The sequence below is a fragment of the Colletotrichum navitas genome, assembly GCF_030913465.1.
Source record: "Colletotrichum navitas strain CBS 125086 chromosome Unknown LY79scaffold_115, whole genome shotgun sequence".
Classification (NCBI taxonomy): domain Eukaryota; kingdom Fungi; phylum Ascomycota; class Sordariomycetes; order Glomerellales; family Glomerellaceae; genus Colletotrichum; species Colletotrichum navitas.
The window spans coordinates 1-116947 of record NW_026850661.1 but is presented as its reverse complement, the minus strand read 5'-3'; the positions used below and the strand labels follow the sequence as shown (position 1 = coordinate 116947).

At 35.6% G+C, this 116947-nt stretch overlaps 19 protein-coding genes across 19 annotated transcripts; 10 read left to right on the top strand and 9 right to left on the bottom strand.

Annotated features, from left to right (window-relative positions):
• Window positions 1–12902: 12902 nt before the first annotated feature.
• Window positions 12903–13798, bottom strand: LY79DRAFT_570651 (uncharacterized protein). The gene is made up of 3 exons (XM_060559176.1): window positions 13369–13798; window positions 13136–13305; window positions 12903–13073 (listed from the first exon to the last, which is right to left on the bottom strand). The coding sequence occupies exons 1-3, from the start codon at window positions 13666–13668 to the stop codon at window positions 12983–12985; spliced, it is 561 nt and encodes a 186-aa protein (XP_060408217.1). The 5' UTR covers window positions 13669–13798; the 3' UTR covers window positions 12903–12982.
• Window positions 13799–14332: 534 nt separating this feature from the next.
• Window positions 14333–15171, top strand: LY79DRAFT_570647 (uncharacterized protein). Its single transcript, XM_060559175.1, has 4 exons — window positions 14333–14551; window positions 14605–14692; window positions 14745–14835; window positions 14891–15171. The coding sequence occupies exons 1-4, from the start codon at window positions 14517–14519 to the stop codon at window positions 15028–15030; spliced, it is 354 nt and encodes a 117-aa protein (XP_060408216.1). The 5' UTR covers window positions 14333–14516; the 3' UTR covers window positions 15031–15171.
• A 1036-nt stretch (window positions 15172–16207) lies between these two features.
• LY79DRAFT_527651 (uncharacterized protein) lies at window positions 16208–17262 on the bottom strand (the record flags this gene model as incomplete). Its single annotated transcript, XM_060555949.1, has 4 exons — window positions 16208–16537; window positions 16601–16737; window positions 16814–16945; window positions 17010–17262. The coding sequence occupies 4 exons, from the start codon at window positions 17260–17262 to the stop codon at window positions 16208–16210; spliced, it is 852 nt and encodes a 283-aa protein (XP_060408215.1).
• Window positions 17263–17803: 541 nt separating this feature from the next.
• On the top strand, window positions 17804–19146 carry LY79DRAFT_527637 (zinc-binding dehydrogenase; the record flags this gene model as incomplete). Its single annotated transcript, XM_060555948.1, has 2 exons — window positions 17804–18226; window positions 18469–19146. The coding sequence occupies 2 exons, from the start codon at window positions 17804–17806 to the stop codon at window positions 19144–19146; spliced, it is 1101 nt and encodes a 366-aa protein (XP_060408214.1).
• A 900-nt stretch (window positions 19147–20046) lies between these two features.
• Window positions 20047–21927, top strand: LY79DRAFT_643000 (sucrose transporter). Its single transcript, XM_060562388.1, has 4 exons — window positions 20047–20282; window positions 20336–20375; window positions 20495–21161; window positions 21255–21927. Exons 1-4 carry the CDS (start codon window positions 20095–20097, stop codon window positions 21824–21826), a joined length of 1467 nt encoding a protein of 488 aa, XP_060408213.1. The 5' UTR covers window positions 20047–20094; the 3' UTR covers window positions 21827–21927.
• A 2091-nt stretch (window positions 21928–24018) lies between these two features.
• On the top strand, window positions 24019–25908 carry LY79DRAFT_570639 (major facilitator superfamily domain-containing protein). The gene is made up of 4 exons (XM_060559174.1): window positions 24019–24566; window positions 24644–24776; window positions 24836–25217; window positions 25308–25908. Exons 1-4 carry the CDS (start codon window positions 24080–24082, stop codon window positions 25827–25829), a joined length of 1524 nt encoding a protein of 507 aa, XP_060408212.1. The 5' UTR covers window positions 24019–24079; the 3' UTR covers window positions 25830–25908.
• A 563-nt stretch (window positions 25909–26471) lies between these two features.
• LY79DRAFT_642995 (uncharacterized protein) lies at window positions 26472–28002 on the bottom strand. The gene is made up of 4 exons (XM_060562387.1): window positions 27538–28002; window positions 27334–27459; window positions 27146–27282; window positions 26472–27088 (listed from the first exon to the last, which is right to left on the bottom strand). Exons 1-4 carry the CDS (start codon window positions 27884–27886, stop codon window positions 26756–26758), a joined length of 945 nt encoding a protein of 314 aa, XP_060408211.1. The 5' UTR covers window positions 27887–28002; the 3' UTR covers window positions 26472–26755.
• An 854-nt stretch (window positions 28003–28856) lies between these two features.
• On the top strand, window positions 28857–30322 carry LY79DRAFT_678542 (methyltransferase domain-containing protein; the record flags this gene model as incomplete). The annotated part of the gene is made up of 6 exons (XM_060564503.1): window positions 28857–28897; window positions 29124–29256; window positions 29326–29539; window positions 29632–29774; window positions 29860–29955; window positions 30059–30322. 6 exons carry the CDS (start codon window positions 28857–28859, stop codon window positions 30320–30322), a joined length of 891 nt encoding a protein of 296 aa, XP_060408210.1.
• Window positions 30323–30425: 103 nt separating this feature from the next.
• LY79DRAFT_584314 (condensation domain-containing protein) lies at window positions 30426–32864 on the bottom strand (the record flags this gene model as incomplete). Its single annotated transcript, XM_060560391.1, has 2 exons — window positions 30426–32247; window positions 32839–32864. The coding sequence occupies 2 exons, from the start codon at window positions 32862–32864 to the stop codon at window positions 30426–30428; spliced, it is 1848 nt and encodes a 615-aa protein (XP_060408209.1).
• A 159-nt stretch (window positions 32865–33023) lies between these two features.
• On the bottom strand, window positions 33024–33530 carry LY79DRAFT_527625 (uncharacterized protein; the record flags this gene model as incomplete). Its single annotated transcript, XM_060555946.1, has 1 exon — window positions 33024–33530. One exon carries the CDS (start codon window positions 33528–33530, stop codon window positions 33024–33026), a length of 507 nt encoding a protein of 168 aa, XP_060408208.1.
• Window positions 33531–34421: 891 nt separating this feature from the next.
• Window positions 34422–36266, top strand: LY79DRAFT_527636 (major facilitator superfamily transporter; the record flags this gene model as incomplete). Its single annotated transcript, XM_060555947.1, has 4 exons — window positions 34422–34544; window positions 34595–35128; window positions 35203–35903; window positions 35990–36266. The coding sequence occupies 4 exons, from the start codon at window positions 34422–34424 to the stop codon at window positions 36264–36266; spliced, it is 1635 nt and encodes a 544-aa protein (XP_060408207.1).
• A 928-nt stretch (window positions 36267–37194) lies between these two features.
• Window positions 37195–38232, top strand: LY79DRAFT_594547 (Chloroperoxidase; the record flags this gene model as incomplete). The annotated part of the gene is made up of 4 exons (XM_060561700.1): window positions 37195–37300; window positions 37357–37597; window positions 37659–37930; window positions 38042–38232. 4 exons carry the CDS (start codon window positions 37195–37197, stop codon window positions 38230–38232), a joined length of 810 nt encoding a protein of 269 aa, XP_060408206.1.
• Window positions 38233–38781: 549 nt separating this feature from the next.
• Window positions 38782–40661, top strand: LY79DRAFT_653648 (uncharacterized protein). Its single transcript, XM_060562610.1, has 3 exons — window positions 38782–38827; window positions 38917–39389; window positions 39552–40661. The coding sequence occupies exons 1-3, from the start codon at window positions 38803–38805 to the stop codon at window positions 40497–40499; spliced, it is 1446 nt and encodes a 481-aa protein (XP_060408205.1). The 5' UTR covers window positions 38782–38802; the 3' UTR covers window positions 40500–40661.
• A 68-nt stretch (window positions 40662–40729) lies between these two features.
• On the bottom strand, window positions 40730–42956 carry LY79DRAFT_527669 (uncharacterized protein; the record flags this gene model as incomplete). Its single annotated transcript, XM_060555951.1, has 7 exons — window positions 40730–40925; window positions 41014–41142; window positions 41182–41540; window positions 41662–41841; window positions 41901–41915; window positions 42017–42339; window positions 42491–42956. 7 exons carry the CDS (start codon window positions 42954–42956, stop codon window positions 40730–40732), a joined length of 1668 nt encoding a protein of 555 aa, XP_060408204.1.
• Window positions 42957–44968: 2012 nt separating this feature from the next.
• On the top strand, window positions 44969–45403 carry LY79DRAFT_488266 (uncharacterized protein; the record flags this gene model as incomplete). Its single annotated transcript, XM_060553304.1, has 1 exon — window positions 44969–45403. A coding segment is annotated over one exon (435 nt), but the record flags the coding sequence as incomplete, so codon positions are not given.
• A 434-nt stretch (window positions 45404–45837) lies between these two features.
• Window positions 45838–52524, bottom strand: LY79DRAFT_653646 (KR domain-containing protein; the record flags this gene model as incomplete). The annotated part of the gene is given in 9 exon segments (XM_060562609.1): window positions 45838–46442; window positions 46479–46496; window positions 46512–46570; window positions 46598–46679; window positions 46701–46778; window positions 46791–49773; window positions 49829–50459; window positions 50556–51197; window positions 51297–52524. 9 exon segments carry the CDS (start codon window positions 52522–52524, stop codon window positions 45906–45908), a joined length of 6258 nt encoding a protein of 2085 aa, XP_060408202.1. The 3' UTR covers window positions 45838–45905.
• A 1039-nt stretch (window positions 52525–53563) lies between these two features.
• LY79DRAFT_653645 (uncharacterized protein) lies at window positions 53564–54828 on the bottom strand (the record flags this gene model as incomplete). The annotated part of the gene is made up of 4 exons (XM_060562608.1): window positions 53564–53926; window positions 53987–54132; window positions 54203–54470; window positions 54799–54828. The coding sequence occupies 4 exons, from the start codon at window positions 54826–54828 to the stop codon at window positions 53564–53566; spliced, it is 807 nt and encodes a 268-aa protein (XP_060408201.1).
• A 546-nt stretch (window positions 54829–55374) lies between these two features.
• LY79DRAFT_527654 (uncharacterized protein) lies at window positions 55375–56058 on the top strand (the record flags this gene model as incomplete). Its single annotated transcript, XM_060555950.1, has 1 exon — window positions 55375–56058. The coding sequence occupies one exon, from the start codon at window positions 55375–55377 to the stop codon at window positions 56056–56058; it is 684 nt and encodes a 227-aa protein (XP_060408200.1).
• Window positions 56059–57347: 1289 nt separating this feature from the next.
• LY79DRAFT_678481 (amino acid adenylation domain-containing protein) lies at window positions 57348–67920 on the bottom strand. The gene is given in 8 exon segments (XM_060564501.1): window positions 57348–57658; window positions 57737–59064; window positions 59130–59183; window positions 59253–61218; window positions 61329–64039; window positions 64093–64486; window positions 64498–67445; window positions 67505–67920. 8 exon segments carry the CDS (start codon window positions 67623–67625, stop codon window positions 57464–57466), a joined length of 9717 nt encoding a protein of 3238 aa, XP_060408199.1. The 5' UTR covers window positions 67626–67920; the 3' UTR covers window positions 57348–57463.
• Window positions 67921–116947: the final 49027 nt, after the last annotated feature.

Here is a 116947-nt window from a genome sequence, read left to right as displayed (position 1 = left end):
CTATTACTAACTATATTTTAAAGCCTCTAGTTACTTTAAGTTTATACTATATAATAATAATAAGTTTAACTATAAGATCCTTATTAATATAATATATCTTAATAGTAATAAACTAGTACTTTATATAGTTAATATAGTAATAGTATTTAATATAGTAAGATTCTTATAATTTATTACTATAGAGTATATATATAAGGTACTATAAATATACTAGATTAATATATATCTTAGCCTACCTAATTAAATAATAACTAACGCTAGCTTAAATTTTTACTTTAGTAAGTTTAAATATACTACCTATAGGTTATTTATTAAAGTAAAAGAAGTACTTATTAAAGCTTATTATAGTATTAGTAAAGTTAAGTACTATTATATACCTTTTTACTAAGTCTATAAAATTATTTATAAAGAAACTAGTACTAAACCTAAAGTTACTTTTTAACTTACTATTAAAGTAATTAATAATACTACTAGCCTAGATAGCCTTATCTTAACTCTCTTTATATTTAGTATATACCCTTAGATAACTAATAATTTACTATATACTATAACTACTATATAATATACTAAGAGAATTAAGAAAGTAATAACTATAGTAGACTAGATCTATATAAAGTAATAGCTTTATAAAGCACTAGCTATATATAATAGCCTAGATTTAACTAATACTATAGCCTTACCTCTTTAATCTTTTATCTATATATAGTATAAGAAATATAGCTAGTAAGGCCTATTTTACTTTATTACTAATAATAGTACTACTTATACTATTAATTTATTTTATAGCCTATATAACTTTAAGATAACTATAGTAAAACCTTACTATATAAAGGAAAGTTAACTAGACCTTTTTATATTAAATAAGCTTATTAGTTACTTTATATAAGTAAAAGATAATCCTATATACTTTATACTAGTATAAGAATATCTTATAGAGATACCTAAAGCTAAAAAGAAGTATATAATACTATTATTATTAATAATAAACTACTATAAAGATACTATAGTTACCTATAAAAGAACTTAATACTTATATTCTTTATAAAGATATACTTTACTATTACTATAGTGTTTTTAACTATAAAAGAAGAGATAGACTATATACTTACTATTAAACTATATAAGAAAAAGATTATTACTACACCTAGTAAACCCTTTAAAAAATCTAATAAGGTAGAAGTAAAAGCCTTTATTAACTATAGTATATTTTATATTATTATATATAATAAGAAAGCCTATAGTAACACCTATATATTTAAATTATATATAGTCTATAAAGTAAAAGGTAAAAATAAGTAGCCTTATAAGAAATTATAGCTTATTATCTAAGGCTATATAGATAATAGTAAAGAAATAATCCTTATATAGTTACTTATTATTTAGTAAATAACCTAGTAATTAATCTTTACTTTTACCTTTTTACTACTTTAACGTAGATTTCTTCTTTAGTTATATAATATTACCTAAGTATATACTTAATTAGTAATACTATTAAATTATATTATTCTTATTTACCTACCTATATAAGTTTACTATTTCTACTTAGTAAATATAATAATAATAGTAATTAAGCTACTATATAGTATTATAAAGGTAAAAACCTACTAGTAGGTAATATATAACTACTATTATAAAAGAATCTCTAGATAAGTTTATTAACCTTAAATCTTTACTTATTAATATTATTACTTAATAATAGTAACTTTAGGTTAATTAGTATATAAATAGATAATATAATTAGCTATATAGACAGTAAATTCTTTACCTATAAAAAAAAGAAGCTTAAAAAAGTAACTTTTATAAGAAGACCTTAGTAGTTACTTATAGTAAATAACTTTATTACCTTTAATAGTAGTATATTATTTATTACTACTAATAGTAAGCTTACTTTTTACTAAAAAGGCTAAAGTAAAAAGTTTAACTTATTAATAAGAAATTACCTATAGTTTAGTAAGATTATATTTAGTAATATACTTATTATTAAATAGGCTTTATATATATATACTTAGTAAAACATAGGGGTAAATTAACTTTTTATTAGGTAACTAAATAGGTCTACTCTACTATTATTATATAAAGTAGTTATATACTACTTAAGTATAACTTAAGTTATTCTAGCTAACTAAAAGGGATAATCCCCTCTTAATATAACTAAGGGCTAAATAACTAGTTTATACCCTTTAATCTTAAATTATAAATTATTTATAGTTAACTAACTAGGTATTATATAATTATTAGTATTAATATTTTAATACTTACTTTTCTTCTTTTATAATTATATACACCCTTATATTAACTAATTAGATAGTCTAAATTAGTTCTTATAATAACTTTACTTTTAATAGCCTACTATTATATATAAAGTTATTTAATTAAAAAATAAACTTTAAATATATCTTTTCTAAAAGTAAATATAAGGTAATACTTGCTAAGCTAATTAAATCTATTCTTTTATATATACCTCTCTATTTAGTTATTTTTAAATTATTCTTTACTTATATAATAAGTTTTTACTTTACCTTTACTTTTTTCTTTACTTTATATTTATATACCTTCTTTTCTTTTTATATAATTAGTAGCCTTAACTTCTCCTATATAAATACCTTTTACTTTTTACTTTTTTTTCTTTTTTTCTTTTTTTCTTTATTATACTGTTTTAATAATAATAAATAATATATAAAACCTTACTAGTATAGTAACTTTACTACTTCCTGTTCTTTATCTCTTTTATATATTAATTAATTAATAACTCCTTTTTTTCTTTTAACTTATTAATTATTTATTACTTTCTATATATTTTCTTTTTCTTATTATTATTAACTTTACTAATTTATAATAGAATCTTTTTATATATTATAATAGCCTAGCTTAGCCTTTAGCCTTTAGTTATTAGTTCTCTTAGGGTTTAATAAGACTAGAATAGTATAACCTAGCTTTATATTTTAATAAGTAATACTTAAAACTATACTTTTCTTTTAGCCTTTACTATTAATATATAAGGTTCTTTCTTCTTAATTATAGTTTATATATACTAACTTTTCTTAAACTTTTAAAATAAAAAACAAAAGGTAATTAATATACCTTTATATAATATTACTATTTCTCTTAATACTAATACTTTTATCTAAGAGTTTATTACTAAAGTAATTTAATATAAAGGCTATTTTTATATAATACTTATTTAGTCCTATAGCTAACTTATATAGGCTTACCCTTAAAAGTATATAAATAATATACTTTATTACTTTACTATCTACTATTACCTTAATAACTATTAAAAAAAGTATATAGTAAGTATATTTAAATAAGCTATAAAGCTTAATATAGTTACTATAGCTAAAGAGAGATTTCTTTAGGTAATAATAGTAGTAATTCTAGTAATAGTAGTAATAGTTAAGGTAACTATAAGAAAGTATTAGTCTCTAAGGGCTAAAACCCTTATACACTAAAGAAGTATTTAAGAAAAAGTGTTAAAGAGAAAGGCTTTTTCCTTAGCTTTAGTGCTAGGCTATTAATCCTTAATTAGGATTAGGTCTAAGGTGTATTTTTTTTATATAAGCCAAGTAATAAGTAAATATAAAAGGTTTATATACTCTTTATAACCTAGTAGAAATATATTTTCTTATATAGTAGATTTATATACTTTAGTTATAATTAAGGTCTTTAGTCTAGTTAAGTTTAAAATATATATAATATTAGAATATTAATACTAATAATTATATAACACCTAGTTAGTTAACTATAAATAGTTTATAATTTAAGGTTAAAGGGCATAGACTAGTTATTTAGCCTTTAGTTATATTAAGAGGGGATTATACCTTTTAGTTAGCTAGAATAACTTAAGTTATACTTAAGTAGTATATAACTACTTTATATAATAATAGTAAAGTAGACCTATTTAGTTACCTAATAAGAAGTTAATTTACCCCTATGTTTTACTAAGTATATATATATATAAAGCCTATTTAATATATAACATATATATTAGGGTTTTAGAGTTAAATAATACCTTTTTATAGTATAAAGGCTAATACCTTATATAAATTAATTATAAATTAGTCTTCTTAATTTATTTAATATATACTTTAATTTAAATCTTTAGTATATTTATATTTACTAGCTTTTTAAAGCTAAAGTTTAGTAATTTCTTAGTAAGTGTATCTACTAGGTTATCTTTTTTATTAATCTATTTAATCTTTAAAATCTTTTTCTTTTTATATAATTTATATAGGCTTATAATATTAAATATAAGTCACTTTTTATTTATTATTCTTAATTATATAAGGTATTTATATAGTAAATAAAAGTCTAAATATATAATAACTAGAATCCTTAGAATATTAAATATATAAAGGATCTTATTAAGTATTATACTTAATATAATTCTACTATTAAAACCTATTATTATACTATAGAGCTTACTTATAAGTACACTTTATATAACTTTTTTATATTTAGTAAAGCTCTAATAGATAATATTACCTTAGATTTTAAAGTTAGTCTTTATATAAGTAACTTCCTTTACTAGTATAATAATAAAACTAAGTTATAATATTAAGTCTATATTATTAGTAAATAATCTATTAGTAAAAATATATATTTTTATATAAGTAAAAAAAAAAGGTATATAAGTAAGTCTTTTCTCTAGGTTATTTACTTACTATTTAATTTATATATTTAGGTCCTTAATTACCTAAGGGGTATCTCTTTTAGTCTAAGTAGTAATTACTAGATTATATAATACCTTTAGTTAATAAATAAAGGTAATATATACTCTTTTAACTCTTTAAGAAATATATTACTAAAGAGAATTATTTAAAGTCTTATTAACTAACTATAGTTAATTTACTTAACTTTTCTAGGTAAAAGTAATATTACTATTATTATATATATAAATATATTTACTATTAAAATTAGCCTAAGTTCCTAGAGATAAGATAGTCTTTAGCTTTATATAAATTCTTTTCTTTAATAACTTCTCTTTTTCCTTAGTTAAAAGTTATATAGTTATAAATAAAAAAGTATTATTAGTTTATATAACTATAATTCTAAAGTTATCTTTATTTATAGTATATAAAAGATATAGATTATATATAGACTAGGTTATCTTTAACTTCTTCTTATAGTATTTAATATAGGTCTTATACTAGTATAGGCCTAACTTTATAAGACTATATAATAGTAAAACTACCTAAAGAAGTATATCTTCTAGGTATTATCTTTTTAACTTCTTTAGTAGTTATATAAGGATTATTTTACTAAGGGGTCCTTAGATTAAGTATATACTTAGGTAATATCTCTTAGCTTCCTTTAGTACTTATAGTCTTATATAAGTATTAGGCCTAAAGCTAGTATAAGGTATTAGCTTATCCTTTAGATAGTTAGTACTTAAGTAAGAAGTAATTTCTTCTTTTTATTACTAAACCTTTATATAACTAGCCTAGATTTCTTATATAGTTTATTATTAAGGTTCTTTACCTTTTATACTATATATATTCTATAGATATAGATACCTTAGTAGTCTTTTAGGTTATATTATATAACCTTTAAAATACTTTATCTTATTAAGGAATTAATCTTAACTTTATCTAACTCTTTATATAAAGCTCTTAGAGTTATAATAATATTATTAAGATAAAGCTTAATAGTAAGGTTATAGTAATCTTTTTCTTTTTAGGTTAAGAATATTCTTTAGGACCTTTATATAGGCCTTTATTAACTTTTCTTTAGCCTTTTTCTTTATCTAGGTTATTTCTATAAAGTTAGTTAAGTAATATTATTATCTAAAAGGTTATTAAAAGTTAGTTCTTTATAATAAAGCTTAATATATATTATATAAAACTAAGTAAAACTATTTACTATATTAATAGTAATTATATATTCTTTAATACCTTAGATTTTATATAGGCCTATTTATTCTTTGTTTTCTTTTTATACTAGGACTTTACTTTAAATAAAAAGTAATAGTATAGCCTAGAGGTTTAGGCTATTTCTAGTGTTAATTATATAGTTAATTTTTACTTTTATATAAATACCTTATAGTATTTTTATAGCTGTCTAAATTACTTTAGCCCTTTAGGTAATATTATATAATAAAAGTAAGTCTTTATTAATCCTTAGGTATATCTTAAAGATAAAAAAGGTTAATATAATTCCTTATAGGCTAATAGTATTCTTTAAGGCCTTTATAGCTATCTAGAGAATTACCTCTTTATTTATATTATAGCTAAGTTCTTTATAAAAAATATTATATATATATTATAAAAATATATAACGTATATGTATAGTAAGTGGCCTATTATAGCGAGTGGCCTAGTTCCTTATTGTATAGAAAACCCCCCTTTTTTAACTATTTTTTAAAAAGCGAATCTATAAATAAAAAAGGTCTAGTCTTCTGTATTATATAACGATAAGAGTTAAATTATAGAAAAAGATACTATAGAAATTATTATTATACTCTAACCCTGTTTTCCTTTATTACTCTTTATCGCTCTCTACCAATAAGGCTTAATATTAAAGTACAGGGTTAGGGTTACATAATAATTTCTAGAGTATTTTTTCCTACTTTCTAACTCTTATTAACACCTGTATACAGAGTTACATAAGTTTTAGATAAGATTTAGACTTTTAAAAAATAGTTAAAAAAGGGAGGTTTTCTATACAATAAGGAACTAGGCCACTCACTATAATAGGCCACTTGCTATACATATACGTTATACTTTTTTTACTTTACTAACTACTTAGTAGGCTTTTACTAGTATTTCTTTATATAATATACCTATAATCTTAGTATTATTCTTAAACTTTTCTAATATAAAATTTATACCTAGGTTATATATAATATAGTCTAGTAGACCTATATATATAGCTATCTAGTACTTTAGAAAAGTATTCTAGGTGTCTTATATAGACAGTAATTTAAGGAAAATAGTACTTTAAAAACTTATTTCTATATTAATAATATATAGTGTATTCTTATCTCTAAGTTATATAATATTTTTAACTATCTTATAGTTAAAGTAGCTTTTATTTTTAATAAAGAACTTAAAATATTATAGTATTAAGTAATATAATTAGTAATAATAATAAAACTTCTAGATTCTTTTAAATATTATTATATTTATATTATTATATCTAGTGTTCTTTAAGAGCTAGTAAAGTTAATCTATATAAGGGTGTCTAAATTATCTATAAAGCCTTTAAAGCTACTCTTTAGTAAAGAAGGTTAAAGCCTTTATATAACTAAGGTTAAAGAAAAAGTATCTTTATTTTTATATAATAAGTATATATATTTTATCCTTATATATAATAGTATTAGTAATATTATTAAAGTATATACCTAGTTAATTTATATTATATAATAAAAATAAAAATAAGGTTAAGGTATTAAAGATATAATACTTAACTATTTCTAGCTAGGTCTTTATCCTTATAGTTCTTATTAATATTATAAAGTTATTTACTTTAAATTATATATAAGTAAAACTTAAGTTCTAAGAGATCTTTATATATAGGTTTTTCTTAAGTATACTAGTACTTAGGGCTTTTTATAGTTAAAAACTTAGCTACTTTAGTATTCTATAGTTCTCCCTAGTATATTATATAATAAGGGTTCTTAAGTAAGAATTAACTTACTTTAATAGTCTTTAAAGCTAAGAATATATTTTTATAGTTATATAATAAAAAAAGCTAAAGTTAGTAAATACTAAGAGACTTCTTAGTTATCTAAGAATTATTTTTATTATATAAGTTATTATTCTTCTTTTTCTTTTTATAAGGCTTTCTTTTTTACTTTAAAGAGATAAGCTATAAAGTCTTTATATAAATCTTAGGTAAGTATATTATACACCTAAAGATATTAGGTCTTTATATAATTATATTCTTTTTTATATAGTTAGTTAACTAGTATTCTTTTTTCTTATATATAAAACACTTCTTAGGTATATTTATATAAAAAAGTCTTAGTTAAAATAGTTTATTATTTTTTTCTTTATTAAAAGGTTAATAAGGTAGTTAATTATATAAAGGTCTTTATTATAGTTTATCTTTATAGTTTAAAGTATACCTTTAGTCTATAAAGTTAATATTATATAATATAGTTTTTTTATCTAAGGTAACTTATAAAGAAGCCTTAAGATTAAAAAAGAACTCTTTATATAAATAATATACCTTAAGATTACTAAGAGTAGTTTTTAGCTCTAGAATACCTTAGTATACCTATATAACTTATATATAAAGTATAATTTCCCCTTAGAAACCTAAACTAAGTACTTATTATATAAAAGGTAACTTATCTAGTAATACTTCTAGTACTTTTATTAGTATCTTATCTAGATTCTTTTATTTAACTTATATAAAAGATATAGTAGTCTAGTTAGTTTAATAAAGACTATAGTTAATACTAGTATTAAAGTATATATCTAATATAGTATATATCTTATTTTACCTTTATATAAGTCTAATATAATAAAAGTAAAACTTCTTTATATTATTAAATAAGATATCTAGAAAAATAGTATAGTATTAGTTCTTTATAATCTAGAGATAGTAGTAAAAACTAATAAATACTTTAGCCTTATTATAAAGTATATTATATAGCTTTTTAGTATAGTTTCTTTTTTTTAGCCTTTTTAGAAAATAAAGATTATATAAGGTTTATATAGTCTATTATTAATTATTTACTTTAGTAAAAGGTTATAAATATCTTTCTAGGGTATAAGTATAGTTTAGCTTTAAGATCTTAGGAAACGTTTTACCTCTTAGGTAAGTTATACTCTATATAAGGTTGTTTATATAATAAGCTTTTTAGCCTTTTAAGCTACTAGTATATCCTAGAGTTTAATTAACTTTATTAGTGTCTTAGCTAGGTTCTATTATATAGTAGCTTAAGGATCTCTAATAGTAGTTATTAGTATATTTATTATATAACTACTAGACTTTTTTTAATATTACTCTTAAAGTTATTATATAAGGTTAACTACTTACTTATTTTTAGGTTTTATCTTAGTATTAATAAAGATACCTCTTTTTATAATTTACTTAATAAACTTCTTAAAGTATATATAATATATATACTTCTAGTAGTTAGCTATCTAGTCTTTAAAGTTAATTATAATTATACTTTTAAGTTAGTATTATTCTAGATTTATATAAATAATCTAGTGTATCTTATACACTAGATATATTATAATCTTTTTCTAGGATAAGTTATTAGTAAGATCTTAATATTTAGTCTAGTATAAAGGTAGTATTTAAGATATCTAGGTTATAATTATAATACTATTACCTTTTAATATATCTTTATAGATAAAGATATATTCTTCTTAGGTAGGTTTTTTCTCTTAGCTTTATATATTCTATATTAATATATTAGTAGTTATTTTAAATTCTATAATATCTAGTTAATAAAAGTAATATACTTATAGTAGTATACTACTTATTTTTTATATATATATAAGAAGGGTATAGTCTTTTTTTCTCTATTATATATAGAGAAAAGTAGTATAAGTAGTTATCTTAAAAGTAGTTTTTTAGTCTTCTTATAGCTAAGCACTATATAAACTAAATCTTTATATAAATTATAACTTATCTTAGTATAAGTAGTTATAATAAGGAGTAGTTCTTTAGCCTTTCTATAGTTAAACACTATATAAACTACGTTTTATATAATATAGCTTAACTTTTTACTTTTACTAATCTATAATTACTATATAACTACTAATTAGTGTTAAATAGGCTTTATATATATATATACTTAGTAAAACATAGGGGTAAATTAACTTCTTATTAGGTAACTAAATAAGTCTACTTTACTATTATTATATAAAGTAGTTATATACTACTTAAGTATAACTTAAGTTATTCTAGCTAACTAGAAGGTATAATCCTCTTTTAATATAACTAAGGGCTAAATAACTAGTCTATACTCTTTAACCTTAAATTATAAATTATTTATAGTTAACTAACTAGGTGTTATATAATTATTAGTATTAATATTCTAATACTTATAGTATATATATTACTTCTATTTATTAACCTAAAGCTTACTTTAACTATTTAGTTACTACTTAATACTAATTACCTATAGTAAAAAAGATTAAGGTTTTTAACTACTAAATTAAATAGTAAATTAATAACCTTAACTATAGCTTATAATTCTTATTAATTAACCTTATAACTACTAAGCTTTTTATATTTATTAATAGCTTATTTATAAATAAGTATAACTTTACTTTTTAACTTAGCTATATTATAGTTCTTACTAATAAATAAATTATTAAGTAACCTACTACTAATAGTAAAAGCTTTAAGTTAACTAGTAATATTATCTACTTTAGCTTAATAAAGTACAAGAGAGTTATATATAGTATACTTACCTTTAAAGTCTATAAAATAGTTATTAACGCTAATATTACCTATATTATTAGTACTACTCTTATAATACTTACTAACTACCTTAAGCTACTATAAATACCTATAATACTTTATACTAACTTATACTTACTTTATAAGTGCCTTATAAAGCTTAGTACTATAAAGGAAAAGTAACTTATAATAAATATTATAGCTCTTAATTAGTTATATAAACACTATAAGATTTATAATATATAGTAGATTTATAGTAGTTATAACCTAGTAAATAGATTTATAAAGTTATTACTAAATAATATATTAAAGAAGCTAGTTAGTAATAGGTAGTTAGAAATATAGATAAATAAATAAGTTTCTTATATATAATAGACTATATAAGTAAAAAGTATTAAATACTTTTTAGCTTTTTGTTTTTATTATATTTTTAGCTATTCTTTTAAATATAAATAATAAGGGATTTTTAGCACTATAGAAAGTTACTAGTGTTATAATATTAACTATTACTAAATAAATATTAGAGTTATTAGATTAACCCTAATAACTTATTACTAGTAAATCCTTAGATAATTAGCTATAGATCTACTAAGGATTTACTATAGTAATAGGTTAGTTATTTAACTAGCTAACCTATAATAGTTATCTTTTTTTTCTTTATATATAATAGAGAACTATAGTTACCTCTATTATTTATTAATTACTACTAATATATATAGTTAACTATATTAACCTATCCCTTAGTTTTACTAATAATAAGAAGTCTACTAAATTAATAGCTAATAAATTAATAAAAGCACTTAGTGTATTATAATTTACTATCTTTATAGATTAATTAAATATAAGTAACTAATATATATACCTTAAGGTAAATTAATAGTATAAATTAGCTAATAACAAAGTAAAGCTTTATTAATAAATAAAGAAAAAAAAAGTATAAAATATTAAAGAATAATTAATAGTTAATTAATAGAAAGGCTATATATAAGATATTTAGTATAGATCTATTACTTATAGGCTACTTATTTAGTACTAAGGGGGTATATTAAATATAGTAGAAATATATAGATAATATGTAGGTTCTCTATAGTAAATACTTAGGGAATAAGCAGTAAAATAGACCTATATTATAGGGCTATCTAACTAATTAAAGGGTCTAAATTTATCTAGGATTTCCTACCCTAGAATAAAGGAAATTCATAGCTTCTAGAGGGATTTTCCTAGAACATAGAATATATTATATAACTAATTAATCTAACTATTATAATTCTTATAATTTAATAACTACCTTTATAAATTAATTAAATATAAGTAACTAATATATATACCTTAAAGTAAATTAATAGTATAAATTAGCTAATAATAAAGTAAAGCTTTACTAATAAACAAAAAAAAGTATAAAATATTAAAAGATAATTAATAGTTAATTAATAAAAAAGCTATATATAATATTTAGTATAGATCTATTACTTATAGACTAGCTAATTAGTACTAAGGAAGTATATTAAATATAGTAAAAATTTATAGATAATATATAAGTACTCTACAGTAAATACTTAGGGAATAAGTAGTAAAATAGACCTATATTTTAGGGTTATCTAACTAATTAGAGGGTCTAGATTTATCTAGGATTTCTTACCCTAGTATAGGAGTAAATCTGTGGCTTCTAGATAGATTTTCCTAGAATAAAAAAACCTACATTAACTAACTAATATAATTATTATTATAATCCCTACTATTTGACAATATGTGTTAGTATAGTGGATCTAGGCGGTAGGTCTAGATTAATAGATGTTCTAGCACTAGTTAGATCCCTTAAAGGCTGCACAATGTCGTGAAGGCATTGTGACAACTTCTAAAGCGCCAGCGCAGGCCCCTGCCATTTACTACGGAACTAAGACAATCTTGTATCGTTCTGCCCCAAGTGCGACTGTGTAAAGGGTATATAGACATACACCCTGTATCCCTTTTTCCAAGACATATATAAGATAGCAAACATTGTCGTTGTCAGAGGCTGTGATCGCACCGAGTAGAGGAGTCCACGAATAGTGTAGTTAGGGTTCCATTGTGACGATTATTCCAATCTGCCTCCTCTTCGCCCTTAGTCCTTGCGGGATTTTCCCCTTTTATGTGCTGCGGATAGTAGTTTATCCGCACGCGGCCCCACCGCTAGTGCCCCCCCGGGGCCCCACCCCGGGCACCTGACAGTGGTCTAGCCAAATGATTGGCTCGACGAGTGAACCGTTGGAGGTGTATCAGATTGTCTGTGTGTTGCAGTTCCTGGTGTTCTGGATCAAGGAGATGTATTGGCCCTGGATTCAATATGGTGTTCACTGTATCGAATCGGAGGTGCTAGAGAGCTCATGAGAGACCAGTAAACACCAACCCGGCATAAGAGGCCGAGCGGCCAAAGGTCATTTATTGTGAGACGCGAACAACGGCTGATGAGCAACACGTCCCAACCCCTCTTGTACTATGAACCCAGGCGTGATGCCACCACTATGCCATTCCCATCTATATACCTAGCAGTACAAATCGGATTCGTCATCAAATCTACAGAGTCCATCATACCACCGAGTATATAGCTAGAAGCTAGTCAGTTGAACGTTGAGACTGACTATATGATGTTGGCTTTACTAACATTGATTGTACCACCGTCACCCCAGGACCAGAAAGTATTCCCCTTGCCTATATAAAAACAGTCGTAACTGTTGAACACCTCAGTTTTTGTGTACCTTTAATATGACCTTTGGAGAAACAAGATACTCACTCGGTGCTAGCTGGCCAGATAGAAATCTTTTGACTAGTCAGACCATACATCATATCTGGGTCTTTGATATCATATTCCATATTATAACAGATAGCAGCAATAGCTTGGGTTGAATTTGGGTTATGATCAAGCATGATTTGGGTGGTAAGCTGAGTGAAATCTCTTCGGGCCTTAGCGATGTTGTTAGCCACGGTAGGTAGACCGAGAACCAGGTTTGGGCTAGAATGAATTACCTTGTTCCACTTCACTAAAGATTTTATTTGTCCATAAGCAGCTTGCGCAGCAGCGGAAATCACTAGTCCATAGGCAACATCACTTGAGCCTTCCGTGTTAAGCCGCTCCACTAGAGTTGGGCCCTCAGCAAACCTTTCCAAGGCTGCATTATAATCAATCTCGATGGTGTTCCAATCGGGCTTGAATTCGTCGTCTGCAGATAGAGAACTTTCGCTAGGGAAAACAGAAGGGCTTTGAACGACAGGAGACGTGGTAGCAAACCGACTAAGCAGAAGTGTAATTAAAGAGTGTAGACGCATGTCGCAGGGCTTTCAAAGGATTAAAAGAATACAACCCCACAGGTCAACTATCTACGTTAAGCATTATAGAAGAGCAGATGTAGGTTTATCTGAATTTTATATATTAGGACACAGCAGAATGTAATCCTATATAACTAGACTTAGAAAATGAAGGATAGGTTGGGGTATTTAACGCTAGGTTTCCAAGATCCTAAAATATATAAAAAAGAAATAAGATGAACTAGTGTAACATCTATATATTGGGGTTACATCTCTAAAAGTTTATGGTGTGCTCTTGACTCAGTGTCCTATTAAATGTGACAAATTATTATCCCATCGGGGTCCATTTGCGCCCGGTGGGATAAGGACCACGAAGTGCGTGCGGCGAATACGCGGTGAACATGCGGTGAATTGGACCCCCTTTACAGGGTTACCGTATCCTCTCATCAAGCACGAAGTGCGCACAGGCCATACGCTGATCCTATAGTAGAAGGCGGTGAACCTACCTACACACCTACCTACCTATGGGACCCTAACCCTTGCCACCTAACTTGCTGCTGACGTAAATAACTCCCTGCATTTGCTATATCTAGATCCCTGTTTCTGCCAGCCCGCTTACCCCTTTCCAGCAGCCTGTGGCCTGTGCGGACTTCGCGTTTAATAAGAGATAGGGTAGTTAACTAATTAGAGGGCCAGAATTAGGCCAGGATATCCTATCCAAGAAATAGGGGTAAACCCGTGGTTCCGAAGGGATTTTCCCACAAATAAGCATCATAATCACATCAACAAATACATTACTATCACAATCCTAACTATTCAACACTTCTTTCTATTAAGCTATCTAGGGAGAGTCTTCTACTATTATCAGTATGAAGCTCTTACAGTTCCTTGGACTTTGTTGCTTGTATGACACTCTGACCTTGCTTGCCTTTACTTGAATATAGCTAACACACATAGATTTTGTATTAATTTTATTTCAGCTGATCCGCACAATTTTTGTGCTTGTGGACTACGCCATGGGAAAACTGCAGAAACAGATGCCTACGTAAGTACGCCCGTGTGTAATTCTATCTGGAACATAGCTTACTACTAAGTAGTGGAGATTCGATACAAATGCTACAACCTACGCATGTGAAAGCTACCGCCATCGAGATTCCGGAGACAATCAATGGGACAGATGCCCTGACTGTAAGAACCCTCTCTTTAGGACTCATCAATGGAACTATTAGTAACAAACAACTAGGCCACATGGACTGGCACGCTATGGATGCCCATGTGGGAATACCGTCGTGCTTTTCATGGAAATGGCATATGGGTGGCGACGAGTTTGACTACTACTGTGGCTTAAATGGATTTCAAGGCTATTGTAAGGATGCAAAATAAATAGTGTAATATTAATACTCAATTCTGTCAAAGCCTTTTTTAACTCTAAACAAGATGTTGCTCTACTAGTTAGTAAGAAGCTAAAGCGGCGCAACATATACACCAAGCTACCTAGTAAGATAGACAACTTCCTAGACATAGAAAACAGTTTTATAAGTTATATAATAATAAGAACTAAGTAAGATAAGGAAGAATCGCGTGTTCTTACGTAGAATAAGTAGTTATAATGAGTAGGGGTTAAGTATTTATTTATATAATATTAAGAAAAGAGGGGAAGGGGAATAGGGTAATAATGTATACTAAGAAGATATACAAGATATAAGACAGAATTAAATCAAATAGTATTAATTATTCTTGATTTTTTAGTTTATTATCCTTCACGCAAACTCTAAGACCATCCACGAACCCACACAGGGTATCATTCCCTGGGAATCAGGACCTAGCTTCCCTATAGGTCCGGCACATTTTAGCAGCCTCTTGTAGGCTCACCCAAGTACACAGTGTCACCTCTGATACTTACTGCAGTAGGCGAGGAGTGTCTCCTCGTAAGTATTAGATCTGCTGGAAGCGGGATGGCATTGAAAGTAAGGTAAGGCGCGATTCTACTCGGAGAAATTAGTTGTGGCATGACAGTTTTGTATAGTTGGCTTGCCAAGCTTCAAGAAGACCAAGACGTTGATGATTTTCTAGTTTTCGAGATCGGGATGCAATAATCTGGTGTGGAGTTGTCGGTTGCAAGTTGTCCATTGCTCAAGACTAAGGCTCTACGCTACACGTGTTTTGCCCCTGTGTGTAGGCACTTTAATTACTGGTCGTGGTACCTACGAAGAACCTTTCAAGAGGTCGAGCTATTTTGGAAAAGTTCAATGCGTTTCACACACCAGTGCTTGACACAACCCTTCTTTTCCACGAGCAGACACGCAGGAATTCTTCCTAAGAGCTTCCCTACCCAAAACAGACCTGCCCCAATGCCATCGATATATAACAGTGATTCATCAAGCTCAGATCAGATCCTCTTGGGAGGGTTTTGCCTTTGCTATTGAGAGAGAGACCACGATTAGTTCCCGGTAACCCTTCAAAGGGAAAGCAACGTCCTTCTTTCTTGGCGGCCTGCGTTGACTCGACGTTCGTTTTCCTACCACCCGACACAAATGAGCAAAATGGGCACGCGACGGGTTCACCACAGGTCCGCCGGAGGATCCGACTCCCCCGGGTAAGGCCAGATCTCCTCATACTCGTCTTTAGCACCTGGAGGCGAGGTGATGGCGTAGCGAACGCCTCGCTCGGGGGCGTTGGCCCAGTGCCGGAGGCCATCGAAGTCACGGCAGAACATCTGCTGGCCGTCGCCCAGGTGTCTTTCTGAGCCTTTGATGAGAGAGATCGGGGTGGCGTCAGCCATGCATTGCGTCAGCTGCCGCATCGTGTTAATGCAATGCATGACGTGGCCTGGTGTCCAATGTGAAGATTCGCCGTGCAGGCGGTGCCCGTAATCCTCGACCATGACAATCTTGGTGGAGTTAGCCCATTGCTCGGGAACGATGTACTGTCTACCTTGTGATAGCGAACTTACAATACAGTGTATCTGATGAAACGAGCGAATTCCGAACAACTCGGTCGACGTCGAGCCGTGGTACGGAGGTAGCACATCCTCTTTGCCGTTCATATCACGATATTTGGTTGTACGGCCGCCTGTACGAATATTCGTCGCTTCACGAAGAAAGCAAGCGTCAGCAAACCAGCTTGTGGTGCCCACGACTTGACGCTCATGGAATATCAGTCTCACAGTTCTGCAGCCACTTGAGACGCCGGACGGCGCGCCGGATGTCATCCAGGTTGTCGAATGTGTCTTCGTCAATCCAATAAGGGTCTCGTGAGTCGTTGTAGAATGACCGCCACGAAGCTGGCTGGCCCACCTCTATACCAGAATCAGCCTGCGTACCAACCGTGGGAAAAAGGCCGCAACGTCATGGTTCCCTTACCGAAGGGAACGAGGCCCCATGGATCGGCACCCAACGGAACCATGGGCCGTATGAGTCTCGGATACAAACGCACACCGAGGCAGACGATATAGATGGCAAGGGCGCAGCACAAGATGATGCAGACCAGGAGCCTTCTCCTCAAATCCTTGATTTTCTGATGACAATCACATGCATGTCCTCCATCGGCATCTTGGCTGTCGTCGTTGTATGTTTCGGCGAGACGACGATATCTACCTTTGCTTGCCGGGGCCATTGTGTCTTTCACCACACTGACAGATAAATTCGGCTTGATTGGGTTCAGTGCTGTACGACACTTTTTGGAGTCAGCCTCAAGTCCGATCTAATTCTCCCAGCAGCCGACACTAGCTGGACCTCCACCTACTCCTACGACTACTACTACTACTACCATTACTACTCGAACCCGAAGCTACAGACGCTATTTTACCCTTTTCCCTATTTTTGAAACACTAGAGGAAAGCCAGTGTGCCGAGATAAGAGGCTGCGGTTGAGCTTGCGATTTAGAGCAAACTCAGTGACCGGAAAGACTCAAAGTATAATCCACCACCCTAGCTTCCCCCCTTTACCGGAAAAGGCGAAACAGGAGGGCTTCTACCCGGGGAAGCGTTGGCTAGCCTCCAGCTGCGTTCCTCCTCACGTAATAGGTAGATCGGATATTCGCTCCTTAGAAAAGAAAGAGGGAAAAAAGAAACCCAGCCGGTAACCGTACCAACAGCGTCTGGACTCGTTTCTGGCATTTCGGCACGCTAATTATAACCCATTGCATCGATACCATCATGTCCAACCCGAGCCTCGTCTTCAACTCGGTGCCCGCTGGTGGCCTCCCTCTGCCCGGAAAGCATCTTGTGGTGAAAGACATGCCTTTGCCCGCCGGCGAAGGCGTCCTTGTGCGCATTGATCTGGCCTCTCTTGACCCCTTTCTGCTCTCTCAGCTGAGGGACCCAAGTTCAGCCTGGACCTACCAGCCCGCGCTTCCCGTCGGCGAGGCTTTGAATACAAGCGCGGTGGGCACTGTGGTTCGGTCCGAAGTACCTGATCTGCCCCTCGGGGAGGTCGTGTGGCTAGCCAGGACTCCGTTGGCGCAGTACGCTTTCCTCGACTCGGCGGCCGCCGCGAACCAGCGCCTGGTTGTGCCAATTGGGCGAGTTGTGCGGGAGATGAGCATTGACAAGGGCCATTGGCTCGGGGTTTTGGGCGTTGTAAGTAGATTTATCAAGACTATCTGGCCCTCCAGAGTCCCCCTTCAGCTCTTCGTCGGGGGGATTTTTATATCTATTTTTGTGTTTTTTTTGTTGCTTTTGCTTCACCCCAATCGCTACCGTTCTTCGTGCTCCTTCATGTTCTTATACGTAAGCCCCGGACATACTGCATACTCCGCAAGGTCAATTTTTTCTGGGTAATAGTAAGGATGACTTGCGCTAACCATGGTCTGGTCTTCAAGCCCGGTCTTACGGGCTTCGCCGGTCTCTACGAATGCGGGCAGCCCAAGGCCGGCGAGACCATCTATATCAGCTCAGCAGCGGGTACGGTCGGCCTGACGGTTGCGTACTTCAGTAAGCGGGAAAGGCTCTACACAATAGGATCGACCAGATCTGCTGAAAAGGTCAATTGGTTACGGGGTACCGGCTTGTTTGACGAAGCCTTTGTCTTTGATAGCTGCGAGGCCGGCGAGGCAGCATTGCGCCGTGCCGCGCCAAGAGGAATCGATATACACTTTGCTAGTGTAGGCGGCGCCCAGATGCGCGCGGCGGAGGCGTGTATGAAGGTCCAGGGGAGAATCGTCGTGTGCGATGCCATCGATGAGTATAGCGTTGGCATTGACACAGCAGAGCTTGGCGTGTCTGGCGGGGATGGGCTGGATTCTAGGTCATGGCTGTGGCAACCTGTCGTCTACAAGAGACTGACAATTCGCGGGTTTCTCATCAATGATCTGGCAGCCAAGTATACAGCCAGCTTTCAGAAGCAGATGTATGAGGATATCAAGAAAGACGGCGGTCTACCAAGAATCGCACGACTAGAGGTAGTCTGCGGTCTCGAAAATGCAGCCGGGTCGTTTGGGAACCTTTTTTGCAGCGGGAAGATAATTGGCAAGCTTCTAATCCAGCCAACTGGCCCTTGATTATCTCATTCTACCTATGCGATGTACTGATTGAGAAGCGTTATGTTTATTGTACAGTGACCTCCACGTTGTTTACAATGTGCCTTTCCTACTACCTGTCCATAGCTCACAGAACTAGTTCCTCATCTATGTTTTGCCTCGTCATTCCGATCCCCGTGTTTCTAGCCAGGGTATATGCACTGCTCTAGAACGAGCTTGTCTCCTCTATGTTATGAAGGTCACTCACAATACAGACTAACATACACCTTAGAAGGCATAAGGAAAACAATAGCAGCACTCATGCCTACACCCACTAAGAGCCCCAAGGTGAAGAATCCAGTTTTACCAGCTACTAACATGTTCCTGGTTGGCCTCTTGAATTGTGAGGTATCGACTGCGTTCTCTTGGTCGGCAACCGGTTGTTCATATGCTGGCTCGTCCTCTTTCTACTTAACCGTCCCCGTCACTACAATTCGCCTTTTGAAGCTCGAGTGGGAAGACGTACATACCAAGAGCAGTTTTTTTATGAAGTCTCTTCTCATTTTATCAGAGCAGAGTCTTTCATTAATCTCTGAAGATCCAGGCATATGATGGTTGATAATTGTGGTGGCTTGCTTCACACTTAAAGGGTATAGCAATAAACAGGCCAGATATTTTCATTAGTGAGAGGCAGAGCCAAAGTGTTAAGTACTATTTGCATGCTCCATGTGATATCTCTAAGTTCCAGCCCACATATCCGAGACTATAGGTAGCTAGACTCAAGACGGCGGGCGGCTCTACGAAGCCCCCGCTGGAGGAAAACTCAAATCGACAATTCCCCGGCAGCGAGAAATAAACCTCAACCCTAACTTTGAGGAGAAGTACAAGAATAGAGGAGAATTCTATGCTTCTAGGAAAATCGGATCCGTCAAGCCCTCCTCTGTTTCTTTCCATCGCCTGAGAGGAGAAAACACGCCGCCCGCTTTAATCATGCCTTCATTCGAAACACTGGATTCAGACGACGCTGATGTTCCCCTCTGCACGTTGGACGAGACCGAATCCTCGAGCTCGTGTGATGATGACGGACTGGAGCGGCAAGCAGCAGATGGTCGAAAGCTGTACGACCAACATCGCATCAACATGTGGTGCATCGTGGCCTACGCCATGCCCTCAATGTTGTTGGTAGAACGATAGATCCGTCCTTCATCTATCGCGGCTGACCAGCCGGCAGTTCCCAATTCTATTTCACTATGTTTACTGTCTTTCTCGTTGTAAGTCAGGCATTCATACGGTATTAACCGTTTCTTTGCTGTCATTCTGCTACGCAAGCTGCAGCGACTCTGCTTAGCCGGAAATAACGCCGTGCTGACGTTCCTGTCACTCCACTCAGCCATATCTCCTGAAGGATCTCGGTCTTACTGCCTTCCAAGTTTCCTTGGTTCTGCTTGCTGGGCCCTTCTCCGGCCTGACGGCATCGCCGGTATTTGGCATCCTAAGCGACCGCTCCAGGAGACGGTTTATTTTCCTCGTCGCCGGGGCGGCAGTAATGGCCGTCTGTCAATTGGTTCTGGGGTGGTCCCGCGAGATCACCGGTAGCAACAACATGGTTGCGGCAAGGTGGCTAAGCACCGCAGCCATCTTTACAGGTACGATGAGCGTACGCGCCTACATAATAGGCTTTCGCCTCCTGATTGTTGATAATGTGCCACCTCGCCAGCAGCCTGTCATGAACCTCGTGAGCTCGCTACTGGGCTCTCTAGGCTCTGTAGGCATGCTAGCTGCTGGCTTTGCAAACCCGTCCTTTCAACTTGTTAGTTTTCTGTGTTCTTCTGGCGTTATATTCAGTATTGTCCCTGTATGGCTCGTCCGGCCTGCCGAATGTTACAAACCAGTTGTCGAGCAGCAGGGCGGCAGCTTTACAGCTCTGTTACGGGACATCTGGAGGGCCAGGACATCACTCCCCCCCAAGACTCGTCGCACATGCGGGGTTCAAATCCTCTGCCAGTATGCATATTTTCCTGTCAGTCACTATGCAAGTAAATATCTTATCGACAGCTGTATGTTTCTCTTTCCTCATATACCTTTATGCTGCAGCTAGGACCGACCATCTACCCGCCTGTGAACGTCTTGGCTTACTGACACATCATTAGACGTGGCGACTCGTGGAAATAGCGCCGAAGCCGCCCCAGCCGGGCTAATGGCGCAGGCCAGTGTTTTTGTCCTGCTGATTGCCCAAACCTGTGGCTTCGTACTGCAGATGCCTATTACACGGTCATGGGACCCGTCGTTATCGCTGGGTGGCTCTGTCCGTCAGCGTATGAATAAGGACATAACAGCCCTGCGGCAGATGTGGGCTCTGGCATTGTTGACGCTGGGCGTTTCAAGCCTAGGGGCTATATTTCTACGAACCTCGTTTATGGCTGCATCCATCTGCATTGCTAGCATTGTTTGCATTTCGCCGCTGAGTGGTCTTGTGCCTCTTACAATTATCTCGTACGAAGCCGCTGTTGTTCAGAAAGAAAGGGGGCCATCCATAACGTCTTCCGGCACATACATCTCTTATTACGAAATGGCCATCACAGTTGGCCAAGGCCTGTCGGCGGTGGGAAATGCCATTCTTAACTTTGGGATTGAGAAGAGCGGGGCACGCATTGGGAGTTCGACGGCGATACTTTTTTGTCCTAGCGTTGTTGGCGCGATTGTAGCCGCCCTCATATGCTAAAAAGTCCAGCAGTATTAATCTAGGAAACAGTCAGTAGAATCTAGGCTTTTTAGTTCTCCTCTACAGACAGGCTTTAAAAGCCAAGCAGCAATTAGACAGACCATAGCTAGTATTCTAGTTTATACGTACATGCTGTCACAGGACAGTGCTAGACGCTTACAAGGCCCTGGCTACGACTAGCAACACAACTATTAAGGTTAGCAAAGTGTCTTAGGGAGTAGGGACTTTCCCCTATAGACTTATGGCTATATACTTGCATCAATTCGCCCTTTACTGCTTTTAGATAGACCGTTTTTCACGTACTAGGTATATATCCTGCGTTCTACTTACGACAAGATAGTACGGGAACTATCGAGCAACAGTTAGACAGGTAGAGATCATTAGGTATATTATCTTTGAGTGTGACAAAAGAGCGGCTATAGGAAGAAACCCCATGATTATATCATAAGTGTATGATCCTTCTATACACTGCTAATCCTGCTCGCCTTTACCTCTGCTTAGATATCAGTCAGGCCAGTCGAGGTAAGTCAAAGCACCCGCTTTCCGATCACCCCCGCTTGGCGATCACCTATTCCCCACCAAAATACACTAAAATACACTAAAACTACTCCTTTTTACTATAGCTATAATAGTATAACCCTAGCTTCTTTAATTCTATAAAAATTTCTATAGTTAGTTATATACTTACTTTTACTATACTAGGTTTTTTACTATATTCCTATTAGTATAACTTAAGATATAGGGCTTTATATAAAGATATACTAAAATACTAGTAAATTATTATTAGCTATAACTTAGTATTTACTAGTAGTATAAGCTTAAAACTTTATAAATAGCTATATTATTTACTATATTAAGTAGTTATATTTTCTATATAATATATATAGTCTTATATAAGCTTATATAAGTAAATTAAAATTTCTCTAATAAAATTTTCTTAGTAAATTTTATATTTAAGTATATACTATAGTATAGCTAGTATAGTCTATAGTATAAGCTAGTAAATATATACTTTATATTATAAAGTAACTATATAAAGTATTATAGGTTTTATTACTTTATAGTTCTAAAGTTATATAGATTTTAATACTGTTAAGAAATACTAGTAAAATATACTAAAACCTTAACACTTTTACTACTTTAGCTTTAAGTAGCTAATACTTTACCTATACTTAGTAAAAAAATTATATAACTAGTATATAAACTTTTTATATAATTATTTATATATAATAATTTTCTTAGAATTATTAAGACTAGGGTTATATAGTTAAAGCTATAGTAAAAAAGAGCAGTTTTGGTGTAAATAGGTGATTACAAAGTGGGGGTGATTAGAAAGCGGGTGCTTTGACTTAATGTATTTGGGGCAACGAATGTGCTGGTGCAGTCTGAAAGCTTGCTTTCGACCCAAGTGGAGGCCACATAAGTGGCGTGAATGAGTACTCAGGAGTGCGGGTAGAGGTCTCCTCGAAATCGAGTCAGTGGGTGCGTAGCACGAGTACAGTGAGGGAACAAAAGGTTGGAACCCCGCAAATCAGGTGCCTCCATACACATCACCCTGGGTCCCAAACTTTTGCTCCATTGTACTCGTGCTACGCACCCGCTGACTCGATTTCCGACCAAGCATAGAACGATCTTCCTGTTAGGATAGCCGTTGTTCAAGCTTCCAGCCTGTGCCTGGTGTTCCATTGACTCTTAAAGACAAACTACTGGGGAGGCAACTTGTAGAGTCAGGTTTTATGGTGCACTTTCCGGCTCTAGAGCAAGCACAGCTATGTATAGTTGTTGCCTTGCTCCGTACATGGCGTTTCTAATTTCATTCAATCTTGTTTAGGGGGGAAGTGGTCGAAGGAGCTTCGCACAAAATCCAATCTTTAGTAATTGATCCTGGCCTGGGAGCGCTGCTCGAGCGGGGAAAGAAACTCGCCCAGCCTCTTCGGGAGGCTAGATAGAATCTCCGTTTCTTGACAACCTCAACATTTCATCGAGGCTGCGGAAGGCAGCTTCGAGCAAACGACAGCGTATCAGGTTGGATAATCATTGGCTTATGCAAGGGGAAAATTATGTGTTGTTAAGGTTTGAATAGCCTATACCTAATGCTAATCGATTCTAGCGCGTGGCAGCAAACGACAGAAACTGAGCATTTAAATACCAAAGGGTTCGCCAATTTACCTTTTCCCCCTACCCAAGTCTGTCTTTCACTCCGGTCTTGCACAAGATAAACAGCAGTCCTCTACAAATAACACTTTGTTGAACATGTCTCGGCAATACTATAAAATTCGGTCTACAAATCACATCAAGGGCGGCGAGGTAACTCCCCTGCTCACACCACCTTCATCCTTAGCTGGCGGCAACCTAGCTGGCGGCAACTTAGCTGGCGGGGAGAAGCCAACACCACACAAATCCCGGGTTATCATCGCCATATGCATTTTCCTTATCGTCATCATTGAGCTGGGCGCTCACCTCATTGCTATACCGCTGAATCAGGTGCTTGAGGCAATTATCTGCCACAACCTTGAGCCGCAGATGTCACCTAGTGCTGCCGATGACTTACGGTGCAAAGAAGAGTTTGTTCAGTCCGAGCTCTCCATCATTAGAGGCTGGCAGAGAACGCTGGAATTTATCCCTGGTCTGTTGACTGCTGTTCCGTACGGATACTTCGCCGACAGGCGGGGACGCGGGATAGTTCTCACGTTATCTCTCCTGGGAATTACTTTGTCTCAAGCTTTCCAGATTCTGATCTGTACGGCCCCTAACAAACCGCAATCAACATCCAATCACTTGCCGCCCAGCTGGACTTGCTAACATCTTAAACCAAAGGCACTTTACCAACCGTGTGTTCTATCCGTATGACGTGGCTCTCTGCCCTCTTTACGTTTATCGGCGGTGGACCCGCCGTCTTTACTGCTCTAGTATACGCTATTGCAGGTGAATGTGTGAACTCAGAACATAGGTATGTGGCCTTGTTGTCCTCTCTCGATTGTTACCAGGCAAGGGGCTTACTCTTCTAAGATCGACCGTATTCTCATACCTCTCTGCCGCTGCGGTTGGAGGTGAATTGATAGCTAGCCCTCTAGTGTATTTATCAATGAGGATCAACGTTTGGCTCTCCATCTACATTGGCCTAGGCTGCCTAGTCCTCGCCACAGTTGTAGCCTTTACATTCACCAAGACAAGCGAGCTGAGGGCAGAGACGATTATCAAGTCGCATCCATGTCATTACACAACCCGGTCAAAACGAACAAACCTACGCCAGGCTGTATCGTGGGTGTTATGGAAGGATCGGAGTATACTACTGCTCATGTTTACCTTCTTATTGACAACCCTCGGTCACTTTCAACATGAGATTCTGTTACAGTATGTAACAAAACGATACAATTGGTCGTGGTCCGAGGTAAGATTTTCCCATCTTTTTAATTCCTAGTTATCAAAGCTCTAAAGAATACTGTATAACCTCATACTAACTTGAAGGCAATTCATCTAGGCTAGTCTACTACTTTCTATTCGAGCTTTTCTTAATCTAGTACTCCTAATCATTCTTATTCCGTCAGCGACCTACTTTTTAGTATACAAATGGCCAATGTCTGTCCAGTATACGAAGCTGTTTCTGGCACGAGCAAGTGCTGTCTTACTTACTGTTGGTGGTTTCGTTATTGGGCTTGCATATACACCCATCTTTCTGATGATGGGCCTAGGTATCTTTACATTAGGTTCTGGCTACCGCCTTCTCATCCGCAGCTTTCTAGCATCTATTTTTGAGGAGGATGTTGCTATGCTGTACACATTGATGAGCATGTTCGATACGATAGGAACTTTGATCGCTGGGCCTTTTCTTTCGGCCTTGTTCCGTACGGGTATGGACTGGGGTAATGCTTGGCTTGGCATGCCATATATTGTAATTGGGTGCTTGCTGTCAGTGGTGACCGCTACTGTGTTTTCCGCGCGTTGGTCAAACCTGCAGCAAATAAGAAATAGCAGTGAAATCGACCAGCAGTCAGACTGCTAGATCATTGTATATGATGACTTTATATAACGTATATACATAGTAACTCACGTATTCTAGTAAGTTAGCCCCTTCTACCTACCTGCTAGCTATTTATATAAGTAAATTTCTCTTTAATATATAAATAAGCTCAAACTAGTGATTATTGTCTTCTTTATAAATCTCCAAAACTGTATAACGTGTTTATAGGTTATATCTAGTCTTTCTATAATGATTATGTTATTACCTATATAATCTACCTCTCTCTAAATAAGCTCTCTCCTAATATATAATTTTACCTATAAAATACTAATTACTTTCTCTACCTAGATTTACTTATAACTTATATATATATATATAGTACGTTTTTATTTTTAATAATAAGCCTTTTAACTAGACTACCTCTCTAATAGCTTCTATAGACTATTAAATCTAGCCTTAGTAGTAGATAAAGAGATAGTTAACTATTTTTTAGACTCCTAACTAATAAGTCTTTTAAGTAAAGTAAAAAGATAACTAGAAGTAGATTTTCTAGTCTCTTTATAACTAGCCTAGTTAAAATTAGTATATCTTACTAAGTTAAAAGTATTATTTAAGCTAGTATTATCTATTCTACTTTTATAAGAAATATTATAATTAATTATCTCTTTTAAATATTTTAATATCCTTTTTTTTACTTAAGTAAAACTTCTATTAGGTTATAAAGATAATAAGAAGTAAAAGATCTCTGTAGACTTTGAGCGGTTTTGGTTAGTGTACATCCTTTTTATAGTAATTTGTAAAAGTAATAGAGTCAAAACTCCAGTGGTGACAGGGAAGCCTATGTCGGTATTTAAAACGTAGCCAACAATCACCGGAGAAGTAGCCGATTGAACTCAATATTTAGACCAAGAACCCATGTCCATAGCCAAAGAACTTCTTGATCCATGTGGCAAGTCGGACTTGGGCATTTACCAAACAGCCTTGTCGACAGATTTGCCCGCAACGGAGCCGTTGCGGTAGATGGGCATGAAATGATCAGTGTCGTTCCAGTCCAGCTCGTAGTGAAAATTGTGATCCCTCACCGGGTCGTTGACCCAATTCACCAGAGCGCCGAAGTCGCGGCACCAGTTCTGCTGTCCGTCGGTGCGGTGACCGCTTTTGACGACGTAGGCAAAGGGCCGCGAATCCGCAAGGCAAGTTGCCGCTTGCGTCAACGTATTGAGGCAATGCGCGACATGCTCACCGTGCCATTGGGACGAGCGATTGTGGCGTGCCCAGCCTACAGACTCAAGGAGGACATACTGGTAGTTGTGATCAGCCTGGGTGGCATCAACATGATCAGAGAAGGCGACACGTACCACGCAATGTATCTGATGAAAGGCCTGGATGCCGTACAATTCCAGGCCGAACTGGCCACCCTCAGGCGGCAGCTCCTTGCGCACCCCATCATAAGCGAGATATGTTGCTTTTTGGCCGTTGGAGTGCACAAAGACATCTGTCGTTGGTTAGACAGAGTTTGTTCTATATGACCTTCTCGCTCACATACCATTGTGGACTGCCCTAAGCCGCGCTGCCGACTTTTGAATGTTCTCCCAGCTGTCGAATGTTGCGGGCGAGATGTAGAAGTCATCATGCTCGTCCCATTTGGTCCAGCGAAGTGGGTACCCCACATCTGATCGGTTCTCATCAGACACTTTCTCTTGATGCATGCGCGCGGCAAGGGACGGGGGTAATGGAGCCAATAGCTTACCTCGTGGAACATAACCGGAGGGATCCGACCCTAGGGGGAAGGCGCCGCATCCCACATCAACGTCATGATGCGTCACGATTCGCGGCGGGCGCCCGAATGCCAGATACACATTGAGACACGCAGAGACCAGAAGGAGCATGGTAGTGATCAAGTTGGATAAGGAGCCACACCCACAACGTGACCCATGATGTTCCTCAAGGTAGTGTAAGAAGCTCTGGCCACGCTTTTTTCCCCAATTAGCTTCTGCCACTTCGCTTAGCATCAAGGTCGTTGCGCTGGAGGCGTCGTCTTTGTCATCCGAGGAGCGAAGCGCGTCCGCCTCGTATGGTGAATGAGAGGTATCTGACATTGGGGAAAGGTGACCAGCCTTACACGGTTTCTCTACTTGTGGACAGGGCAGATTGTCTCGTGCGTAACGATAAGCTCTCACCAAGTTTGAGGAGTGAAGGAAAATTTACATGTTTGATAGCTTTAATGATATATCGTTGGTGCGAACAGAAATGGCCCTTTCCCCTCTTGTATCAGTCTTTTCTGTCCCACACACACAGCCTATGTCCATTGCTTACTTCGCATGCTATACCGGGCCAAGATTAGCTGTATTTCTCACCGCGCTACCAGCAAGGTCCTGACCATGCTTGAGCAACGTTCTTGCGTAATATAAAGGACTCTCGAGGAGTGAGAGGAGCCCGAGAGAAACTCTCTGAGGAAGGTAGACATCCACGTGATGGATTTGCTCGAACCCCCCTGATGTACAACATGACTAGAATAACACCCTTTGGATCAACCAATCAACTTGCTGGCTGCCCATCCTCCGGTCCGGGTTACGGTGCCTTATGTCCCACTACCGAGCTGGTGAAGGTTAAAGTCTGAAACAGCCCGGTATAGTTCAAGATTTCCGGAAGCTTTACTGGCGGCCCATTGTCTTTGTCGGGCGAGATTTCGCCCGGAGCCAGGGCGCCAATAAATCATAATGAATCGTACGTTGCTGCCCATGCCACGTCTAAAGAGTTGGCTTCCGGCCTATCTCAAAGTCTACTTCGCATACTTTGCATGCTGCACACTGGCTTGCATATGGACGTAACAACGGCACTCGGGCGTGTGGATGCCTAATCTGTTTGCATGCAGTGCTGCGTGTGCAGGCGGCCTGATGCACAGGTGGATCTTCAAGGATCGTTGTGTAGCCCACCACTCGAGCATGGCACGAACTAACGTATAATCTTAATGGAGAATATGAATGGGTACGTAATGCAGTCACTCTTAGTACCCACATAGGGAAGAATGTGTCGCAAGTGATAAAGATATGATAGATGTCAGCCAAAATGTCTGGAAATCAGCAACTGGTAGCTCGTGGGACTTCCTGGTACAAAGATTCTCGGTTTATGACGCCCTTCTAGCAACTCGTGAATGAGACAACAAGCCGTTAACCGCCCTTGAAGTTTATATCTGGAAGACAGGGAGGGCAGGAAACATTTCAAATCATGCCACTGAACCCAGCTCATTGTTGATAGGTCCTCCAAAGTAAAGAGAAAGTTAAACTATACATATTGTGGTTTTTTGAGAATGCCCTCGCAAACGGACCCGACTAGGAATTACCTAGGATATAATATTCCGACCATTGAGGCGCATATCGCGAAGCGAACATTTGCCAATTCGGTGCCTTACCTAGCCTCAGTGCTCGAATCCCTCCCGCCGGATTTCACTTTTCTCGATGTCGGATGCGTATGTGTGCCGCAATCTCTGACTACCCATCGCTTTGCTTACCATGATACGCCCTTCACCATCTCTTAGGGCCCGGCTAGCATCACCATTGACATCGCCAGGCGCTATCCTCTGGCTACTATCCTGGCCATTGAAGGCAGCCCGAACGTGATTTCCCACGCCCGAGACGCTGCTCGAGAAGCGGATGTTCACAATATCCGTTTCGCCTTGGGAGATGCCTTAAATTTGGCCCCCACAGCCAGCGAGCCCGGCTTCGAACGTGTAAAGGGCGGATGCGATCTTGGTGAGGACAGACACGATACGAAGCGCCCCCGTCCCTTGGACACAGTTTCTTGGACAAGAAATAAACTTACATGACATGTCCCGGGTCAAAAGCCCACACCCACAACGTCCTGATGCATACTACGAACCCGTCCCGTGGCCTAGCCGAGCTGCGCTTCGCGGTCAAGGTCGGCGGCTTCGTCTGCTGCAAAGAAGCCGATAGGGGATGCCTCACCTTGTGGCCTGAAAGCGTGCAGGTGAGCTTTCCCTAGAACTTGGACGGCCGAGATCAAGAGGTTCAAAGAACACCCAAAAGTCCCTGGGCTAAATCAACTATCCTAGATCCGCCGAACTTACGAAGTGATCAGCGGAATCGTGAAGGCCAAGGGGGGCGATCCCTACGTTGGCAGGAAGCTGAAAGCATATGCAATAGCGGCGGTAAGCAGCAACTACCCCCCTATAATTGTTATTTCTCCATTCTTTTGTCGAGGATGTGCTGGTTATGCGTCATGTAACCCTCATATTAAGATGTCAAACTTAGGGCTTTGAGCTCAACGACGTTCGCGTAGGCCAGATTCCCTGGGTCATATCCTCAAGAGACGAGCGCGAGCAGTGGGGTGGCTTAGTCGCTCGCACCAGCGCCAGCCCCGCGGCGCGGGCTCAAGTCGAGCGGGAGGCCAAGGAAATCGGGCAGAGTATTGATCTCCAAGACTTACACAAGCACTGGCGCGTTTGGATAGAAGATAGCACGGCCTTCGCCTCTATAAGCGACTTCTATGTAGTCTGTGAGAAGACAACTCCCTGAGTGCGTGTCAAGCAACAGTTGTACAGGTAAATAATATGATTCAATACGGAGGTTGATGGCGGTCGCATTGAAGATTCTTTGAGGTGTCTCAATTCCCCTGTGGCTAGCTTGGCTTCTTTTGAAGCCCAGGAACCCCATTCTCCATATGTGCCATGACATCCGCAACAGTGTCGAATGATCCCGATGCCACTGCGTGGAAGATGCAGGCATACATGTCAGCGAATTGCTGCACGCTCTCCTCCGAGTACTGGACTTTCTTAAAGGTGAAATGGGCGCTCGCATAGTCCCTATCCGTACTGGGTATCAGAATCAATGACATAGAGAGCTGCCTTACAGTTAGCAGGGAGAGCCCTGAGGTATAGTTGCAACGGCAAAGGAAACAGGTACTCGCCTCTTGGACCAGGTTGGCGATAACGCCACGATAACCAAGCTCGGGCCCTCGCGGGACGTCGAGGCGGCGGTCGTTGAAGCGCACATTTGTTACCGGGAGCACGCCGTACTCGTCATCATGGCCGAGTGCGCGGGCGACGTCTGTTGGGCGGTAAATCATGTGTCTTCTGTGGGCCAGGTCGTCGTAATGGAGTTGCTGCATCAAGTCGGACAAGCGGGCTGACGGTGTTGCCCTAATTTTGACGTAGAAGTATGTCATCATCATGCCAAAAATGCTGTCGATATTGGGGATGTCGCGGTCACGATCCGAAATGATGTAGGTGAAACACACGTCCTCTTGGCCGGTGTACTTGGATAGGTTCAGGGCGTACGCGAGGCGGAAAATGGTGGAGGGCAGGACGTGGCTCCCGCGGCAGTACTTGGCATACATACTGCAGAGGAATAGGCGACAAGATACCCTCCCTAGGTTCGTGACACAGGTAAGCTCATTGCCATCGGGGTCCGAGTAAGCAGACGAAGATCGCCGGTCGACGACGCCCAGATGTCGGGGCAGAAGCCGGCACGACTTGACGCCGTGAAGATAGTCAATCCAGTATCGGGTGCCAGCTTGTACGTCCGCCTGACCGCGCCGAGTCATGAGCCCGAGTTCGTGGACGTAGAGGTCGAAGCCAGGCGCCGGGCGGTTCGGTAGGATCCCGCGGTAGAAACGATCAAAGTCGGACATGAATACGCCGGTGCTGACAAAGTCGGCCGAGATGTGCCAGAGGAAAACGTTCATGTAGACGCGCCGCGCTGGCGTGACGAAGAGGCGGACCGACACGCAGGCGGCGGGTTTCGCCCTGTATAACGAGTTGGCCGTGTGCACCGCGCTATATTGCTTGATGTCTTGCTCGCTGTCCGAGTCGACATGAACGACGGTACAGTCGACGCGCCACCGCCGCATCACGACCTGCATAATAGTCCCGAGGGGCAGCGGGCCGAAACGCCCGGGGGCAACGCCCAACTCGGCCAGCGGCACGAAACGCGTGCGCAACATCGGGTGGTGGTCGGCCATCATCTGCCACGCCACGGCGGCCTGGTAGGGATCAACGGTCCCCAGGCCGTCTAGGCGGCTGATCTCGAAGCAGTTGGTCATGACTCCTGGCCTCTCAGGCGCAGGGTTCGTCGAGAAAAGGTGCCAGTAGTCCTCTTGCAACGGCGTGCACGGCATAACGTAGGCGATGTTGTTCGGACATAAATCTGGCGGCAATCTCAGATCGCCCAGGCTCAGGACAAACGGCTCGTCGCCGTCATCGTATACCTTGGGAGCAAGGCCGCTGTGGCCGGCACAGGTGTCACCATAGTCAGCGCCACTATCCCTAGCCTCGACAAAGCGTACGAGCTCATGAATGGTCGGATGGGAAAGGATATCGACGGTTAAAACTCTGAGGCCGGCCTCACGACAGCGCCGGGCAACCTTCATGGCATTATCCGAATCGCCCCCCAGGGCTATAAACTCGTCCTCCAAGCCGATGGCAGCTATCGTCGAGTTCAGCCTGTGAAAATTCCAAGACATGTAGGGCAGGTGTCTCACATGGAGGAATCTTCAGCTCCTTACTCCAAATGTGTCTAATTTTAGTTTCCATCTCAGAGAAGACCGATCCGTCGGGGCTATTCGATTATGCAAAGATGCGAGCCCAAAGAAAGCCCACAGCAATAGGAGGCTCAATGGAAAAGTGGTTTTTCATCGTTTCGTTGGCTAGCTACTTTCCCTTGATTTCGGGCCACCTTGGGTACCAGGGGAGAGTTCAATTATTAAACAAGACAAGCGCCTTACACCGGCGCCGCGGGCCGGAAAGTTCAACCTTGTCAGGTCTATAGCATGGCTCACGTCACTTTCATCTGTTCCAGAATCCAGTGCAGGACCCGAACTCCACTGGCTAGGCTGGTTGTTCAAGAAATTCGCATTCTGATGCCCGGGAGTGCTAGGCTTAGATCAATGTTCTTCGAACAATTACACATGTATACGTTTGCCAAAGCTGAAACGCTACCAAGTAAGGCGGGGTTAATGAATAATATCCCTATTCTCTCCAAAATACTAATGAGGCTGCTTCATCAACGTAAGAGTATTGACATTCCCGCTTTACCTTCCAGTTTGATAGGAATCGAACATTGTACCTAGCTTCTCCTCTGCGGTTTGCTACTGCAAGCAATCACCTGGCTACGCAGATGACATGCTGACCAGCGGTATATCACTCTGATCTCTCGCAAAGTGTATAATGGGCTGTGGCTCTTGGATAGGTGTTCACCCTTATCGATCCTCAGGATGTTTTCAGTATCCAAGCAGGCATCGGACAGGGTCTTTCGGAGGATATATATGAGTGATGTTGGGCGCAATAAGTTCCGCTGGGTAGGGATGAGCATTCCAGAAGATGCAATGCGACACGTGTGATTCGTTTCGGGAGAAGGTGTCCATGATGAACGGCTGCCCAGTGGTTCTGCTACGCGCATAAGCGTGGCGCTGCCGGTCCCATAGGTACGAGCAATGTAGGTGGTGGAATCCGCCGTCCGTCCAAAGCCCCTCTTCCGGATGTCGACCACTCAGAACTTGGTTCCATGAGACGACGTTTTCCCGCTGCCTTTCCAGGTAAAATGTGCTATTGATTTGAGAAAGATATTGATTGTAGAGCTCCGGATCGTGACAATGCGGACTCGTCCACGCGCTCAATAGCAGGTCGTAGACGCATCCGGCCGCCTCGGCCTGTGGCCACGACGGGCCGCAGGCTGGTCCTATGACAACGTAGCCTTTTATTTGCAGGTTTGATAGATCTGCCTGCATCCGAAGTCCGAACAGACAGAAGAGAATGAAAAGAGTACCGGCTGAGGCAAGAGCGACCGCAGCATGATGGCCGAGGAGGCCATGTAGCCACCGCAACCATTGGCCTCGGTAGCTTCTAGGCGCCTCTGGTAGAAGGCCCTCCGAAGAATGCGGCCTTACAACCGACATAGAGTGTTTTCCTCCTTGTTTTCGTGAGGGTTGATGAGTGCTGAATTGGCCACGTAAGATGGTCCTGATAGTAAAGCGTTGATGATAAGCTTCACTTCGAAGCCACAGATGATATAAGGTTGCAAAAGAGACTTCAATCCAGGGCGAGGGTCAGGATGCGATATTTTGCACTATCCCGAGGGGATTCGTGTTTTCTTCTATATCCGTCAAAGATGCGCGGCTGGCCTCGGTGAGCAATAAACGCATTCATATGACGCCGGACTGGGTAACAGATAGCGATCTCTGACGTCTGACAAAAAAGCAAGAAGCCATATGGACATCAACTGGCCACTGTGTATATACATTGTACATAAAGTACAGGGTGACGGTTCATAATTGACTCCATACACCTAAGCATAGAGTTTCGCCGGTGATTGGGTATCTGCAAAGGTCTGACACACACGCTGGGCTCTACCCTGCGCATTATATCCCCTTGCGGGTGTTCCGCATCGCCAGCCCTTGGACTGTCACATGCAGCGTGGAAATTAGAATGCAGTGTGTTTAATTCATAATCTCAGATGATGAATCGTTATGCTTACTGTAAGGCATCTATGTTTACACATGTACATTTTCACAAATATACATCAGTCATTGAGACCCTTTTTGACTGTGCGTCCGGGCGGTACGCCAAGAGAGAGAACCAAATACTCATCGTTGTGATTCTATCCCTCGAACCAGACAGTCATGACCCAGGCTACAGGCGTCAGCGGCGAAAGCTCGTCGTGGCGGACGATGCCCCACAAAGACCAGCTGCTGGTACTGTGTCTATCCCGATTATGCGAGCCGATTACGCGGACGAGTTTTAGCGTAAGTGTTCCCTCGGACGGCTGAAAGAAGCTGCTGCTCACCTCGGAAAGACCTATATATACTTTCAGCTTCAGTCGTTAGATCCCACTCTGTCGTCGGCGGACATTGTGCGTCAGGCTGCCTGGATGCAGACGGCCTTGACGGCCATGGTGGCGATTGTCAGCCTACCCGTAAGCCGGCTTGCCGATTCTCCAAGGTTCGGGCGTAAGGGCGTTCTGCTGATGAGTATGGGCGTCCTTGGTGCGAGCACCATCTGTTTCGGCTTCATCCGCAGCTTCTCCCAAGCCATATTCCTTCGCCTTGTGGAAGGCACTTTCAGCGGTGGGACGGTTGTTGCTCGCACCATGATCTCCGAGATTGTGACTAGCGATAAGCACCGCGTCAAGGCGTTTTTGATGCTCCCTCTAGCTTTCAACATTGGCGTCTTGGTCGGGCCACCTGCTGCTGGTCTTCTGGTTGCTTATGCACAGAAACACGCCGCTGGAAACGATTTCCTGGCCCGCTGGACGTACGCGCCGCCCATGTTGATGGCAGGGGGCATCATCTATGTGGCTTTTCTAGCTGTCTTTTTCCTCCTAGAAGAGGTAATTCTCTCGGACCATATTTTACGCTTCCAGTCTATGTATCCAAGAGTACAAGCAGCTAATCGAACGGGCAGACGTTACCCGCTCTGGCCGGGCAGCCCGACATTGGGATACGCATCAAAAAAGGTGTTATCCGCCTTTGGCGGGACCCCAAGACGATTCTTGAGGGGAGCAAGCACTGTTATGAACTCTTAAACAAGCGGGGTTCCGATGAGTCCCAGCACCTGGAACCGCTTTTGACAGAGGACGACGATGGGGGTTCCGAAAATGGGGCGGAGCGGTCGGTCGCTCATAGTGCCGCCGCGCCTCGACCCCTTCCCGGCAAGATATCTCTGCGGAAGGCCCTGACAGTTAACGTTCTACTCGCGACCAGCTGCCAGGCCATGCTAGACGGCATCACCGCTGGCTACAATACCTTGTGGCCGTTGTTCCTTAGCGATCCGCCCGTAACCGCCAAGACTGGTGAATCGCCGCTTCGGCTCTCGGGAGGGGCAGGTCTCACGCCCTCCCAGATTGCCTATTCGCTGGTCATTTTGGCCGTCGCCGCGCTTCCCATTCAGATATTCATATATCCCAAAGTCAGCTACAAGCTCAAGCCCATCGGAACCATGAGGTGTTTTCTGTGGTGTCCGGCTTTGGCTTTCGCCATCGCCCCGCTAATCGCCGTTACAGCCAAAACGCCGTTTCTCATGTGGCTCGTCATTCTGGTAACCCAGCTACTCATGGTCCTCACCGCGGCCATGGTGGTGCCCTCGGCGACCCTAATGGTGAACAAGTTGGTCACCCCATTGCTGTATATAATTCCTGCTTGGACGCTCGCTGGCTTTCCTGGGCACATCTCTAACTCGTGTTGCTATTCAGTTCCGCGGCGAGCCCGGCTGCCCTGGCCGCGACGCATGGCTTGGCCGTCACTCTATCATCTGTTTCACGAACAATAGGCCCACTGGCTGCTGGCGGAGTCTACGCGGCTAGTAAGGCTAGCAATAACGCGGGCCTGGCGTGGTGGCTGATGGCCTGGACTGCCAGCTGCCTCGGCCTCCTGAGCTGGTTTGTAAGAGACGGAAAACCGCAGCATACGGCCACTTCGCCTGCCCGAGGAGAGTCTGGCAGATCAGACACAACTCATAACTTGAAGTAAGGCGATGAAGCGGTTCTTCCAGGAGCCCTTGTAGCCTTCTCATCACATGGCGCGGCACATGGACGAGTCGCACTGTTTGCATTCAGGTGGTCTCTATTCCTTTCTATGCTTGCGTTATGCTCATCAACAATGAGCAGTATGCCGAGTTGAAAGTGGAGTTTGTTACACTAACCAAAAAAGCCTGTTTTAGTGATATGGTGTTGATGAATTCCTTCCATTCACTGGCACGCATTCAACATGATTGATGTAATGTAGATCTAACGTGGGCCTAGGAGTAAGATCCTTCCCGGTTCGTTACTTCTGGTAGATATAGTTTACTTACGTAGTCAATATATCCATCTTCAGTTTCTATGATATTGTACTCTTAGCAATACGCAGCTGATTGCCCATCACACCTAACGTATTTTCTTAGCTGAAAGATAGCATGTACGCCCCATAAGGGTAGGTTAAAACCCCCATTGGTACTACGTACTTATTGGGTAGCTATTTACTTCAGGTAGCTATTTAGTATCTATAGTAGATAGCAGGCATTTCATCCATTCTACTTGGGCGACTGATAACAAGAAAATCAATACGTATTATAGTGAGTATTATAAATAAGAGAGTATCCTAATAAAGGGTTATCTAACAATGCGCTGTACAGGGGTTTAATACTTTCCTGGCACACGAAACCCGTTAACATTTCATTGAAGCCTTCGGCCCGGAGCGAAGGCAATACAATAGTCTACATGTGTGATACGATCTCTGACATCGCGGTATTAGCATCATAGCTTATATAAGGTTTGAGATTTTCATCCTGCCTCGCTTCGTGTTTAGTAGATCTTTCTTGATCGTGCCTCGATAGGACTGGTCTTGTGAGAGCTTGCTAGTAGAAACCACAGCTACTGCGTCATTCAAACATTCTGTTCACCACCCATTTCGGCCCATCATGATCTTGCAACAACGTCTATGCTTATTCCCGGTCCTATGTCCGCTGGCCATTGCCAGCCTGGAAGGATCTTTTGACCAGTGGCACCCGCCTGGCCCTGGTGATGGTAGGCATTGTGGCCTTGTTCCAACCAGGGCTGGCTAACAGAGTTTGCCTCTCCAGTTCGCTGCCCTTGTCCCATGTTGAATGCATTGGCAAATCACGGCTTTTTACCCTCTAACGGCCGAGGGATATCACTGGACATTACGACTCGCGCACTAAGCGACGGCATTAACGTGGACCCCTATGTGTCTAAGCTGCTTTTCAACCACGCTATCCTGACAAACCCAGACCCAGACGCCAATACTTTTGACCTAGACCACCTGAACCGTCACGGCATTATAGAACACGATGCCAGCCTTACGTAAGCTTCTTGAGCACCTATGTCACATTTGGTTTCTGTGAGCTTACTTATGGCTTGCTAGCCGCCTAGACAACCGATTTGGGGACCCAAGTGTGTTTAACCAGGATGTGTTTATTGAAAGCTTACAGTACTGGCCTGATTCCGTTGTCACTATCCGACAGGGTGCTGCAGCGCGGCTAAGCCGCATCCAGACCTCGGCTAGTACTAATGTTGATTTCGAAATGAGACTAGAGGACAACTTTCGTAGCCTAGGCGAGGTGGCAGGGTTTTACCTAACCCTAGGAGATCGGGACGCTGGCACAGTGAACCGCACTTGGCTAACTTACTTTCTTGGTGAGATTCCCTCTCTGTGCATGTCCTGCACTTGCCGTGGGCCCTAGGCATATAGCCTTGAAGCCACACCGACTCGCGCTGACTCGCAATCGGGCGTGGCGTCGTGAGCAGAAAAAGAACGTTTGCCGGTGCCTTACGGCTGGTCGAGACCGCGTGACCCAATCACACTGGAGGCGCTGCAAAAGGTTATGAACAAGGTGTACAACGAGACTCAAGACATAATCCAGGAGGGGCTCGGCACACGTGGCTCTGGGCCTGAGCTGAGTTGTGATGCGCAGCGTGTGCTTGGCAGCATACACTGACTCCTTACTCTGTACTGAGCGAGAGATGAAGAAGTTTCTCCCGATTGAGAACGAAAGTTTAGCAGACCATTTGATCTTTTGGAGAAGGCGGGGGAGTTCTGACCTCGAGTGTTAAGATCCTTTTTCCGAGCCCCACTACTGGAACTTTGAGTACAACCGTGATGAATGATTTCCCGCAGAGTCTTGATATCATAGATATTTCCATGCTCTTGTCGTCCGGGTGAGGCGGGCGTGAAAGCGTGTCCGCAGACATAATCCGCATACCTCCTCCGCTTCTCAAGCGCCTGTACCTGCCCGTATGATTCGACAATGGTGTCCAGCAAGAACCCTTTCCTTATCCAGGACGTCCCAGCGGACCGTAGTGACCGTCGCACCAGCGTGTCCATAGCGCCTCTATTCCTTGTGCACGATGCAAGCGGCAACATCTTCAACTACCTCAGGTTGGGCTCTCTTAACGGCGGACGTAGAGTATATGGCATCAGCGACCCTCACTTTGGGCGTGAAGGCGGTGGCTGGCAGAGTGTCGATGACATGGCCCGGCACTACATCAAGCTCATCAAGAAGGTTGTGATGCGTGGACCTGTTCTCCTGGGAGGTAAGCGGGGCCGTACGCCAGCCTTCTGGCATCCCTCTTGTTCTCTCTTCCCCAATTCTGCTTGTTTTAGTCGTCTAACGAGAAACCAGGATGGTCGTTCGGGGGTATCGTCGCCATCCAGATGGCCCACCTCCTGGCCAAGGAGGGCCGGGGCCTCGTGTGCACAGGACTGTTACTGGTCGATACGGTTTACCTTTCGCCGACCCGGTCCTCCGGCTCCGGTGGCAACTCTAACCTCAGAACCATTGCTCCTGCCATGCCTGCTGATATGGCACTGGGCACCCGCGACGAGATCCTGGCCTCCTTGGTCCGCGCCAACGTCCTTTGCTCATCCTGGCGACCACCCTCGTGGGACTTGCGCGTCATGCCGCGGACTGTGCTAGTCAAGGCCATGGATTGCATTCCACTGTCGGCCCCGCACGGCGCGAGTGATGGCGGCTTGTGCCGACTCGACGCGCTGAGGGACCAGGGTGACCTTGGCTGGGGTGAGCTGCAGCCGGGGCTTGTATGCGCCGTGGTGCACACGCCGGGTCACCACTACGCTCTTTTTGCCGACGAGAACGTACGTGCTGGACCCCCCTGTCGAGGTGATCTTCATCTTCATTTGGCTAATCACGAAAGGGCCAGATATCTTCTACAACCGAATCGCTCAAGCAAGCCCTGAGCCAATTCGACGACGACCATCAGTAACACCGTGTGACTCTGACCCACAAACCGCCAAGAGTCAGCCAGCATGCTAAAGGTCATGGTGTCAACCCAAGATAGAGGCGACTCACCAAAGCATTGGACTCGCGGGCCATCGCCGCCTTCCCCTACGTCTGACTTGTGTCGTGACGAGGGCGTCAGCCAAGAACTACAACCTCTGATCGACGATCGTCCGCGCCGATGGGCTGCTCTCATCCCGGTCGTCATCTGGATCCAGTGGGCCATCATAGCCTGTCTTTCCGTCAGCATCCTCGTCGTTTGGTCCCAGCGCCGTGTCCTTCCCGCAGATCCGAAGCCGACGGCGGCCGGGCTGTCGCCCATTGAGCCCATGGTACCGGATGGTGTCACTAAGGCCAAAGAGCCCCTGAACTACGGCTACTACGTGGCTGAGACGATACCCTACGACATCTTCCACAATGTGTCTATGCTAGACCGGCGGCTATCCGATCTCGAGTACGCCAATGTTGCCACGGGGGTCAAGGCTAACGGGCAATATGGTGTCTACATCGATGAGGCCGGCCAACAGCGGTTCCTCCACCCCAAGCTGACTGGAAGCAATAAGACAGAGGCCTATCTTGTATCCGGTTTACATCACTTGCACTGCATGATGGAGACACTGCGTGACTACGGACTACTCCTGAATGGGTTCCGGCCGCTATGGAATGACCACCACGTCATACACTGCTTTAACAAATGGTACCAGTCTATCAAGTGTGAGGCCGATAGCACTGGTGAGGGGTATAGGGAGCCGTTTGGGAGCGTACGCGAGGTCAACCGCGCTAGCTGGGGCAGCAGTGTGCCGCGGTGTCGCGACTTTGGCGCCCTCGTGCGCTGGGCCCAGGACCCGGTGCGGGTGCTGCCCTTCCGCTACGACTCGGGTCTTGACGTGAGGGCATTGTCTAGGCTGTCTGGGGAATGCGATGTGACAAAGTGCCGCGACGAGGAGGGTTGGAAGGGCTTGGCTTGACTAAACGTTGCTGGCGGTTTTATTTTCTTTTGCTAGAGGCGTGCATCTTCCTAGGACCGACCGCCCTGTAACGACATTTTCATGGCATCACACACACATACACACATACACACTTACACACGCATTTACATAGTAAAGTATCATGCGGTTGCCTCGCCAAAGAGCGTCGACAAGATACCCCCCCCCCCCCAATATCGCCGAAATTAAAGCCACGTCCCGGCTAAGACTCCCTAAGGATTGCCTAGTGATAATATCACCTGGGCATGCTTGAGCACTGGGTGGGCGGCGCTGGTGTCGCCTATCTCGCTTTTATCAAGACTAATGCGCGCTAGCGATCCCTGGCATAGGCCGGTCAATGCAATGCACTTTCGCCTGTGTTCCTCAGGGACCGCTTTGTCTATCTTGCAATAGCAAATAAGAAGCAGACTCGTCAGCACCAGGTTCTCTGCCATATCCCTTTCAAAACTGTCAGCCAGCGTGTCCTATTACATAGTTGCCAGATATTTCCGCCTACCTTTCAAGCATGGTGCCCGCCGACGACGGGGAGAAAAAGAACGGGATAGCATCAATCACTTGCCGGGCCGATTCCAAGCAGGCGCGAATGCAGCAATCGTTAGCCAATGTGACGACGTTGTCGCTGCTGCTGCCACCATTGCCACCGTCGCCGCCAGCATCCATGAACGTTGGATTCGACCCTGCTGCTGCAGCAATCCAGGGGCAGTGCACAAGGAACACGGCACGGTGATACATGCAGTAGGCCAGCCGTGTCACGCTGTCGGGAAGACTATATAACTTCTCCGACCTCGTTCGGCGATTGAGATCGGGGAAAAGTATGGTCCACTGCCGCAGGTGATCCTTGACGCTGCCGTGCCTTTTCGCTCTGTTGCCTCTGGTGACCGTCATCGCTGAAATGGCCCGAGGACTGAACTGTTTCTTGATAGTTTTGTGCATAACGGCTGCCAGGCAACGTATTCCCTCCAGATTCTTGTCCGAAACGTGCTTTGATGGGCCTGGAACACCCACCCAGTCGCAGTCGATTGTCTAAGATCACGTTACCATTCGCGCTGCGTTTTCAGTGCGAGAACGGTATCATTCCCAGGATTGCCTTATGGGAAATGTACGGTTTCTCCTGACAGACTTTGGGATCGAGAGGATGCCTTACCGGAGGCACTCCTCGGTCAAGAGCGTGCGACACATCCAACATGTACGTGTATCCCAAGATCGGCCCAGACACATCGTCGGGGGCCCCATGAAGCAGGCCCAGTTCGCGAATGTGCATGACGGCGCTAGTGATATGCTCGGTCACAAGAGATGGCATCTCGCACTCGAGTGCAATGGAGGCCTACAAGGCGTCAGTGGTCATCCATAAAGATTGGGAATCATATAGTAACTAGGCCTCACTACGAGCAAAGACATCTGGGTTCAGATTAGCAAGCCATCCACACATGTATTCATCAGCACATCCGCTCTCTTAACGTCCTCTCCTGCTAGACGGCATGACAAAGAAGCCCACCCACCTGAAGTTTCAATATGTTGCTTGGCAGATCATGTACACCCCTACAGGAACCAAGAGCGGCACGCAGTCGCCAGGAAACCCAATCGGCGCCAATGTCGCTGTTCTCGGAGCTGGCTGGGGAGCTACCATCCTTCTGGGTCCTGCTACTAGTGGCGACGTCGTCTCGGAGCTGCTGCCGTTGACCATGGTAGGAGTATGCACCGAGAGCGACTAGGCCGTAGACGAAGTTGCGGACGAGCTGATTCGCTTCCGGAAGGCGAGCCTCCCTGAGCCTCTCAAGAACGTCGGCCTTGCTGATGAAACTTGCAATATTCCGGTAAGCGCCTTTGAGCCTTGAGTTGCCCTTATTACCCTTTTGAGAGGCAGACATACTTGTAAGTCATTTCACAGAATTCTGAAGCGCGTTAGAAGTGACTGATTTGCCAGTGAAACAGACTAGCGGGATGGCCATCGGATCGCGAGAAAATTCACTCACCTGCAATGTACGTCTCGAGAGTCGCATCGCCTAGTGCAGCCCACCAGTAGCTGTCATGATGTTGCACTCCGCGGGGCATATCAGCCCTCGTTACTTTACAGGTGTCTACTTTATTCTTAGCGGACGCGTCCACAACGCAAGCTACTTCAAGATGACTTTTGCCAAGTGAGTGGCAAACAGCATCGCGCAAGCCATAAAAGGACATTGATGAGAAGCTCATTCCCATGGGTTCAAAAGCCGGGGGCGGAGCAAAGTCATGCGCAGTGGATCTGGGGCTTTTTTCACCGGCTTTGCAGTCGCTGGCCGGCAGCGGCCTCCGCTCAGCAGCGGTGACAGGTGTCCCTCCGCATGTGCTTGATGGTCCCCTGACATCGACATCGACGGAGGCGATCTCTAGCGATTCAAGAACCTGAGAAGGGCTCCCAACTTCCGACAAGGACCAGATCATCTCGTCAGCTAAATCCATCTCGTCAGAGTCATTGCGCATTCCCCCATGTGACGAGGTGGAGGCAGCGGAAGATTCATTGATCTCCCCAGAGGCGGTGGTATAAGGCATGGCTTTTTCGTCCCCAGAGCCATACGGGAGGCTGGTGGTCGAAGCGTAAGGTGTGGACTCTCCGCAAGAAGAGGGGGTTAACATCGTCGACTGCTGCATCTGCCTGTAATGATGGTCGAAAACGCCGGCCGATTCGCCAAATTGGTGATTCTGGTTCGAGCCCGCTGCCTGATAGTCGAGACCGCCGAAGCCATAGTTCCGTAGCATGTCGGGTCCGAGCCCGCCGAGGACCGCTATTCTGGATGGCGACTGAAAGGGCATCACCTGGGTGTGCGCTGGACCCAGTGCATTATAGATTACATCGGCTTGGTTCATGCTGTCGTATCTGAGGATGTTGCGGCCGTCACTGAGGGTCCATGTAGGCAAGTTGGCAACGCTTCGTCGGCGTCGGCGAGGGGCCTGGTCCGGATATATACATTCGTGACCCAGTCGCTGGTTTCGCAGTTCACGGTATTGGGCCTTGTCCTATTAATCGGTGCAGTAGCAGGCAAAGAAACTCACCAGACATGTCAAGCATGGATTTCCTTTATCGCCTATTCCATTTGGATATTCCTGTCAGTCTGACCTAGCCGTCCAGGGTTAAAAAAAAGCGAGATGGTCCTGGAGGAACACAAACATCTTGTCTTTTTGTCGCGGCACACAAGACAGGCACCACATCGCCGCTTTTGTCCAAACATATTGCCCTTGGTCCCTGTGAAGACAAATCCCGACGATAGATCCTACAACGTCTCCAGGCTAGCAGGGGGCAAGATTGACTGAATGCTCACTTCACGTCTATCTTATGGCGATTGGCTTTGACGACTCAGCGCCGAGGATGAACAGGTCAATGACAGACTCACTGGGTTTGCCAGCCTGACAGGCCAATCAACCATGATGTACTTGTGTACTTTTTATCTTTAATTGCCAACTGACCCCATTAACCTCTACGTGGACCCTTCCCCGCTTTTACCCCTCACTTTTGAACATACATGACGATACATTGTTTTAGAATGTTATTTTGTTAGCAACTACTACTAATTTTAACATTATCACCAACATCATCATTAAAATCACGATGTCTTTTGATCCAGATACCTCTATTTATACCACTATTCACGTAGAGGTCTTGCCAGAGGTCCTTGCTAGAGGACCCTGCCGTTGCCAGCCTAGATAAGTGTTGCCTAGAGCAGTGTAATAATGCAACAGTCTAGCCTAACAAAAGACCTAGTAGGGCTACTTAGACTGTAATGTACTTTTATGTAACGGCAGAGATTACTAGTACCTATGGCATAGGCAAAACGTCATATAAATAGAAGTACCTTGAAACTATTGGCTTGTCGGACTTGATGCTATAAATGCATTGGCTCTACTCCGCACCAGGGGTTAGTGGGGTCAGTTGGCAATTCAATGGATAGAGTTTGTCTAGTAAATTAAGTTAACTATGTTTCGAGAAAGGGAGGGTTTTATCGAAGGTAAATCAAAATAGGTTACGAGAGTGCTACTGTTGATACATAAGCTCCACTCAAATCTGTTACCTGATGCCTAGCAATACCCGTGGCCGAGGTATGCCTGTCGACTTAAGATCTCTTCTTAAACCTAAATAAGCCGGTCCTGAGTATGTGTATAGAGGGCGTCTACATGAGACGTTGTTGAATGGCAAGAGTGGGATTATATCAATTAGTCAATACAGTGTCGTTGAAATCCTGGTGTGTGGATGCTGCCGAGTTTATCATTATTCGGCTTACCCATAAACGCCATTAGAGATGTTTCCAGCGTGGGCAAAAGCTTTCATATCCTTCATCGGGATTATCATTGTCCTCCCCACCCTTCTTCTTTCAGTAGGCACTGGCCAAATAATGTTTGCGCAGCTTTTGGCAAGATTCCCCGTACACTTGAAATGGGAAAGCAAACACCAACTACCACTGTCGACGTCGTCTTTGCCCTGCCTTAGTCCGGAAGACGGACTACAAGTCGCGACCGTCTTTCAACAATTGATTCGAAACTACTCAGTGGAAGTCGCCGACCAACTGCTCGCGGCTGATGTCGTGGCCCACTGCGATGGAATGAATGAATTAGCTGGCAAGCCTCTCGGGGCACCAACATACCACGACCGAGAAGAGCTCAAGGCTGCGCTGGAGTGGCAGAGCAGGCGCCCTACGCCTGTCACGCTGCAGACTGTCGATGCTGTTAGTTGTAACACGATTGTACTTAAGTGGACGGCCACGTTTGGCGAAGCGAAACTCTCTGTTAGGGGTATTCAGATTTTGGAGGTAATTAGGGACAGTTCGTCTTATGGCTGGGCCATCAAATCCATCGACACAGAGTTCAACAGCCTTGCCTACCTCGTCAATCTCGGAGGCGTGTACAAGATGCCAGGTGCTCATAGGGATCAGAGACGTTTCGGCAAGGAATAAAGACAGTGAGTGTATCAGGGTTCAGACGGCTTATAATAATATCCGAACAGTAGGGCAATTTCGTCTTAAAGTCTCTGAAAAGCAATACACTATTAGGATCACTTATTAGTTATAGTTTTATATTACAAAATCCCATAGCAGTGTCTATACAGCTTTACTTTGTATAAGTCTAAGTTATTACTAGTATGTAGGAGATTATATACTAAGCTAATACTACTAATGTATCCTATAAATATACTATATAATATAAATATATAGTAAGTTAGCTAATATAGTAAGATAGACACTTCTTTACTCTATAAAAAATAACGCTTCTCTAACTATTAATTAAAAAAAAATGTATAACTAGAAATATCTAGTTTTCTGTATTATATAATACTAAAAGTTATATTCTAAGAAAGAATACTATAAAACTTATTACTTTACTTTAACCTCAACTTTCTTTTATTATTTTTACTAATAAGGACTACTGCACAGCTACGTTCTGGACCATGGAATATTTGTCCGGCTGGGACACATGTCTATGCTTCTCTACCATCCTGTCCATGATAAGGTCAGCCAGCTGCATCAGGTTAATGTCAGTGTTGGACTCCATGGTTGAGACGTGTATCTTGAAGTGCTGTTGGATCCAGGCTGTCAGCTCGACAGCGGTGAAAGAATCCAGGCCCAGGGAGTTGATTCGCCTTGTTAGCGACGGTGTCTCCAGCGGCATCGCCAGCAACTCGTAGAGGGCCTTGCCCAGGCAGGAGGCCAGAGACTTTCGTCGGACTTCCGTCACTAGCCCGATGGGCTCCTCGCTCGCCCATGAAATCATGTCCCTCATCTCGTGTCTCATTGAACTCGCAACACTTGAGCCGGCCCCGCCGTGATCCTCGACTGCGCCAGAACCCGAGCCCGAGCCCGAGCCCCCGCTGGAAGCCTTGGATATGCGGGGGTCGCGTTTCCATACGACCGCCCGTGTTGTATTGGCCGCCTGGGGATCCCGCAGCAGGCCCAAGACGAGCTGGGGCGGTGCTAGGGGGCTCATGGCGATGCTCACAGCCCGCATGACAGCGCTCTCTCCTATGAAAACGTAGCCGGCTTTGCGGAACTGGGCGGCCAGCGTTGCATCGCGTTTCACGGCTCCGACGTCTCCAACAATGCCGAGATCGAGCACACTGGCCGGAAGGCCGAGGCCTCGGCGATATAGCGCAAACGAATCGAGAAAAGTATTTGCCGCGTTATAATTGGCTTGACCATGCTGGCCGATAATGCCGCTCACCGAGCTGAACAGGACGAAGAAATCGAGTTTCGCCCGCCGGCTGTCCACGACACTATGCAGATTCCATGCGCCGCGTGCCTTTGGATCCACCGCGGCGACCCAGTCGTCCCATTTCATGTCCCTCATTGGCCGATCGCGGAGCACCATGGGCATGTGGACGATGCCAGCGAGACCTCGTGAGGAAGCTCCGTCGGCGGCGTCGACGGCGCGCTTGACGTCTGAGCGGATCTCTGCACGCCCACCCACACGAACAACGGCGCAGCCAAAGGTGGATGCCAGTTCCTCGAGGAAAGAGAGCATGGCTGCGTCGGGTTCGGCAGCGGCAGAGCGCGAGAACAGGACGAGCTGGCGGGCCCCTCGGGCAGCCATCCACAGGCAGAGGGATCTCCCAAGCCCGCCGAGGCCTCCGACGATCAAATAGCTCGCATCTGGTCGGAGAACGAGCCGCCCTTTTCCGCCGCTGTTTGTGCGATTTGAAGGTTCCGTGGCCGCGGTGTCGTCGTCGTCGTCGAGCAATGACCATGTCATTCGAGGGATCAGCACGGTTCCCTCTCTCGTGATGCCGAGTTCGCGATCCATGTCTGGCCCGTCTTCCGGCCCAAGCTGCGCTTGGCATAGACGCAGAACGATGCGAGCGAGGGCGCCTGAAGCGTCCGAGGTGGACGTTGAATCAACGTCCATCTCGACCGTCGTAAGACCCAGCGCGGGGTTCTCGGTGCGAGCGGTGCGTGCAAGGCCAAGCATGCATGCGGCGTCGGGCCGGCGGCACAACGACGCCGGACCCGTGCTTCCCGACTGAAGAGGGGGTAAGAGCCAAACTATTTGCCCCTTAGCCGCGAGCAGCTTGTCAACGAAGCCCCTGAAGGACCCGGGATTCAGCGACGTCTCCTCCGCCGACTGCTCCAGGTAGAGCATCGACACAAGGACGGTGTGTTCGTCATCACCGGTAGGCGTTCCTTGGTTGTCTGAGGGAGAGTGCCGGATCTCACAACGTATCCCGCCCTGTCCCAGGTTGCTCTGCAGTGCCCGGGCCAGCTTGTCGAGGGCCGGCGTCGCTAGTACAATGACATGTCTCAACCTCGGAGCTTCAGACTCTTGACTCTGAAGGTTTCGCGCAATGCTCAGCCGGACATAGCTGTGTGCCGAACAGGCCCGACGTACAAGTACGAGGCCAAGCTCTTCCAACTTTGTTTTGGACTTCTCATCAGATCGGTCTACAAGAAGCCATCCGCCACGAGACAAGAGCGAAGAACAGCGGGCCGGGGTGAGGGCCGAGCACATCCCAATCAGTGTTTCAGCCCCGTCGACGAGGACGAGACCAAAACCGCCCTCTGCTTGAGGGCCAGCTTCTGACAAGCCTTGTAGTATGTCCGTGAACGACAGGACACGCACCCCTGAGCGTCCCCTCCCCTCTAGAGAGAGCCTCGCTAGTCTCAGTTCAGTGTGCCCCGTAGCCGTATAAGTGAGGGTCGCCGCGACCGCGCCGTCGGACATGACCTGGGTCTCGAGCATTCGCATGGCGGCGCATGCCAAAGACACCTCGCCGTCACCGCCAACCACTAAGACTCGGATGCGCGGGTTCTGGTAGGCGAGCAGCTGGACCATATCAAGAGCTGATACTATATTCTCCGGGTCGAGCAGCTCAACGTCATAGGCCCATTGAAACTCGGACGCAAGGCGGAGCGATGGCGGCAGCTTAGCATCATATTCGGATGTGCGGCGGGCCAAGGGCTTGGCCATGAACTTGACATTCCGCATAGAGAGCCGATATCGAGTTTCGTTTTGATGGTTTTCGTCATCGGCAGTGGCGGTACCGGTGACGGTGCCCTCTAGGCTCCTCCCTCTCTCAACCCAACGAACATCGGCTCGCATGGCTAGTCTGCTTTCGCAGTCGTTTTGGTTTTCTTGGGGCTTTGCGCCCACAACAACCTCCTCCATGTACGTCGGCAGCAAAAGGAGATCGCACTTCTCACCAATTCCCTGGCACATTGCGACCAGATTAAGCTGAAGCCCCAGGTCTATGACGGCTGGGTGAAGCACATATTCACCTATGTTGTCGAAAGCGTCATCGTACACAGTAGCCAAAGCTGCCATGTGATCGGTGGACGCTACGATTTCGTCAAGGCCCTTCAGCGAGGCGCCGTAGGACAGGCCTACCGAGTCAGCAATGGAGTACCACTCGGATGTGTCGATTCTTCGTACGAAGCTGCCGTCTTTAGGTGCAGAAAGATGATTTGCTCTATTGGACGCGGGCCCAGCGTCGCTAGCTACCAGGCCACGGCAGTGGCTGGTCCATCGGTCTCCGTCTCGGTCTGGCACGAGAGCCATGATGTGAAACTCGTACCACGTCCTGTCCCGGTCGAGATTGTCGTCATCGACGTAGTCGTCAGCCAGCGAGAGCCGTGTGACGAGCTCTACTGTCGATCCCGGTGGTAGGATAAGAGCCGTCTTGATAACAACCTTGCGCAGGATGTAACCCTTGACGGAGAAGACATCGTCAGCAGTGGAGGCGACTCTACCTATGGCCTCGCCGATCATGGCGATGAATCCAGCGGCCGGGAAAACAGTGTGGCCATCAACGATGTGGTGGCCTAGCCACGAGGGTTGGTCGTCGGGTTCCATGACGCACCGCCAGCACGGCTCAATGTCAGTAACATCTGGAATCCGAGCGCCAAGCAGCTCATGAGGAAGACACTGCGCGCTCTTGTAGACACTGGCCACACGCGGCGGATCAAAGTACTGGACGCCGTGGTGCCACGCGTAAGTGGGCAGGTCAGTCAGACAAGAAACCCCTTGTAGTTTAAGCACGGATTCCATACTGGCGGCCGGGAGAGCCCCCCGCAGATATAGCTCGCCTATTGATTGCAATACGGCCTCATCAGCCCTCTCGCCCCGCTGTAGGGTAGGGATATGTATACACTGTTGCCTCAAGGTTGCGTCGAGAGCTTGGAGAGTCTGCGCGATAGGCCTTTTCAGGGCGGGATGAGGTCCAATCTCGACAAAGAGCAACCCGGCTTCTGGGTAGAGCGAGTGCTCTCGGCTCACGAGCTGCTCCAGCGCCTGTCTGAAAAGACTGAGGAGTAATACGTTAGTTGATGTTTCCTACTGTTACTTGGCCCATAACTTACACAGGCTTTTCGAGGCTGTATCTCCAATACCGCGGCCTTCTCACGAGGTCTGAGGGACATTCGCTGAAAGATCCCGTGACGCTGCTGTATAACGAACACGAGGGGCAGCCACTGGAGTCTCCACCAAGGAATGGCTCCAGCGATTGTTCATATCTGAGTGCACTCGGCCTAACATGAGGGGAATGGAAGGCTGTTTGCACCTTGAGCATGTGGCACGAGATCTGCGGGTCTGCTTCGGCAACCTTTCCGAGGGTCTCCCGTACCGCGTCCGCATCACCAGACACGGTTGTGCTATTCGGGCTATTCTCGCAGGCAATGACAGCTCCGGAGCTCAGGAATTGCACCGTCTCCTCAGCCCCCAAGCTGACAGTTGCCATAGTACCTGGCCGTGCTGTCCCTTCGTGTAAAGCGAGACCGCGAAGATAGGCAATGATAATAGCCTGACGAGTAGAGAGAACTCCGGCCGCATAGGCTGAGGCAACCTCGCCACTAGAGTGGCCGACAACGGCTGAAGGATGGACGCCCCAGGAACGATAGACGTTGACCAAGGCGATCTGGATAGCGGTACAGCAAGGTAGTGCGTATTTTGTTTGGTGTAGGCGGCTGGCTGGGCCGGGTTTGGAGATCTCGTCTGTGTATATTGGGTTAGTATTATTGATAAATCAATAGCAATGAAGCCACATAGGCTTTTGCATCCATCTGTGAGGGGGGATGGGGGGCGCCATACCAATCAGCGTCCATTCCGGTGCCAGATCGTCAGGGAGAGTAGCCAGACACTGATCCAAGTAGGAGACACTGTCAGAGAACACGCGATTGGTACGCAAGAGCTCATAGCCCATCTGCGCCGCCTGGGCTCCTTGGCCTGTAAACACAAAGGTAATTCGAGGCTGCGGCGCAGCGTCTTCAACTTGACAGGAATGGCCAGCGTCGCTGAAGTTGATCAGTCCTTCCTCTGCCAGGTCCGTCTTGAGACTCTCGGCTTCCTCGCCGAACCCTGATCCAACGCGAACAATGGCGTACGTCCGTAGTGGAAAGTGGCGGCGGCGGCAACCGAGGGTGTAGGCCATATCCCGAAGAAGGCTGCGCACATGACCCGGCGGCGTGGGCCGGCGGCGTAGTAGATAGTCACGGTGGCGAAGCACCTGCTTCTGCAGCGACCACTGGTGGGTAGCGCTGAGCAGCAGGATGTGAGCTTCGGTTTGGCAAGGCCAAAGAGGATGAGCTGGCCTACCAGAAGCGCCGGCTTCGAGGATGACATGGGCGTTGGAGCCGCCCACACCAAACGAGTTGACGCTGACGCGTTTCTTGCGGCCACCAGGCCACGGCAAAGAGTCAACGGGGACTCGGAGGCGTGCTTCCTTCCAGGGAACTAGACACAAGTCAGCAAATATCACGCAAGAGTCGGTTTCCAGGATGCGAAGATAGTGAGAATGCTGGCTGGCTGCTTTGGGGGAAGATGATGACATACTGAGAGGGTTGGGCGTGTCGAAGAAGATGTTGGGAGGTATAGTGTCGTGCTCCAGTGACAGCACAGCCTTGATTAGACCTGTCAGGCCGGCGGCGCCCTCGGAGTGGCCGACGTTGGGCTTGACGCTGCCGACAATGATGCCTCGGTGGCCAAAGATGTTTGCCACGGAACGCAGCTCGATCGGGTCGCCGACGGCGGTGCCCGTGCCGTGGCACTCAATCCACGCTGTGTCTCCAAACTCGGACTCGGGGATGCCCGCCAGTGCATACGTCTTGCGGATCAGCAGCTCCTGCGCCCCGGCGTCCGGCTTGAGCTGCCCGATTTTGCGGCCGTCATGGCCGGTGGCGCTTGCTCGGATCACCGCCCTAATGGGGTCCCTGGCCTTCTGGGCGTCAGAAAGCCGCCGCAAGAAGACTGCGTTGACGGCCTCGCCGCGGCCGTAGCCATCCGCTGCTGCGTCAAAAGTCTTGCATCGACCCGAGGGGCTCAACAGGCCCTGCGCGGTGTACAGGAGGGTCATGAGCGGGCAAGTGATGAGGTTGACGCCGAGTACAACGGCCGAAGAACACTCGCCGGCGCGCAGACTGTGGCAAGCCATGTCTAGTGCCACGAGACTGGCCGAGCAGCCCGTCTTGACGACGATACTAGGCCCTTGCCAGTCCATGGCGAAACTGACGCGGTTCGCCTGGAGAAAGTCGAGAAAGCCTGTCCCCCGATACATGCCGGCCAGCTGGCTGTCCATGACGTTCTCCTGCAGCCAGTCCTCGCCAAAGACGCCGACAAAGACGCCGACATCTTTGCGGACGGCGTCGGGCTCGGAACACACCCCTCCAGCGCCCGCGTTCTCGGCGCACTCGTAGGCAACCTCAAGAAGCTGACGCTGCATTGGGTCCATGAGTGTTGCCTCTTTGGCCCCAACCGGGAAGAAGCTAGGGTCGAAGTCGCCCAGCGAGACATGGTTCAATAGGTACGCCTGCGGCGCCTGGAGGGTATTTTTGGCAGGCATCCGGCTTTGGAAGCCGCCGGCGTCGAACCGTCCAACAGACGCGGGAGATTTGCTCTTCCCATCGCTGTTCCTAGCGTTGCCCCTGCTGCGAGGCCAGTCGACCAGTCCGTTGCGCTTGGCTCTGAGCATGTCCCAGAACTCGGCCGGGCTCCGCACGTCGCCGGGCAGACGCACCGCCATGCCGCAGACGGCTATGGGCTCCAGAGGGGCGAGCGGTGTCATGATAAAGGATTGTATAGACAACAATCAAAGCGGCATGGGCTTTGACGAGCTGTAGATGAGGCTGAAAATGAGTTGAGCCCGCTTGCCAGGCCAATATATGGAATCCCCCTGCTTTTGAAACTATCAGTGCTCGGGTCAGATGAATGTAATGCCAGCTAACGAATCCCAGAGAAGGGCTCCAATGGGAGGAGTTTCTGGTAGCGCTTACTTCATCTGCAATCCGACTTCATAACCTACCCTGGTACCGCTCGCTATACGGACAATTTCAGTGCCATAGACTCCTGACAATCCTCTGTTGCGGCAGCTCGGCTCCGGTTTATGAAATTCGGGCACTTTATCGGCCCTTGCCGGGCGATTTAGAAACGCAGTGGGTGCATTGTTCCATCTTAAGCGAAGCTCCGTTTACCAGCAAGCTTTCCACACCCACTCGAAGCTTTTCACGTTCACCCAGAAGCTTTCTCTGCTCAGCCAGAAGCTTTCCCTCTTCCTACAGAAGCTTTGTATCACCTGCTTCGCCGACACGCACTACTTTTACAACATTCCACAAGAATACAAGTACAGGGGGGCCTCACGTATGCCCGCAGGATCGCACAGGTACACAGAACACTGGAGAAAAAGAACGCAGTCTTGGGAATAGGAATTACAACGGATCACTTTTACTGGTGCTTCCTTAGTTGCTTTCTGTTGGCAAAGGTTTCGAAGCAAGCTTGCAGTATCGTACTAAGTCACTCTGTTCAATAGGATCCATTAGAATCATTTCTTGTGCGGGTTATATCTCAACATAAGTATATCAGAGCCACGTATCTCCTACAAGATAGGATATACATATTTTGTTTCTAGAGAAATATAATTACAAATAGTATTATTATTTCCGGATGTAGCCAACGCTTTAAACATGGCTTTTTTTTAACAGCTTTTATACTTGGTGATGTAGAATTCAAGCACCATATCTTCGTGTCATGGTAAAAAAGGCTTCAGTTTCATAGTACGGCGCGTTCTGGCGGAGTTGTCCATACCGAGTCTTTCCGCCTACCGACACTCAAGGCAAGACTGTTCGCCACAGCTGGCCAAACGGCCCTTTGAGCGCAGAACCTCCCTGGGCCGTGGGCACGCTGCGCTTCTCGTTCGCTGCCCACCCACGTAGGTCGTCCCAGTCACGACACCACGTCTGTTGGCCGTCTGTCAAGCGACCGGAACCAAAACCGTTGACGAATGAGAGCGGCGTTGCGTCGGCCGTGCACTGGACACCGTCCGCCAAGACGTTGAGGCAGTACGCCACGTGCTCCGGGGGCCAGTGCCAGACATCTTGGTTGTCCTCTCCATCAGTCTCGGTCTCAGCGGTGACGGCTACCGACGTGTTTCGGCCGTGGATGCTGTCGCCGTAGGCCTGCAGTAAGACAGCCTGTTACACGTTCAGAGAGGCGGGCCTCGTACGAGAGAAGAGAATACCAAGTCTACTTACTATACAGCGCATCTGATATAGGCCCCGAAGAAAGTAAACTTGTTCCTGACCCATACTGGGAGGCGTGAAAGTTGCTGGCAAGGTGGACACACTGCCGTCATCGTGGACCCAGCGGGCGTGACGGCCGTTGATACGGACCGCCGATGCTGTTATACTCGGCCAGAGCCGTCTTTTAGCATTACAGTCGGCCATGGAGGACCATCGCTGCCTGCTTACAATGTATCTGTATCAGTCTGTCAACAGTCTTTCTTGTCTTGGTCTGGTCCGTGAACACGTCGTCGGGAATGTGGTAAGGATTGCTGTCATTGCGCACAAACGTCTTCCAGTGCATTGGCGCGCCCACCCCAGCTGGCACGAAGCCGTTCGGGTCGCCACCGAGTGGCGTAGAAACCTGGACGCTACACGCGTCTGCGATTACCATTACCAGGATCGTCATAACCAGAGAGTAAACGCCCAACAGCACAATGACCCATAGGCGCTTGCACTTGGACACAAACCCGTCGTGTGGCCCAAGGAACCTACCCCGGTAGCTATCCCATGATGTAAGATCGGTCACTTCACAGGATGAGGATGCTGAAAGTGCCATGTAGCCAAAGCGCGCCCTCCGGTCTTGACCCGATGATGATGAACTCATAATCTTGATGCAAATGACTGGTTCGCATTAGTAGCTGTGTGATTGCGGGAGATGAGAGAGTATGCCCGACAGACGGCTTCTCACACCAAATATCTCGGCAGTCACGCCGTGTAGGGTAGTATCCATAGATCTCATTCCACAAACGACGCAGACCTCAAAGTGCTTTACCACCACTGACCCCGTCGCGTGCTCCTACAGAACAATCCATACTGGGGTACTAATCCAAGGCGGTTCCCTGCAGGGTCGGAAGGTACATAATGACGGCTATTCACAGTCGGAGAACTGAGTAGCCGCGGATGGGGGGTTAAGCATCTGATCGACGCGACTCGCTCCTAAAGGGTAAGTGTGGTCCAGCGCAGCTTGATCGGCAAGATTGAAGCTTTCCGGCCGGCTCCGCGTCTGTCTGAGCCAGATCAAACCCTCACCCCGCATCCTCCTCCCCAACCAGAAGATCCAACTCCGTCTTGTCGCCAGCATCCCCCTGCCTTCCGGGGCGCTAGCTACAGAGGAGGAGGACGGGGTAAGAGTATCCCAGGATATCGTACTGCAGATACGACTCTGTAGAGGAACTTTAGCGACCGAGTGATGGTATACAGATTCAATCATGCAGGTAGGACTTCCAAGTTTGCATAAACCAATCTTGACGATGAGCTGGCAACAGGAAGCCCCCGACGCCGGCATTTCATCCTTGGACTTGGGATCAGAAGCAGAAACGCGAATGCTTCCGTTTGAAGAGCTTCACCTGCACTCTTCCATGCACCACAGACCAGTCGAGTTTGATGAAGCGTCGCATAGACGACCGGTGCGACCTATCTTGAACAAGATATGGACTTGTGTCTTCCTAGTGCTTCTCGTTGCAGCTCTGGTAACGCTCTACAACAGGTTACAAGCTGCTGGCCTGGAGTACTCTGCAGACAGCGGCAGCCGTCCTCAGCTCGATTTGTCGGGATATCTATGCGCGCCCAACGGCGCCCGTCCCGAAGTGGCCTTGGAGCGCGGGTGCGACTGGGACCCCATCAGCTTCCACTGGTACCCGCGTGAGCGCGTCCAGGACCCCGACAACCAGGAGCTGATCCGCGGGTTCCTCGAAGCAGGGCCGTGGCACCGGTTCTATGACAGCAAGGGCACCGTCGAGGTCGATCCAGCAAACCGAGTGCTGACAACCTTGTGGCTGACGAAGCGCGAGCATGTTGTGCACTGCATGTATACGCTACGGCAAACGCACCTGTGGCTGAACAAGGGCTTTGATCCGCCATTCAACTACAGCCACACTATTCACTGCACCTCATACCTCGTCAACATTATTCTCAAAAGCCCAGTGCCTGACATGGACGAGTTGACTGTCCACGCTGTGCCCTACCCTCCAGACTGGCAGGTGGTGAGTAGTTTACTGAAATCTTGGATCTCTCTGGAGTTTATCAAAGGATATGTAAGCTAAGAGGTATGGCGATAACTGCAGGTGAAGCCGAAATATCCTTGTGATGAGGAGGGACTCAGCTGCGTCTCTTGGTGAATACTTGAAATATAGATAAGGTTATAATTAAAACAGTGCTGGATTTTCTAGCTTATATAGTTATATCTATTATTATATATTAAAACACCTATATCTAAAACACTACGATATAGAGAGCACTTATAAGATCCCTTTTCTCTTCTACTACTACTACTACTAACTATTAACTAACATTACACTTAGAAATAGTAAATAAAAGATTAAAGTAGTCTATATCTTATTAGCTAAGATAATAGTAGATAAATTAATAAACGTACTACTAAAGTAAAAATAGACTATATTTCTTACGTAATTAGGTTTTATAGACTACTTTAATTAAATATTATAAAGTTATAAGAAAAGGCTTACTAGTAAGTAATTACTATATATAGTTAAAGAGATAACTATATATTAGTAGTAATTAATAAATAATTAAGGTAACTATATTTTCTATTATATATAAAGAAAAGAAAGATAACTATTATAGGTTAGTTAGTTAAATAACTAACTTATTACTATAAATCCTTAGTAGATCTATGGCTAATTATCTAAGGATTTACTAGTAATAAGTCATTAGAGTTAATCTAATAACTCTAATATTTATCTACAGTAGCTAACATTATACTACTAACTCTATATAAATTAATTAACTAACCTAACTTTAGCCTTAAAGTTAGTGAGTTAATATAAAGCTATTTATAAAGTTAACTAGTTAGTTAATAAAGTTAGTTAATAGGGTTGCTTTAAGTAAAGCGCTGTTAGTAAGTCGGTGACTATGAACCTCTTGGCTAGTTTGCAAGCAAACCGGCAAGACTCGGCGTCAAGAAGATCGTGGTTCTAACCCAAGATGTAGGCGACTTACTTAAAGCCTTGGCCTCGTAAGGTATCGTCGCAGCCCCTAACGCCCGACCCGCACCACGATGAGCGCGATGAGAGAGATGAGAGTGCCAGCCAAGAAGAACTCCAACCTTTGATCGACAGCCGCCCCCGCCATTGAGCTGTTTTCCTCCCGGTCGTCGTTTCGATCCAGTGGACCGTCATAGCCTGCCTCTCCATCAGCACCCTCATCCTTTCGACCCAACACCTCTCTCTTCTCGTAGATGGGAAGCCGTGGCGAGGGGGGGTTGGGAGTCATCGTCGCTGTTTGTTCTTTTTCTGTACTTGAGAGGATAAAGACTGCATAGGGACTGGCTCAAGGTTGGAGGCCTTGAAAACCAGAATCTCATGTAATATTAGGGTCTAGATCCTACCGTATCTCAGAGCCTGTATAAGCTCTCCAAACAACTGTCAAGCCTTCCCTACGTTGGAAGTGGTTGTAGAATACTGTTACTGCCGCCTTCTGTCGGCGACCTTACACAGCAAAAGAGCCCACCCGCCGCCTGATGGATCCCACCGTCGCCCGGCGATCCAGTATCAGCTCATTTAATATCCGGCAATAACACTTGCTGATGGCCCTCACTGTGGCCTCCGTATATAGCGACTTGTAAAATGTGATGCTAGCGTCTAGCCCCACAACCCCGTCGTTGAAGGCGAGGACCAGAATTTGCTGCCATGGGATGCGGTCAGCGGCCAGGGTCATTCGAATCACAGACATTGCAGCACTGAGCCATTCTGTTCATCTTACCTCGTGGGGGTCCTGGCTCCAAATCGAACGGACCTTGATGCTTGCATGGCCGACAAACTTGACCTTGCGATAGTTGAACATGGTGTTGAATAACCCTCCCCGCCTATGCCCGAGCTCCCGTTCAACGACCGTCAGGTCAAAGGTCCGGTGTTGAAGTCCTCGAGCAAACTCGGACTGGAGGCTGCCGATAACCTCTTCTATCCGCATGTCTTGATTCAGCTCCACGCGTGTCACCATCATTGCCAACATTGGCCCTACAATTTCTTGTGCCTGCGGCAAGTGAATGTCTCGATCAGACACGAGATGCCCAAATAACACCCACTGCCGCCCATCCAGGTAAAGATGCAGGAGCATCGCCCACGCTAGCTGCAGCAGATTCGAGAGTGTCGTCTCGGTTTCACGCAAGAACTCGTGCACCGCTCCCGTCAGCGGAACCGAGAACCGGACGATCCCAGTGGCATGCGAGTCCCCTTGACCGACGGCGGTAGCTGCAGGCTCGACAGGAACGCAGCACGGTTCGACACCCCTTAGTTGTACTGTCCAGTACGCGTTTCCATTGTCCAGATGACGCGTCTTCTCGAGGTAGCGTGTGTACGTACCGAAGCCGGGTGGGGCCGGAGCCGGGTCCGGGGCCGGAGTCTGGCTGTGGGCGAGGGCTCCGAAGTCAGCCAATAGGTGATACAGACTGACGTGGTCGAGCAGGACATGCCCAAAGACGAGATGTGCCAACAAAATGCCGCTGGGAAGGGAGTAGATGCAAATCGACCAGGGTGGCAAATTGTTTCGTAGGAAACTCGTGCGGGCCGTTTGGACGTGGCGCCTGCTGTGCTCTACGGCGTCGGCCTCGCACCGCACAGAGCAAGACGTGATATCGGCCTCCCACTTCTTCAGGACCTTTTGGTAGACATGCCCGGACTGAGGGTCCTCGACGAAGACACTCCTCAGGATACCGTGCCTGTCAACGAGGCGCTGCCACGCCGCGGCGACGCCGTCATTGTCCAACAAGCCGAGCGACACGAGGTTGTTGACGAGATAGGGCTTCTGTGCCATCTGGAAGAAGGCGGTGTACATTCTTTGCTGGAGCGGCGTGCAGGCCAACACGGCTTCTACGTTGTCTTCTTGAACGACTCCTCTCTGCGGCATGTTCGCCGTCGATGACGGCAACAACCCGATGCGGACCTCGAGCGACTGTGATGGCGTAGGTACCTTCTTTCGACTCGCAATTTCGGCCAAGACGACGGCTAAGCCTCGGACGGTCGGGTTAGCGAGGACGTCGTAAGTCGATATGTCGAGTCCTGCTTCCCTACAGAGACGCACGGTTTCGATTGCTAAAGAGATGACACGCCTCGTCAGTCCACGGAGCCTCAGGGTATCGATCAAAACAGCTGTTTACCGTGAATAGAGTCGCCTCCGAGCCTCAAGAAGGACTGGTCAAGTCCTATCGAATCTATGCGTACGTGTTCCAAGTCAACAATACCGCACCGACTGCCAATGATTGAGTTGTGACGATACTGACCAGCCTCTGTACGAAGCACATTTGCCCATATGTTACGGATAATCTCCTCGGTAGCTGTGCCGCGCTGTCCCTTGGACCCTTCCTTACGCTGCACCTCGAGTGCAGCCTCCATCGTCTCACGATCCAAGCCAGCTACCCAGTTGCCAACCCGCTGACGGTCGAGTTTGAACGAAGTCTGTACCGGCAGACTTTTGACAAAAAGCCAAGTGTCTGGAATCATGTATCTCGGGAGGTGGTCCGCTAGGAACGTCGTGATTTCGTCCAATGCATCCTGTATCACCCGCAAGCCCTCGACGCCTAGTTCGTTCTTTGTGAACACCGAAAGGCCGCCGCAGCCAGTATCGCCGTCCGATTGCAGAGCCTCAATACTCGCAACGGCCACTAGTCGACCGTTCAATATCCCGGAGACCGGCACCAGCGCCATGCTGCACCGCACTGTGCCTGGCAGGTTATCCATATGGTGTTGTATTTCCTTTAGCTCCACCCGCTGCCCACGGATCTTGACCTGGGAGTCGTCTTTGCGTCCTAGGATAAGCAAACTGCCGTCTTCGGCGTACCTCACCAAGTCCCCAGTCTTATAAACCCTCCGTCGAGACCTGAATGGCTCAGAGTCTACAACGCGACCCCACCAGTCCGGTGGTTCAACAAAGGCCGCGTCAGTCTTGGCCTGGTCTCCCCAGTACCCCTTGCCAACTATAGGACCTTCTAGGAGCAACTCACCCACGGCCCCAACAGGGGCCAGAATCCTGTGGTTTTCCGGGTGCGCGATCCATGCGTGGCACCCAACAGGGCGGCCGATATTGGCGGGATCCGAGTAGGCTGTCATTCGTGCGCCGACAGTGCTGGTGACGGAGCACTCGGTCGGACCGTAAGACGGTCTCATGTGCACCTTTGACGCCCAGCGGCTGACGAGGTCGCCGCACATGGGTTCGGCGTGGACAGTGATGAAGCGCACCGATGACGCCAGCTCGTCCGGGTTGAGGGTGCGTAGCAGAGATGGCGTAAATGCGGCCCAGTTTACACTCTTCCGCACTCCGAATCCTGCCAGGTCTGAGATTCTCTCCTCCTCTGATGGGATGCAAATGCAGCCGCCAGCCACGAGGACTGTAAAAGTCTCCTCGAGGCACGCGTCGAAGCAGAAGTGCGTAAACTGAAGCACTCTCGACTCGGCTGTGATTTGTAGCTCAGAGCTGTTGGATGCCACAGCGGAGCAGAAGGACTCATGCGGGATCACAACCCCTTTGGGCGTGCCGGTCGTGCCGGAAGTGAAGCAGATATATAGCACGCTTCCGGGATCAACGGCCACGTCAGAGACGTTGCTGACGGAGGGGATTCCCTCTACTAGGCTTCGGTCAACAACGATGACCGGCCGAATGTGGCGTGAGAGCTTTTCGTAACCAGACACCGACCCGAGGCCCAGCGCCGGCTTCGTCTGTCCCACGATGGACTCGATTCTTTTAGATGGCCCTGCAGGGTCGATGTGCACAAAGGCCGCTCCTGACCTGGCGACTGCTAACATGGACACGACGGCCCAGAGAGACTTCTCGAAGCACAGGACCACCACGGCCCCCGGTCTGGTGCCCAGAGTCTGCAAACGGGACGCCAGCCTCTTAGACAGGTCGTTCAGTTCCGCGTACGAGAGTTCGCCATCCCAAGATGAGATGGCCGGGCTTGAAGGCTGGCGATCTGCCGTCTCGTCAATCATACCATGAATGCAACGACGGCTGGTCTCTAGCTGCGACGATGCTTTGTTCCATTCCACCACCTGCTGCATATCGAGCGTGGTGGAGAGTTCGAGATCAGGGGGCCGCCGGTCAAGCCCAACACATATTTGCAGAACAGCTTGGAGGTATACTGCCAGAAGACGCTCTGTCTGAATCTTGGACATGAAGTATGCTGGTGACTCAATGGTGACGCGAAAGCCATCGTCGTCGCCGTCTTGGGTCACGGAAACGGCAACATCGAACTAAGACCCGAAGGGACTGTCAGTTTCTTTCGAATGACGTTCGAGATGAATGTTGGCTTAAGATAAAAAGAACATGGCAAATTGCAATTCGTTAGACCTGAGAGACGTACCTCGCTCGTGTCGCGCGAAAAGACCAGCTCACATCTAAGGCTACCAGACGCGAAGGCGTCACCTCGACTCCTTTTTTGGTAGTTGAGTATCGTGTTGAACATAGCTCCCCCCTTGTAATCAGAAGTGTGCTGTATCTCAGCCAGTGACAGGAGCGCATGCTCCTGGGAGGTGTGCTCTATGTTGTCGTGGTGCACAGCGTTCACCACCTCCTTCATCTCGGTCCTCCTCCCATCGATGCGGACCCTCATCGGCACCATACCGGCCATCGGGCCAATCATCTTTGCAGCGCCAGTAACCGGAATGCTTCTTCCGTGAGAGAGGAGCCCAAAGACTACGTCGTCACGGCCGACATACACCGACAGAACCGTCGCCCAAGCTGCCTGGAAGACTGCCGCGCGGGTCACCTCAAGCTTCCTGGATACCATGTCGACGAGGGATGTATCCGGCACGACGCCGCTCGCGCGAACGAACTCGTTCGGTTGATCTCTCTGTGGCAAACATGTCCGTAGGCGGGGGAAGCAGCAAGGCCTGGCGCCCTCAAGGTAGGTAGTCCAATATCGAACGGCAGCCCGTTTGTCTTGTTGGCAAGTGTAGTCGACATAGGTTGCAAATGTGTACGTCTCGCCCAGTGGTGCGCCGTCATATGCAGCTATGAGATTAATTAACAAAAGTCGAGATGTTGTGCCGTCCGTGATTAGGTGGTTTTTGGCCAGCAGGCAGTAGACAGATCCGTCGGCGGCGACGCGGATGCCGAGCCTGTGATGCACGCTGCCACCCAGAGGTCCGGGGCATCGGAGGCGCGGATCCCAGGTCGCCCAGAGAGACGATGCGTCTTCTTTCGTGGGGAGAAGTTCAACTTGGACATCCACGGACCGCAACACGACCTGTATAAAGGTTCCCGACATGTCCTCAAGAAAAATGGTGCGCATGATGGGATGGGATGCGACGAGCCGCTTCCAAGCGGCCGTCAACCTATCGAGGTCGACGAGCCCTCCGTTCCTCCGTGAGAGTTTGAGGATAAAGCGTTGTTCATAGTCGTTAGTGCCTGGCTTCTTCAGTTGCGAGAGAATCAGGCTGCTCTGGAGCGGAGAGCAGGGGTATACAGATTCTATATGGCTGGGTTCAAGCCCCAGCCTGGATTCGGCTAGCATTAGTACGGCTTCAACCTGGCTGCGTTTCATGCCGAAGGCAGAGGGCATCGGAGTACCAAAAGGCGCTCTGCGTCCAGGGGATTCTAGCATGGGCTGGCCGCAGAGATGGGTTTGTCGTAGATTCTCTTCCAGTTGAGATAGCCATTCGTTGATCTTGTCCTGGTGCCTCATGTGCGTGCTCCATTCGACGTGAATGCGCAGCCCGCAATCTCCTGGGACTGCTAATAGGGAAATGAGGGCGTATCTCGAAGCGTGCCCTCGCTTACGTCGCCTTATGTTGGATACCTTGTCGGTCAATTCTTGACCGCACCGTCTGAAGACCGAGTCGCTCCTCTGGAACTGCTGAAACGATCCCAGATAGTTGAGCGTGACTTCCATCGGCGAGTGACGGTTTCCAAAGGCCTTGGCACCGTCCTCGCTGAGGAACCGCGAAGCAAAGTACGCCAGGCCGTTAAGTGGCGTGCGCAACCTGGCCTCGTGGACGATTTTGGTCATGTCATCACGACACTTGGGGACGACAACTGGGCAAAAGGTTGTGAACCAGCCAACTGTGCTTGATGGATCCAGATGGGGAGCGAACGGCTCTCGGCCATGACCCTCCTGGAAAAGGATGGGGTGGCGTCCGAACACCTTCTCAAACGACTCCAAGACAGCAGAGACGATATCAATGTCACCGTGCTCAGTTCCGCTCCGTGGCACACAGCGACGCTCATCGACATATAAGTCACGGGACGTCACATGAAAATGCGTGTTTTCTTTGCCATCCATGCCCCAGAATCCCAAATCCACTGCCAAAGTCTCTTCGTGGGCCGGCAGGACACGTTGCGGATCCAATTCAGACGCGAACTCACATTGCGCTGAGGACCATGCCTGAAACGGGGTGGCCTCGGGTGCCGGGCGTGTCCCGTCTTTGAGAAATTCTTCCAGCTCCCGAAATAGTATCCGCCACGAGACGGTATCAACGACCAAGTGGTGGATCGTTGCCGATAAGAGAGTCTGGGTCTCGTCCTTGAACACATCAAAGGCCGCTAGCGGGCCGTGGACGAAATCAATGGACGCCTGCGACTCGGCAATACACTCCAGAACATAACCAGGCTCATCTCGATTGTGGAAGCGGGCCCGGTAGTCGTGAGTATCGGCGGGGGCTGCGGCTGAGGCAGAGCTGGGAGGCAGCCGCTGCTTCCACACACCGTCATGACACTCGAAGCGGGCACGTAGCATGGGGTGCGCTTCAAAAACAGAGTCTATGGCTCTGAGGAGCTCTTTCTGGTCCAATTCCTTTGTGACTTGCATCACCACGCTTTGTTGATCAAGCGAGTCCCCCTGAGGTGACGCTTCAAAGTGCAATCGCTGTATAGGCGATAACGGTACGAACTCGGATGCAGAAGAGTCTGTACTTGCGGCTGACTTGTCGGTGTCACTCCGCGGCGGTTGTCTTTTCGAAGCTGCCCTCGTGATGTTCATGATGGTCTTGTGCCGGAGGATATCGGCGGGAGACGTGGCCACGCCTCCACGCTGCGCCAAGCTACTGAGTGCCATGGCTGAAATGGAATCGCCGCCTGCCGTGGGAGTTCAACATTAAGAAAACATCGGACGATGTAGGAGTACTTACCCAGATGATAAAAGGACGTGTTCCAGCCCACGTCGTCCTCCCGAATATTTAAGACCTCACTCCAGATGCGCCGCATGGTAAAATCCTGTTCGGTGGGCTGGTATTCTTTGGACTCCCTCTCCTGCAGCGTGATTAGGTGCGAGAAGTCCTCTGTCGCGAGACCCTCGAGCCATCGGGCTGCCTTTCGTCTATCGAGCTTGCCTGATGAATTCCTTGGAATGGCTCGGACAAGCACCCAGATGTCCGGGTTCATGTACGCGGGAAGCCTCTCGACGAGAAAGCTCCTCAAATCGTCGACGCGGTCAAGCCAAGGCGTATCCTCGCAGAGTTCAATGGACAACGGCAGAACCGAGACGTCGGGGGGCGCGTTTTCATGTCGGGCGTTTCGGCTTCCCTGGGTGCCACTATGGCGATGAGCCGCCCTGCACATGGTCCTGATCCGGGGACAAGGAGGAGGCAGTGCTGGACCGAAGGGTTGAGTGCCAACCGCCGCTCGATCTCCCTAAGCTCTATCCTCTGACCGCGGAGCTTGACCTGAGTGTCCCGGCGACCGACAAAGTGCAGGTGTCCGGCCGAGTCGTACCGCACCAGGTCGCCCGTTCGATAAAGTCTCTTGTCGGGGGCCCAGCGCAGGCCCTCGACGAAGGCAATGCTAGTCCGCTCGGCATCACCGAGATAGCCCTTGGCAAGAATTGGGCCTTCGACTAGCAGCTCGCCCACAGCTCCGACCACTTGGAGACTGTCCGGGTCGCTGGGCTTGACAATCCATGTTTTACAGCCGGGCAGCGCGGTGCCAATGTCGGTTGGGTCGCTGTCAGGGAGTACGGGCTGGGTGATGGTGCTTGTCACGCAGCACTCGGACGGTCCATAGACCTGAATGAGCTGCGGTCCGGGAGATGGGCAGGACCAGATGCGAATGTTATCCCCCGTCATCGGCTCGCCGCCGAGAACCATGTAGCGGATCGTCGGCAGGAGGGAGGGGGGCAGCATGGCGGCAAAGGACGGCGTGAGGTGCGCCCAGTTGGCGCCAGAGCTACGAGCAAAAGATGCGAGGCCCAGGAGAGTATGACGGTCTTCGTCCGAGGGCACGCACAAGCAGGCACCCACAGCCAACGTGGTCAGATGATCTTCAATGCTGGTGTCAAAGCCGTACGAGGCAAACTGGAGGACCCTGGAGTCCTGATCGATACGAATGCCGCCGCTGTGAGCATGGACAGCGTATGTGTATGCTCGATGGTCCACAATGACACCCTTGGGTGTTCCGGTAGAACCCGACGTGAAGATGACATAGGCCGGATGGTCAACAGACACTGGAAGAGAGGGCGAGCGCAGCTCGGCGTCGAGCTTCGCACAAGGTAATTGAAGCACATGTCCGCTGAGATGCTTCAAGGATGAAGCCTGGCTGCTCGAACAAATGACTAGGCCCGAGTTCCCGCCAATGCCCAGTTGCTGCAGGATTTCCAGCCTGCGTGATGTAGGATTCTCGACATCAATGGGCACAAAGGCGTTGCCGCTCTTCAAGACGCCCAAAAGCGCGACAGAATACCACAGGGACTTGTCGAAGCAAAGAGCAATGTACGCTCCCGGCCCTATACCGAGGCTCGCAATATGACGCACGACGATGTCGGCCGCCTCATCCAGTTCCCGGTAGCTCATCTCGCCATCCCAGGCATAAATGGCGGGCGCTGCTGGCCGTAGGCGCGCCTGCCGCTCGATGAGCTCGTGGACACACGCCGCCTCGGTACACAGGCCGCTGGTGACAGAGTTCAAGGCGGAGATCTGACGCGCGTCACGAGGACCGATTCCAATAATACGACTTACGTGGCAGCCCGCAGTGCGACCGACTCTAATAAGCCTTTCGAGGAAGGCGGAGAAGGTCTGCGAGACCCTCTCGGCCATAGCTCGAGACAGGGTGGCGGTGGCGTAGGCGAGCCTTATGCTCAGGTCGCGGTCCGAGGCGACAATTTTGAGCACAAGGTCGAACTCGGAGGTGTTGCTTCTGGCGAGCATCTTGAGAACCTCACCGTCGGTCCCGACGTTGACAACCGGGGTTGACGAGGAGTGGTAGGCTGTCACAATCGTATTGAACAGCCTCGACGTCTCGTTCATGCCCAGTATCCGTCGCACTTTGCCTAGAGAGTAGCACTGGTACGGCATCGCGTTGACAAAGTCATCCCTAACGGCGTCGACGAGGTCACCGACGGTCCTCTTTGCCACGCATCGCACCCGACACACGAGGAGGCTCATCATCGGTCCGACAATGTCGAAAGCACCGCTGATGGGAAGGTCCCGTCCGGATGAGAGGTAGCCAAAGCACACGTCGTCGTCTCCCGTGTACGCGTAGAGGACGAGGGCCCATACCGCCTGTAACGCGCCGAACACGGTTGTGTTGGCGCCACGGCAGAAGGCCTGAATGAGCTCCAGTGTCTCACCGTGGACGGCAGGCATGATTTCTATCACCTGAGACGAGCCCTCGTCGCCGGCGCTGTTGTCGTTCATGGCCGGGAAGCAGCACGGCTCGGCGCCGTCCAAGTACTCCACCCAGTAGTCGAGCGCAGCATCTTCATCAGCCTGGTTCTGGAGATAGTCGATGTACCTCCGGTAGCTTGGGGCTGGCTTGTCGACTTTCTGGCCGATGAGCGCTCTCGTCAGATCATTGACGAGTATCGTTAATGATTCTCCGTCTATTGACAAATGACTTAGATCGAACTCAACAAGTGTCTGGCCGCCGGAGATGTAAACGGTGACTTTATGCCGCGATTCGTTTGGTTCAGTGCGGTCCGAAGTCGCCTGGCAGGGCTTGTTATGGAATCTCTCGACAATCTCATGGACATGGCCGGCGTCGGTCGTCACTGTCACGGCGGATGGATATTTCTCCAATATGACCGCATCCAGAGCTCGACCCGAGCTTGGGTCCGAAGTTTCTACAAAGACTGTCCGGAGCGACTGGTGTCTTTGGACGACGTTGCTCCATGCCCTTTCAAAGTCGCGCAGGTCAAGTCTGCGGTGTGCCAAGAAGAGACCGCGAGTCCGATAGAGGGGCGTCGAGCTCAGCTTTTGGCCGATGTACATGCTCTCCTGCATTGGGCTGCACGGGTGGACGTCTTGGATGGCATCTGGCGCCAGGCCATACTTCTCTTGGATGTGCTTGTAAGCCCTGCTAAAGTCGTACTCGGACGGCATTAGCGAAAATCTTGCTGGCTCACTGTTGACATATCGGCTTAGTTTACATCCGGATCGATCCGCGAGAGCAATTATCTCTCCCAGCGGCCGTTTGAGGATGTCTTGGATGCGTACATCCAGGCCTAAACTGATGCATTTCTGATACAGCCGTACGACTTTGAAGGAGTCGCCTACGATAGTCCTGTAAGATTTGCGTGTAGGAAGGCCATCAGAATAGCTGTTTACGTACCCCCAAGACTGACAAAGGAGTCACCATCGTGAATAGAGTTCTCTGGAACGTGCAGCGCCTGGGAGACCAGGGCCCTAAGTTCCTGAGCCCCGTATGAGGCATCATTCTTGTCAGAAGCCATGGAGAGAGAAGACGGTCGAGACGGACACTATGTCAGGATTAAGCGTCGAATCTCTCGACCCAATGTTGCAAAGCTGATGGGGCGTTCATAATATGAGAGTGCGGATAACGGTCCCCCGCCCGCAAAAGGTATCCGGCCCGAGCTACAAACCTTACTTTTTGGAACAGATACGCTTTTGGCCTGATCATTAACATCAGCGGGAAGATAGGAGAACCTATTAGGGGAAAAGCCAGGGGCCTCCTACAGACAGCCTTTGTAAAGTTTGGGGTTCAGCAGGCCGCGGGGAGCCATCATCGCCTTCAAAGTAGGCGTCATGTAAGGGAATAAGTAGGGACTTCCCTTAATAAGTGTATATGTGGTGTAATGCTGGCACGAAGTGCCAACATTGGTTAATCTTTTAGGTATTTGCCTAAACGGTCTATAGACAGGCTTAGCACACCACCTAAGTTCCCTAAGACTAGGTATAAGGTTAAGGTTAAAGAAGAATTTCTATACTACTTTTTCTTACTTTTTAAATCTTATTAGTATTTCTATATAAAGTTATTTCTATTTCTAAGAAGATTTAGATTTTTAAGTAATAGTTAAAATAGTACTCTTTAAGGTATAATAAGAAAGTGTCTAGCTTACTTTCTTATTAAACTTACTATATTTTAGAGACAAAAGGGGTAATAAAGGTTAAGATAAGAGGTAAGAGAGGTAAATAAGAGATAAGATATAATAGTGTTATATTATTATAAGTAATAGAGCTTATAGATCTAACTAAATAACTAGACCTAGGGATATAAGGGGATTACTTATACTTATTTCTAAGGTATTCTAAGGACTTCTCTAGTATTCTTAGCTATTAACAGTGTATTAAGGGAAAATACATTTAAAATAGATTTTTATTAAGGGCTTTAAAGAGTATACTATAGTTATAAAGCTTAAGGTTACACTAGAAATATAGTAAGATTATAATAATAATAAATATAAATTCTACTTTAATTAAGTATAAGTAGCTTTAAAGTTAAGGTTAAGGTTACTAATAAATTTATTCTTTTATTTAATATATACTATCTATATTTTATATTTTATATATTATTTTAAAAATATAAAAATATTATAATAGGATTATAGCTAGAAGCTAATTCTAGAGAATAATATAGGTAAAAAAACGTAGGTATAGGTATATGTTACACAAGGTAATATAAGGCGTTAATTACTGCCCATAATTAACGGCGTCGTTTTTTACGACAGTTATGAGCCTAGTTCGCTCTGCATTGTGCCTTTACGGTATAAGTGCAGAGTTAGCGTCTGAGCATCATAGATCCTGGGGGTTCGATTCCCCTTGTAGACACCATGGGGCCGATGGACCTTATTAAGCTTAGTCAGCCGAGCGTTCTTCTATTACAGCGATTAATTCAAGACCCCTGATTAGGACTTAATGGATCACGGAGGGGGGTCATGGTAGCTTCCCTGCCAGCCAAGAAGCAGATTACACAACACAGAAGTGTCTCTGCAATCTGGGGGGGTGTGTCACACAAGGTGATATAAGGCGTTAATTACTGCCTGTAATTAACGGCGTCGTTTTTTACAACAGTATATTATAAGACTTTAACTTAGCCTTCTAACTGTCTACTAAAGGAATCCCTTAATGTCTATTAATAATATATTACTAACTAATTACTAAATAATTAATCTATAGTATCTAGCCCTTAATACCTAGTAGACTATCTATATTCCTTATAATTACCTTTCTTTTCTAAAGACTTAGCCTTTAAGCTAACTTATAGTCTCTAAGGTAATTACTAGTTATTTATTTATTTTATTACTTATTATTATATTATTATTACTAAATTATTATTAAAATATTATTATTTTTTTATTTAGTGTTATTTAGTCTACTTATTAGCTAGGTTCTAGCTTTACTAGTCTATTTATTTTATTTAGCCTTATTTAGTCTACCTATAAGCTAGGTTTTAGTCTTACTAGTCTATTTATTTTATTTAGCTTTATCTAGTCTACCTATAAGCTAGGTTTTAGCTTTATTAGTCTATTAATTAGTTTATTAGTATACTTTTAGTAATTATTTACTATCTAAGAACACTTTATTTTTTATATATTCTATATATATCTAGGCCTATATATCCTTATTTACTTATATAGTTACTATACTTTATATATTTATAATCTTTTTAGCTTTTAATAGTTCTTTACTTATAGCTATAACTTACTAGACTATAGCTATAGGCCTTTTACTAGTCTAGGTTACTAAGTTTTTAATAACCTATTAGTAATATCTTATAATATAGCCTTTTTAGCTATAAGTATTATATTTATAATTAACTAGTATTATACTAATTTATAACCTTTATATCTATAGTAGATATATTAATTTATTTTTAGCCTCTTAGCTAGAACTTCTAATACCTTAGCCTCTTTAGCACTATAGGTCTTTAGCTTAGTAGTTAATTAGTAACTAGCTAGTTCTTCCTATAGTCTTTTAGCTACTAGTACTATATTTCTTAGTTTACTAATCTTAACTTTTTACCTCTCTAGGTGTTTCTATAGCTACTTTTTAAAGTAAAAGAAGTATACTAAGTAGTCCTCTAAGTTCTAATTTACTTATACTTTAATTTAGAGATAAGTATACTTATAGTAACTTTTTTTTATTAAGCTTTATAATAGCCTTAATAACTTTACTAGTTTAAAAAGTAAAGTTTATAGTGTTATTAGTAGTTAGCTTTTTATCTGGGACCTCCTTAGGTTCTTTTTTTTATATACCTTAATAGCTTACTTAAGATACCTTTCAACCTTATATTATTAGAGGTATAGGTCCTTAGAGTCTTTAGGATCTTTAGTAAAATTATAAAGGCTAATAATAAACCTTTACTATATTTCTCTATAAAACTAAGATTTAATTCTCTTAATAATAAGTATTTAATTATAGACTAACTTTTCTTTTATTATTAAATTACTTATACTTATTTACTTACTTGGCTAGTTAAGAGGATATACTCCTAGGTTAGCTTACTAAGGCTATAGGTTTATTCTTAGTTTTATTTTAAGTATATTACCCTTATAGCTATTATTATAATAGAACTTACTTTAGGTTACCTTCTTTAGAAAGGAGATTAATAGTAAATTTAGATTTACTAAAGTAGTATCTTCTTTTTAAGGTTAGTTAAGCTTATTACTACTTAACTTATAGTTATAGAGGACTAGTTTATTCTTTATAATTATAGTTACTTAGGAAGGTTTATTAGTAGGTTAGTAGGTTATAAGATATAATTCTTAGACCTTTATAAAAGTAAAAGTGTTAAATACTATTAAGCAAGGAAGTTAAAGAAGATATATATTCCTTTAAAAATAAAAAATAAGACGTAAGGTTTTAAGAGAGAGATAGAGATAGAAAATAAAGGAAAAAAGGTCTATATATTATAAAAGAATCTAAAAGAAAAAAAAGAATTTACCTTCTAATTAGCTTTCCTTAAGTAAAAGAAAATAAAATAAAGGTAAATAAGAAATAAAAGTAAAACCTTTTATAAAGGTAATATAAGTAAAAAAGTAAAGTAAATAAAAGTAAAAAAGAATAGTCTAGTGCCTTTTTTTAGCTCTAGTTAGCTTTACTTTTATTTTCCTTTATTTATTAATAATAATAATAAAAAAAGAAAAGCATAAAGAATTAATATCCTTCTCTTAAATTAACTTAATAGTAAATAACTCCCTTTATTTACTACTATTATTATTACTTTTATTATCTTCTTTATTATCTTTATAGTATCTCTACTACTATAGATAACTTCTAATTCTTTATTAGTAGCATTAAGAACACTAATTAGCCTTATACTTAAGATCTTTCTGCCTATATAATTAACTTTTTAATATCAAATACTAAGACTATATTACTAACTTTTAATTAGCTATTACACTATATTCTCTTATATTAGTTATTATAATATTTAGCTACTTTTTTATATTATACTATAATAAGTTTCTATACCTTCTTATAGTCCTTGTCTAGTTATAAAAATACCCTTAGGTTTATCTATATTTCTTAGTCTATATTTATAATAAATAACTAATCTAAAACCCTCTAAATTAGCGTTAATATCTTAATTAGTATAATAGGTTTATATATATATATTAAGTAAAAAAGACTAAAGCTAGTTAATATATAAATACTAGTTTAAATCTATAAATAAGGCAGTAGGTAAGTAAAGATAAAAGTTAAGTTATATACCCTTTATAAAAGTTAATAATATATAAGTAATTAGTTAGTAGCTAGCCTTAATAGCTTTATTTGCCCTAGGGTTATATAAAGATACTAACCTCCTTCTTATACTATATTTCTTATTAAAGGTAATAATATTATTATAATGTTAACTATTACAGATAAAAATTAGAGTTATTAGGTTAACCCTAATAACTTATTACTAGTAAATCCTTAGATATTTAGCTATAGATTCTCTAAGGATTTATAGGTAATAAGTTAGTTATTTAACTAACTAATCTATAATAATTATTCTTCTTTTCTTTATATATAATAAAGAACTATAGTTTCTCTATTATTTATTAATTACTACTAATATATATAGTTAACTATATTAACTTATCCTTTAGTGTTATTAACACTAATTAGTAGTTAACTTTACTATTAACTACGTAAGTTAACTTTACTATCTAAACTATAGATTAGTAAGGACTATAAGAAGAGGTAATTATTACTAGTTAATTATTTATATATCTAGAGTAGGCAAGGACTAAAAAACGCCTCTATAAATACTCTTACTGTAATATTATACTAATTACCTATTATAATAGGTTAATTAATAGATCTATAACTAGTCCTCTTAACTTATAGAAACCTTGTTAATTTATATCTATTATATAAGCTTTATTACCTTTAGAGAAGCACTCTTAACTATAAAAAACCCTTTACCTTATATACCTATAGCTAACTAGTAATTATTTACTATATTTTATTTATTATAAGCTTTTTAGCTTACTAACTTCTTTTTTCTATATATATACTCTTTTTACTAACTAATAGTGTTAATAAGTTACTAATATTATAGCTTATTATTTTTCTTCTTTTTACTAACTAATAGTGTTAATAAGTTACTAATATAATAGCCTATTATTTTTTCTCTTTTTACTAACTAACAGTGTTAATAAGTAGCTAATATAATAGCCTATTATTTTTCCTTAAGTTATTTACCTATAAGAGTATATTTTTCTCTAGCTATTTATACTACTAGTAGTAATCCCTCTAATAAACGTATACGCCTTCTAGTCTACTAGAAGAAACGCCTATATTTAAGAGGTTATTAGGCTAATAGAGGATAATAGTAAATAATACTACACCTATAAGTAGAAGACCTAAGCTAAGATAAGTAAATAAAATAAGCTTATAAGTAAGTAAGGCTTATAGGTTACTATACTTTTACCTATAAGGTAATAAAAAAAAGAGATTTATAGTAAATATAATATACTACCTAATATAGTAAAAAAATAATAGTAATAAATAATATTATTACTATACCTTTTACCTTTATATAGTATATTCTTTTATACTAATAAAGGAAAAATTATATTATAAGGTTACTAACTAACCTTATAAAGAAGTAATAGTCCTTTATACTTAACACTATTATTATATTTTACCTTAGTAAATCTAACTATAATAACTAGCTTAGTAGTAAATTACTTTACTATATATAAGAAGACTTTACTAACTAGCTTATTAGTAACTTTAAAGCTATTAACCTAAAGGTCTTAATAAGTCTATATAACTTCTTTATAAACTATAAAGTATAAGTTAACTATAGTAAATACTTATTAATTACCTAATATATATTTAATACCCTTTAACAGGAGAAAGGCACCTACTAGACTAATAAAATAATTACTATTATTAGGAGATTATTATATAACTTTAGAGAATACCTTAAAGACTTTAACTTTATTAAAGATATTAAAGGCTACAAGATAATTATATATAAAGTAAAAATAGTTAAAGTATACCTATTACTAGTAACTAGCTATTAAACCTCTTATAATAACCTAACCTTTACTTTACTACTATCTTTATTAATACTAAAACCTTGTATAATAGCTAAAATTAATAGCCTATATATAATAACTACTATACTACTATAAAAGCTTTTATTAACTATAGTAATATTAGTAGTAATATTAAAGCTAACGCTAAAGTAAATAAGTAACCTTATAAAGATATACTTTAATAACTATACTATAAAATACACTAGTAGCCTATATAAGACTATTAACTTAAAATTACTATTATTCTATAACTTTTATATCTAGGTAGATATAATATAAGACTACTATAGAGTAGTAATTTAAGTAATACTCTAAGGTAAACTATAGGAGTATTATACTTTTACCTTTTACTAATAGGTAAGTAATTTTAATACTTTAATAGTAAAGCTTAAAGAATAATTTAAAGGTAATAAGTATACTTAGCCTATATTACTAAGCTTTACTATATATTATTTAACTTAATTACTTATAAAAACTATAGTAAAAATAAGCTTAAGATCCTTAAGTTACTTATTAAAAAGGTTACTAAGCTAGTTAAAGTAACTACTTATAATAGCCTACCTAAGGATAAGGATTATTATAAGTACCTTATTACCTATTACTATAGTATACCTAAGTGTACTATAGCTTTCTTAACCTACTAGCTATATTCTATAGCCTTTATATATAACTATATAATAAAGTAGTAAATACTTTACTTTACTATAAGCTACCTATATAATACCTTATAGATAAATCTACTATAGAGGATAAGTAATTTTAGGTTAACTATAAGTATAATAGTAGCTATAATAATTATACTAATCTATAGTAAATATAAGGTTCTTTATAAAGTAACTACTATAGTAAAAACTAGTATAGTAATAAATTAACTAAGAAGTGCTTTATTTATAGTAAGCCTAGTTATTAGTTAACTAAATACACTAAAGAAGAGTAGTAATCCTTATTTAACTAGTATAAAAGCACCTACTTTATATAAGCTTTACTAGCTACCTTTAACTACTTTCTTCTTAATTATAAAGGTTATAATATAAGTTATCTTTAAGAAGTAAGTAATAGTAAAAATAACCTATTAGTAATAATAATAACTATATAGATATAGTGTTCTTTATATTTACTATCTTCTTTATATAACTATTAATTAATAGCCTAACTATATTCTCTAAGTTATATAACTAGTAACTACTTATACACTTACTTATAAGAACTACTAAAGAGCTATTACTTAGTAAGACTATAAAAACTAATAAGATATTTATACTTAATAACACTATTTAGTAGTAACTTTTTATAGTATTATACTTAACACTAGTATAGCTAAGAAATTAACTACTAGCTATAAGTAATACTTTACCCTTTAGTACTACTTAGGTAAAAAGATACCTATAAATACTACTAAGTAAGTAAAGTAAGTATTTACTTTAGTAGTAGTAATTACTTTAAATCCCTAGGGTAATTAATATACTTATACTACTTAGTAACTTTTTTTTATATAATAACTACTAATACTTTATTTCTTTTTACTTAAAAATATAGACTATTATAGTATAAAATTTAATAACTTTACTAACTAGCTAATCTAAGTAATAATATTATACTTATTATTTACTAATTTAGCTACTTATAAATACTTTTATAACTACTAGAGAAGAGTATTACTAGGTAACACCTAATAAATAGTAAATTATACTAAATCTACTAGTAATTTAGCTACTTATTATTTAGTAACTTTATAAGTTACTTAAATACACTAAAGAAAACACCTCCCTTTTATTAATTAAAGCTATTAATAAGTACTACTACTACTACTAATTATACTCTAAAGCCTTAGTTACTTTAAGTTTATACTATATAATAATAATAAGTTTAACTATAAGATCCTTATTAATATAATATATTTAATAGTAATAAACTAGTACTTTATATAGTTAATATAGTAATAGTGTTTAATATAGTAAGATTCTTATAATCTATTACTATAAAGTATATATAAAGGCACTATAGATATACTAGATTAATATATATTTAGCCTACTTAATTAGATAATAACTAACACTAGCCTAAATTTTTACTTTAGTAAGTTTAAATATACTACCTATAGGTTATCTATTAAAGTAAAAGAAGTACTTATTAAAGCCTATTATAGTATTAGTAAAGTTAAGTACTATTATATACCTTTTACTATACTTATAAGATTATTTATAAAGAAACTAGTACTAAACCTAAAGTTACTTTTAATTACTATTAAAGTAATTAATAATACTACTAGCCTAATAGCCTTATCTTAACTTTCTTTATTTTAGTGTATACCTTAAATAACTAATAAGTTACTACTTACTATAACTACTATATAGTACACTAAAGTAATTAAAAAAGTAATACCTATAGTATACTAAATCTATATAAAGTAATAGCTTTATAAAGCACTAGCTATATATAATAGCCTAGATTTAACTAATACTATTACTTTACCTCTTTAATCTTTATCTATATATAGTATAAAAAATATAGCTAGTAAGGCCTATTTTACTTTATTACTAATAATAGTACTACTTATACTATTAATTTACCTTATAGCCTATATAACTTTAGGATTACTATAGTAAAACCTTACTATATAGAGGAAAGTTAAATAGACCTTCTTACGCTAAATAAGCCTACTAGCTACTCTTTATTAGCAGAAGATAACCTATATACTTATATAAGCGTAAAAAGGTCCTATAAAGATACCTAAAGCTAAAGAAGAAGTATATAATACTATTATTATTAATAATAAACTACTATAATAACACTAGAGTTGCCTATAAAAGAACCTAATACCTATATTCTTTATAGAGATATACTTTACTATAACTATAGTGTTCTTAACTATAAAGGAAGAGGTAGATAATATACTTACTATTAAGCTATATAAAAAAGGGATTATTACTACACCTAGTAAACCCTTTAAAGAATCTAATAAAGTAAAAGTAAAAGCCTTTATTAACTATAGTATATTTTATATTATTACCTATAATAAAAAATCCTATAGTAATACCTATATATTTAAATTATATATAGTCTATAAAGTAAAAAGTAAAAATAAGTAGCCTTATAAGAAATTATAGCTTATTATCTAAGGCTATATAGATAATAGTAAAAAAATAATTCTTATATAGTTATTTACTATCTAGTAAATAGCCTAGTAATTAATACTTATCTTTGCTTTCTTATTACTTTAATATAGATTTCTCCTCTAGTTATATAATATTACCTAGGTATATACTTAATTAGTAATACTACTAAATTATATTATTTTTATTTACCTACCTATATAAATTTACTATCTTTACTTAGTAAATATAATAATAATAGTAACTAAGCTATTATATAGTATTATAGAGGTAGAAACTTACTAGTAGGTAACCTATAACTACTATTATAGAGAGAATCTCTAGATAGATTTATTAACCTTTAACTTTTACCTATTAATATTATTACCTAATAATAGTAACTTTAGATTAATTAGTATATAAATAAATAATATAATTAGCCTTATAAATAATAAGTTCTTTACTTATAAAAAGAAGAAGCTTAAGAAGGCTACTTTTATAGTAAAACCTAAGTAGTTGCTTATAGCTAATAACTTTATTACCTTTAATAGTAGTATATTATCTATTACTACTAATAGTAAGCTTACTCTTTATTAGAAAGGCTAAGGTAAAAAGCTCTACCTTATTAATAAGAAATTACCTACTACTTAGTAAGATTATATCTAGTAATATACCTATAGTGTATATATTACTTTTATCTATTAACCTAAAGCCTACTTTAATTATTTAGTTACTACTTAACACTAATTATCTATAGTAGAGGAGATTAAAGCTTTAAACTACTAAATTAAATAGTAAATTAATAACTTTAACTATAGCTTATAATTTTTACTAATTAACCTTATAACTACTAAGCTTTTTATATTTATTAATAACTTATTTATAAATAACTATAACTTTACTTTTTAACTTAGCTTTATTATAGTCCTTACTAATAAATAAATTATTAAGTAAACTACTACTAATAATAAAAGCTTTAAATTAACTAGTAATATTATTTACTTTAGCTTAATAAAGTATAAACAAGTTATATATAGTGTACTTACCTCTAAGGTTTATAAGATAGTTACTAGTACTAATATTACCTATATAATTAGTACTACCTTTATAATAATTACTAACTACCTTAAACTACTATAAATACCTATAATACTTTACACTAACTTATACTTACTTTATAGGTGCCTTATAAAGCTTAGTACTATAAAGGAGAAGTAACTTATAATAAACATTATAGCTTTTTACTAGTTATATAAACACTATAAGATTTTTAAGATATAATAGATTTATAGTAGTAATAACCTAGTAGATAGATTTATAAAGTTATTACTAAATAATATATTAAAGAAGCTAGTTAGTAGTAGGTAGTTAAAGATATAGATAAATAGATAGGTTTCTTGTATATAATAGACTATATAAGTAAAAAGTATTAAATACTTTTTAGTTTCTTGTTTTTATTATGTTTTTAGCTATTCTTTTAGATATAAATAATAGGGGATTTCTAGCACTATAGAAAGTTACTAGTGTTATAATATTAACTATTATAGATAAATATTAAAGTTATTAGGCTAACCCTAATAACTTATTACTAGTAAATCCTTAGATATTTAGCTATAGATTCTCTAAAGATTTATAGGTAATAAGTTAGTTATTTAACTAACTAACCTATAATAATTATCCTTTTTTTCTTTATATATAATAAAGAACTAGAGTTATCCTTATTATTTATTAATTACTACTAATATATATAGTTAACTATATTAACTTATCCTTTAGTGTTACTAATAAATATATTCTTTATTCTTAGGTCTACTATTAATAATAAGCTTAACATAAAGACTATAATAGTAAATAATCTCTTTTTATATAAACTTAGTAACCTCCTTAGATATTACTCTCTTTAACTATTAGGCTTTAGGTTATCCTAAGAATAAATCTTTACTCTTAATAAGGTAATACTAGCTAACTCTCTATATATTAAGTAATATCCTTATAAAAAGTAAACCCTTTAGCTCTATATATATTTATTAGTTATTAATTTATTTTACTTACTATAATTATTAGTCTAGGTAGCTTTAGATAGCTTTAGTAACCTTGTTATATAAGCTATCCTAGATATACTAATTAACTAACTATTAGGCTATATATTATAAGACAAGTGCCTTATATAGTAAATAGACAAGTAGAATATAGAATTACCTTATTAGTATATATCTAGGTATATACCTAGGGGTATATATTCTATTACCTATTACCCTCTATAAGAAAAGGCAACCTTAATAAACAACTTATACTTATACTTAGCTCTTGTCCTATATTAATTATTTAGCTCTTTATTATTACTTGTCCTATTTTACTACTTTATTATTACACTTTACCTTTATACTATATTACTTTATATTACCTATTATAGCCTTACTTCTCTTATTAGATCTATAATAGCTAGTAAGAAGGCTATATTAAGTAGTAGTATAACTATATTAATCTATATCTTTAAAAAAGAATTTCTTTACTAGGATATAGTAAAGATACCCTTTTACTTTAATAAGAACTAGCTTATAGAAATAGTATACTAAGGCTAGTATAACTAGGCTAAATTACTAATATATAGTAACTATATATATAGCTTTAGCTAAATCTAAATTATAAAGTTACTTATTTTCTACTATAAAGCCTCTATAATAATGTATATACCTTTATATTTATAAATTTTAATAGTAATAGGCTATTATATAAGATAATAAACTAGTAAAAAGAGTTTAAACTAGATAGTAGTAATATGGTTAATTTATTTTAAATAGAATTAAATATTTAAATAGTAAAAAGAATTATTAAGAATATAAAAAAGTATCTAGACCTATATATATAGCTTTATATAAAAGCTATAGATATTTTATTATCTTATACTAACTTATAAATCTCTTAGTTATTAAAAAACCTAGTTATACTAGAAAAATATATAACTAAGTAAGTACTAAATACTCTCTAAAAGATTTCTCTTTAATAAAATAACTTAAATAAAGATATTATAATAAAAGAAGCCTTTACCTAAAGTAAAAATATTTTATTAAATAGTATATTACTAAAGTAAATAAAACGTATAGTAATATTATAGTAATTACTAAAAGGTAAAAGACTAAAGATTATAGGCCTACTAGGCTTTTATACTAGCCTACTAGTAGATCTTACTAGGAAAAGTAAACTACTAATTTATCTTTAATAATACTTATACTTTATACTAAGTTAATTCTTAGCTAGTATAAGTAGCTACTTATATAGCCTAGACTTACTAAGGTTTTAACTTATATAGGCCTAAATAGTATAAGCTATTTATTTATCTTATAAATTATATTAATAACCTCTACTATTAAAGTAAATAATATATATATTACTTATAGCCTAAGAACTACTAGTAGTATACTTATTCTCTTAAAGAAACTACCTAAGTAAACTACTAAGTACTATTTACTTTCTTATATACTTAATATTATTAGACTTAATAGTTAAGTAGGCTTAAGCCTTATAAGGACTACTAATTTTAAGTTAACTAGTAATTAACCTTATATAATAAAAATAAATATTAGCTCTAATAATACTTTTTACTATAGACCTAATATTACTAATAAATATAAGTAAGTTTATAGTAGTTTTCTTTTATACTATAGTAGTATAAATATAGTAAGCTAAGACCTTATTAGGTTCTATAGCTAGCCTAGGTTATATACTAGCCTAAATCTACCTAGTAATAATAGTTAAGATATTCTAGCTAAATATAGACACTAAATATTACTTACTTAACTTTATCTTTTATAACTACTATATAATATATTACTATAAAGTAAAGCTATAGATCTAAGTAGTTAAGGTAGTATATTTAAATAAACTACCCTTATAGTATTTTAGTTAAATAGTTTAATAATATCTTTATAGTTAAATATATAATTAGTAAGAGTTTTAACTTATAACTAGAAAATAACACTAGTTAAAGTAATAAAAGTAATTATATATTACTAGATATCTTAAGAAATATTTTAGCGTTTTCTTTATTAATATAGAGAAGTAGTTTAAAGAGAACTACTTTATAATTAAGAAAGTTAATAAGTAAAATAATATTTATACTTTTACTTAATCTTACTTAAAATATACTAAAGTATAAAGTAACTAAACCTAACGCTAATAGCTAATAAGGTTTTATAATAACTTTACATTTTAACTTTAGTAATTCCTTTATAAACCTAGAAAATATAACTCTTTAAATATATATATTATACTTATAAAGTATTAAATAGACTTTATATATATATATACTTAGTAAAAGGTAGAGGTAAATTAACTTCTTATTAGGTAACTAGCTAGGTCTACTCTACTATTATTATATAAAGTAGTTATATACTACTTAAGTATAACTTAAGTTATTTTAGCTAACTAAAAGGTATAATCCCCTTTTAATATAACTAAGGGCTAAATAACTAGTCTATGCTCTTTAACCTTAAATTATAACTATTTATAGTTAACTAACTAGGTGTTATATAATTATTAGTATTAATATTCTAACACTTACTTTTCTTTTTTTATAATTATATATACTTTTACGTTAGCTAATTAAATAGTCTTAATTAGTTCTTATAATAACTTTACTTTTAATAGCCTACTATTATATATAAAGTTATTTAAATAAAATAAACTTTAAATATATCTTTTTAAAAAGTAAATATAAGGTAATACTTACTAAGTAAATTAAATCTATTCTTTTATATATACCTTACTATTTAGTTGTTTTTAAATAGTTACTTACTTATATAATAAGTTTTTACTTTACTTTTACTTTTTCTTTTACTTTACTTTTATATACCTTTTTTTCTTTTATATAATTAGTAGCCTTAACTTCTCTTATATAAATACTTTTTACTGTTTACCTTTTTTTTCTCTTTTTCTCTTTTTCTTTTCTTCTTTATACTTTTTTAATAATAATAAATAATATATAAAACCTTACTAGTATAGTAACCTTACTAGTTCCTCTTCTTTATCTTTTTTATATAATAATTAATTAATAACTCCTTTTTCTTTCTTACTTTATTAATTATTTATTACTTTATATATATTTTCTTTTTCCTATTGTTATTAACTTTACTAGTTTATAATAGATCTTTTTTATATATTATAATAGCCTAGCTTAGCCTTTAGCCTTTAGTTATTAGTTCCCTTAGGGTTTAATAAGACTAGAATTATATAACCTGGCTTTATATCCTAATAGGTAATACCTAAAATTATATTTTTCTCTTAGCCTTTACTATTAATATATAAGATTTCTTTTTTCTTATTATAGTTTATATATACTAACTTTTATTAAATCTTTAGAATAAAAAGTAAAAAGTTATTAATATACCTTTATATAATATTACTATTTATCTTAATACTAATACTTTTATCTAAGAGTTTATTACTAAAGTAATTTAATATAAAGGTTACTTTTATATAATACTTATTTAGTTTTATAGCTAACTTATATAGGCTTACCCTTAAAAGTGTATAAATAATATACTTTATTACTTTACTAACTATTAAGAAAAAGTATATAGTAAGTATATTTAAATAAACTAATTAAGCTTAATATAGTTACTATAAATAAGGAGATATCTCTTTAGGTAATAATAGTAGTAATTTTAGTAATAGTAGTAATAGTTAAAGTAACTACTAAAAGCTATTAGTCTCTAAGGGCTAAAATCCTTATACACTAATAAAGTAATTAAGAAAAGGTATTAAGAAAAAAGGCTTCTTCTTTAGCTTTAGTACTAAGCCCCTAATCCTTAATTAGAATTAAATCTAAGGTATATTTTCCTTTATATAAGCTAAGTAATAGATAAGTATAAAAGGTTTATATACTCTTTATAACCTAGTAGAAATATTTTTTTCTATATAGTAGATTTATATACTCTAGTTATAGTTAAGGTCTTTAGTTTAGTTAGGTTTAAAATATATATATAAGGTTCTAAAGTTAAATAATACCCTTTTTATAGTATAAGGACTAATACTTTATATAAATTAATTATTAATTAGTCTTCTTAATTTATTTAATATACACTTTAATTTAAATCTTTAGTGTGTTTATACTAACTAGCTTTTAAAGGCTAAAGTTTAATAATTTCTTAGTAATTATATTTACTAGGTTGTTTTTTTTATTAATCTATTTAACTTTTAAGATCTTTTTGTTTTTATATAATTTATATAGGCTTATAATATTTATTATAAGTTACTTTTTATTTACTATTCTTAATTATATAAGGTATTTATATAGTAAATAAAAGTCTAAATATATAATAACTAAAATTCTTAGAATATTAAGTATATAAAGGATTTTATTAAGTATTATACTTAAAGTAATCTTACTATTAAAACCTATTATTATACTATAAAGCTTACTAGTAAGTATACTTTATATAACTCTTTTATACTTAGTAAAGCTTTAATAAATAATATTACCTTATATTTTAAAGTTAGTCTTTATATAAGTAACTTCTTTTACTAGTATAATAATAAAACTAAGTTATAGTTTTAGGTCTATATTATTAGTAAATAATCTATTAATAAAAATATATATTTTTATATAAGTAAAAAAAAAGTATATAAGTAAGTCTTTTCTTTAAGTTATCTATTTACTATTTAATTTATATATTAAGGTCCTTACTTATATAAGGGGTATTCTCTTTAGTCTAAGTAGTAATTACTAGATTATATAATACCTCTAGTTAATAGATTAAGGTAATATATACTCCTTTTACCCTTTAAGAGATATATTACTAAAGAGAATTATATAAAGTCTTATTAACTATATTATTAAGTAGTGCGTTTAGGGGGTAATTTATATAGTTAAAAGTGGCTTGTTTCTTCTATCTATAGTGCTATAATCTATATTTCTTAAATATTACTTTGCTTAGTGGATTCTACTACAAGTATCTATATTTAGGAGCAAGGGTTAGATTAATAAGCAACGTTATTCTAGAAAGCAGTGTTAGTTAGCAATATTCTATATAATAAACTAACTATAGTTAATTTACTTAACTATTTTAAGTAAAAGTAATATTACTATTAGAAAGGTATAAAGTAAAAGGGACTAAAGTAGTATAGTAATCTAGAGAAAAACACTAATAACCCCTAAGGTAACACAAGATACTTCCTTAATTAGTTTAAGGCTTACCTTAATTAGAGTATTAAATCCCTTAGGTTAGTAACAAGTAATGTCTTAATTATAAAGAGAAAGTGTTTAATTAGAAGAGAATATACTATAATTAGAGAAGTAAAAACTTCTAATTATCTTATGTTATTATATATAATTAGCTTATAGAAGAAAGGCTTATAGTCTAATCTAGCTAAAAAAGTAAGTCTAAAAATAAAAGAAAAAAGTTTATTATTATTCTATCTATATAATTAGGCTTCCTTATATAGGCTTTTTACTTAATTAGACTAACTACTCTTCTTTATTAACTTATCTTTTAACTTTTAATTATCTTAAATTGGTCTCTAAATTACTTTACCTTATTCTAATTATCCCTTAGTTTCTTCTTCTTAGCCCCTAAGAAAAGAAAATATATAAAATAGAAAATCTAACCTTAATTAGGCGCTTATTAGTCTATATTTACTTCTTACTACTCTTTTTTTTTTCTTTTTTAGCTTAAGGCTCTTTTTTTTTTTTTTACTTTATTTTATTTTAATTTAGTGTTATAATATACCTATTTCTTTTACTTATTTAGTACTAATAGTAGCACTTAAGAGGTATTACTATAACTATAGGTAGCCTTATTAATTAGGTTATTATATTAATCTATATATTATAATTATAAGCACTTTATAATATTTAATATACCCTTAATCTTAGAGTGTTATTTAAGTAGATTAGAGTGTCTTTTAGTAGCTTTAGCTTATAAGACTAAACTTTTTCTTTATTTAGCTCCTTTCTTTATAGCCTTCTTACTAAGAATTAAAGAGGTAGGTAGATTAGAAGACTTAGGAACTACTAATTATAATTAGTTTATAGATCTAGGTAAGTAATATAGAGATAATTAGGCCTTTATAGTCTATAGGCTAAATATTAATTATAATAGGTAGTATATTATTAGTATATTAGGTAGTACTAATCTAGATTCCTAGAAAGCTTTTAATATTTAAGCCTTATAGTCTTTTTTAACTTATTAAAGTGTTTATAGAGGTTACTATAATCCTATAATTATTTTATTAATTAGTATTAGCCTATTACTCTAAGGTAAGTGTAGTATAATAAAGAGTAAAAAGGTAAAAAGTATTCCTTTAATAAACTCTTAAAAAAAGAGAAGTAGTCTCTTTAGTATAAATTAGTAATAAGTATTATATTTTTAGTAAAGTAAAGTAAAAGATACTAATTAAGAGGGTAATAAAAAAGGTAATTAAGAAGTAACTAAAGGTAGTTATACTAAAAATAATTATTATATAGGTTTAGTTAAAGTTACTTAGTATATTTTAGATTTAATTATAATAATATTATTTAACTTCCCTAGTAATATACTATAAGATCTTAATTAGTTACTTTAGAACTTTTTAAAAGATAAAGTTAGAATATCCTTTATAGCGTTATAATACTATAATCCTTTATAGTAGAACTTAAAGCTAATCTACTTAATCTAAGACACTTATAGCTTATCCCTAAAGCTTCTTTAAAGACTTAGATTTATCTAGAATATATTCTTAGTTAGGTAAAGTTCCCTAAATTATAGTGCTATTTAGAACTACTTAAGTATATATAGGCTATATTTTTATCCTTCTAGCTACTAGACTAAATTAATAATATATATACTTATATTAATTAGTTAATAAATATATAGCAAAGTATTTAATCTTTAGTAAAACTTCTTTAAGGCTACTATATTATTAATAAATAGTTATTTTAATTACTTATTTACCTAAAGAGAATTATACTAGTAAATTATACTATCTCTTTAATCTATAATTAGACCTATAAAGTAGCCTAAATTACTTATATAAAGAGAGAATACTATAATATATACCTATATCTTAATTATATTAGTAATCTTGTTCAGAGTATTAAAAAAATATAATACAAATATAATACAAATATAATATATGTATTTGTATTTTTTTTCTAGTACAATATAATACATGTATTTGTATTTGTATTTTTTCTAAGACACTATACAATACAAATACAAATACATGTATTATATTTTATATATTATACAATATACAAAGGAAAAAAATAAAAATAATACTTTTAATTTATAGTAGTATAGAAGTCTAATAATATATAAGTAAAAAGTTTTAGTAGTTATATTTATATATTTAGATCTTATTTAAAGTATTTTACTTAACAAAATACTACTAATACTATATATTTATATATATATATATATATATATATAGAGAGAGAGATTAAAGTGCTTACTATAGGTAATATATTTAATACTATATAAATAATAAATATAATATAGTATAAGAAAAAAGTTATATATATAATACTATATATAGAGAGATAACTACTAAATATAATCTATAAGTATTACTAATACTATATTAGTAATACTTAATAGTATAATAAGATATTAAGAATAAAGAAGTAAAAAATAAAAGTAAGTTATTTTTACTATTTATTATATTATTCTATAATTAAATACTTTAAATATTAGTTACTCTTAAGTATTAATTATTAAAGTATCTTTATCTTATATTATAGTATTATACTATATAGTATAGATATTATACTTATTAAGTATTAATATTTTATTATTATTATATACTTATATTTAAAGAAGATAATATCTAGAGAAATAAGTTATTACTTATAGGTAGTAAGTAAAATTTAATAGTAATATAGTAATATTTATAAATATAATAAGATCTTTTAAGTTAAAGAATAAAGTACTATACGTCTAAAGAACTTAAATATTAAAATATTTCTAATTAGAAATACTTTACTAAAAATAATTAAATAGTATTATTAAATATAAATATTATATATTATACTTATAAGTTATAGCTTATAACGTATACTTTTAAATATATATAACCTAAAGTATAATATAAGTTATATATAGTTATACTATATATAATTTACTACTATAAATTAGTTATACTTAGGTTCTTTATAATATTTAAGTTATAATCTTATAAAGTTATAAAGCTTATAACTATAGTATATCTTATTAAGCTATATTATATATATTATAATATATAGATACTTTATATACTATACTAATTAAATAAAAAACTACTTAATAAAGAAGTCTTATAGTTATATTTAGTATATATTACTTAAAAAGCTTATAATATATATTAAGTATTAAATAAGTAAATATTTATTAAGTATATAATATTAATATATATAACTCTATTATATAAGTAACTAATAAAAGTATTATTATCCTTATATAACTAATTAATTATAGACTATATAGTTATATACTATACTAAAAATAAATAAACTTAAGTATAACTATAGACTATAACTTATATAAGTATAGTTTTATATCTATAAGTTTATTTTTATACTTTAATACTTATTATTTATAGACTATAGTTATAGATTATAGTTATACTTTATAGGGATAGTTTATAATAATAGACTATAGTTTCTAGTTTATAGTTCTAGTTTATAGTTATATTTTATAGTTATTTTATATTAAACTTTATAGTTATACTTTATAGTTCTATTTAATAAGTTTATTCTTTAAAAATAGCTTATTCTAATAGTTATAGTTTATACTTATATTCTATAGTTATAATATATAATTAATATATTTTTTATAAAATAATTATCTATAGTAAAATATTTATCTATAGTAAAATAAGTATATATACTATTTAAAGTAATAAAAAATAGTTTATTTTTACTTTTACTATAATTATTTATTTTACTTTTAGTTCTATATATATTTTACTTAATATAGAATACTATATAATATATTATTTTAAATATACTATTTTAATACTACACTTATTATTAGTTTTTTAATAGTTAGCTATAATATATTTAGTTATTATATAGTTAGCTATTTTAAAGTTAGTTATAATATAGTTATTTATATTATTATTAATTTTATTATAGTTAGTTATTATATAGTTAGTTATTTTATAGTTTATTATTTATAGTTAGTTATTTTATAGTTTATTATTTATAGTTAGTTATTTTATAGTTAGTTATTATATAGTTAGTTATTATATACTTAGTTATTATATACCTAGTTATTATATACTTAGTTATTATATACTTAGTTATTATATACTTAGTTATTATATACTTACTTATTATATACTTAGTTATTATATACTTAGTTATTATATACTTAGTTATTATATACTTAGTTATTTATTATAACTTTAATATAGTTATATATATTAATATACTTTACTTATTATACTATAGATTAACTATTATATTATTTACTTATCTTTTTTCTTAATATAGTGCTTAATAAACTTTACTAAATCTTACTTTTTAAGTATACTATATTTTAAATAAAATATATAAATAATACTATACTATATAAAATAATTAAGTAATATTATAAATAATTAATATACTAATTTTTAATTAGTTTTATTTTTTATCTTGTATAGTTGTATTTTATATAAAATATAATACAAATATAATATAATACAAATACAAATACATGTATTGTCTTTCCTATACAATACAATACAAATACATGTATTGTATTTATATTGTATTATATTATATTTGTATTATATTTTTGTATTATATTGTATTTTGTATTTTTTTTTAACTCTCTGATCTTGTTTATAGTAGGTAAAATAGCTTTAACTTTACTTTAACTTACTATACTTTCCTAAGTAATTAGAATAATAGTAATATTCTAAATAAAGCTAAGTCCTATATTATAATTTATAGTATAGCTTTAATCTTATCCCTTATAATCTAATCCTTATATAAAAGAATCCTTATAAGTTATAGTAGTTAGTAAAATACCTTTTACTTTATAATATAACTAACTTATCTATATTAGATTACCTATTATATCTTAAATATATCTTAGGCTATATAAAGAATTTATCTATATTATTCTAGTGTAGCTAATTAGGGAATTAGATATTATTAAAGTAAGGATTATCCTTAGGAAGTTCTTTCTTATTAAGATCTAGTTATAATAAGGGTATATTTAAGTATAGAACTTAGTATTACTTATTAATTAAGGAACTAAGAGAACTTTACTACTTAGATTAAAGTAAGAGGAGTATTTTTAGGGTTAATTATATAGTTATCTCCCTAGTGTCTAAACTAAGACTAGATGTCCTTTATATAGTTATTAATAGTAAAGAAGCACTAGATCTAAGTATAGTTATTTACCTAATTATAGGTAGGTAAAGTAGAAGTAAAGAAGCTAAGGATAATATAGTAACTATAATTAAAAGGAAGAGGAAGTAATACTAGTAAATATTTATAGATTAAGAAGAAATTAAATTTATATAGTTAATAAAGAAGTAAGCTTTAAAAGGTAAATAGTAATAAAAGTACTTAGGTAATAGTCTAAGTTATTAGTTACTAAAGCTTATTATTATTATTAGTTAAAGGAAAAGAATTATTTATAGTAAGGTAAGTAGTTTTTATATTATAAATTAGTAACTATTAGCTTAGTAAATAAAGAAGTTATAAATAATCTAAAGGAAAAAGTAGTTTAGTAGTTCTTTAAAGGGATAAAGGAGTAATTTACTATTATTTAATAACTTTAAGTTATAAATTATCCCTTTAGTTAAGTTAAGGTAAAGTTAAATAAGTTACCTTTTTAGTTACCTTCTTCCTTAATTTATCTTCTAATTTAACCCTTAGTTAAATATAAAAGGAACCTTTTACTAGCTTCCTTGTTTCTTTTTCTTCTTATTAATATACTTCTTTTAACTAGTAATATTAATAACTAATTAGCTTTTTCTATACTATAGTTACCTAATTATAACATCTTTTTTATAATTATATCTTATTAGTATAATCTAACTCTATTATATTAATTATCTTTCTTAGTTAGTTATTAAGCTATAGTAGTATTTATCTACTATACTACCTAAGGACTTTATAATTAAGAAATAAGGCTTTAAGTATTATAAGATTAAGGAGTACTATCTTAATATAAGCTAATTCTTTTTTTCTATACCTAATCTATTTTTTCTTTACTAATTATTTATTATAGTCTTAGGCCTTAAAGACTACTAGTTAAGGCTTTCTCCTTAGCCTTACTAGTAAGCTTATTTAGAGTTTATAATTATTAATCCTAAAGATAAGTAGTCTAATAGTTAAGCTATATAAGAATTCTAGTCTTAGATTAAGAACTAAGCTATTATTTAAAGTATAGTAAATAATAATCTTATTATTAGTAGATTAAAATAGCCTTTTATTATATCTTTATTAACTATAACTTAGCTAGTTATTTTAGGACCTTCTTTTAGAAGCTCTTTAACTATACTCTAGTAGCTAACTCCTCTTAATCTAAGTATTTAGTGTTTAGAATATTATCCTATATAACTACTATACCTAAGGATTTTAGAAATATATTAGTTCTTAATTAGAAGACTTAGCTTAAAGTATAAGTCCTTACTTTAAGTATATCTCTCTTCTTAGCTATTTTAATTAATAATATACTAATTATATATTTAATAAAAATATAAAGTATAATTACTAAGTTAACACTAATTAGTAAAAATAGACTTTTTACTATATCTAAGGACAATAGAAGTATTATAAGCGTTTAGCTAGTAGTAGTAGCTACTTATCCTTTATTAATTAGATATAAAGGTAACTATAATAGAGATTTATTAGCTATCTAATTTTATTAATAAGGCTATAAAGATATTAGTTAATCTAGTGTTTAAGGCTTTTAAGAGTTATAGACAAGGTGTATTTTAGAGGATTATAATTAGCTTTATTAAGAGGTATATTAGTAGATATATTTAATTATTAGTAAAGGTATACTTTAGGCTCTAGTAGTAGTAGCTAATTTAATCTTCTTTTTTCTTTGTCCTTAGCTCTTTAGTATAATTACTAGTAAAAAGGTAATTAGTAAAATAAAAAAAATAATAAAGACTTACTTTAGATTATTTAGACTAGGCTTATTATATTTATACTTATAAATATATTTCCTAGGGTATACTAATTAGATTATTATCCCTATATTATTTATACTATCTAAGTTAGTACTACTATTATAATCTAAAGGAAGGTCTTTAATTTAGTGTTAATTAAGTCCTTTAGGTTACTAGTAATCTTAGATTAAGATTTATCTTTATTAAGTAATAAGTAAAGGCTATCTAGGCTCTTAAGAAACTTCTTTAGTTAATTCTCTATATATATAGCTCTATAATTAGTATACTAGAAAAGGTAGTAAGTAAAAAGATAATCTATTAAGAGTAGCTAAGTAGATTTAGTAAAGGCCTCCTAATAGTAGTCTAATTTCCTAGAAGTAAATATATTAATTTTCTATTAAATATTAAAGACTAGAACTAGATCTCTTCCTTAAGCTTATCTATATAAAGGAAGATTAATAGTCTTATTAAACTAATTATAGCTTTAGGCTTAATAGTGTATAATAATCTCTATAGCCTACGCCTAATCCTTATATAAAGACTAGAAACCCTTAGATAAAGCTATATTTCTTCTCTAGAGTCTTTACTTTATCCTAGTTAAGATACACTAAGTTACTATTTATACTTTAATTAAAGTTATTATATAGTGTCTATAGATAAAGTAAAAGGTATATAGCTAGAAGATATATATATAGTAGTATAATCTATAAAGAGAGCTATATAAAGTATAGGTCTAATGTCTTTTATCCTTAATTAACTAAATATAAAGTATATATATAATTAGTTAATACCTTTTCTTAAGTAATCTATTAGCTCTAGGATTATAGGTAAAGATTACCTTACGCCTAGTACTATAATAGTAATTAAGCTTAGTAACTATACCTATATTCTTATATCCTTTGTCTATAATTAGTATACTATAGATACTATACTAGTAGATTATATCTTCCTAGATAAACTTAGTAATATTCTTAGATATAGTATATTAAAGGATCTAGGCTTTAGGATAGCTAGTAAACTTATAGTAGGCCTCTATAACCTTCTATTTACTAATATACTAAATATCTAGTAAGACTTATAAAAAAGGCTAACTAATTAGTACTATTAAGATATAAGGTTATCTAGTTACCTAGACCTAGCCTTCTAGTATACTTTATAAGCTATAATTAACTCTTAAACTTAAGTATATATCTTAGCTAGTAGTACTATTTAGTAAGTAATAATATATTACCTTTTTCCTAGTGTCCTAATTTATTATATACCTATATAATTAGGTTAAGGCACTTCTAGGATAAGTTAATTACTTAGTAAAGTATAGTTAAGTCTTTATCTTTACTTAAAAAGAGCTAATTATAGATAATAAAACTAGTTACTTTTACTTAAAGTTTCTAAATCTAGGGATTAGTACTCTAGGAGGGTATTTAAGTATAAAAGGAAGTATATAATCTACTTAGATATTACTAACTAGTCCTTATTAGAGGTAAGTAGATCTACTAGATCTTAATATTATTATTCTAATCTAGGAGATTATTACTATAACTATACACTATAAGAAAAAAGTTCTTAGCTACTTAGGTATATAAGACCTTAGCGTTAATAAAGTCCTTAATATCTTCCTTATTCTTACCTTATATAGATCTAAAGGCCTTAGGGGTTTCTAAGATAGGCTATCTACTATAGTGTTCTTTTTTTATTAATATACTTAATCTTAAAGTTAAAAGTTAGATCTATATAAGCTAGTGTATTATTATTACTAATAGTAAGTTATTTACTACTTTATTAATCTATATAATAAGACCTATATATCTATTTTTAGTAAGAAATTAATTCTAAAGAGGTAGTTATAAAGTTACTTTAGACTTATTAGAACTCCTATATCTCTAGCTTTCCTAAATTATACTTTAGCTTTAGCCTTTACTAGATTTTACTTTTAAAGTAAGTAATAGCCTACTATTTATTTATAATCTATCTAAGTATAGCTCTTTATCTTTAATACTAGTGTCTATAGTTAAGATAATTTAGCCTATATTAGGCCTATAGTTAACACTAACTAAGGCTAAAGTAAAAGTAATTACTTTCTTAAGGGCACTTATTACTTATACTTATTTATTACCTTAATTAAATAACTTATCCTTAGATAAAAGAGAATATAGTAGTACTACTATAGTTATAAAGTACTTTACTTAGTATTAGTAAAAGGTAAAATCCCTAGGAAGAATTAAACCTTTATAATATTATTATACTTCTTTATTTAAGATCTTAACTACTTTTACTTAATTAGGCTATTATCTATTAGTACTATAGATATATCTAATAATTACTACTAATAGCTAGTACTACTATAACTTAGCTTTAAAATTATATAGCCTATAAGCTTAATATTTACTAGTACTTAATTAATATTATATAAGTGCTTATAAATAAACCTCTAGATCCTAGATAGTTAGGTAGTTCTTTATTATTATATCTTAATTAAGGCCTTTAATAGTAATATTATTAATAAAAGTATTATAATACTCTAGAATTAGGTTATAAAGGATTTAAGTTATAATTTAGTAGAATTAGGTAACTAAGTTTATAGTGCCTATAGGAAGTATATAATACTAGAAGAGGCTAAGTAGTATTAAGAATATTATTAGATTATAGCTCTTTTTTACTAAGAGATCTAATTATAACCTAAAAAGAATTAAAGAGAATATAAGCTTTGTCTTATAAAGTCCTTAGAGAAGTTATCTACTAATAGAGGTTACTAAGTGTCCTTAAGTATTACTTTATTAACCTTAGTTACTAAGTTAATTAAGTTAGTCTACTATCTTCTTTATAACTAAGAACTATAGATTCTAGTAAGTAGTATAACTTTTTTAATAATCCTTATATAATTTATTATCTAATTACTTTAAAGGCCTTTAAGAGTAGTACTTTAGGATTAGTATTCCTTTTACTTACTATACCTTATAAAGATTATCTAGATTTCTTATAGTAAAGCTACTATTAGATTAACTTAGCTATACTCTAAGAAATCCTAAGTAAGGCTTTTTTCTTATTAATTAAAATCTATTTAAATAAGTCTTACTTTATAGGTAAAAGGTGCCTATAATCCTTAATAATTATCTTTTATTAGTCTTAGTAAGTCTTAATCTAAATTAATATTAGAGAACTTTAGTGTAATTAGGTCTTAAATAGTCCTAATTAGTCTTAAAGCTTCTCTTTAACTTCCTTAAGCTTCTTAAGCTTCTAATATAGGTCTTTATTAAGTACTAAACTATTAAAGAAGTATTATTAATAGCTAAACCTTTTAATCTTTATACTTATATATTATATTAATCTTTACTATATATTAAGTCTACTTAATTACTTAGTATTATCTTAAACTAATATATAGCCTTCTTCTAGTATTTACTAATTTATTACTAAAAGTACTAATCTTCTTATTAGATATTAGTTATATTCCTAGATTATAGCTAAGGTCCTTATATTCTTAGAATAACTAGGTCTACTTAGCCTTACTTAGGTTACTATAAGGATTTAGTAATCTAAGTAGCTTAAGGCTAATTATATCCTATATAACCTTTATTAGAGTTCTTTAGCCTTATTATTATCTAGAATAGCTACTAGATACTTATTATCTTTAATTTAAGTTCTAGGTATTTAATCTAGGTTCTAGTAGTAGTCCTAGAGCTACTACTAGATCTTAGTTTTTTAACTTAAAGACTTTATAATATACTAATCTAGCTAAGGTAAAATATCTATAACCTCTAAAAGGCTATTAGTCTAATTACCTTTACTAGAATCTATAAAAGTATATCTTTATATAAATATAAGTAGTAATTAAGTAATTACTATACCTAAAGAAGAGCTTTATATCTTAGGTAAATAAAAGTCTAAGGAGTAATAGGTTAGTAGTCTTTTTTTATCCTTAATAAAGAAGTAAAAGCTAACTTATACTAATTAATCTAGATATCTATATAATAAATCTATTAAAATTTATTAAACTACCTAGATTAACTTAAATATCTTATTTAAAGCTTAGTTAGTATATATTAGATTTTACTAATTTAATATACTATCTTAATAAATATTAACTTATACACTAGTATCTAAGATAGTAATAATTAAAGGGCTATATATACTTAATTAAGGCCTATAATCTTAACTTTAGCTAAGGTATATATTTAAGATAATTATAGTTAGTAGTACTACTATAGGCTTTATACTTCTTACTTATTTATCTTAGTAACCTTACTTATCTTTTCCTTAATTAAGTAGTTATACTTATTAAAAGGTTTTAATCTTAGTTTATTATTAGTCTAAATTAGCTAAATTAAGTAAAGACTTTAGAGCCTTAATTAATACTTTATTAGTGCTAGTGTATCTTACTTATATAGAGTAGTACCTATAGCTATATTAAACTCTAGCTAGATTTACTAAAGGAGTCTACTAAAAGAAATTAGTATATTTAGCTTTTTCTTATAATCTTTTAGGCCTCTTAGGCTAAATCTAGCCCTATAGTTAGTCTACTATTATAACTTCTTTAATTCTAGCTATAAGCCTCTTAATTATTATAATCTTTAGTTTTACTAAAATTAGTAATAAGACTAGTTTATTAGGCCTATAAAGTATTATAACTCTAGATCTTAAGTGCTTATTATTAACTAAAAGGTATACTTTTTTATAAGTTCTTAATTATTATTTTACTATTAATTATTATAGCTTCTTTTTTTTCTTTAAAAAAAGACTACTTTTATTATTTTAGTAAAGCTAGGTTTATTTTTAGCTTTATAAGTTTTCTATAATTTACCTTTATTTTACTAATTAACTAAGTCTTAGTTTTAGAAGGTTACTTTACTTAACTATATAATATCTATATAGTCTTAATTAGGTAACTTAGGGCACTTATATATATATATTTAACTAAGGTTACTTAAGTTACTATAAGAGAGTAGGTTTATTTACTAAAAAGACTAATCTATACCTTTAGAGTCTAGTAAGTAAGTAATTTATAGTCTTATTTATTAATATATTAGCTATATATAAAAGAAAAGTTAATTAATTAGTAACTTTATACTTATAGCTATCCTTAATTATAGTAAATAGAATATTATTTATTAGGCTTTACTTATTATATTTACTATAGTACTAGGCGCCTTAAATTAAAATTATAAGCTAGGTATCTTTATTTATTATATACTACTTACACTTATAGATAAATAGTAATCTAAAGACTAGTAGTACTAGTATTAGTCCTAGGTCTAAGAGTAGTAATTAATTAGACTTATTATATTAACTTTAAAGACTTTAGCTAGGCCTTAGCTCTAGATACTATTCTAGTAGATCTTAAGGTTCTTTATCTTTTTATAAGTTCTTAATTAGTAGTACTTAAGACTAGTTAATTAATTTATATATTAACTATTAGCTATTAAGTCTACTAGTGCCTTTAGTACTAATATAGGCTACTACCTCTAGATTATAAGGTTAAGTCCTAACTTATAGGCTTACCTAAGTCTAGATTATAAGTAAAGAGAGGTCTATATTCTTTTTATATATAATTATATTAAGTAAGCTAGCTTTAAAGTTAAAATACTTAGTAGCTTTAATAAAGCTCTTTAAACTAACTTTAATATCTTTAGCTATACTTTTAATAATATTAATATAGAATTACTTATATATAGCCTTAATTAGGCTTTTATTAAATATAGTATATAAATCTTAATACTTTATATAAGTAATAATATTATTAATCTTAATAAATAAGGCTTAGGTAATTATAGGTTAAAGTCTATAATTAAGGCTCTTATAGTAACCTTCTTAATTTACTTTTCTTTATTTAAAAGTAATTTATATCTTAGCTTTTATATTCTTTTAAAAGATACTTTTTAACTTAATCCTAAGGTAAGTGTTTAATTATATCTTTAACTAAAGTCTAATAATCTTTACTTATTATATAGGCTATAAGCTTACCTTTAAATTAATCTAGTACTTATACTATATTATACTAATCCTTAAACCTTTCTAAGAACTTTATAATATTATCTCTTATAAAAATAGTAGCCTTTTTTAACTAAGATATAGTATTTTATAAAAGTTTAGGTTATCTATTAGATTAGTAGTAGTAGTAGATATTAAGGTTTAGATCTAAGAAGTACTAGCTTAAATCTAGGTAGTAATAGCTTCTAGGAGGGTATTAATTAAGGCTATATTCTTCTACTAATAAAAAACTAGCTTTTTTTCTTTATTAGCTACTAGTCTTAGCTAATCTAAAGGTCTACTACCTTTGTTATTATTAGAGAACTTAATCCCTTTTAGCTCTCTATATATTAGAACCTTTAATCCTATAGTAAAAGTATTATCTATAGTATTTTAAGGTTACTAAAGGATAAGACCTTAAGGAAAAGTAAAGAATCTATTACCTATAGTAATAATTAGTTATTAAGAATAATATAAAGCTTTAAGTTCTTTAAGTATATATATAATCTTATTTTATTTTAGTATAATTAAAAAAGTCTAGTAATTATTAAAAAGGCCTTATTAAATACTTAGACTAAGATTACTATACTTATTAAAGTAAATTATAAAGTTATAGTAAGCCTAAGTTATACTAATTACTATAATTTTAGTAGTAAAGGTTTATTACTTTCTTAAGGTCTATTTACTAAGGCCTAAAGTAATAATTATATTATCTTAATTATAAGTGTCTTTAATCTAAAGAATCTATAAGTCTTAATTAAGCTATAGTTATTAACTTATATAGTGCTAATTAGTAGTAAGTATCCTAATTATATAGTCTAAAGTGTCTTTTAAGAGCTTCTAGAGGCTATCTCTTTAGTGCTTATCTTACTTAACTATACTATTACTAGTCTAATTATATTATAGAGTTTATATCTTTAGTTTTACTATCTTTTTTATTTTTAATTAGCTACTGTCTAGCTAATTAGTTTATTTTTTTTTACTAGTTAGTTACTTATTTATATTAATTATTATTATCTTTTTATAGTTTTTTTATATCTTCTTTAATTAGCTAGATTTCTAGAAAAGAAGACTATTAAAAAGGTGTAGAGTAGAAAGGACTAAAGTAGTATAGTAATCTAGAGAGAAACACTAATAACCCCTAAGGTAATATAAGATACTTCTTTAATTAGTTTAAGGCTTACCTTAATTAAAGTATTAAATCCTTTAGGTTAATAATAAGTAATATCTTAATTATAAAGAGAAAGTGTCTAATTAGAAAAGGATTTACTATAATTAGAGAGGTAAAAACTCCTAATTATCTTATATTATTATATATAATTAGCTTATAGAAGAAAGGCTTATAGTCTAATCTAGCTAAAAAGGTAGGTCTAAAAATAAAAGAAAAAAGTTTATTATTATTCTATCTATATAATTAGGCTCCCTTATATAGGCTTTTTACTTAATTAGACTAACTACTCTTCTTTGTTAACCTGTCTTCTAACTTCTAATTATCTTAAATTAATCTCTAAATTACTTTGCCTTATTCTACTATTATTATATATATAAATATATTTACTATTAAAGTTAGCCTAGGTTTTTAAAGATAAAATAGTCTTTAGCTTTATATAAATCTCCTTTTTTAATAACTTCTCTTCTTTTTTAGTTAAATATTATATAGTTATAAATTAAAAAGTATTATTAGTTTATATAACTATAATTCTAAAGTTATTTTTATTTATAGTATATAAAAAATATAGATGATATATAGACTAGGCTATCTTTAACTTCTTTTTATAGTGTTTAATATAGGTCTTATACTAGTATAGGCCTAACTTTATAAGACTATATTATATAAGATATTACTAACTAACACTACTTTCTAGAATAATATTACTTATTAATTTAACCTTTGCTCCTAAATATAGATACTTATAGTAAAATCTACTAAGCAAGGTAATATTTAAGGAATATAGATTATAGTACTATAGATAAAAGAAATAAGCTACTTTTAACTATATAAATTACCCCCTAAATATACTACTTAATAATAGTTATAAGCCTAGCTTTAACTTAATTTATAAGTAATAATAACCTTTACTATTATAAAGTAGTATATACTTAAAAATACTTTTTTTAAAAACTAATACTCTTTTTTAACTTTATTTTATACTTATAATACCTTTAGAAGTAATAGTAAGTCTACTAACTAATACTTATCTTTATAGCCTTTTAACTATATATAAAGATTAATTCTCTTAGTATATAAAGCTTTACTTCTTTACTACCTAACGTAAAGTCTAGTAATTTATTAACTTAGATAGTAAAGAGGAGCTCCTAAAGCACCTTAGAGCGCCTACACTAGCTAAATATATTATAAAGTAAAACACTAAGTGCTAAAGGTAATATAAAGCTAACTTTATAAGCTAAAATAAACTCTTAGTTAGCTAGTAAGTAAGGTAGTAAGGCTAAAAGCCTATTTAGCTAGTAGTATTAACTATTAATAATAAAGTAATAAAGTAAGAATAAATTATCTTTATAAGTAATTTATTTTCTACTAAACTAAAGATATATAAATAGTAAAAGGTAAATAACTTATTATTAAGTTAGGTTAATACTATAGTTATAAAGGAGATTATAAAAAGTATATAGCTATAATTACTAAATAATAATATTAACTTTACCTTTTATATAACTATTTTAGAGATTAAATAATAATATACTTTTTTTTATAATATAGTAAGTAATATAGCCTATAATAATTATAATAAGACTTTTATATACACCTTATTAATAAATAACCTATTTACTTAGCTTAGAGAATAGTATACTACCTTAATAAAGGCTAAAGTGTATAGTATCCTTAAGATCTAAGGCACTCTCTTAATTAAGACCTTTTTATACACTATTAAGTAGTAAATTACTTTCTCTTAAGTAAGTAGTAAGCTAAATAACCTTATAAAGACTAATTAATATAAGGGATAATAAATAACCTTAAGAGAATATAAAGAGTTACTAAGTAATTTATTATAAATAATACTTATAAAATTCTATAAAGTAATAAAGGTATATATAACCTTTATAAAGAAAGGTAAACTATAAGATAAAAGGTAGTACTTTAAATACCCCTATAAGAGGCCTAACTACCTATAAAAACCTATTAACTATAGGTATATTAAGTATATACTCTTTAGTAAGTTAAGGATTATTTAGGCTAACCTAAGTAAGTAAGTAGTAAAGGCTATTATTATAGAGCTTTTATAGCTAAAGTAGTTAAACCTTAGGGGTAAAGTATAAAAGAAGTAGAAAAAAAAAGACTTAACCTCTTCTTACTTATAAAGTACCTTTATTATAGTTACTATTAATTTTTACTTATTTAGTAAGACCTTAGTAGTACTTCCTCTAACTCTTAGTGTATTTTTAACTTTACTTATTAGCCTATACGCTTTTAGTAAAAGCACTATTCTTAATAACTATAGAGGTCTTTATATTATAAATAATAAGTTACTTCTTAAGCCTAGCTCTTATAAAATAAATATAGATAATTATTATATTAAATTAGGTATAATATCTTATCCTATAAAAGGATATAGTATATATATTATAAAGAACCTCTTTAATAGCGTAAGAGGGCTAAGTATAGAGGATCTTAGGCTAAAAAATATAGCCTTTATTCCTAGATTTTATATTAATATTACCTTAGAAGGTCTAATTAAGAAAGTAAAAGTATAGTATTAGGGATATAACTATACTTTTTACTTTAGAATACCTAAAAAAAATATAACTATAGAAAAGCTAGTATATAAAGGTAACCTTGTCTTTTTTAAATATAAACCTTTTTTTTTTACCTTAGGTTATTATATAGCCTTATTCTTTATAGCTTTATTTTACTAGTAAATATATAAGTGTTTATAACTATATTTTACCTATTAATAAATACACTAGTAGACTATAGTAATAACACTTACCTTTAGTACTTTTAGAGTAAGTATCTAAGGCCTAAAGTACTTATAATACTCTAGGTTAACGCTTAAAGGGTAAGAATTAAAGGACTATCTTATATTAAATATAAGTATTATACTATTACCTATATAAGTAAGGTAATTTTAAAGTAAGCCTCTAAAGACTACTTAATTTACCTATATTATTATATCTCTTAAGATCTCTTTAACTTCTTAACTAGATTTAACTACTTTAAGTAGCTTATATACTTAAAAAATAAGTATACTACTTAGCTTTTTAAAGTTATACTTCCTAGAAAGACCTATAATAATATATTCCTAGTTATTTATAGATTTATTACTTAGGTTACTTAGTAGTAAAATATTAATATTTATAAAATCTACTAAGATAAAGATATATTAGTTATTAGTATTAAAGAAGATATTAAGTATAAAAGGTAGATAGTAAAGCTTAAGATAGATATAGAACTTTTTTTACTAAATATAAAAAAGCCTATAGGTAGTAAAAAGAAAGTAAAGTAAAAGATTATTACTTATATAGTAAAAATACTCTTGTCCTCTAGACTACCTTATAAACTATAGCTAAAGGTAGCACTTATAGTAATCTATATATATAATATAAGCCCTCTTTAACGTTATAGCTAGACCTTGCCTATTAAGAAAGAAAAGGCTTAGTTTAGATAGTACTTTTACTAGTAAGCACTAGTATATATAATAGTGTTATAGTGTAACCTTTGTTTTTACTAAAGATAAATATATATATATAGATATTAAGCTTATTTATTAATAAGTAACTATAAGAAAAGTATTTAGAAAAGATAATTTAAAGTTAAACTATAAAGGTATATTAGATACTTAGTAAAATATATATAAAATATTAAATAGGCTTTATATATATATATACTTAGTAAAACGTAGGGGTAAATTAACTTCTTATTAGGTAACTAAACAGGTCTACTCTACTATTATTATATAAAGTAGTTATATACTGCTTAAGTATAACTTAAGTTATTCTAGCTAACTAAAAGTATAATCCCCTCTTAATATAACTAAGGGCTAAATAACTAGTCTATGCCCTTTAACCTTAAATTATAAACTATTTATAGTTAACTAATTAGGTGTTATATAATTATTAGTATTGATATTTTAATACTTACTTTTCTTCTTTTATAATTATATACGCCCTTACGTTAACTAATTAGATAGTCCTAATTAGTTCTTATAATAACTTTACTTTTAGTAGCCTACTATTATATATAAAGTTATTTAAATAAAAATAAACTTTAAATATACTTTTTCTAAAAGTAAATATAAGGTAATACTTACTACGCTAATTAAATCTATTCTTTTATATATACCTTACTGTTTAGTTGTTTTTAAATAGTTACTTACTTATATAATAAGTGTTTACTTTACCTTTACTTCTTCTTTTACTTTATATTTATACACCTTTCTTCCTTTTATATAATTAGTAGCCTTAACTTCTCCTATATAAATACCTTCTACCTTTTACCTTCTTTTCCTCTTTTCCTCTTTTCATTTTTTCTTCCTTATACTTTTTTTCTTTAATAATAATAAATAATATATAAAACTTTACTAGTATAGTAACTTTACTACTTCTTCTTCTCTATCTCTCTTATATATTAATTAATTAATAACTTCTTTTTTCTCTTAACTTATTAATTATCTATTACTTTATATATATCTTCTTCTTTTTATTATTATTAACTTTACTAATTTATAATAGACCTTTTTTATATATTATAATAGCTTAGCTTAGACCTTAGCCTTTAGTTATTAGTTCCCTTAGGGTTTAATAAGACTAGAATAGTATAACCTAGCTTTATATCCTAATAGGCAACGCCTAAAACTATACTTTTCTTCTAGCTTTTACTATTAATATATAAGGTTCCTTTTCTCTATTATAGTTTATATATACTAACTTTTATTAAACCTTTAGAATAAAGAATAAAAGGTTATTAATATACCCTTGTATAATATTACTATTTATCTTAATACTAACACTTCTATTTAAGAGTTTATTACTAAAATAATTTAATATAAAGGCTACTTTTATATAATACTTATTTAGTCCTATAGCTAACTTATATAGGCCTACCCTTAAAAGTATATAAATAATATACTTTACTATTTTACTAACTACTATTACCTAAATAACTATTAAGGAGAAGTATATAGTAAGTATATCTAGATAAGCTATAGAGCTTAATATAGCTATTATAGCTAAAGAGAAGTTTCTTTAGGTAATAATAATAGTAATTCTAGTAATAGTAGTAATAGCTAAGGTAACTATAAGAAACTATTAGTCTCTAAGGGCTAAAACCCTTGTACACTAGGGAAGCGTTTAAAAAAAGGTGTTAAAGAGAAGGGGTTTTTCTTTAGCTTTAGTGCTAAGCCTCTAATCCTTAATTAGGATTAGATCTAAGGTATATTTTCTTTTATATAAGCTAAGTAATAGGTAAGCATAAAAGGTTTATACGCTTTTTATAACCTAGTAGAAATATATTTTCTTATATAGTAGATTTATATACTCTAGTTATAGTTAAGGTCTTTAGTCTAGTTAGGTTTAGAATATATATTTAGGGTTTTAAAGTTAAATAATACCCTTTTTGTAGTATAAAGGTAAATACTTTATATAAATTAATTATTAATTAGTCTTTTTAATTTATTTAATATATACTTTAATTTAGATCTTTAGTATATTTATACTAACTAGCTTTTTAAGGCTAAAGTTTAGTAATTTCTTAGTAAGTATATCTACTAGGTTATCTTTTTTATTAATCTATTTAACCTCTAAGATCTCTTTCTTCTTATATAATTTATATAGGCTTATAATATTAATTATAAGTTACTTTTTATTTATTATTCCTAATTATATAAAGTATTTATATAGTAAATAAAAGTCTAAATATATAATAACTAGAATCCTTAGAATATTAAGTATATAAAGGATCTTATTAAGTATTATACTTAAAGTAATCTTACTATTAAAACCTATTATTATACTATAAAGCTTACTTATAAGTATACTTTATATAACTCTTTTATACTTAGTAAAGCTCTAATAAATAATATTACCTTAGATTTTAAAATTAGTCTTTATATAAGTAACTTCTTTTACTAGTATAATAATAAAACTAAGTTATAATATTAGGTCTACGTTATTAGTAAATAATCTATTAGTAAAGATATATATCTTTATATAAGTAAAGGAAAAAGGTATATAGGTAAGTCCTTTTTCTAGGTTATTTATTTACTATTTAATTTATATATTTAGGTCCTTAATTACCTAAGGGGTATCTCTTTTAGTCTAAGCAGTAATTACTAGATTATATAATGCCTCTAGTTAATAAATTAAGGTAATATATACTCCTTTTACCCTCTAAGAGATATATTACTAAGGAGAATTATCTAAAGTCTTATTAACTAACTATAGTTAATTTACTTAACCTTTTTAGGTAAAAGTAATATTTCTATTATTATATATATAGATACGTTTACTATTAAAGTTAGCCTAAGTTCCTAGAGATAAAATAGTCTTTAGCTTTATATAAATCCTTTTCTTTAATAACTTCTCTTCTTTTTTAGTTAAGAATTATATAATTATAAATAAAAAAGTGTTATTAGTTTATATAACTATAATTCTAAAGTTATCTTTATCTATAGTATATAAAAGGTATAAATTATATATAGACTAGGTTATCTTTAACTCCTCTTTATAGTATTTAATATAGGTCTTATACTAGTATAGGCCTAACTTTATAAGGCTATATAATAGTAAAACTACCTAAAGAAGTATATCTTCTAGGTATTATCTTTCTAACTCTTTTAGTAGTTATATAAGAATTATTCTACTAAGGGGGTCCTTAGATTAAGTATATACTTAGGTAATATCTCTTAACTCCCTTTAGTACTTATAGTCTTATATAAAGGTTAAGCCTAGAGCTAGTATAAAGCACTAGCTTATCCTTTAGACAGTTAGTACTTAAGTAAGAAGTAATTTTTTCTTCTTATTACTAAACCCTTGTATAATAAGCCTAGATTTCTTATATAGCTTATTATTAAGGTTTTTTACCTTTTGCACTATATATGTCCTATAGATATAGACACCTTAGTAGTCCCTTAGGCTATATTATATAACCTTTAAAACACCTTGTCTTATTAAAGAATTAATTTTAACCTTATTTAACTCTTTATATAGAGCTTCTAGAGTTATAATAATATTATTAGAGAGTTTAAAAAAAAAAGAAATATAATATAATATAAAAATACAATATAAATATAATATAATATAATATAAATATAATATATGTATTTGTATTATATTGTATAGGAAAGATAATACATGTATTTGTATTTATATTATATTGTATCTGTATTATATTTTGTATAATATACAACTATACAATATAAAAAATAAAAATAATTAAAAATTAGTAAATTAATTCTATATAGTACTATTAACCTTCTTTTATAGTATAGTATTATTTATATATTTTATTTAAAATATAGTATACTTAAAAACTAAGATTTAGTAAAGTTTATTAAGTATTATTTATAAGTATTTACTACTATATAAGTAATAAAAATTAAATAACTATATATTACTTAAAGTATAATATATTAATATACTATAACTATACTAAAGTTACTATTAATAACTAAATATATACTAACTAACTATATAATAACTAACTATATAATAACTAACTATTAAGACCTAACTATATAATAAATAATAATATAATAAATAACTTTTAATACTTAACTATATAATAACTAAGTATATAATAAATAGCTTTTAATACCTAACTATATAATAAATAACTATATAATAACTAACTATATTACAACTAACTATATAATAAATAGCTTTTAATACCTAACTATATAATAACTAACTATATAATAACTAACTATATAATAACTAACTATATAATAACTAACTATATAATAAATAGCTTTTAATACCTAACTATACAATAACTAACTATATAATAACTAACTATTAAGACCTAACTATATAATAACTAACTATATAATAACTAACTATATTATAACTAACTATATAATAAATAGCTTTTAATACCTAACTATATAATAAATAACTATATAATAACTAACTATATAATAACTAACTATATAATAACTAACTATATAATAACTAACTATATTATAACTAACTATATAATAACTAACTATATAATAACTAATTATTAAGACCTAACTATATAATAACTTACTATATAATAACTAACTATATTATAACTAACTATATAATAAATAGCTTTTAATACCTAACTATATAATAAATAACTATATAATAACTAACTATATAATAACTAACTATATAATAACTAACTATATAATAACTAACTATATAATAGCTAACTATATAATAACTAACTATATAATAACTAACTATATAATAACTAACTATATAATAACTAACTATATAATAACTAACTATATAATAGATAGCTATATAATAACTAACTATATAATAACTAACTATATAATAACTAACTATATAATAACTAACTATATAATAGATAGCTTTTAATACCTAACTATATAATAAATAACTATATAATAACTAACTATATAATAACTAACTATATAATAAATAGCTTTAAATAACTAACTATATAGTAAGTAACTATTAATAACTAACTATATAGTAATACTATAGAGTATAGTATTAGTTATAATTATTATAACTAGGAAGAAAGTAGTGTAAATAAGGTTTTAAATTATAATATTAAAGAAGTAAAAGAATACAATATTACTAATATTATTCTAAATACTTTTTATAGTAATAATATTAGAAATTTTAGTATTAGTAACTAAGTAACTAAGAGTAAATAATAATATAACTACTTTTATATATATATATAAAGAAGTAATAGTATTAGTATTAATAAAATATTTTTTTTAATATATAGATATATATATAAACCTACTAATATATTTTTACTTATATATTATTAGACTACTATATAAATATATATAAAAAGAATTAATCTTGTATTTTTTCTTTGTATTTTGTATAATATACAAAATATAATACATGTATTTGTATTTGTATTATATTATGTATAGGAAAAAATACAATACAAATACATGTATTGTATTATACTAGAAAAAAAATACAAATATATATATTATATTTATATCGTATTTGTATTGTATTTTTTTAATACTCTAAATATTATTAAAGTAAAGCTTAATAGTAAGGTTATAGTAATCCTTTTCCTTTTAGGTTAAGAATATTCTTTAGGATCTTTATATAGGCCTCTGTTAACTTTTCTTTAGCTTTTCCCTTTGTCTAGGTTACTCCTATAAAGTTAGTTAAGTAACATTATTATCTAAAGGGTTATTAAGAGTTAGTTCCCTATAATAAGGCTTAATATATATTAGATAAACCTAGGTAGAACTATTTACTATATTAATAGTAATTATATATTCTTTAATACCTTAGATTTTATATAGGCCTATTTATCCTTTGCTTTCTCTTTACACTAGGACTTTACTCTAGATAAGAAGTAATAGTATAGCCTAGAGATTTAGGCTATTCCTAGTGTTAATTATATAGTTAATTTCTACCTCTATATAAATACCTTATAGTATTTTTATAGCCTTCTAAATTACTTTAGCCCTTTAGGTAATATTATATAATAGAGGTAAATCCTTATTAATCCTTAGATATATCCTAAAGACAAGAAAAGTTAGTATAATCCTTTGTAGGCTAGTAGTATTATTTAAGGCCTTTATAGCTATCTAGAGAATAACCTCTTTATCTATATTATAGCTAAGTTCTTTATAAAGTATATTATATATATATTATAAAGGTATATATACTTTTTTTACTTTACTAACTGCCTAGTAAGCTTCTACTAGTATTTCTTTATATAAGATACTTATAATCTTAGTATTATTCTTAAACTCTTCTAATATAAAATTTATACCTAGGTTATATATAATATAGTCTAGTAGACCTATATATATAGCTACCTAGCACTTTAAAAGAGTATTCTAGGTGTCTTATATAGATAATAATTTAAGGAAAGTTACACCTTAAAAACTTATCTCTATATTAATAATATATAGTATATTCTTATCTCTAAGTTATATAATATTTATAACTATCTTATAGTTAAAGTAGCTCTTATTCTTAATAAAGAACTTAAAGTATTATAGTACTAGGTTATATAATTAGTAATAATAATAAAACTTCTAGATCTTTTCTAATATTACTATATATATATTATTATATTTAGTATTCTTTAGGAGCTAGTAAAGTTAATCTATATAAGGGTATCTAAAACGTCTATAAAGCCTTTAAAGCTACTCTTTAGTAAAGAAGGTTAAAGCCTCTATATAACTAAGGTTAAAAAAAGGTGTCCCTATTTTTATATAATAGGTATATATATACTATTTTTTATATAATAGTATTAATAATATTATTAAAGTATATACCTAGTTAATCTATATTATATAATAAAAATAAGAATAAGGTTAAAGTATTAAAGATATAATACTTAACTATTCTTAGCTAGTTCTTTATCTCTATAGTTCTTATTAACGTTATAAAGTTATTTACTTTAAATTATATATAGGTAAAACCTAGGTTCTAAGAGATCTTTGTATATAGGTTCTCTCTTAAGTACACTAGTACCTAGGGCTTTTCTATAGTTAAAAACTTAGCTACTCTAGTATCCTATAATTCTCCCTAGTATATTATATAATAAGGGTCCTTAAGTAAGAATTAACTTACTTTAATAGTCTTTAAAGCTAAGAATATATCTTTACTAGTTATATAATAAAGGAAAGCTAAAGTTAGTAAATACTAAAAGACTTCTTAGTTATCTAAGAATTATTCTTTATTATATAAGTTATTATTCTCCTTTTTCTCCTTTATAAGGCTTTCTTTTTTACTTTAAGGAGGTAGGCTATAAAGTCTTTATATAGGTCCTAGGCAAGTGTATTATATACCTAAAGATATTAGGTCTTTATATAATTATATTCTTCCTTTATATAGTTAGTTAACTAATATTTTTCTTTTTTATATATAAAATACTTCTTAGGTATATTTATATAAAAAGGTTTTAGTTAAAATAGTCTATTTTTTCTCTCTTTATTAAAAGGTTAGTAAATTAGTTAATTATATAAAGGTCTCTATTATAGTTTATCCTTATAGTTTAAAGTATACCTTTAGTCTATAAAGTTAATATTATATAACGTAGTTCTCTTGTCTAAGGTAACTTATAGAGAAGCCCTAAGATTAGAAAAGAACTCTTTATATAAATAATATACCTTAAGATTACTAAAAGTAGTTTCTAGCTTTAGAATACCTTAGTAAGCCTAGGTAACTTATATATAAAGTATAATTTCCCCTTAGAAACCTAAACTAAGTGCTTATTATACAAGAGGTAACTTATTAGTAATACTTCTAGTACTTCTATTAGTGTCTTATCTAGGTTCTCTTGTTTAACTTATATAAAGGATATAGTAGTCTAATTAGTCTAATAAAGACTATAGTTAACACTAGTGTTAAAGTATATATCTAGTATAGTGTATATCTTATTTTACCTTTATATAGGTCTAATATAATAAAAGTAAAATTCCTCTATATAATTAGACAAGATATCTAGAAAAATAGTATAATATTAGTCTTTTATAATCTAGAGATAGTAGTAAAAACTAATAAATACTTTAGCCTTATTATAAAGTATATTATATAGCTTTCCTATATAGTTTTTCTTTTTTCTTTAGCCTTTTTAGAAGACAAAGATTATATAAGGTTTATATAGTCTATTATTAATTATTTACTTTAGTAAAAGGTTATAAATATCTTTCTAGGGTATAAGTATAGTTTAGCTTTAAGATCTTAGGAAACTTTCTACCTCCTAGGTAAGTTATACTTTATATAGGGTTATTTATATAATAGGCTTTTTAGTCCCTTAAGCTACTAGTGTATTCTAGAGTTTAATTAACTCTATTAGTGTCTTAGCTAAGTTCTATTATATAGTAGCTTAGGGATCTTTAATAGTAGTTATTAGTATATTTATTATATAACTACTAGACTTCTTCTAATATTACTTTTAGAGTTATTATATAAGGTTAACTACTTACTTATTTTTAGGCTTTATCTTAGTGTTAATAAAAATACCTCTTTTTAAAATTTACCTAATAAACTCCCTAAAGTATATATAATATATATACTTCTAGTAGTTAGCTATTTAGTCCTTAAAGTTAATTATAATTATACCTTTAAGTTAGTATTAGTCTAGGTTTATATAAATAATCTAGTATATCTTATACACTAGATTTATTATAATCTTTTTTAGGATAAATTATTAGTAAGGTCTTAATATTTAGTCTAGTATTAAGGTAGTGTTTAAGATCTCTAGGTTATAATTATAATACTATTACTTTCTAATATATCTTTATATATAAAGATATATTCTTCTTAGGTAGGTTTCTCCTTTTAGCTTTAGGTGTTCTATATTAATATATTAGTAGTTACTTTAAATTATATAACGTCTAGTTAATAAAGGTAATATACTTATAGTAGTACACTACTTGCTTTTTATATATATATAAGAAAGTTATAGTCTTCTTTATTCTATTATATATAGAGGAAAATAGTATAAGTAGTTATCCTAAAGAGTAGTTCTTTAGCCCTCCTGTAGTTAAGCACTATATAAACTAGATCTTTATATAAATTATAACTTATCTTAGTACAAGGGGTTATAACAAGGAGTAGTTCTTTAGTATTTCTATAGTTAGACACTATATAAACTAACTCTTTATATAATATAGCTTAACTCTTTACTTTTGCTAATCTATAATTACTATATAACTACTAATTAGTATTAAATAGGCTTTATATATATATATACTTAGTAAAACATAAAGGTAAATTAACTTCTTATTAGGTAACTAAATAAGTCTACTCTACTATTATTATATAAAGTAGTTATATACTACTTAAGTATAACTTAAGTTATTCTAGCTAACTAAAAGTATAATCCCCTCTTAATATAACTAAGGGCTAAATAACTAGTCTATACCCTTTAACCTTAAATTATAAACTATTTATAGTTAACTAATTAGGTGTTATATAATTATTAGTATTAATATTCTCACATAAAATATATATAACCTTTATAAGATTTAGGTACTTTTACTGTATAAGGTAATTATTATATATAATATACACTTTAATAAAATAAAGTTTTTCTAAAGTAAAGATAAAAAAAGTAATATAATAGTAGAGTTAAAAGTAAAAAGTATAGTTAAAATTATTAAAGATAAAGACTATAAGTAAAATATAATAATAAATATACTTAGGTTAATAAAAGTAATAGTAATAGTATCTAAAATAATAGTTACTATAATATAGAATAATAATCCTTTATTAAGTAATACTAAAGTAATTACTTAAGATATTAAGTAATATAACTAAGGTATTACTATAAGAAAAAAAGAAGAGGTATAGACTCCTAAGATAACACTAGGCCCTAGTAATCTAAATACTAAGATAGCCTTATCCTCTAAAATTAGTTAACTAGGCGTAATACTTAATAATAGTTAAGTAGTAAGATTATATAACAAGGCTAAGCGCTATAGTATAAAAAGGATTATAACTTTATATAAAGAAGGTTTTTTAACCTTTATACTACTAAATAATAACTAGTATTCTAAAATAGTAGAAGATATATAAATTAATATATAGCTATATAATTAACCTAATAGTCTAAGCTAAAAGGAGTAAGGCTAAGAAACAAGAATAAGTTAATAATAAAAGCATCCTCTAGTGTATATAGGTATAGTTAACTTTAGTACACTAAAGTATAGACTAGAAGTAAAGCGCCTACTAGTAACCTCTAAAGGGGTATTCTTTTTATCCTTTAGTTAAAAAAAAAGACTAAGCCTTAAAAGCTTCTTTATAACCTTCTTAAATAATTAATAAAAAGTAAAAGCTAAAGTAAGTAATAGGCACTATACACTATATACTATAGTAAATATAGTAATATATAAGCTAATAACCTATTATATACTATAAATATTAAACAAGAAGTAATATTATTATAATAATCTTATAAGACTACTATAGACACTAAAGAAGCTAATTAAGATACCTCTAGACCTCTTTTAACTACTATAATAAGTAAAAGATTATAAAATTATAAAACTAAGGTATTTTAAAGTATTTAAAGTAATTAATAAGTAAGACTTATTACTAAGAATAAGGCTTCTTTTATTAAAGTAAGTATAAATATATAAGTAAAATCTAGAAGGATATCTTAACTATAGTAAAGTATAAGTTATTATAAAAGGGGATATATAAAGAAAAGACCTTCTTCTTTAGACTTATATAGTAACTTTTATAGCGTAAACCTTTTATATAGTAATAGCTATTATTATATAATTTAACCTTAAAGTTAAGTAACTTAATATAGTTAATAAATTTCTTAATACTAAAAAAGACCTATTAAAAAGCTAGTATACTATAAACTACTACTAGGTTATTAGTAAAAAGGAAAAGTAGTATCTATTATATAGGCTTTATATAGATTATATAATATACCTCTTCTTTAGTTTAAAGAGTTTATAAAGACACTAAAAAGCCTAAGGCTACTATTATTAAAGGAAGACCTTTGTCTCTTTATTTCTAAAGAGTATACTATATATATACTCTTTTATATTAATAATACTTTTATTATATACCTAAAAAAGAGTAAAAGGTAAAAGAAGTAATTATTATAAAGCTAAAAGAGATATATAAAATAAAGAACCTTAGAAAAGTAAAGTAGTATCTAGGTATTTATATTATATATAATAGACCTAACTAAAAGATATATCTCTACTATAACTAATATATTTATAATATAGTAGTAAAGTTTAAATATATAAATAAGATTTCTCTTGTAATACTACTACTAATAATAGACTTTTTCTAAAATAAAGGGATAGTAATACTAGTAAAGGTAAAGCTATTTTAAAAAATAGTTAAATTAATCTTATATACTACTATAATAATCTAGCTAAATATAGTATTTACTTACTTACTTCTCTCTAGGTACCTAATAAACCTAAGTGTACACTATATTTAAGTAGTAAAGTAGTATATTTAATACCTCTTTTATACCTTATACTTATTAATATACTTTAGTATCTTAGGAAGTATATAACTTCTCTATATAAGTAATACTTCTTTTACTAATAATATAATTACTTATTAGTTATCCTAGGGGTATATTATATATCTCTTTAGTAGCCTAATCTATTAAAAGGTAACTTACTAAGTAATAGTTATAATATTAATAACTAAAGCTAAGCTTTTTACTTTTAACTATATAACTAAAGAGCTTATTACCTTAAAATACCTCTTTTATAATATCTACCTTAAATTAAAAGATAATATATAGGTAGTATAATATAATAACTAGTAAATAATTTACTTAGTTATAAAGAAAAAGAGAGAATTATAATATAACTTTACTATATTAATATCTAGAATATATAGCTATAGAAAGTCTATATAAAGGTAAAGTTAATATTATATATTTACTAATAAATAAAATACTAGTAAATAGACTTACTAAGAATCTTTTATAAGCTAAATTTAAGTACTTTAGAGTACTCCTTAACTTATAAGATATATAGTATATAGTAAGATAAAAAGAAATAAAGACCTAATTAATAAATAATAAAAAAGTAAAAGTAAAAACTTCTCTAAAATTAAATAATAGCCTAAGGCTAAGAGACCTAAGCTAAAATAAAAATTAAAAAACAGCCTATAGGCTAAAAAGCCTAATATTCTAAAAAAATAAAAACAGCCTAAGGGCTAAGGAGCCTATTATTAATAAAGAAAGGTATCTATATAGTTATCTAAGAGATAATAAAACATAAAGTAAGTTCTCTATAAAAAGGAGAGCTTACTAATAAAGCTATTAAGGTTAGCCTATATATAAGTAGTACTAATAGTAACACTATAATATATATAAGGACTAATAAAGAAGCTAGAGGAATACTTAAAGGTAATAGCCTTTATAAAGGGATCCTTAAGGCTACCTACTCTACTATACTCCTCTTCCTTTACCTCTTCTTACTTCTCTTCCTTCTTTTTCTCCTTATCCTTATTAAAAAAGATAGTTATAGGTAAAGTAGCCTTCTTCTTCTTTAAGGTTTAAGGTAAAACTACCTATATATATAACTATATAGTTATAATTACCTAAAAAAAAGATATATAAGTAAAAGTAACTATTATATAAATAAGAAGTAACTTACTTTATATAAGGCCTTTTTACTACTTAAAGTATATAAGAGGGCATTAGCTAGGTTAATAACCTTAGAGGTAAGTAGTATATATATATACTAATATATAATATATTAGTAATATTTAAGGCTAAGACTTAAAAGACACTTACTATTAGATTAACCTATAAGTATACTTTTTAAGTAATACTTATAAAGGCTAATAATAGTAGGTCTTTTTACTATACTCTCCTAGTACTCTAGTGCCTCTATAAAAGTATTATTATTACTGCCTAAATCCTCTTTAACCTTAGGAGATAGTAGTAGGCTTTCCTTATTATTAGTATAAAAGTAAAAAAGTAACTACTTTACTACTACTTTATTATTTATAAAATAAGTTAGTAATTAAGAAATAACTAAGTAATAATAAGTAGTAATATACTAGTTAAAGGTAAATCTAGGCCTAAGTTACTTAGCTTCTCTTAACTAAAGTTAAAAGGGCTAGTCTTTAGAAAAACTACTTATTATTATTTTTAAAGAGTTATACTTATTCTTTAGCACTAAAATTAATTAACTAGTAATAAGATAATACTTATAAGACCTATCTATAGGGGGTTCTTACTTCTTTATAGACTTACTAAAGGTCTTCTTTTTCTTCTTAAGAGAAGACAAAGTACACTTATAGTAACTATACTAGTTATATAGTAGTAAGACTACTATAGCCTTAGGGCCTATAGTAGCTACAAAGGTATATATATAAGCTTTACTAAAGGTAATAGTTTTATAAAATATTTAAAAAGAAAAAAGTATTAGTAATTAAGTAAAGTAAATATAGTAATATAAAAGGATAATAAGTTAATAATTAATTATAATAAAAATAATAATATAACTTATAAATATTATTATAGTTATTAAAGAAAAAAAAAGTAACTATAAATTTAGCGTTAAGGTAAATATCTACTAGTAGGTAGGCTAGCCTTATAATAAGTAGCCTTACTAATAAGAACACCTAATACTAGTAGTCTATAATTATATAATAACTAGCCCTTTTACACTAGAAGAACTATTTTTTCTTTATATCTAGGTGTATAGTAACCTACGCTAACGCCTAAGGGGGTATATTACATAGGATATTACTAACTAACACTACTTTCTAGAATAATATTACTTATTAATTTAACCTTTGCTCCTAAATATAAATACTTATAGTAGAATCTACTAAGTAAGGTAATATTTAAGGAATATAGATTATAGTACTATAGATAGAAGAAATAAGCTACTTTTAACTATATAAATTACCCTCTAAATATACTGCTTAATAATAGACTATATAATAGTAAAACTACCTAAAGAAGTATATCTTCTAGGTATTATCCTTTTAACTTTTTTAGTAGTTATATAAGGATTATTTTACTAAAGGGGTCCTTAGATTAGGTGTATACTTAGGTAATATCTCTTAACTCCCCTTAGTACTTATAGTCTTATATAAGTGTTAAACCTAGAGCTAGTATAAGGCACTAGCTTATTCTTTAGATAATTAGTACTTAAGTAAGAAGTAATTTCTTCTTTTTATTACTAAAACCTTATATAATAAGCCTAGATTTCTTATATAGCTTCTTATTAAGGTTTTTTACCTCTTATACTATATATATTCTATAGATATAAATACCTTAGTAGTCCTTTAAGTTATATTATATAATCTTTTAAATACCTTATTTTATTAAAGAATTAATCTTAACCTTATCTAACTCTCTATATAGAGCTCCTAGAGTTATAATAATATTATTAAAGCAAAGCTTAATAGTAAGGTTATAGTAATCTTTCTCTTTTTAAGTTAAAAATATTTATTAGGATCTTTATATAGGCCTTTATTAACTTTTCTTTAGCTTTCTTTTTTATCTAGGTTATTTTTATAAACTTAGTTAAGTAATATTATTATTTAAAGGGTTATTAAAGGTTAGTTCTTTATAATAAGGCTTAATATATATTCTATAATTCTAGATAAGACTATTTACTATATTAATAGTAATTATATATTCTTTAATACTTTAGATTTTATATAGGCTTATTTATCTTTTATTTTCTCTTTATACTAGAACTTTACTTTAGATAAGAAGTAATAGTATAGCCTAGAGGTTTAGACTATTCCTAGTGTTAATTATATAGTTAATTTTTACTTTTATATAGATACTTTATAGTATTTTTATAGCCTTTCAAATTACTTTAGCTCTTTAGATAATATTATATAATAAAGGTAAATATTTATTAATCCTTAGATATATTTTAAAAATAAAAAAGTTAATATAATTTTTTATAAGCTAATAGTATTATTTAAGGCCTTTATAGCTATCTAGAAAATAACTTTTTTATCTATATTATAGCCTAGCTCTTTATAAAGAATATTATATATATATTATAAAAGTATATATACTTTTTTTACTTTACTAACTACCTAGTAGGCTTTTATTAGTATTCTTTTATATAAGATACTTATAATTTTAGTATTATTCTTAAACTCTTCTAATATAAAATCTATACCTAGGTTATATATAATATAGTCTAGTAGACTTATATATATAGCTATTTAGTACTTTAGAAAAGTATTTTAGGTGTCTTATATAGATAATAATTTAAGAAAAGTTATACCTTAAAAACTTATTTTATATTAATAATATATAGTATATTTTTATCTCTAAGTTATATAATATTTATAACTATCTTATAGTTCAAGTAGCTTTTATCTTTAATAATAAACTTAAAATATTATAGTATTAGGTTATATAATTTATAATAATAATAAACTTCTAGATCTTCTCTAATATTAATATATTAATATTATTATATCTAGTGTTCTTTAAGAGCTATATAAAGGTATTTAAATTACCTATAGAGCCTTTAAAGCTACTCCTTAGTAAAGAGA

Excerpts from the sequence above, each read along its gene's own strand:
- LY79DRAFT_570651 (XM_060559176.1), bottom strand. The coding sequence starts at position 13,668 with ATGCGTCTACACTCTTTAATTACACTTCTGCTTAGTCGGTTTGCTACC. Across the intron at positions 13,306-13,368 it reads CTTTAGTGAAGTGGAACAAG|GCCCGAAGAGATTTCACTCA; the intron begins GTAATTCATTCT and ends AACATCGCTAAG. Across the intron at positions 13,074-13,135 it reads ATCTGGCCAGCTAGCACCGA|TTACGACTGTTTTTATATAG; the intron begins GTGAGTATCTTG and ends GGTGTTCAACAG.
- LY79DRAFT_570647 (XM_060559175.1), top strand. The coding sequence starts at position 14,517 with ATGAAGCTCTTACAGTTCCTTGGACTTTGTTGCTT. Across the intron at positions 14,552-14,604 it reads TTCCTTGGACTTTGTTGCTT|ATTTTGTATTAATTTTATTT; the intron begins GTATGACACTCT and ends TAACACACATAG. Across the intron at positions 14,693-14,744 it reads CTGCAGAAACAGATGCCTAC|TGGAGATTCGATACAAATGC; the intron begins GTAAGTACGCCC and ends ACTACTAAGTAG.
- LY79DRAFT_643000 (XM_060562388.1), top strand. The coding sequence starts at position 20,095 with ATGCCTTCATTCGAAACACTGGATTCAGACGACGCTGATGTTCCCCTC. Across the intron at positions 20,376-20,494 it reads TGTTTACTGTCTTTCTCGTT|CCATATCTCCTGAAGGATCT; the intron begins GTAAGTCAGGCA and ends CACTCCACTCAG. Across the intron at positions 21,162-21,254 it reads TAAATATCTTATCGACAGCT|ACGTGGCGACTCGTGGAAAT; the intron begins GTATGTTTCTCT and ends ACACATCATTAG.
- LY79DRAFT_570639 (XM_060559174.1), top strand. The coding sequence starts at position 24,080 with ATGTCTCGGCAATACTATAAAATTCGGTCTACAAATCACATCAAGGGC. Across the intron at positions 24,777-24,835 it reads TGTGTGAACTCAGAACATAG|ATCGACCGTATTCTCATACC; the intron begins GTATGTGGCCTT and ends TACTCTTCTAAG. Across the intron at positions 25,218-25,307 it reads ACAATTGGTCGTGGTCCGAG|GCTAGTCTACTACTTTCTAT; the intron begins GTAAGATTTTCC and ends CAATTCATCTAG.
- LY79DRAFT_642995 (XM_060562387.1), bottom strand. The coding sequence starts at position 27,886 with ATGTCAGATACCTCTCATTCACCATACGAGGCGGACGCGCTTCGCTCC. Across the intron at positions 27,283-27,333 it reads GCTTAGGGCAGTCCACAATG|ATGTCTTTGTGCACTCCAAC; the intron begins GTATGTGAGCGA and ends AACCAACGACAG. Across the intron at positions 27,089-27,145 it reads TTCATCAGATACATTGCGTG|TATGTCCTCCTTGAGTCTGT; the intron begins GTACGTGTCGCC and ends CACAACTACCAG.
- LY79DRAFT_653648 (XM_060562610.1), top strand. The coding sequence starts at position 38,803 with ATGCGTGGACCTGTTCTCCTGGGAG. Across the intron at positions 38,828-38,916 it reads TGGACCTGTTCTCCTGGGAG|GATGGTCGTTCGGGGGTATC; the intron begins GTAAGCGGGGCC and ends ACGAGAAACCAG. Across the intron at positions 39,390-39,551 it reads CTCTTTTTGCCGACGAGAAC|TCAGCCAGCATGCTAAAGGT; the intron begins GTACGTGCTGGA and ends AACCGCCAAGAG.
- LY79DRAFT_678481 (XM_060564501.1), bottom strand. The coding sequence starts at position 67,625 with ATGGCTTCTGACAAGAATGATGCCTCATACGGGGCTCAGGAACTTAGG. Across the intron at positions 59,184-59,252 it reads TGTGCTTCGTACAGAGGCTG|ATTCGATAGGACTTGACCAG; the intron begins GTCAGTATCGTC and ends ACGTACGCATAG. Across the intron at positions 57,659-57,736 it reads GGAGCCAGGACCCCCACGAG|CAAATTCTGGTCCTCGCCTT; the intron begins GTAAGATGAACA and ends ATCCCATGGCAG.